Here is a 143,330-nt window from a genome sequence, read left to right as displayed (position 1 = left end):
AATACATTGCATCTGCTGTAATTACTTTTTATTTTTCTTAATATTTACTTAACATGAATATATATTTAGCCCTGTATAAAAATATTATTTGAGTTTTTGTATATAAATCTTCTAACATTAAAAACAAAAATTATCGATCAACTGTTATCTAACAAAATTTGTATATGAAATTATTCGTCTAGATATATATATATAAATCAAACTCAATAAGAAGGGAAAAATGAATGTATAATAATAAAACAATAATATTAAAAAAATTTGTTAATAAAATTTGTCTTACTAGATATAATTCATACTCATCTACAAAAAACTGACTCTTTGTACTGTAGTACATTACTTGGCAGGCATGCAATAAGAGAGTGAATATATAAATTCCCTGTCGTTTTCCATTTTATAACTCCATTTCATTTCAGTTGTGGACTCCATTTTTAAAAAGGAAGCATTCTGGAATTCAATTACATTTCAACCCTCTCTCCTCTCAGTCCACTATAAATAACACAGACCATCACCCACCCAGGTCAAGCTGCAGCCTCATCACCTTCTCCATACACTTGCTATAACTCTAATTATATCCCCTCTAATATCCCTCAATTTCTATATTTCCTCTCTAGAAATTTAGTAATCAAAGATATGGTGTAAGCAATTTCGAGTTCTAGATCAATATTGAAATTTCTCTAGGCAGGTATATTATCTTAAACTTAATTGATCTGTTCTTTTCTTTCTTTTCTTTTTTTTCTTTTTTTTTTCTTTTTGGGTACTTTTTTCTGTCATTTTTCCGAATTAAATGTGTCAGATTGTTTTTCATTGATGCATTTAAATTGTAATAGTGTCGGTCATCATCTATTGTATCATCATATTGCATAATGCATAACAAATTTTGTGTGAATCGTTTTTTTCCTCCGATCTATTAATTTTTGTTAATAGATCTATATTTTTTCTTATAATATATTTATTTTATGTATTGAGGAGTATTGAAAAAGAATATATATGTTTGCTCAAATGAGAGAGTTATATGTCAATTTTCCTCTCTATTTAGCTATATATATATTATATATATATATATATAATATATATTATATAATATATATATATATAGTTTACGTTAATATCGTTATATCTATATATAAGTCCTACTTATTAATCATTATTTTCAACTACTCTCTTTATTTCTTTTCAGTTTATATCGTTATTATAGTTTACCGTTAATATCATTATATCTGTTACAATATTTTACCGTTTATATAGTTACAAAACTATTACCATATATTATTTTACTGTTAATACCGTTACAAAACTATTATCATAATATTTGACCGTTAATACTGTTACAAAACTATTATCATTTATCAATCTTATATGTTTCTCTCTTTTTGTTTTTTCTTTCTTTAGTTAATAGGTATATATTTAATTGTTAATATCCGTCTTATTATTTATGCCATACTTTATAACCATAAATTTTTCATCGATTAATCATTTTTTTTCTTTCTATTTTCTTTAGAATATCAACATATACTTACCTATTTATACCGTTATTATAATTTTTATAATTAGTTGATAATCAATAATTTATATTTCTCTTTTTTGCCTTTCTTTCAATTATATTTATCCATTTAAACTATTAATATTATTTATAATTTGAAGTCATACCATTCTCCTATAAAAACAATAATGATTAATATCAGTATTAATTTACTTATCATATATACTTTCAATCATTCTATTTATCTCTAGTTGGTACTTGGTAATTACTAAACCATATATTATAATATTTTATCGTTAATATCTTTATTTTCTAATTTATTACTAATCATTTATTTTTCTCTTTGCTTTTTTTTTTTTTTTTTCCATAATACTTCATTGTTCTACCAATTTAATCCACAACAAATCAATGATATCCCTTAAAACCATAGTCCATAGAATCTATACTTTATCTGTTGAAACCCCAAAATATTTTTGGATGAATTTCTTAACAAGTAAAATTTGATTCTTTATTAAATTATCTAATCTGCTTCATATGCATATCAATTCATTTCTTGCGTACTAATGTCTCTCTTTATTTTATCTTTGATCATTTAATTTGCTTTACTTGGAACACAGATCAATATCCAATGAGTAAGTTGAGAACTGCGATAGAGATGCCTAACCTTCTACATGAACTCAAGCTCAATATATTTTCCAGACTCCCCGTGAAGGCTCTATGCGTCTGCAAGTGTGTATGCAAAGAGTGGTTGAATACCATCTCAGATCCTTATTTCTTAAGGTTACACCTGGAGAGATCAATGAGCAATCGTCAGTTGCTCTTACTCAATCAATCTTCTGATGATGTCAATGACAACATGACTAAGCGGCAAATCGTTCGCTTCTTCTCTGCAAGCATGGAGGGTGACATCCAATTTCGAACTATTGGCTTTGTTGGTGGTTATGTTCACATGATACCCTCCGGCCATGGCTTGATCTGTCTTGTTAACAAAGGGAATTTCTACATCTTCAATCCCGGTATGAAGAAGGCTATAAAACTTCCCAAGCCAAAACCTTCAACCTGTAAGGGAATCGATGGAGGATTCGGCTATAATCCATCCACAAATGAATACAAACTGGTTCATTTGTATGATGAAAATGAAGATGAATTTTCATACTCAATTAAATGTGAGATTTTCACTCTATCAGAAGGCAGCGGAACTAGTTCTTCATGGAAGCAAATCGAGAAACAATGCCCTTTCATCGTTCGTGGTTGGGGAGTTCTGGCCAACAACAAGTTCTACTGGATGGTATGGGAGGGATGTCACCCTTTACTGAAAGAACTAATCGTCTCGCTTGATTTGGAAACAGAAACATTTGATTTCATTCCTCATCCACATGTGATTTCATATGTTAGAGGTAATGACATGTTTTTGGTTGAAGTACAAGGGCAGCTGTGTTTGATCGACACTTTTGCACATCCTCCAGTGACTCATGTATGGATGCTGAAGGATCCAGTGAAGAAGATATGGGTGAAACAATGCTCTATTGATTTGACTAAACTGGAAGGATTTAACAATGGGCCGATGCAAATCTTTGTTCTAGGGCATCAGAATGAAGAACTTGTTATTAGTACTCAGCAAGAGAGGCTGAATTTCTTCAACATCCGAACTAAAGTACTTAGAAGAAGTGCAAATCTGAGTTTGGAAAGGGAAAGTGGGTTATGTTTATACACTGATACCTTCTTCTCATTGGGGTAGTAGTTCATCAAGCTGGAGATCGATGTTTCGTTTTGCAGCTGCTGTGTCGGAGAAATGAAGTAGCAAGTATCCTATGTGATGAGTCGAAGTTGGGTTATGTTCGTGTCTGTGTTTGTGTTTGGTGTCTTATTTTATGATTTGAATAAGCTTTGCAAATGTAGCAGTGTCAGTCTGTCGTGTCATCTGTTTGTATTGAAAAGTTTTTCTACAAACTGAGTTGTGTGAAGTCATGTTATGTTTGAATTTTGAAAAATGCTATCCTTACAAAGATAATACAAAGAGAGCTACAAAGTGACATCAGCAGGAAGGAAAAAACAAAGAAAAAACGGAAAAAGAGGGAGAAAGAGAGAGAGAAATCATGAAGATGAAGGGTGGAAATTATCTTTGTATGTCCTCTTTGTTTTTGTCTTTGTAAGACTAGTATTGCTCTTGAATTTTATAAGTTACTATGAGATTTGGAACAAAATTGAAAGAAAACTGAGAGCTAAAATTCGTAGATCTGTTTTTTATTTTTTAGTACATTACAAACTACAGTTGAGCTCTCTTTTATATGAAATGAGAGAGATGACAATGATAATAAAAACGACACCGCATGAGTTAGTAAACAAAACTACCGTCTTGACCTTTTTACCCTTTTTCTTTCTTTGGTCAACATCTCCGTTCAAACTCAACAGGGGTTATTCTATTCAGCACTTCCCTTCAGAATTAAACCGGGATTATGCCTAGTCTTTTAACTTGAGCAGCTCCAAGTTGTTCCAACTTCAACAACTGCCAAGTTCCCCAAGCAATATGACAGCTCCAACTTCAGCAACTACCAAGTTCCCCAAGCAATATGACAGCTAGGAAACAAGAGAACTCCAGCAAACAGAAACATTTTGACACAGGAACTGTCAATAATCTGCAGAACTCCTTACTCCATTTGTATCATCAAAACAAAAACCAAAAATGTCCATAATCTGCAGAACTCCTTACTCCATTTGTACCATCGAAACAGAAACAAAAAAGTCAATAATCTGTAGAAGTCCTTACTCCATTTGTACCATCGAAACAGAAACAAAAATGTCAATAATCTGCAGTACTCCTTACTCCATTTGTACCATCGAAACAAAACCAAAAAATGTCAATACACTGCAAAGAGACTCAACATACTCAATAATCTGCAGTACTTCTTACTCCATTTGTACCAATTTGCAAAAAAAAACATCTTCTCAAATCAGAAATGACACACTCCATATACTCAAGAATCTGCCACACTCCTCAAACATCTTCTCAAATCAGAAATGACACACTCCATATACTCAAGAATCTGCCACACTCCTTAAACCAGAAATGACAGACTCCATACTCCATATACTCAAGAATCTGCCACATTCCTCAAATCAGAAAAGAAACAAAAACTACAGATGCATCTTCAGCAGTGCTTTAGCAGTTATAAGACACTGCAGCCAGAAATGACACACTTCATACTCCATATACTCAAGAAACTGCAACATTCCTCAAATCAGAAAAGAAAGAAAAAACTACAGATGCATCTTCAGCAGTTATAAGACACTGCAGTTTCAAGTCATTCCTTCAACAGTACACTTCTCATACCAGAAACACTCCTTTAGTTTCTTGAAGTTGGCACACCAACTTCTTGTTCACTGGAAATATTAACTGCAACTACATTGAGTTTTCGTTTCAGCTCTTGAAATTGAGCTACTAATAAAGACTTAGTCAGAACATCAGCAATTTGCAACTTCGAAGGAACATATTGGACTATCACCTTCTTAGCTAGAACTTGATCTCTTATATAATGTGTGTCAATCTCAATGTGTTTGGTTCTTGCATGATAAACAGGATTAGATGCCAAAGCTCCTGCACTAAGGTTATCACACCATATTACATGAGTGGCACTCAAGCTTATACCCAATTCAGAAAATACACTGTCTAACCAAGCTAATTCAGTGGCTGTATGTGCAAGTGCCCTGTATTCAGCCTCTGTGGAAGATAATGCAACAAGTTTTGCTTACAAGAGCTCCATTGAATAAGATTAGGCCCCAAGTAAATACAATAACCACTTGTGGACCTTCGGTCATCAAGATTACTTCCCCAATCTGCATCTGTATAACACTCAACACAAAAAGTAGTTGCTGGCCTAAATTGCAGCCCATGAAACTGAGTGCCTTTGATATACCTTAAGACTCTCTTGCAGGCTTGCCATTGAAGTTCAGTTGGGGCTTGAAGAAATTGACTGAGCTTGTTGACAGTGAAGCTTATATCAGGCCTGGTCAAAGTTAGATATTGCAAGGCTCCTATGGTGCTTCTATATAAACTAGGATCCTTGAATAGCTCACTGTCAGAACTAAAAAGTTTTGTTCCAATAGCCATATGAGTAGGACAAGCATGAGCATCTTGCATCTTTGTTTTAGCCAATAGATCAACAATGTACTTAGTTTGTCGTAAATGAAGACCTTCAGCATTTCGATGAGCTTCTAGACCAAGAAAGTAGGTGACAGAGCCAAGAGTTTTCAGAGCAAATTCACTTTTTAATTCTGTCACAAGTTGTAAAATAGCAGATTTGTCTGATCCAGTAACCAGGATGTCATCAACATAGATGAGAATGTATAGAACCTGAGTTGCATTCTGAAAAATAAACAGACTTGAATCTGAAACAGAATTTTTGAATCCTCTATTCACTAGGGCTTGCTTCAGCTTTTCAAACCAAGCCCTCGGAGCTTGTTTAAGACCATATAATGCCTTATTGAGTTTGCACACATGGGATGAAAGCTGAGGATGTTCAAAACCTTCAGGTTGACGCATGTAAACAGTTTCACTTAGGGTGCCATTGAGAAAGGCATTATTAACATCAACTTGTTGGATGTCCCAGCCTTTTGAGACAACAAGGGTAAATATAATTCTGATAATGGCAGGTTTGATAACTGGACTAAATGTTTCAAAATAGTCCAAACCAGGGGTTTGTTGAAAACCTTTTGCAACCAACCTGTCTTTATACTTTTGTAATGACCCATCAACATGAAACTTGACTCTAAACACCCATTTATTTCCAACAATATTCATATCAGGTGTTTTTGGTACAAGGGTCCATTTCTCATTCTTTAGTAAGGCTGTAAACTCATCATGCATAGCTGTTCTCCACTCAGCACTAGCAAAGGCTTCACTTACTGAAGCAGGTTCAGGTTGGACAGTTAATGGCTTTGACACTACAAGGACTGTTTTAGACTGATCAACAAGTTTGGCTCGAGTAAGCATAGGATGTGTGTTGATAGATGATTCAGGTTTGGATGAATGTGAGTAAAGATGAGAAAATGTATCAGAAAACTTATATGAGGACAGATCAACTACAAGTGGACAATAAGTAGTCTTCGGTGATGCTAAAGAGGAAGTGGTGGCTGTTTCTATGGGTAATGTAGGCTGTGAAGACATAACTGGACAAGAATTATCTGGTAAAACTGGTGTGAAGGTAGAGGATGTTGGTGTGTGAGTGGCTGAATTTGTCTTGTTAGTAAAAGGTGCAGTAGACACTAATTTAGAATCTGTTACTGTAATTGATGAAGAGGATTGAGGAGATGAAGGACTTGGTGATTGAGGTAACAACACAGGCTAACATGAAGAAGAAGGATTAGGACAACCAGAACTAATGGAGAGTGGAATTTGCTTACCAGTTGCTGTCGTGTGACAAGTTGAGAACCAGGGCACTGCTGGAGAATCATTGCTGGTTGAATCAGTTGCAATGGGTACCGAGACAAAAGGAAAACTGAATGTAGTGGGAACAGATGATGAAGAAACAGGTTGAGATTTTGAGGACTGAAAACCAGTAGCAAAGGGAAATTGTGTTTCATTAAATTGAACACTAGGTGTGACAAAGAGTTTTCCTTCAGCAGTGATACATTTATATCCCTTATGGATGAGACTATAACCAACAAAGACACATTTAGAAGAGTGAAAGCTGAGTTTATGTTTACTAAAATCTCTCAAGTAAGGAAAACAAGCACAACCAAAAACCTTTAAGGATGAGTAAAGAGGTGGTCTACCAAATAAAACTTGATAAGGTGATATAAAATTCAAAACTGAGCTAGGCATCCTATTTATTAGAAAAACAGCAGTTTCAAAAGCCAACCACCAAAAATGCAAAGGCATGGATGCTTGTGCAAGTAAGGTCAAACCAGTTTCAGCAATATGTCTATGTTTTCTCTCACTTCGTCCATTTTGTTGATGGACATACACACAGGAATGTCTAAACTGAATTCCAGCATTAGTAAGATAAGAAACTAACCCTTTATATTCACCTCCTTGGTCAGATTGTAAGCACTTGAGTTTGTAATTAAATTGTCTCTCAACTAAGTGATGAAATTTAATGAACACTGAATTAACCTCAGCTTTAGTTCTTAATGGAAAAATCCAGGTGAATCTACTGAAATCATCAATGAAATGAATATAGTACTTAAATCCATCAAAAGATGATATTGGAGCTGGCCCCCAAACATCACTATGAACAAGTTCAAGAGGTTGAGAAGCTCTAGAATGAGAAACAGGAAAACTGTTCCTATGGAGCTTTCCTAGTTTGCAGGAGGCATCACAAAAGAAAGAAGAGGAAACAGACTGTGTATGATTAGGATGAAGATGAGACAAAATTTTAGTAAGCACATCAGAATGGGGATGTCCTAACCTATTGTGCCAGAGGAATGTATTAGCATTAGTGTGACTGACATGAAATGCTGATGATGTAGTAGTCAATATGGAGTGTTTATGATCTGCATTTGCAGTGTTCAAACTAGTTTCAGAACTAGGAATTATATCTGTACTTAAATTAGCATTAACCAAAAAAGTTACAGGAGTACAATCTTAAATTTTCAGACTTCTTAAACTGTCCAATATCAGTATTTTCAGAATGCAATAAATTAGCAGAATTCACAATTTTATTATTATCAGTATTTGCAGAATTCAACAAAATTACAGGATTATGTCCATTATCTGTACTTAAATGATCAGTCATCAAAGAGGACACATGAGTATAACTAGAATTGGAAGAAGTTTCATTCACTGAGCAAGAATTTGTATTACCAAAACAAATATTACAATTATGATCAGTATGCAGAGTACATTTATTGAAATTCAAAGCAGCATTGCTAGATGTATATTTGACAGCAGAGTTATTTAGCTCATTCTGAAATGTTTTATTACTACCTAACGAATTATGACCAACTGAAGAAACAAAAGCTTTTGAGTTCAAACTGATGGGAATGGTCTTCACAGGAAAACTAGATGAAGTGTTAACAGTCAGGGAAGGTAATGGCAGACTAGAGGGAATGTGCAACTGATACAAGCCAGCTTTAATTCCTCCCTGCAATAGCACTGTTCTGGTATCCTTGTCCTTAACAAGGCAGCAATCAGAATTAAATTCCACAACTACATTATTATCTTGTGTAAATTTTGAAATACTAAGAAGATTCTTAGTTATTTTTGGCACACACAAAACATTTTTCAAATACAAACACTTAGACTGCAGAGAACTAGGTAACAAGGAAAAGCCAATGTGTGAAATGTTGAGAGACTCACCGTTGCCTACTTGTAGTTGATCGACCCCCTCATAATTCCTGCTGGTTGCTAGTTGGTTAGGATCAGAAGTGACATGGTCAGTAGCACCTGAATCCATGTACCAGGCTGGATCAGGTGTGTTGGCAGTAGGGACAGTTATAGGTATTATGGTATTAGGAGGGTGAGATGGATTTTGATGAGTTGCAAAAAAGTTCTGATTTGGTGATTGATATGGAGGAATAGTCATAGGTACTATGGATTGTGGATGATGTAAGGGAGTTTGATGAGACACAAAGTAGGCTTGGCTGGGTGGCTGCATTTGTTGACTCGGAACTAGAAAACTATGTTGCTGTGAGCCTTGCTGCTGAGTAGAGAAAGAAGCATTGGTGCCTTCTTGTTGCAAATTGTTTCCTAAATGAGAAATGCCAGGACAAGATGCTTGTGAAGGACCACCAGCAGAACTAGAATTTGGCCAAATACTAGAACCAAACTGTGGTGATGAAACCCCAAACTGAGCAGCATACTGAGACAGAGAACCAGCATTGAACTGTGGAGAACCAACATTGAACTGTGGAGGAGCTCCATTATAGTTCGAATTGTATCTATGGTAGCACTGGATTGCTGTATGACCAATTTTACTGCAGACTTGGCAGATTGGTTTACCTCGACCATTACCTCGGCCTCTTCCTCTTCCAAAAGTGTGAATGGGACAACTTTTGGTAATTGATGAAGAAAAGGAAACAAAAAGAAAAGGCAAACAAGAAGAAAAAAGAATTTAAGTTTTAGACAAATTCTAGTTTAGGAATTTGTAATTGAGAAAATTGTTTTCCTTTCTATTGTGAGATGTATTAGAAAAGATGAATTGATTTAGGACTTTTTTAAGTAAAAATAGAGAATGATTCAAATTAGAGGAGTTCTTTATAAAAAGAATATGAATCTTAGTAGAATAAGAATGTCCTATTTACCTATAAATAGGGGAGTTAAAGTCAATTCAAGGTTAGAGAAGGGAATAAGAGAAAGAAAGAATTTGAGGATACAGGGGTTCTAATATAAGGGCACTATAGGTATTGAGTAAATACTAAGGGGTATTAAACACCATAGGAACGAGAGGTCCACCAAGTAAAGGTACTAGGTTGATGGTGTGATAAACACTTGTATCGTATCATATTATTATAGTGAAAACTCTCTCATTGTGGATGTAGGCAAAATATGCCGAATCACATAAATACGTGTGCCTTTGTGTTGTTGTTATTGTGTTGTTCTTTATTTTAATGTTTTTATACTCCTCGCGTTTTTAATAGGGTATCAGAGCAGATTCAGATTTCTAACATGGTATCAAAGATTATATCTTAAGGGACTTGTAAGGATGAAACTAGAGCCTATCAGAGCCAAACTATCCTGACTCGACTCACGCCAAGCGCCACAAGGGATGGTAGGCAGGGTGGTCACGACGACAAAGGTGTCATCGGATTTGGGTGGGAGAGCGTGTCATGTTGAGCGTCCAAAGCAGAAGAAGATAGGCAGGGTGGTCAACTCTAAAATTCTCACATCAGGCAGGAAGGAGGTTCTTGAGAGGATGAACCGAGGAAGAAAAGTAAGGACTCCAAACAGGTTGGAGAAAAGAAGCCAACACTAAAGGTGGTAGGCTAAAGAAGAAGAAGCAAGACCAAGGGTGCTAGGCTGAGAAGAAGAAGAAGCCAACATTAGGCTTAAGAAGAAGAAGCCAACATTAAGGACGAAAGGCTGAAGTTGTAGAAGAAATGAGGATAAGAGAATGAAAAAAGCATAGAAGATGAATTACTAGAAAGGTTCAAGGAGAAGTGTTGGAATGTGAACACTTTTTGGTAATTGATGAAGAAAAGGAAACAAAAAAGAAAAGGCAAACAAGAAGAAAAAAGAATTAAGTTTTAGACAAATTTCTAGTTTAGGAATGTTAATTGAGAATAATTGTTTTCCTTTTCTATTGTGAGATGTATTAGGAAAGATGAATTGATTTATGACTTTATTAAGTAAATAGGATAATGATTTAAATTAGGGAGTTTCATTAGGAAAAGGATATGAATCCTAGTAGAATAAGAATGTCCTATTTTACCTATAAATAGGGGACTTAGAGCCAATTCAAGGTTATGAGAGAGGGAATTAGAGAAAGAGAGAATGTGAGAATACAAAGGGTTCTGATGTAAGGGCACTATGGTATTGAGTAAATACTAAGGGATATTAAATACTAATAGGAACGAGAGGTCCACCTAAGTAAAGGTACTAGGTTGATAGTGTGATGAAACACTTGTATCGTATTCATATTATTATAGTGAAAACTCTTCATCTGTGGATGTAGGCAAATTATGCCGAACCACGTAAAATACGGTGTCTTTGTGTTGTTGTTATGGTGTGTTCTTTATTTTAAGTTTTATACTCCTCCGATTTTCAACAGGGTATCAAAGTAGGTTCAGATTTCTAACATGGATCAGAGTTTATTTTCTTAAAGGACTTGTCGAGATGAAACTTGGAGCCTATCAGAGCCAAACTATCCTAGACTCGACTCACGACAAGCGCCACAAGGGAGTGGTAGGCAGGGTGGCCACGACAACAAAGGTGGCATGGATTTGGGTGGAGAGAGTGTCAGCTAAGCGTCCGAAGCAGAAGAAGGTAGGCAGGGTGGTCAACTCCAAAATTCTCACATCGGGCAGGAAGGAGGTTCTTAAGAGGATGAACCTAAGGAAGAAAAGAAGAGACTTCACACAGGTTAGAGAGAAGAAGCCAACCTAAAGGTGGTAGGCTGAAGAAGAAGAAGCCAAGACTAAGGGTGGTGGGCTGAAGAAGAAGAAGTCAACAGTAGGCTCAAGAAGAAGAAGACAACACTAAGGATGAAAAGGCTGAAGTTGTAGAAGAAAGAGGAGTAAGAGAAAGAAGAATAAGCATAAAAGATGAATTACCAGAAAGGTTCAGGAAGAGTGTTGGAATGTGAACACTTTTTGGTAATTGATGAAGAAAATGAAATAAAAAAGAGAAGGCAAACAAGAAAGAAAAGGATTTAAGTTTTAGACAAATTTCTAGTTTAGGAATTTATAATGAGAATAATTGTTTTCCTTTTCTATTGTGAGATGTATTAGGAAAGATGAATTGGTTTAGGACTTATTTAAGTAAAAATAGGAGAATGATTTAAATTAGAGGAGTTCAATTATAAAAAGAATATGAATCCTAGTAGAATAAGATGTCCTATTTTAACTATAAATAGGGAGTTAAAGCCAATTCGGTTATGAGAGAGAAGTAAGAGAAGAAAGAATTTGATGATACAAGGGGTTCTAATGTAAGGGCACTATGGGTATGAGTAAATACCAAGGGGTATTAAACACCAAGGAACGGGAGGTCCACCTAGTGAAGGTACTAGGTTGATGGCAGATGAAAACATTGATCGTTTCTATATTATAGTAAAAAACTGATAACAGCTTAAAAAACACATTTAGTTGTGGTTTATGGGGATCAATGTGGGAAATTAGGCTTATTTGGTAAAGTTGCTTAATATTTTCATAATTGCCTTTTAAAGGTCACGAGGTGTTTCAGGCTACTACTGCTATAATGTTTGCTCGGATAAAGAATCATGTGGCAACGGAATGAGTGACGAGTGGAAATGAACGGATCAAGAATCGGAGTGTGAATTGAAGAAGTTATGGAAGTTGAAGTAAAGAGAAGATTCTAGATACCTTCCAGCTGAGCATACCTCGGGATTTTGAGAATATCTTGAGCTTTAGAAATGATTAAGACGATTCTTGAACCGTTGGAAAGTGATTTAAAGGGATACATACATTTCCTATGTTTACCACTTTTCCAAATTTCATCGGTATCGAGCTAAAAATCACCATCTCTAAAGAATAAGGAAGGATGCAGGAGAAGGCCAACAGATACTGTGCCGCGGCACACTTTTCCAGTAGCCTTGTGTTGCAGCACAGTGTTGGGGCCAGTCACGGAACTTATGAATTATGAGATTTGGAACAAAATTGAAAGAAAACTGAGAACTAAAATTCGTAGATTGTTTTATTTTTTGTATTACAAACTGCAGTTGACTCTCTTTTATATGAAATGAGAGAGATGACAATGATAATGAAACGACACCGCATGAGTAGTAAACAAAACTATGTCTTGACCTTTTGCCTTTTTTCTTTCTTTGGTCAACATCTCCCCTCAAACCAAACGGGGTTATTCTATTCACACTTCCCTTAGAATTAAAATGGGTTGTGCTGTCTTTAACTTGAGCAGCTCCAAGTTGTACCAACTTAACAACTGCAAGTCCAAGCGTATAACTCAACTAGCAGTGCCAAGTTCCCCAGCAATATACAGCTCCAACTTCAGCAACTACCAAGTCTAAGCAATATGCAGCTAGAAAACAGAGAACTCCAGCAAACAGAAACATTTTGACACAGGAACTGTCAATAATCTGCAGAACTCCTTACTCATTTGTACCATTGAAACAAGAACAAAAATTACCATTGAAACAGGAACAAAAATACAATAATCTGGAACTCTCCTCCATTATACCATCGAAACAAAACAAAATGTCAATAATTACAGTACTCCTTACTCCATTTGTACCATTGAAACAGAAACAATAAAAATAATACACTGCAGAGAGACTCAACACTCAATAATCTGCAGTACTTCTTACTCCATTGTACAATTGCAATCATCTTCTCAATCAGAATGACACACTCCATATACTCAAGAATCTGCCACACTTCTCAAAGCAGAAAAGACACACTCATATATCAAGAATCTGCCACAATCTCAAAGCAGAAAAGACACACTATACTCAAGATCCTGCCATACTCCTCAAACAAGAAATGACACACTCCATACTCCAATACCCAAGAATCTGCCACATTCCTCAAATCAGAAAAAGAAGAAAAAACTACAGATGCATTTACTCAAGAATCGAACCATTCCTCAAATCAAAAAAGAAAGAAAAAACTACAGATACATCTTCAGTAGTTATAGACATGCAGTTCAGAAAGAAAAACTACGAGCATCTTCAGTAGTTATAGACACTGCAGTTTTAGGTCATTCCTTTACAGTACACTTCTCATATCAGAAACACTCCTTCAGTTCTTGAAGTTGGCACACCAACTTTTTCACTGGAAATATACTGCAACTACATTGAGTTTTCGTTTCAGCTCTTGAAATTGAGCTACTGATAAGGACTAGTCAGAACATCAGCAATTTGCAACTTGAAGGAACATATTGGACATACACTTCTTAGCTAGAACTTGATTCTTATATAATGTGTGTCAATCTCATGTGTTTGGTTCTTGCATGATAAAAGGATTAGATGTCAAAGCTCCTCACTAAGGTTATCACACATATAACATGAGTGGCATCAAGCTTATACCCAATTCAGAAAATCACTGTCTAACCAAGCCAATTCGGTGGCTGTATGTGCAAGTGCCTGTACTCAGCCTCTGTGGAAGATAATGCAACAACCTTTTGCTTACAGAGCTCCATTGAATAAGATTAGGCCCCAAGTAAATACAATAACCACTTGTGACCTTCGGTCATCAAGTACATTCCCCAATCTGCATCGTATAACACTCAACACAAAAAGTGGTGCTGGCCTAAATTGCAGCCCATGAAACTGTGCCTTTGATATATCTTAAGACTCCTGCAGGCTTGCCATTGAAGTTCAGTTGGCTTGAAGAAATTGACTGAGCTTGTTGACCGTGAAGCTTATATCAGGCCTGGTCAAAGTTAGATATTGTAAGGCTCCTATGGTGCTTCTATATAAACTGGATCCTTGAATAGCTCACTGTCAAAACTAAAAAGTTTTGTTCCAGCAGCCATAGGAGTAGGACAAGCATGAGCATCTTGCATCTTTGTTTTAGCCAATAGATCAACAATGTACTTAGTTTGTCGTAAATGAAGCCTTCAACATTTTGATGAGCTTCAACCAAGAAAGTAGGTGATAGAACCAAGAGTTTTCAGACAAATTCATGTTTAATTATGTCACAAGTTAAAATAGCAGATTTGTCTGATCAGTACCCGAATGTCACAACATAGATGAGAATGTAAAACCTGAGTTGCATTCTGAAAAATAAACAGACTTGAATCTGATACAGAATTTTTGAATCCTCTATTCACTAGGGCTTGCTTAGCTTTTCAAACCAAGCCCTCGGAGCTTGTTTAAGACCATATAATGCCTTATTGAGTTTGACACATGGGATGAAAGCTGAGGATTTCAAAACCTTCAGGTTGACGCATGTAAACAGTTTCACTTAGGGTGCCATTAGAAAGGCATTATTAACATCACTTGTTGGATGTCCCAGCCTTTTGAGACACAAGGGTAAATATAATTGATAGTGGCAGGTTTGATAACTGGATAAATGTTTCAAAATAGTCCAAACCAGGGGTTTGTTGAAAACCCTTTGCAAACCTGGCTTATACTTTGTAATGACCCATCACATGAAACTTGACTCTAAACACCCATTTATTTCCAACAATATTCATATCAGGTGTTTTTGGTACAAGAGTCCACTTATTCTTTAGTAAGGCTGTAAACCTCATGATAGCTTTCTCCACTCACACTAGCAAGAGGCTTCACATACTGAAGTAGGTTCAGGTTGGACAGTTAATGGCTTTGACACTACAAGGACTGTTCTAGACTGATAAGCAGTTTGGCTCGAGTAAGATAGGAGTGTGTTGATAGATGTTCAGGTTTGGATGAATGTGCATGAGGATGAGGAAATGTATCAGAAAACTATAGAGGACAGATCAATACAAGTGGACAAGAAGTAGTTTCAGTGATGTAAAGAGGAAGTGGTGGCTGTTTCTAGGGTAATGTAGGCTGTGAAGACATAACTGGACAAGAATTATTTAGAAACTGCTGTGAAGGTAGAGGATGTTGGTGTGTGGTGTGAATTGTCTTGGTAGTAAAGGGGCAGTAGACAACTATTAGGATCTGTTACTGTTATTGATGAATGGATTGAGGAGATGAAGGATTGGTGATTGAGGTAACAACACAGGCTGCATGAAGAAGAAGGTTAGGACAACCGAAACTAAGGAGAGTGGAATTTGCTTACCAGTTACTGCTGAGGGACAAGTTGGAAACCAGGGCACTGTAGAGAATCATTGCTGGTTGAATCATTGCAATGGTACCGAGACAAAGGAAAATCCTACTAGCACTGCTAAGCAACTCCAAATAAGACCATCTTTCTCACTATCTATCATCATTTAAATAGCTACCAAATGGAACCTGATGCGCCAGTTTTGAGTATCCATATGAAGTACCTCATTGTGATACCTATCATGGGAACTAATGAAATAGGGGTTAACAATAATTGGTTCAAATTTATGGGTCCATTTGGTCCATTATTATGATACATTTTAGAATAATATTTTGAAAAAAGTTAAATTAGGTGGGTATTATGATGTAGGATTTGAAAATTAATAAAAATATCCTTTATGTTTGTTTATTTACTAAACACACCTATAATAAAATATTAAAAGTTAACAAAAACACCCCCAACCCACCCATTAAATACGGACAGCCGGCCACCACCGTTGGAGGGTGGTCGAAGTCGCCGTATCGGCGCATGACTGTCTAGATCTTGCCGGTCGTGCACTGATATGGCCTTTTTCGGCTAGATTCACAGTGAATCTGATCAGAAAAAGTCAAATCTACGGCTAGATTTGGCCATTGAAAGCCAGATCTGGCCGCATTTGGTCGTCAACGATGGCCAAAGATACGACCGCCATTGATGGTCAACGACGACTATATCTTGGCCGTCGTTGATGACTGACTATGGCCAAAGATCTGGCCGGAAAAGGCTAGATCGGCGCATTACTGGCCATATTCAGCCGGTAGTGCGCCATTATACCAGCTTCCGGCCAACTTCCGATAGTGGTGGTCGAAATCTGGTAAATGTGGGTTGTTGGGGTGTTTTTGCAATTTCTAAAAAAAATATTTGGGGGTGTTTAGTTAAATTAACAAATTTAGGGGGGTTTAAAAGAAATTGAATAATATTTTGAGAATAAGCAAATTTTACTATTTAACTTTATTGGGAAAACTCAGAATGCTATTTTCAAGAGTGAATCAAATGGAGCCATATTAAATTCTGGTTAAGATATCAGTGATGCAGTCAATTTTGAAGGCATGCCTAGTTGTGAACTTAAGATAAAACCTACTGCTATGTTTAGAACGAGACTTTTTGTTCCTTCTTTTCCTGAACATGTATCAACTGGTTATCCAATAGAAANTAGTTGTGAACTTAAGATAAAACCTACTGCTATGTTTAGAACGAGACTTTTTGTTCCTTCTTTTCCTGAACATGTATCAACTGGTTATCCAATAGAAAAAATGTATCAGCTAATTGTGGTTTACTTTCTTTCTGTTTGAATATGAACACTTTCTGGTAATTGATGAAGAAAAAGAAAAAGCAAACAAGAAGAACAAGGAATTTAAGTTTTAGGCCAATTTCTAGTTTAGGAATTTGTAATTAAGAATAATTGTTTTCCTTTTTTATTGTGAGATGTATTATGAAAGAAGAATTGATTTAGAACTTTATTTAAGTTAAAATAGGAGAATGATTTAAATTAGAAGAGTTTTATTACAAAAACAATATGAATCCTAGTGGAATAAGAATGTCATATTTTACCTATAAATAGGAGAGTTAGAGCCAATTCAGGGTTATAAGAGAGGGAATAAGAGAAAGAAAGAATGTCAGGATATAAGGGGTTCTGATGTAAGGGCATTACGGGTATTGACTAAATACCAAAGGGTATTAAACACCATAAGAACGGGAGGTCCACCTAAGTAAATGTACTAGGTTGATGGTGTGATGAAACACTTGTATCGTATTCATCTTATTATAGTGAAAACCCTCTCATTTGTGAATGTAGGCAAGTTATGCCGAAGCACATAAAATATCGTGTGCCTTCGTGTTGTTGTTATTGTGTTGTTCTTTATTTTAATGTTTTTATACTCCTCCAATGTTTAACAGGGTATCAGAGTAGATTCAGATTTCTAACATGGTATCAGAGCTTATTTTCTTAAGGGACTTGTAGGAGATGAAACTTGGGGCCTATCAAAGCCAAACTATCCTAGACCTGACTCACGCCAAGTGCCACAAGGGAGTGGTAGGTAAAGTGGCCATGACGACAAAGGTGTCATCGAATTTGGGTGGGAGAGAGTGTCACGCCGAGCGTCCGAAGCAGAAGAAGGTAGGCAATGTGGTCAACTCTAAAATTCTCACATCGGGCAGGAAGGAGGTTCTTGAGAGGATGAACCCGAGGAAGAAAAGAAGAGACTCCAAGACAGGTTGGAGAGAATAAGCCAACACTAAAGGTGGTAGGCTAAAGAAGAAGAACACAACACCAAGGGTGGTAGGTTGAAGAAGAAGAAGAAGAACACAACACCAAGGGTGGTAGGTTGAAGAAGAAGAAGAAGAAGCCAACACTAAGGATGGAAGACTGAAGTTGTAGAAGACATGCGAGTAAGATCATGAGAATACGCATAGAAGATGAATTACCAAAAGGTTCAAGGGGATGTGGAATGTGAAACACTTTTTGGTAATTGATGAAGAAACGGAACAAAAAAGAAGGCAAACACAGAAGAAAAAAGAATTTATTTTAGACAATTTCGTTTAGGATTTGTAATTGAGAATAATTGTTTTCCTTTTCTATTGTGAAGATGTATTAGAAAGATAATTGATTTAGGACTTATTTAGTAAAATAGAGAAATGATTCAAATTAGAGGTTCTAGTTATAAAAAAGAATATGAATCTGTAGTAAATAATAGTCTATTTACCTATAAATAGGGGGAGTAAAAGTCAATCAGGTTATGAGAGAGGAATAAGAGAAAGAAGAATTTGAGGAAACAAGGGGTTCTAAATAAGGGCACTATAGGTATTGAGTAATACTAAAGGGGTATAACACCATTAGAACGAGAGGTCCACCTAAGAAGTACTAGGTTGATGGGTGATAAACACTTGTATCGATTCATATTATTATAGTGAAAACTCTCTCATTTGTGGATGGAGCAATTTATGCCGACTCACATAAAATATCGTGTGCCTTTGGTGTTGTTTTATTGTGTTGTTCTTTTTTAATGTTTTTTATACTCCTCCGTTTTTAATAGGTATCAGCGAAATGATGATTCGATTTCTAACATGGTATCAAAGATTATATCTTAAGGACTTGTAGAGATGAAACTTGAGCCTATCAGAGCCAAACTTTCCTAACTCTACTCACTCAAGCGCCACAGGGAGTGGTAGGCAGGTGGCCCGACGACAAAGGTGTCTCGATTTGGGTGGGAACGTGTCACGTGAGCGTCCAAAGCAGAAGAAGGTAGGCAGGGTGGTCAACTCTAAAATTCTCACATCGGCAGTAGAGGTTCTTGTAGAGATGAACCCGAGAAGAAAAGAAGAGACTCCAACACAGGTTGGAGAAAAGAAGCCAACACAAAGGTGGTAGGCTAAAAAGAAGAAGCAATACCAGGTGTGCTAGGCTGAAGAAGAAAGAAGCCAACATTAGCCTAAGAAGAAGAAGCCAACATTAAGGACGAAAGGCTGAAGTTGTAAGAGAATGAGGAGTAAGAGAATGAAGAACATAAGCATAGAAGATATAATACCAGAAAGGTTCAGGAGGAGTGTTGGAATGTAACACTTTTTGGTAATTGATAAAAAAGGAAACAAAAAAAGAAAAGGCAAACAGAGAAGAAAAAGAATTTAAGTTTTAGACAATTTCTAGTTTAGGATTTGTAATTGAGAATAATTGTTTTCCTTTCTATTGTGAGATGTATTAGGAAGATGAATGGATTTAGACTTTTATTAAGTAAAAAGATAAATATTTAAATTAGAGGAGTTCTATTAGGAAAAGGAATATGAATCCTAGTAGAATACGAATGTCCTATTTACCTATAAATAGGGGAGTTGAAGCCAATTCAAGGTTATGAAGAGGGGAATTAGAGAAAGAGAGAATGTGAGAATACAAAGGTTTCATGTAAGGGCACTATGGGTATTGAGTAAATACTAAAGGATATAAACTATAGAACGAGAGGTCCACCTAAGTAAAGGTAAGGTTGATATGTGATGAAACACTTGTATCGTATTCATTTTTATGAGTGAAAAACTCTCTCTCTGTGGATGTAGGACAAATTATGCCGAACCACGTAAAATATCGTGTGTCTTTGTGTTGTTGTTATTGTGTGTTTCTTTATTTTAACGTTTTATACTCCTCCGATTTTCAACAGGGGTATCAACAGTAGTTCAGATTTCTACATGGATCAGAGTTTATTTCTTAAAGGATTGTACGAGATGAACTTGGAACCTATCAGAGCCAAAACTCGGCCCACTCACGCTACAGCGCCACAAGGGAGTGGTAGGCAGGGTGGCCACGACAACAAGGTGTCATGATTTGGGTGGGAGAGAGTGCACGCTAGCGTCCAAAGCAGAAGAAGGTAGGAGGGTGGTCAACTCCAAAATTCTCACATGCGGGCAGGAAGGAGGTTCTTAAGGATGAACCTAAGGAAGGAAAAGAAGACTCAAACAGTTGGAGACTAAGCCAACACATAAAAAGGAAATAAGGTAGGTGAGAAGAGAAGCCAAGACTAGGGTGGTGGCTGAAGAAGAAGAGAAGGCAACATATGCTCGAAGAAGAAGCGCCAACATCTAAGGCAAGAAAGGCTGAAGTGTAGGATAAAAGTGAGAGTGGTAAGACGATCGCAAAAATAAGTCATAAAAGATGAATTACAAAAGGGTTCAAGAGAAGATTGTGTGGAATGTGACACTTTTTGGTAATGATGAGAGAAAGTAAAAGAAAGCGACAACAGCAAAAAGAAGAAGATAGTTAGCAAATTCAAGTAAGGAATTGTAATAGAATTTGTACTCCTGAGAGCGGAGATTGTTTAGACTATAAGGGTAAAAAAGTATATATTGATTAGAGGAGTCTATGGGAAAGTGTAATCTGGACCAGGATGAATGGTATAAGAATGTCTCTTGTAACGTATCAATGAGGAGTGATTAAGCCTTCGGCGTTATGTGCGAGAATTAGTGATAAGACGCAGTTAATGTGGAATCGAAAGGGTTTATGAGGACTTGGGTATTTCGAGTAAAATAGGGATAAATACAATTAGGAAACGAGAGGTGTATAGTGAAGTATAGTTGCTAGTGGTATAACACGAAGTTTCCTGAATTATAGTGAACGTCCTATCGTGGTGTAGCAATTATGCCGAACGACGTAAATAGGTACTGTTGGTGTGGTGTGTCTTTACGTAGTTATATCGAGTTCAACAGGTATAAATGGTATTCAGATTACTAGACGGGTAAGGTATTTCTAAAGGACTTCGCAAGCAAGGGAGTATCAGGATTCCTGATGCGGCGCACAAGAGTGTAGCAGGCATCGAAACAGAAGGTAATTGGATTGATGCAGGCAGCGTGTCCAACGTAAGGGGTCGCAAAGCAGAGAGGTAAGGTGAGGCAAGGCCAAGTGGTATTAAAACCACATAGGGCACGGAATGAGTCAGAAGTGCAGAACCTAAGGGAGAATGAGACTTCAAGCAGGTTGAAATGAGCAACATAGGTGCGGCTAGAGAAGCAAACCAGTGTGCTGAAGAAGATCCATAATAGTCAAAAGAGCACCTAAGTGATGTATAGTGTAGAAGTGACTGATAACAGCAGCAAAATAGCACAGAAAGAATGATTAGAGAGGTGCATATGGGGTGTGGCGGATGGTGACATTTTTGGTTAATGAGGTAATACGGGGAATAATGAATAAAAGATGTAATATAGGCTAACACATCCAGGAGGGTCACACGGGAACAAAGAATTAATTGTTAGCATTCGTAGTAAGGAATTATAATTTAAAAAAAGAATAAGTTGGTCCTTTTACAGAGATGCTGAGTGTGATCTGGGGAAATGAAGGTGATGAATATTCGAAGTAAATGGGATGATTAAATAGAAGTAATAGTAAATAGCAATAGAGATCCTAGTATAAGAATGTGATTTAACAATGGGAGTTAGTCCATATCAGTATAAGAGGTGAGAACCAGATGTGATATACAGGGTCAAGGAAGCCGGGTACGTGGGTATACCAGGGGTTTAAAATAGGAACGGAGTCCCTATGAAGACTAGGTTAGCAATGAAACAACATTTCGTTAGGATTCATAGTAAAGATAACGCGAAACACAGAGTATGCTGTGAATGCGGCAATTGTGGAATAGGCTGATGTTGGTGAAAGGTAATAGTTTCTAATGCTGTTTGTAAAGGAGCACCGTTTTTCACACATTTCACTGCTAAAGTCTCGAGCTGATGAAAAAATAATGTGAACGAATGTACGGTGAAATGAACAGGATCAGCAGAGTTGAGAGAGAGTAGGAAGGAGTCAGAGGATTAGACCCAGCTTGAATGGGGATACCTGTATGAAATCTGCGAGAACTCTGCTAAGACTTGAAGTGGTCGGAAGCATGCAATAAAGGGTAATACATTCATTGTTCCAGTAAATTATCGATGAGTAAAATCCATAAGTAGTGGGTGCAGAGGCCGTACTTGCGGCAACTTCCACGAGCTGGTGCAGGTGTTGGGGCACAGTCACGGAAACTTATGAATTATGAGATTTGGAACAAAATTGAAAGAAAACTGAGAACTGAAATTCGATGAGATCTGATTTTTATTTTTGTCTATATACAAACTGCAGTTGACCTCTCTTTTATATGAAATAGAGGAGATGACAATGATAATGAGAAAACGACACCGCATGAGCAGTAACACAAACTATTGTTCTTGACCTTTTTGCCCTTTTTTCTTTCTTTGGTCAACATCTCCCCTAAACGCAACAGGGGTTATCTTTCACACTTCCCTTCAGAATTAAACTGGGATTGTGCCTGGTCTTTTAACTTGAGCAGCTCCAGTTGTACCAACTTTAACAACTGCCAAGTTCCCAGCAGTATAACAGCTCACCTTCAGCAGCTGCCAAGTTCCCCAAGCAATATAACAGCTCCAACTTCAGCAACTACCAAGTTCTCAAGCATATGACAGCTAGAAAACAAGAGAACTCCAGCAAACAGAAACATTTTGACACAGGAACTGTCAATAATCTGCAGAACTCCTTACTCCATTTGTACCATTGAAACAAGAACAAAAATTCCCATTGAAACGGAACAAAAATATCAATAATCTGCAGAACTCTTACTCCATTTATACCATCGAAACAGAAACAAAATGTCATAATCTACAGTACTCCTTACTCCATTTGTACCATTGAAACAGAACAAATAAAATCAATACACTGCAGAGAGACTCAACATACTCAATAATCTGCAGTACTTCTTACTCCATTTGTACCAATTTCAATAATCTTCTCAAATCAGAAATGACACACTCCATATCTCAAGAATCTGCCACACTTCTCAAAGCAAAAAACACACTCCATATATTCAAGAATCTGCCACACTCCTCAAAGCAGAAAAGACACACTCCATTACTCAGATCCTGCCATACTCCTCAAACAAGAAATGACAACTCCATACTCCATATACCCAAGAATCTGCCACATTCCTCAAATCAGAAAAAGAAAAAAAAACTACAGATGCATATACTCAAGAATCGACCACATTCCTCAAATCAAAAAAGAAAAGAAAAACTACAGATACATCTCGTTATAAGACACTGCAGTTTCAGAAAAAAAGAAAACTACAGATGCATCTTCAGTAGTTATAGGACACTGCAGTTTTAGGTCATTCCTTTAGCAGTACACTTCTCATACAGAAACACTCCTTCAGTTTCTTGAAGTTGGCACACCAACTCTTTATTCACTGGAAATATTAACTGCAACTACATTGAGTTTTCGTTTCAGCTCTTGAAATTGAGCTATGATAGGATTAGTCAGAACATCAGCAATTTGCAACTTTGAAGGAACATATTGGACTATCACCTTCTTAGCTAGAACTTGATCTCTTATATAATGTGTGTCAATCTCAATGTGTTTGGTTCTTGCGATAAACAGGATTAGATGTCAAAGCTCCTACACTAAGGTTATCACACCATATTACATGGTGGCACTCAAGCTTATACCCAATTCAGAAAATACACTGTCTAACCAAGCCAATTCGGTGGCTGTATGTGCAAGTGCCCTGTACTCAGCCTCTGTGGAAGATATGCCCACCTTTTGCTTACAGAGCTCCATTGAATAAGATTAGGCCCCAAGTAATACAATAACCACTTGTAGACCTTCGGTCATCAAGATTACTTCCCCAATCTGCATCTGTATAACACTCAACACAAAAGTGGTTGCTGGCCTAATTGCAGCCCATAAACTGAGTGCCTTTGATATATCTTAAGACTCTCTTGCGGCTTGCCATTGAAGTTCATTATTGCTTGAAGAAATTGACTGAGCTTGTTGACATTGAAGCTTTATCAGGCCTGGTCAAAGTTAGATATTGTGGCTCCTATGGTGCTTCTATATAAACTAGGATCCTTAGATAGCTCACTGTCAAACTAAAAAGTTTTGTTCCAGCAGCCATAGGAGTAGGACAGCAGGAGCATCTTGCATCTTTGTTTTAGCCAATAGTCAACAATGTACTTAGTTTGTCGTAAATGAAGCCCTTCAACATTTTGATGAGCTTCTAAACCAAGAAAGTAGGTGATAGAACCAAGAGTTTTCAGCAAATTCACTGTTTAATTATGCACAAGCTATAAAATAGCAGATTTGTCTGATCCAGTAACCAGAATGTCATCAACATAGATGAGAATGTACAAAACCTGAGTTGCATTCTGAAAAATAAACAGACTTGAATCTGATACAGAATTTTGAATCCTCTATTCACTAGGGCTTGCTTTAGCTTTTCAAACCAAGCCCTCGGAGCTTGTTTAAGACCATATAATGCCTTATTGAGTTTGCACACATGGGATGAAAGCTGAGGATGTTCAAAACCTTCAGGTTGACGCATGTAAACAGTTTCACTTAGGGTGCCATTAAGAAAGGCATTATTAACATCAACTTGTTGGATGTCCAGCCTTTTGAGACAGCAAGGGTAAATATAATTCTGATAGTGGCAGGTTTGATAACTGACTAATGTTTCAAAATAGTCCAAACCGGGGGTTTGTTGAAAACCCTTTGCAACCTGGCTTTATACTTTTGTAATGACCCATCAGCATAAACTTGACTCTAAACCCCCATTATTTCCAACAATATTCATATCAGGTGTTTTTGGTACAAGAGTCCATGTCTCATTCTTTAGTAGGCGGTAAACTCATCCTGCATAGCTATCTCCACTCAACACTAGCAAGGGCTTCACATACTGAAGTAGGTTCAGGTTGGACAGTTAATGGCTTTGACACTACAAGGACTGTTCTAGACTGATAACAGTTTGGCTCGAGTAAGCATAGGATGTGTGTTGATAGATGATTCGTTTTGGATGAATGTGCATGGGTGAGGAAATGTATCAGAAAACTTAATGAGGACAGATCAACTACAAGTGGACAAGAAGTAGTCTTCAGTGATGCTAAGAGGAAGTGGTGGCTGTTTCTATGGGTAATGTAGGCTGTGAAGACATAACTGACAAGAATTATTTTAAAACTGCTGTGAAGGTAGAGGATGTTGGTGTGTGGGTGACTGAATTTGTCTTGGTAGTAAAAGTTGCAGTAGACCCTGATTTAGGATCTGTTTGTTATTGATGAAGTGGATTGAGGAGATGAAGACTTGGTGATTGAGGTAACAACACAGGCTGGCATGAAGAAGGATTAGGACAACCAGAACTAATGGAGAGTGGAATTTGCTTACCATTTACTGCTGAGGGCAAGTTGAGAACCAGGGCACTGCTAGAGAATCATTGCTGGTTGAATCATTGCAATGGGTACCGAGACAAAAGGAAAACTGAATGTAGTGGGAACAGATGATGAAGAAACAGGTTAAGATTTTGAGGACTGAAACCAGTAGCAGGAAATTGTGTTTCATTAAATTGAACACTAGGTGTGACAAAGAGTTTTCCTTCATATTGATACATTTATATCCCTTATGGATGAGACTATCCCAACAAAGCACATTTAGAAGAGTGAAAACTGAGTTTATGTTTACTAAAATCCTCAAGTAAGAAAACAAGCACAACCAAAAACCTTTAAGGATGAGTAAAGAGTGGTCTACCAATAAAACTTGATAAGGTGATATAAAATTCAAACTGAGCTAGGCATCCTATTTATTAGAAAAACAGTAGTTTCAAAGCCAACCACCAAAAATGCAAGGCATGATGCTTGTGCAAGTAAGGTCAAACCAGTTTCAGCAATATGTCTATGTTTTCTCTCACTTCATCCATTTGTTGATGGACATACCATAGGAATGTCAAACTGAATTCCAGCATTAGTAAGGTAGAAACAACCCTTTATATTCACCTCCTTAGTCAGATTGTAACGCCTTGAGTTTGTAATTATTGTCTCTCAACTAAGTGATGAAATTTAATGAACACGAATTAACCTCAGCTTTAGTTCTTATGGCAAAATCCAGGTGAATCTACTGAAATCCAATGAAATGAATATATTACTTAAATCCATCAAAAGATGATATTGGAGCTGGCCCCAAACATCACTATGAACAATTTCAAGAGTTTAGAAGCTCTAGATGAGAAACAGGAAAACTGTTCCTAGGGAGCTTTCCTAGTTTGCAGGCATCACAAAAGAAAAAGAGGAAACAGACTGTGTATGATTAGGTGAAGATGAGACAAAATTTTAGTAGCACACAGAATGGGGATGTCCTAAGCTATTGTGCCAGAGGAATGTATTAGCATTAGTGTGACTGACATGAAATGCTGATGATGTAGTAGTCAATATGGAGTGTTTATGATCTGCATTGCAGTGTTCAAACTAGTTTCAGAACAGGAATTATATCTGTACTTAAATTAGCATTAACAAAAAAAGTTACAGGAGTACAATCTTAAATTTTCAGACTTCTTAAACTGTCCAATATCATATTTTCAATGCAATAAATTAGCAGAATTCCACATTTTATTATTATCAGTATTTGCAGAATTCAACAAATTACAGGATAATGCCCATTATCTGTACTTAAATGATCGTCATCAAAGAGGAACACTGAGTATAACTAGAATTGGAAGAAGTTTCATTCACTGAGCAAGAATTTGTATTACCAAAACAAATATTACAATTATGATCAGTATGCAGAGTACATTTATTGAAATTCAAAGCAGCATTGCTAGATGTATATTTGACAGCAGAGTTATTTAGCTCATTCTGAAATGTTTTATTACTACCTAATGAATTGACCAACTGAAGAAACAAAAGCTTTTGAGTTCAAACTGATGGGAATGGTCTTCACAGGAAAACTAGATGAAGTGTTAACAGTCAGGGAAGGTAATGGCAGACTAGAGGGAATGTGCAACTGATACAAGCCAGCTTTAATTCCTCCCTGCAATAGCACTGTCTGGTATCCTTGTCCTTAACAAGGCAGCAATCAGAATTAAATTCCACAACTACATTATTATCTTATGTAAATTTTGAAATACTAAGAAGATTCTTAGTTATTTTGGCACACACAAAACATTTTTCAAATACAAACACTTAGACTGCAGAGAACTAGGTAAAGGAAAACCAATGTGTGAAATGTTGAAGACTCACCGTTGCCTACTTGTAGTTGATCGACCCCTCCTAATTCCTGCTGGTTGCTATTTGGTTAGGATCAGAAGTGACATGGTCAGTAGCACCTGAATCCATGTACCAGGCTGGATCAGGTGTGTTGGCAGTAGGACAGTTTTAGGATTATGGTATTAGGAGGGTGAGATGGATTTGATGAGTTGCAAAAAAGTTCTGATTTGGTGATTGATATGGAGGAATAGTCATAGTTACTATGGATTGTGGATGATGTAAGGGGATTTGATGAGACACAAAGTAGGCTTGGCTGGGTGTTGCATTTGTTGACTCGGAACTAGAAAACTATGTTGCGTGGAGCCTTGCTGCTGAGTAGAGAAGAAGCATTGGTGCCTTCTTGTTGCAAATTGTTTCCTAATGAGAAATGCCAGGACAAGATGCTTGTGAAGGACCACCAGCAAACTAGAATTTGGCCAAATACTAGAACCAAACTGTGGTGATGAAACCCCAAACTGACAGCATACTGAGACAGAGACCCAGCATTGAACTGTGGAGAACCAACATTGAACTGTGGAGGAGCTCCATTATAGTTCGAATTGTATCTATGGTAGCACTGGATTGCTGTATGACCAATTTTACTGCAGACTTGGCAATTGGTTTACCCGACCATTACCTCGGCCTCTTCCTCTCCAAAAGTGTTGTAACCAGGTGCTCTAAAGGTGGAAAAGAAGCCCTAAAAGATCCACCAAACTGATTTTGATGTCCAGTATAAAATATGGATCACCATGAATAGACGGTGCATAAGCCTGATACATTGGTGCAAAAGGCAGATTATACTTAAGGTCCATATTGTTAAGTGCGTTTGGATTTCCAATTACATCACCACTTGCTGGTAGATCCTTTCGCAGCAGCAGATTGTACAGATTTGCCACCAAGAATTATTGAGAGAAGAAATTGACTGAGCTATTAAAAATCACCAGTATTAAACTTCTCAAGTCTCATCTCATACTTTTGAAGCGGAATTGAGCTTCCTGTAATGTTCCTGAATCAAACTTAGATTCAATTCGAGATGTCAAATTACCCACACAGAATCAAACTCTGGCCCTAGTCCATCTAATACATACTGAAGAAGATCTTCATCAGTTATCACCTGACCACTGGCGGACAAACCTCTCTGCAATCCCTTTCATTTTCTTAATGATTCATTTACACTCATACTTCCTTTTTGAGTGTTTTGAGTAAATTTTTCAAGTGAAGTGCTCTTGCTTTGGAATCGCTAAGAAATTCATTTTCAAGACTATACCAAATTTCAGAGGCAAACTGACATTTGGATATATGACTAAACATACATTCTGAAATAGAAGCCAAAAGCCAAGTTAAAAGAAGCTTATCAGTCTTTTTCCAAGCTATATAAGCTGGATTAATCTTCCCTTTAGTTAGGTTATTTCAATTGATTCAGTAGAACAGTCAATTTCTGAAGCAATCAAGGGTTCAGGACAAGAACAAAACCTGTCAAATGTTCCTCCAATTCATGCGCTCCTACGGCTGATAGACTTGCAACCTCCAAAGCGGTAATTGTCTTTGTATTTATCCCTTGTAAGCTTCGGATTCACTACTTGTAAGCTAGATGAGAAGATTGAAGACTGAGAAGAGTTGAACATGAAGACTGAGCTGAACCGAGAGCTGTTTTCTCCATGTTACTATCAGACTGAAAACTAGAAACCATAGCCATGGACGCTACACAGGCTCTGATACCATATGAGATTTGGAACAAAATTGAAAGAAAACTGAGAACTGAAATTCGTAATCTATTTTTATTTTCTGTATATTACAAACTGCAGTTGACCTTTCTTTTATATGAAATGAGAGAGATGACAATGATAATGAAAACGACAACGCATGACGAGTAAACAAAACTATTGTCTTGACCTTTTTGCCCTTTTTTCTTTCTTTGGTCAACATCACCTATCCATTTTTAGGTAGAAAATAGGGTTAGAGTCCTATCCCAAATAGAATTGAAAGAAATAACCTTAACCCTTGTGCGATATAAAAGAAAGTCTTTTAGCATTATTTTAGGGATTCTTCGTGAGAAAAAAGGAGAAAAACTGTAGAGAGAGAAGTAACGGAAATTCTGGAGCTTTGATTCCTAATTAAGCATGTTTTCCTTGTTCTTTTCTTATAAACTCGTGATGATTGTTTTAATAAATATGATTGTTTCTTTCATGTTTATTATGAACTAAATTTATTCTCTAGGGCTAAGATGTAGCCCAGTCTCTTGATTATGTATTGATCTTTGATTGTTAATTTTTATTAAGAATTCTTCCTAAGTTTTACTATTATTCCTAATGCTTTTGATTCTTAAGGGCCCAAGAATTGAATGAACTAATGGACTAGGTTGAGATTGAGATAGATACTTAGTTGGTCTAAGGTAGTAAAACCATAGGTTAAGCGAACGCTAGAGATAGGTTACCGCGACTTGTGAGGTTTTGGTAAACTCTATAGAGCATAATAATCTCCAATTGCTTAAATCTGATTAGAGATAATTCGGGTTAGTAATTAGGGGTTAATTTGATAATTGTTCAAGAGAAAGTTATTGAAAATTTAGGAAGTTTGACCTGTAAGAAGAGCTTAACAAAATTAGCATAAGAGATCGATACATATGAATAAGAGTTGGGGTGAAGTCTTTGTCTTAGGTCTAGTCATCTTGTTTTTACCCAAAGGTTTATTTTAATTGTTCTCTTTTCAGTTTTATTTTTAAAGTCAATTGTTAATTTAGTTTAGATTTCCTTTGATACAATTTGGATTGATCAAATAGTAATAGGATAGTTTAATTGGTTATTGATAATAGTAATTCCTTCGGGTTCGATATCCGTATTTATACACTTTAATACTTGCACGATTTCATACACTTGAGAAAATCAACAACAAAAACCCTCTCATATGTGGATGTAGGCAAATTGTGTCTATGTGTTGTTGTTATTGTGCTGTTCTTTATCTTAACATTTTTATACTCCTTCAATTTTCAACAGGATATCAAAGCAGATTGAGATTTCTAACATGATATCAGAGTTTATTTTCTTAAAGGACTTGTAGGAGATGAAACTTGGAGCCTATCAGAGCCAAACTATCCTAGACTCGGCTCACGCTAAGTGCCACAAGGGAGTGGTAGGCAGGGTGGCCATGACGACAAAGGTGTCATCAGATTTGGGTGAGAGAAAGTGTCACGCTGAGCGCCTGAAGCAGAAGAAGGTAGGCAGGATGGTCAACTCAAAAATTCTCACGTCGAGCAGGAAAGAGGTTCTTGAGAAGATGAACATGAGGAAGAAAAGAAGAGACTCCAACACAGGTTAGAAAGAAAAAGCCAACACTAAGGGTTGTAGGCTGAAGAAGAAGAAGCAAACACTAAGGGTGGTGGGTTGAAGAAGAAGAAGCCAACAGTAGGCTCAAGATGAAGAAGCCAACACTAAGGATGGAAAGCTGAAGTTGTAGAAGAAATGAGGAGTAAGAGAATGAAGAACTAAGCATAGAAGATTAATTACCAGAACGGTTCAAGGAGGAGTGTTGGAATGTGAACACTTTTTGGTTATTGATGAAGAAAATGAAATAAAAAAGAAAAGGCAAACAGGAAGAAAAAGGAATTTAAGTTTTAGGCAAATTTTTAGTTTAGGAATTTGTAATTGAGAATAATTGTTTTCCGTTTCTATTGTGAGATGTATTAGGAAAGATGAATTGGTTTAGGATTTTATTGAAGTAAAAATAGGAGAATGATTTAAATTAGAGGAGTTCTATTAGGAAAAGGAATATGAATCCTAGTAAAATAAGAATGTCCTATTTTACCTATAAATAGGAGAGTTAGAGCCAATTCAAGGTTATGACAGAGGGAATTAGAGAAAGAGAGAATGTGAGAATACAAAGGGTTTTAATGTAAGGGCACTATGGGTATTGAGTAAATACTAAAGGATATTAAATACTATAGGAACGGGAGGTCCACCTAAGTAAAGGTACTAGGTTGATAGTGTGATGAAACACTTGTATCGTATTCATATTATTATAGTGAAAACTCTCTCATCTGTGGATGTAGGCAAATTATGCCGAACCACGTAAAATATCTTGTGTCTTTGTGTTGTTGTTATTGTGCTGTTCTTTATTTTAACGTTTTTATACTCCTCCGATTTTCAACAGGGTATCAAAGTAGGTTCAGATTTCTAACATGGTATCAGAGTTTATTTTCTTAAAGGACTTGTACGAGATGAAACTTGGAGCCTATCAGAGCCAAACTATCCTAGACTCGACTCACGACAAGCGCCACAAGGGAGTGGTAGGCAGGGTGGCCACGACAACAAAGGTGTCATTGGATTTGGGTGGGAGAGAGTGTCACGCTAAGCGTCCGAAGCAGAAGAAGGTAGGCAGGGTGGTCAACTCCAAAATTCTCACATCGGGCAGGAAGGAGGTTCTTAAGAGGATGAACCTAAGGAAGAAAAGAAGAGACTTCAACACAGGTTAGAGAGAAGAAGCCAACACTAAAGGTGGTAGGCTGAAGAAGAAGAAGCCAAGACTAAGGGTGGTGGGCTGAAGAAGAAGAAGTCAACAGTAGGCTCAAGAAGAAGAAGCCAACACTAAGGATGAAAGGCTGAAGTTGTAGAAGAAATGAGGAGTAAGAGAAAGAAGAATAAGCATAAAAGATGAATTACCAGAAAGGTTCAAGGAAGAGTGTTGGAATGTGAACACTTTTTGGTAATTGATGAAGAAAATGAAATAAAAAAGAGAAGGCAAACAAGAAGAAAAAGGAATTTAAGTTTTAGACAAATTTCTAGTTTAGGAATTTATAATTGAGAATAATTGTTTTCCTTTTCTATTGTGAGATGTATTAGGAAAGATGAATTGGTTTAGGACTTTATTTAAGTAAAAATAGGAGAATGATTTAAATTAGAGGAATTCTATTATAAAAAAGAATATGAATCCTAGTAGAATAAGAATGTCTTATTTTACCTATAAATAGGGGAGTTAGAGTCAATTCAAGGTTATGAGAGAGGGAATAAGAGAAAGAAAGAATGTGAGTATACAAGGGGTTATGATGTAAGGGTACTACAGGTATCGAGTAAATACCAAGGGATATTAAACACCATAGGAACGGGATGTCCGCCTAAGTAAAGGTGCTAGGTTGATGGTGTGATGAAACATTTGTATTTGTATTCATATTATTATAATAAAAACCCTCTCATCCGTGGATATAGGCAAGTTATGCTGAACCATGTAAAATATCGTGTGCCTTTAGGTTGTTGTTATTGTTCTTTTCTTTATTTTAATGGTTTTTTACTTGTCTAATTTTCAACATGGTATCAGAGCAAATTCAAATTTCCAACACTTTCCAGGATCAAGCATGGCCAAAGAAGTGTGTGTAACAACTACTGAAAATTAATACAATGCATGCATAATAACAATAGAAAATTGGGCCCAAAAACTTTCTTTTCGTTATATGCCATATGTCTTTTATACACAAAGAGTATTGTTTACAAAAATTTCATTTTAAAAGACAAAACAGGGGAAAACAGTGTAGCTATCGCTCCTCGCTTGCCGACGCCCCTCCGACTGCATCAACACCTAGATCCTGCATCCACAAAGGAAAAATAACGGGGTGAGCACAAAATAATGCTCAGTAAGTAAAACCCTTTATCTGTCTGTCCCCGTATGTATTACTCTTAATTCTTTCCTTATACTATTTCTGTTTCTATTTCTGTTTCTACTAAATGTCATGGCCTCATCTTACTGGAGGTACGGCCGGATGGCGTTCACACAGCACCATCTCACTCTCCATGACTATCGGGTGGAATTCACATAGTACCAACCCGTTCTTAGGTCTGACACAAATTCTCAAAGCAGAAAAGACACCTATATCAAGAATCTGCCACACTCCTCAAAGCAGAAAGACACATCCTATACTCAAGATCCTGCCATACTCCTCAAACAAGAAATGACACACTCCATACTCCATATACCCAAGAATCTGCCACATTCCTCAAATCAGAAAAGAAAAGAAAAACTACAGATGCATTTACTCAAGAATCGACCACATTCCTCAAATCAAAAAAGAAAGAAAAAACTACAGATACATCTTCAGTAGTTATAAGACACTGAGTTTCAGAAAAGAAAACTACAGATGCATCTTCAGTAGTTATAGGACACTGCAGTTTTAGGTCTTTTAGCAGTACACTTCTCATATCAGAAACACTCCTTCAGTTTCTTGAAGTTGGCACACCAACTTCTTATTCACTGGAAATATCAACTGCAACTACATTGAGTTTTCGTTTCAGCTCTTGAAATTGAGCTACTGATAGGACTTAGTCAGAACATCAGCAATTTGCAACTTTGAGGAACATATTGGACTATCACCTTCTTAGCTAGAACTTGATCTCTATATAATGTGTGTCAATCTCAATGTGTTTGGTTCTTGCATGATAAACAGGATTAGATGTCAAAGCTCCTACACTAAGGTTATCACACCATATTACATGAGGTGGCACTCAAGCTTATACCCAATTCAGAAAATACACTGTCTAACCAAGCCAATTCGGTGTGTATGTGCAAGTGCCCTGTACTCAGCCTCTGTGGAAGATAATGCAACAACCTTTTGCTTACGAGAGCTCCATTGAATGATTAGGCCCCAAGTAAATACAATAACCACTTGTAGACCTTCGTCATCAAGATTACTTCCCAATCTGCATCTGTATAACACTCACACAAAAAGTGGTTGCTGGCCTAAATTGCAGCCCATGAAACTGAGTGCCTTTGATATATCTTAAGACTCTCTTGCAGGCTTGCCATTGAAGTTCAGTTAGGGCTTGAAGAAATGATGAGCTTGTTGACAGTGAAGCTTATATCAGGCCTGGTCAAAGTTAGATATTGTAAGGCTCCTAGGTGTTCTATATAAACTAGGATCCTTGAATAGCTCACTGTCAAAACTAAAAATTTTGTTCCAGCAGCCATAGGAGTAGGACAAGCATGAGATCTTGCATCTTTGTTTTAGCCAATAGATCACAATGTACTTAGTTTGTCGTAAATGAAGCCCTTCAACATTTTGATGAGCTTCTAAACCAAGAAGTAGGTGATAGAACCAAGAGTTTCAGAGCAAATTCACTGTTTAATTATGTCACAAGCTATAAAATAGCAGATTGTCTGATCCAGTAACCAGAATGTCATCAACATAGATGAGAATGTACAAAACCTGAGTTGCATTCTGAAAAATAAACGACTTGAATCTGATACAGAATTTTTGAATCCTCTATTCACTAGGGCTTGCTTTAGCTTTTCAAACCAAGCCCTCGGAGCTTGTTTAAGACCATATAATGCCTTATTGAGTTTGCACACATGGGATGAAAGCTGAGGATGTTCAAAACCTTCAGGTTGACGCATGTAAACATTTCACTTAGGGTGCCATTAGAAAGGCATTATTACTCAACTTGTGGATGTCCCAGCCTTTTGAGACAGCAAGGGTAAATAATTCTGATAGTGGCAGGTTTGATAACGGACTAAATGTTTCAAAATAGTCCAAACCAGGGGTTTGTTGAAACCCTTTGCAACCTGGCTTTATACTTTGTAATGACCCATCAGCATGAAACTTGACTCTAAAACCCATTTTTCCAACAATATCATATCAGGTGTTTTTGGTACAAGAGTCCATGTCTCATTCTTTAGAAGGCTGTAAACTCATCCTGCATAGCTATTCTCCACTCAACACTAGCAGGGCTTCACATACTGAAGTAGGTTCAGGTTGGACAGTTAATGGCTTTGACACTACAAGGACTGTTCTAGACTGATAGCAGTTTGGCTCGAGTAAGCATAGGAGTGTGTTGATAGATGATTCAGGTTTGGATGAATGTGCATGAGGATGAGGAAATGTATCAGAAAACTTATATGAGGACAGATCAACTAAGTGGACAAGAAGTAGTCTTCAGTGATGCTAAAGAGGAAGTGGTGGCTGTTTCTGGGTAATGTAGGCTGTGAAGACATAACTGGACAAGATTATTTAGTAAAACTGCGTGAAGGTAGAGGATGTTGGTGTGTGGGTGACTGAATTTGTCTTGGTAGTAAAAGGTGCAGTAGACACTGATTTAGGATCTGTTACTGTTATTGATGAAGGATTGAGGAGATGAAGGACTTGGTGATTGAGGTAACACACAGGCTGGCATGAAGAGAAGGATTAGGACAACCAGAACTAATGGAGGGGAATTTGCTTACCAGTTACTGGTGGGGACAAGTTGAGAACCAGGGCACTGCTAGAGAATCATTGCTGGTTGAATCATTGCAATGGGTACCGAGACAAAAGGAAAACTGAATGTAGTGGGAACAGATGATGAAGAAACAGGTTAAGATTTTGAGGACTGAAAACCAGTAGCAAGGAAATTGTGTTTCATAAATTGAACACTAGGTGTGACAAGAGTTTTCCTTCAGTAGTGATACATTTATATCCCTTATGGATGAGACTATAACCAACAAGACACATTTAGAAGAGTGAAAACTGAGTTTATGTTTACTAAAATCTCTCAAGTAAGGAAAACAAGCACAACCAAAACCTTTAAGGATGAGTAAAGAGTGGTCTACCAAATAAAACTTGATAAGGTGATATAAAATTCAAAACTGAGCTAGGCATCCTATTTATTAGAAAACAGTAGTTTCAAAAGCCAACCACACAAAATGCAAAGGCATGGATGCTTGTGCAAGTAAGGTCAAACCAGTTTCAGCAATATGTCTATGTTTTCTCTCACTTCATCCATTTTGTTGATGGACATACGCATAGGAATGTCTAAACTGAATTCCAGCATTAGTAAGGTAAGAAACTAACCCTTTATATTCACCTCCTTAGTCAGATTGTAAGCACTTGAGTTGTTAAAAATTGTCTCTCAACTAAGTGATGAAATTTAATGAACACGGAATTAACCTCAGCTTTAGTTCTGGCAAAATCCAGGTGAATCTACTGAAATCATCAATGAAATGAATATAGTACTTAAATCCATCAAAGATGATATTGGAGCTGGCCCCAAACATCACTATGAACAAGTTCAAGAGGTTGAGAAGCTCTAGAATGGAAACAGGAAAACTGTTCCTATGGAGCTTTCCTAGTTTGCAGGCATCACAAAAGAAAGAAGAGGAAACAGACTGTGTATGATTAGGATGAAGATGAGACAAATTTTAGTAAGCACATCAGAATGGGGATGTCCTAAGCTATTGTGCCAGAGGAATGTATTAGCATTAGTGTGACTGACATGAAATGCTGATGATGTAGTAGTCAATATGGAGTGTTTATGATCTGCATTTGCAGTGTTCAAACTAGTTTCGAACTAGGAATATATCGTACTTAAATTAGCATAACCAAAAAAGTTACAGGAGTACAATCTTAAATTTTCAGACTTCTTAAACTGTCCAATATCAGTATTTTCAGAATGCATAAAATTAGCAGAATTCACAATTTATTATTATCAGTATTTGCAGAATTCAACAAAATTACAGGATTATGTCCATTACTGTACTTAAATGATCAGTCATCAAAGAGGACACATGAGTATAACTAGAATTGGAAGAAGTTTCTTCACGAGCAAGAATTTGTATTACCAAAACAAATATACAATATGATCAGTATGCAGAGTACATTTTTGAATTCAAAGCGCATTGCTAGATGTATATTTGACAGCAGAGTTATTTAGCTCATTCTGAAATGTTTATTACTACCTAATGAATTGACCAACTGAAGAAACAAAAGCTTTTGAGTTCAAACTGATGGGAATGGTCTTCACAGGAAAACTAGATGAAGTGTTAACAGTCAGGGAGGTAATGGCAGATCGAGGGAATGTGCAACTGATACAAGCCAGCTTTAATTCCTCCCTGCAATAGCACTGTTCTGGTATCCTTGTCCTTAACAAGGCAGCAATCAGAATTAAATTCCACAACTACATATTATCTTAGTAAATTTTGAAATACTAAGAAGATTCTTAGTTATTTTGGCACACACAAAACATTTTTCAAATACAAACACTTAGACTGCAGAGAACTAGGTAACAAGGAAAGCAATGTGTGAAATGTTGAGAGACTCACCGTTGCCTACTTGTAGTTGATCGACCCCCTCATAATTCCTGCTGGTTGCTAGTTGGTTAGGATCAGAAGTGACATGGTCAGTAGCACCTGAATCCATGTACCAGGCTGGATCAGGTGTGTTGGCAGTAGGGACAGTTATAGGTATTATGGTATTAGGAGGGTGAGATGGATTTTGATGAGTTGCAAAAAGTTCTGATTTGGTGATTGATATGGAGGAATGTCATAGGTACTATGGATTGTGGATGATGTAAGGGAGTTTGATGAGACAAAGTAGGCTTGCTGGGTGGTGCATTGTTGACTCGGAACTAGAAAACTATGTTGCTGTGAGCCTTGCTGCTGAGTGAGAAAGAAGCATTGGTGCCTTTGTTGCAAATTGTTTCCTAAATGAGAAATGCCAGGACAAGATGCTTGTGAAGGACCACCAGCAGAACTAGAATTTGGCCAAATACTAGAACCAACTGTGGTGATGAAACCCCAAACTGAGCAGCATACTGAGACAGAGAACCAGCATGAACTGTGGAGAACCACATTGAACTGTGGAGGAGCTCCATTATAGTTCGAATTGTATCTATGGTAGCACTGGATTGCTGTATGACCAATTTTACTGCAGACTTGGCAGATTGGTTTACCTCGACCATTACTCGGCCTCTTCCTCTTCCAAAAGTGTTGTAACCAGGTGCTCTAAAGGATGGAAAAGAAGCACTAAAGATCCACCAAACTGATTTTGATGTCCAGTAGTAAATATGGATCACCATGAATAGACGGTGCATAAGCCTGATTTGGTGCAAAAGGCAGATTATGACTTAAGGTCATCATATTGTTAAGTGCGTTTGGAGTTCCAATTACATCACCACTTGCATTGGTAGATCCTTTCGCAGAGCCGAGTGTACAGATTTGCCACCAGAATTATTGAGAGAAGCTAAATTGACTGAGCTATTAGAAAAATCACCAGTATTAACTTCTCAAGTCTATCTCATACTTTTGAAGCAGGAATTGAGCTTCCTGTAAGTTACTGAATCAAACTTAGATTCAATTCGAGATGTCAAATTAACCACAGCAGAATCAAACTCTGGCCCTAGTCCATCTAATACATACTGAAGAAGATCTTATCAGTTAACCTGACCACTGGCGGACAACTCTCTGCAATCCCTTTCATTTTTAATGAATTAACACTCATACTTCCTTTTTGAGTGTTTTGAAGTAAATTTTTCAAGTGAAGTGCTCTTGCTTTGGAATCGCTAAGAAAATTCATTTTCAAGACTATACCAAATTTCAGAGGCAAACTGACATTTGGATATATGACTAAACATACATTCTGAAATAGAAGCCAAAGCCAAGTTACAAGAAGCTTATCAGTCTTTTCCAAGCATATAAGCTGGATTAATCTTCCCTTTAGTTAGGTTATTTTCAATTGATTCAGTAGAAGTCATTTCTGAAGCAATCAAGGGTTCAGGACAAGGAACAAAACCTGTCAAATGTTCCTCCAATTCATGCGCTCCTACGGCTGATAAGACTTGCAACCCAGAAGCGGTAATTGTCTTGAATTATCCCTTGTAAGCTTCGGATTCACTACTTGTAAGCTAGATGAGAAGATTGAAGACTGAGAAGAGTTGAACAGGAAGACTGAGCTGAACCGAGAGCTGTTTTCTCCATGTACTATCAGACTGAAAACTAGAAACCATAGCCATGGACGCTAGTCACAGGCTCTGATACCATAGAGATTTGGAACAAAATTGAAAGAAAACTGAGAACTGAAATTCGTAGATCTGATTTTTATTTTCTGTATATTACAAACTGCAGTTGACCTTTCTTTATATGAAATGAGAGAGATGACAATGATAATGAAAAACGACAACGCATGAGTCAGTAAACAAAACTATTGTCTTGACCTTTTTGCCTTTTTTCTTTCTTTGGTCAACATCACCTATCCATTTTTAGGTAAGAAAATAGGGTTAGAGTCCTATCCCAAATAGAATTGAAAGAATAAAACCTTAACCCTTGTGCGATATAAAAGAAAGTCTTTTAGCATATTTTAGGGATTCTTCGGTGAGAAGAAAAGGAGAAAAAATCTGTAGAGAAGAGAAGTAACGGAAATTCTGGAGCTTTGATTCATAATATAGAGATGTTTTCCTTGTTCTTTCTTATAAACTCGTGATGATTGTTTTAATAAATAGATTGTTTCTTTCATGTTTATTATGAACTAAATTATTCTCTAGGGCTAAGATGTAGCCCAGTCTCTTGATTATGTATTGATCTTTGATTGTTAATTTTTATTAAGAATTCTTCCTAAGTTTTACTATTATTCCTAATGCTTTTGATTCTTAAGGGCCCAAGAATTGAATGAACTAATGGACTAGGTTGAGATTGAGATAGATACTTAGTTGGTCTAGGTAGTAAAACCATGGTTAAGCGAACGCTAGAGATAGTGTACCGCGATTGTGAGGTTTTGGTAAACTCTATAGAGCATAATAATCTCCAATTGCTTAAATCTGATTAGAGATAATTCGGGTTAGTAATTAGGGGTTAATTTGATAATTGTTCAAGAGAAAGTTATTGAAAATTTAGGAAGTTTGACCTGTAAGAAGAGCTTAACAAAATAGCATAAGAGATCGATACATATGAATAAGAGTTGGGGTGAAGTCTTTGTCTTAGGTCTAGTCATCTTGTTTTTACCCAAAGGTTTATTTTAATTGTTCTCTTTTCAGTTTTATTTTTAAAGTCAATTGTTAATTTAGTTAGATTTCCTTGATACATTTGGATTGATCAAATAGTAATAGGATAGTTTAATGGTTATTGATATAGTAATTCCTTCGGGTTCGATATCCGTATTTATACACTTTAATACTTGCACGATTTCATACATTAGAAAATCAACAACAAAAAACCTCTCATATGTGGATGTAGGCAAATTGTGTCTATGTGTTGTTGTTATTGTGCTGTTCTTTATCTTAAAATTTTTATACTCCTTCAATTTTCAACAGGATATCAAAGCAGATTGAGATTTCTAACATGAATCAGAGTTTATTTTTAAAGGATTGTAGGAGATGAAACTTGGAGCCTATCAGAGCAAACTATCCTAGACTCGGCTCACGCTAAGTGCCACAAGGGAGTGGTAGCAGGGTGGCCATGACGACAAAGGTGTCATCAGATTTGGGTGAGGAAAGTGTCACGCTGAGCGCCTGAAGCAGAAGAAGGTAGGCAGGATGGTCAACTCAAAAATTCTACGTCGAGCAGGAAAGAGGTTCTTGAGAAGATGAACATGAGGAAGAAAAGAGAGACTCCAACACAGGTAGAAAGAAAAAGCCATTAGGAAAGATGAATTGGTTTAGGACTTTATTTAAGTAAAAATAGGAGAATGATTTAAATTAGAGGAGTTCAATTATAAAAAAGAATATGAATCCTAGTAGAATAAGAATGTCCTATTTTAACTATAAATAGGGGAGTTAAAGCCAATTCAAGGTTATGAGAGAGAAAGTAAGAGAAAGAAAGAATTTGATGATACAAGGGGTTCTAATGTAAGGGCACTATGGGTATTGAGTAAATACCAAGGGGTATTAAACACCATAGGAACGGGAGGTCCACCTAAGTGAAGGTACTAGGTTGATGGCATGATGAAACATTTGTATCGTATTCATATTATTATAGTAAAAACTGATAACAGCTTGAAAATACACATTTAGTTAGTGGTTTATGGGGATCAATTGTGGGAAATTAGGCTTAATTTGGTAAAGTTGCTTAATATTTTCATAATTGCCTTTTAAAGGATCACGAGTGTTTTTCAGGCTACTACTGCTTAAATGTTATGCTCGGATAAAGAATCATGTTGGCAACGGAATGAGTGACGAGTGGAAATGAACGGATCAAGAATCGGAGTTGAATTGAAGAAGTTATGGAAGTTGAAGTAAAGAGAAGATTCTAGATTACCTTCCAGCTTGAGCATACCTCGGTATTTTGAGAATATCTTGAGCTTTAGAACTCTGATTAAGACGATTCTTGAACCGTTGGAAAGCTGATTTAAAGGGATACATACATTTCATATGTTTACCACTTTTCCAAATTTCATCGTTATCGAGCTAAAAAATCACCATCTCTAAAGAATAGTGGAAGGATGCAGGAAGAAGGCCAACAGCTACTGTGCCGCGGCACACTTTTTCCAGTAGCTATTGTGTTGCAGCACAGTGTTGGGGCACAGTCACGGAACTTATGAATTATGAGATTTGGAACAAAATTGAAAGAAAACTGAGAACTGAAATTCGTAGATCTGATTTTTATTTTTCTGTATATTACAAACTGCAGTTGACCTCTCTTTTATATGAAATGAGAGAGATGACAATGATAATGAAAAACGACACCGCATGAGCTAGTAAACAAAACTATTGTCTTGACCTTTTTGCCCTTTTTTCTTTCTTTGGTCAACATCTCCCCTCAAACGCAACAGGGGTTATTCTATTCAACACTTCCCTTCAGAATTAAACTGGGATTGTGCCTGGTCTTTTAACTTGAGCAGCTCCAAGTTGTACCAACTTTAACAACTGCCAAGTTCCCAAAGCAGTATAACAGCTCCAACTTCAGCAGCTGCCAAGTTCCCCAAGCAATATAACAGCTCCAACTTCAGCAACTACCAAGTTCTCAAGCAATATGACAGCTAGAAAACAAGAGAACTCCAGCAAACAGAAACATTTTGACACAGGAACTGTCAATAATCTGCAGAACTCCTTACTCCATTTGTACCATTGAAACAAGAACAAAAATTACCATTGAAACAGGAACAAAAATATCAATAATCTGCAGAACTCTTACTCCATTTATACCATCGAAACAGAAACAAAATGTCAATAATCTACAGTACTCCTTACTCCATTTGTACCATTGAAACAGAAACAAATAAAAATCAATACACTGCAGAGAGACTCAACATACTCAATAATCTGCAGTACTTCTTACTCCATTTGTACCAATTTGCAATAATCTTCTCAAATCAGAAATGACACACTCCATATACTCAAGAATCTGCCACNATGTTATTTGCTGTTAATATGGTTAGTAAATATTTACAATCTAAAAATATGGACATTGTTGTTGCAACAAATGAGTTGAAAGGTCTTGTTTCATTTTTTGAAAAATATAGAGAAAATGGGTTTACATCTTCTATGATTTCTGCTAAAGAGATTGCAAAGCAAATGAATATAGAACCAAAATTTCATGAAAAACGTACAATAAAGAGAAAAAAAAAAACAATTTGATGAGAATGAAAACGAAGAGATGAAATTGTCTGCTGAAGAATCTTTTAGAATAAATTATTTCACATATTTAGTTGATCATGCCATTTCCTCATTTCAAAGTAGGTTTGAACAATTTGAAATATATAGTAATAATTTTGGTTTCCTTTATAATATAAAAAAGTTAAAATTGTTTGATGATGATAGTTTGCAGAAACATTATTTAAATCTTGAAAAATTTTTAAAACATGACATGCTCTCTAATATTGATGGTTTATATTTGTATTTGGAATTAAAGTTTTAAAAGAAATTATTAACGTGGAAATTAAAACACCACTTGAGATACTAAATTTTATTAAAAAAAAAAAAAAAAGTGAATTCTTTTCCAAATACATGGATAGATTATAGAATACCATTAACTATTCCTGTTACTGTAGCTTCAGCAGAAACAAGTTTTTCAAAATTAAAGTTAATAAAATCTTATGTCACAAAAAAAAATTAGAAAATTAGACTATATTATCAATTGAAAAAGATATGATTTTTAAACTTGAATATAAAAATTTTATTAGTGATTTTGTATCTCAAAAGGTAGGAAAAATAAATTTGAAATAATTTTTTAATATATGCTTATATTATTAAAAAACCCTTAAAATAACTATTACCTAATGTCACAAATGTTCTTGAGTCGACCTGCTCTCTTGCACACTCCTAGGAGCTGAAAGCAATTGGTTTCCATCTGATTTGTCCATCCACTCACAGCCCTCTAAGCATCGGCCCGTGCCTTGATGTTCTGAAGAAGCTAAAGTTAAACGGAACTACTAGAGATCACATCGAAAAGATGGCGACCTTTGAGGAATTCAATCAGTTGGTTAACTTGGAGACTTGGTTCGAGCTTGAGGAAAGGTATTTAAATCTGAAGGAAGTTGTTAGGACAAAATCATGATTGGAAAGCTGGACCATGCTAAGCCCGCATATAATTTTGAGTGGTGAGTCATTCCCTTTCAGGTTAACCCATTCATCAATTTCTTGGATACCCAAACCTAATATGGTTATAACATTAAAATTACTTTGAAACAGGACCTCACTCCTATAAGAGAACATAACACTTCCAATAATATCAAGTGTCAATAATTATTTATTAAACATGATATAGGCAAACCCATCAGTTTATTAAATCAATAATGTTCGTCTCCAGCCATTTGATGATGCAGTTTCGGTGATGGGCGTGCGAGCAGTCCATGCAAAGAACTTCTCCGTCCAAATTTTTTTCTAAACAAATACAACAACTTTCTCCCAACAAGCTCGACCCCTCTTTGACAATAGATTTGTCCATTGCTTCATTAATGAATGGTTCAAACCTGAACACACTCCCTTGTAATGCCGTATCTAAAACAATAAGTTGCACGCCAACGAGTGTCAATCCAATATTAGTTTCTGTGTTGCATGCTTCGAACATTAATTTCTTTTGTAACATGAATAATGAAGTAAACCCCATCGGGCAAATTTCTGGCTTCTTCAGGTAATTGATTTTCCAAAACCTTGGTAATTAAATAATACCTTTTTTTCCCTCAGAATCCATATCTAAATAATACTTTTGTCCTCCAAAATCCATACTATTATATGAAATAAGTTATAGTGATCAAAAGAGATTATTAGTGTTTAGCGAAATCTTTTAGGTAGCTTGGTATATATATAGACATTCTTTCCACTGTTTTCCTAGAAGGTTTCTTCTTGTCAAATTCTATTGTAACTGGTTGTTAATAGTATTATACTTTGAGTTTGACTGTTTGAGTGATTTGTATTTGTTTATATTTAATTATTTAATTATTTTCAAATTAAATTATCAAGAGTTTTTGACGTTGAAACAAACTCTACTTATTTGAATCGTTCTTCATAAAACTTATGTTAATAATATGATTTACGTCCTTCTAAATTACTAAATTATTTATTTAATTTCTAATAATTCATTTGTCTTTTGGAAAATGGGAATTGGTAAATAAATTTAACTTTTTATCATTTAATTTCTTTTTTCTATTTTCACTTGATAAATAAAATTCACCCAATTAACGTGGTGGTGAGTGGTGACTGGTGCCGCCTTTGTTCTTATCCAAAAAAAAAAAAAAAAAAAATTCTTCCAATATACCACACGTGCCTTCATGGCGCGTAAACTCCCAATCGTCTCCCTGTTTAAATTCAGAAACCGCGCACAAAACTTCCTCCTGTATTAGTCTCTGTTCTCTCTCGCGCGCAATGGCAACGATAATGGCAGTCATACCGATGCCACTTGGCTACAACGTGAAAAGTAACACATCATCCGCCACGTTGCGGTCAAACATTAGTCGCAACAGAAAGTCAGCTTATCCCACGGTGAGGATGAAGACTCGCATACACCGTCTGGTCGAGGATCACGGGATCGTACTGATCCCAGGTTGCTACGATGCGCTCTCCGCTGCAATTGTACAAAAATTAGGATTTCACGCCGGTTTTATCTCCGGCTACGCTCTCTCCGCAACTCTCCTCGGCAAACCAGACTTTGGCTTGATAACGTGCGCATTTATTCCCTTTTATTTTGATTATCAAAATTTTGAAAAATAGAAGGCAATACTATGCACAAAATGATGAAAGATATGTATGGAATAAAGTCAATAAATACACAGTAAAAAGAATGTCAACTCAATTTGTATATAATCGAAATAAAATTGTGTATTTTGGTGTTGAGGTCTCCGGAAATAGCGGCGGCGACAAGGATTGTCTGTGCGGCGGCTCCGATGATCCCGATCATTGTTGATGCTGGTATGTTTTGAAAAAAGCTACTGTCATTGTCACGGCTATTACTCACATGATAAGTAAATTGTTTCATTGTTGAGGTATTGAGATGTGTATCAATATATCAAAAATTTGCATCGATGCATCAACATTTGATTTAAATGCTAAGAGTTTCTTTATCCTTTTTGTGGCTACGCTTATAACTGTTGCATATGTTGGAATCCACTCGGAGACTAAACTGGTTTTCCTATTTTCTTGCTTCAGAAACTGGCGGTGGCTCTGCTCTCAATGTTCAGAGGACTATCAAGGAATTGATTGCAGCTGGTGCTGCTGGTTGCTGCATTGAGGTACGGCTTAATTTGCATTCGGTGTCTATCCTTGGTGTCCATACTAATATCCCTTCATTGTTGTGCTTCTATAAATTTGATTATTCGTTAGAAAATCCTGAATTTGAGTATCCATACTTTGTCAAGCACCTCATCAACATGTTTGTCATTATTATAGGGGTTAGTGATTAATGGTTCAAATATATGAAATAAGATATCAACAATTCCTGTCTCAACCGTCTCATCCGAACAAACATTTAGTGCAAGTGGAAGGATTTTAAATGAAAGGAGGACTAAACTTGCTCCAAAAATGATTGAAGTCCTCACATGTCTTCGAGATTGGGAACGATCGCGCCATCAAGATCAATACGAGGTTATCGACAATACTTTAGTAGAATCGTTTCAATTTTGTAATATAGATGATACAGATGAGGGAGGTCCTAGTGAACCACCCCCAAATTAGTTGTTTTGTAAAATGTAATTTATAAATTAATTGTCAATTATTGCACTCTTTTTTCTTTACCAAGTTTTTCTCCCATTGGGTTTTTCTTGGTGAGGTTTTTAACGAGGCAATAATTGTTATAATTTCTTATTTTATTTTTTGATAAATGAATAATTTTTCTTATATTATAATTTTATTGTATCGAAATTGAATTAATATTTGAAATGTTAACAAACAAAAAAATTGAATTGAATTATTGATATTTGAAAAGTTAATTAAAAACAATTATATTTATAATTATTTATTTGAAAAGTTAAATAAAAAAACAAAAAAAAAAGGAAATTCGGGCTAACCCGGCCCAGCCCGCCACCTAACCCGGCGGGTTAGGGCTGGCGGGCTGGGCTGGGCCAACCATTTTGAAGAAAATGGCGGGCCTAACCCGGCTTGCCTTTGCTGGCGGGCGGGTTAGGCCCGGCCCGCCAAACAAAGTAACCCGCCGCGGGCCGGGCGGGTCACTTTTCCACCTTTAGTGTCAATCCAATATTAGTTTCTGTGTTGCATGCATCGAACATTAATTTATGTTGACGCGTGATTTTGGACTCCAACAACTTGCACGTACAAAGTGCTAAGAGAGCTTTAGAAATTACACGTGATGGATTCATGAGATTTAAATATGGAGCTAAGATTATATATGTTGCAGAAAACATAAATAATAGGCTAACAAGAGAGGTTTTTATAGTGGTTCGGATGCTCAAACAAATGACTCCTAAATCCACTGTTATTTTATTGATCTCTGACTATTTTTATGATATTGCCCGTAAGACATACAAAGATGAAGAAATACAATGTTTACAGAGAGAAAGAATTGAGCTCAAATATATGTCTAGCTTTCATATGCCCCGCCCTCCTCTTTAGGAAGAGAAGTGCAAATTTATACACCTTTAAATTCAATGTAATGAATGTTTTGTAAGTTACCTTGACACATGGAAGGCTTTCATCCATTCATCTCTTGAAATAAGATAAGGTCAGTATGAATATCTTTGAGGAGATATAAGCTTGACAATTAGTACAAAAAGACATTTATTAGGTTGACATAAGCGTGACTTTTGAGGCATAATAATTTCTTTTGTCACATGAAACTTGAATACTTCAATGAACACTGGAAGAATATCAATGAATGTAACATGAATAATGAAGTAAACCCCATCAGGCAAATTTCTGGCTTCTTCAGGTAATTGATTTTCCAAAACCTTGGTAATTATATAATACCTTTTTGTTCCCCAGAATCCATGTCTAAATAATACTTTTGTCCTCCAAAATCCATACTATTATATGAAATAAGTTATAGTGATCAAAAGATATTATCAGTGTTTAGCGAAATCTTTTGGGTAGCTTAGTCTATATATACTATATAGACATTCTTTCCATAGTTTTCCTAGAAGGTTTATTCTTGTCAAATTCTATTGTAACTGGTTGTTAATAGTATCATACTTTGAGTTTGACTTTTGAGTGATTTGTATTTGTCTATATTTAATTATTTAATTATTTTCAAATTAAACTATCAAGAGTTTTTGATGTTGAAGCAAACTCTACTTATTTGAATCGTTTTTCATAAAACTTATGTTAATAATATGATTTACGTCCTTCTTAATTACTAAATTATTTATTTAACTTCTAATAATTCATTTATCTTTTGGAAAATGGGAATTGGTAAATAAATTTAACTTTCTATCATTTAATTTCTTTTTTCTATTTTCACTTGATAAATAAAATTCACCCAATTAACGTGGTGGTAAGTGGTGACTGGTGCCGCCTTTGTTCTTATCCAAAAAAAAAAAAAAAAAATTCTTCCAATATACCACACGTGCCTTCATGGCGCGTAAACTCCCAATCGTCTCCCTGTTTAAATTCAGAAACCGCGCACAAAACTTCCTCCTGTATTAGTCTCTGTTCTCTCTCGCGCGCAATGGCAACGATAATGGCAGTCATACCGATGCCACTTGGCTACAACGTGAAAAGTAACACATCATCCGCCACGTTGCGGTCAAACATTAGTCGCAACAGAAAGTCAGCTTATCCCACGGTGAGGATGAAGACTCGCATACACCGTCTGGTCGAGGATCACGGGATCGTACTGATCCCAGGTTGCTACGATGCGCTCTCCGCTGCAATTGTACAAAAATTAGGATTTCACGCCGGTTTTATCTCCGGCTACGCTCTCTCTGCAACTCTCCTCGGCAAACCAGACTTTGGCTTGATAACGTGCGCATTTATCCCCTTTTATTTTGATTTTCAAAATTTTGAAAAATAAAAGGCAATACTATGCACAAAAAGATGAAAGATATGTATGGAATAAAGTCAATAAATACACAGTAAAAAGAATGTCAACTCAATTTGTATATAATCGAAATAAAATTGTGTATTTTGGTGTTGAGGTCTCCGGAAATAGCGGCGGCGACAAGGATTGTCTGTGCGGCGGCTCCGATGATCCCGATCATTGTTGATGCTGGTATGTTTTGAAAAAAGCTACTGTCATTGTCACGGCTATTACTCACATGATAAGTAAATTGTTTCATTGTTGAGGTATTGAGATGTGTATCAATATATCAAAAATTTGCATCGATGCATCAACATTTGATTTAAATGCTAAGAGTTTCTTTATCCTTTTTGTGGCTACGCTTATAACTGTTGCATATGTTGGAATCCACTCGGAGACTAAACTGGTTTTCCTATTTTCTTGCTTCAGAAACTGGCGGTGGCTCTGCTCTCAATGTTCAGAGGACTATCAAGGAATTGATTGCAGCTGGTGCTGCTGGTTGCTGCATTGAGGTACGGCTTAATTTGCATTCGGTGTCTATCCTTGGTGTCCATACTAATATCCCTTTATTGTTGTGCTTCTATAAATTTGATTATTCGTTAGAAAATCCTGAATTTGAGTATCCATACTTTGTCAAGCACCTCATCAACATGTTTGTCATTATTATAGGGGTTAGTGATTAATGGTTCAAATATATGAAATAAGATATCAACAATACAGTCAATTATGCACACATGCCTGTTCTGAGCTTAGGATAAAAATAATATTGCCAGGTTTAGAATCAGACTTTGTTTGCTTCTTTTCCTGAATTGGTTTCTAATTTAACCTGTAAAGAAATTGTATAAACTAATATTGGTGGTTAAATTTTCTTCCATGATCAAGCATGGCCAAAGAAGTATGGTAAGATTCAAGATTTTGCTTCATTTTAGATTGAATAATTAGGGAACACATAAATTTCTTTATGATTTCTAGTTAGCATATTACTTACAGTTTCTTTTTTCTTTTTTGCTGCATGTGCTTTCACAACTAGGACACACACCTGGGGAACAGGTATTCTTTATTTTCTCTGAATATGATTCAACCGATTTTACCCGAGAATAACAGTTCCGTAGTTGAAACCCTTGAAGCCTGTGGGACTAGTGAAAGTATCCATTTTTCCTAGATTTCTTGGACTGTTAGGCATGACCTTTTCTTTTCAAATAACATGTCAAAAAGTACTTGACATCTTTCCTGCTTTTCTCCCGTGTCCTACTTCAGATAATACCTGCTGAGGAGCATGCTGTCAAAATAGCATCTGCCAGGGATGCTATTGGTGATTCTGACTTTTTTCTCATGGCTAGGACTGATGCGCGTGTAACATCAGGAAAAAAGGGTTTGTCAGATGCAATTGCCAGGCTAATCTTTACGTGGAGGTATTCATTTTGCAATGTCAGTCGTCACAAAATGTTGTGTGATCACATTTTTCAAAGTATTTCCCTCGGAGAAGACGTTTTACAGAATCAGACTGTCCGGCATCAATGAGTTTACTTATATGCATTTTTTCAGGTAGGAGCTGATGCCTCCTTTGTGGAGGCTCCAAGAGATGATAAAGAGCTTGAAGAGATTGGTCGCAAGACCAAGGGTTACAGAGTTTGTGATATGTATGAAGGTGGAGTCACACCCTTACACACTCCTGAGGAAGTGAAAGCAATGGGTTTCCATTTGATCGTGCATCCACTCTCAACCTTCTATGCATCAGCACGTGCCTTGCTTGATGTCCTCAAGATAATGAAGGAAAATGGAACTACTAGAAATCACCTCCACAAGATGGCCACCTTTGAGGATTCAATCAGTTGGCTTGAGCTTGAAACGAGGTATTTAAACTTGAAGAATGATATTGAAACAAAATCATGAAGGAAAAACTCGTGCTAGAATCCTGGCCATCCTTTAACCTTGTAAGTGATGGCTATTACCATGTCTTTTTCCTAGGATTGTGATTATAACTACTTGTATTATTGTAATGTCGGGTCCTTCCTGCTTGGATAAAAGAAAATAAAATAAAATCCACTTCTGTTGTTTTATTACTGGGCTTAGATATTATCTAGTGATTTCCTGTAGATCAAATATAGATCTAGATCTAAATGAGAGAAAAACAATTGATAAAGGAATCAGTTGACGGTCGTAGTGTCAATGTATCTGTGATATATAATTGCGTTAGGTCGGGATGTAATTGAACTTGTTTGTCTTGGTCCGGCTAAGGGTAAAAGAATTCCCCCCAACAGAAACATCAGGGGATGGTTACTCCATTATTTGCCTAAAACAATGAGCAAATACCTTCAAATGAAATTCACGGGTGGGCTAACTGTGGCTTGCGTGAGCAGGAGTTATTATTACTGTGCACCACTACTTAGATAATGTCATCACTACACGTTAGATAGCACTAGCTCCAAGATCCCTTAAATCTCCACAAACCCACATGGATATTACGCAATCAGGGTTCACTTTTATCTATACAAACTCTGTTCTTTAAAACAGCACTTCAGTTTTATCCCTTTCTGGTCAATTTACGATCACCCCTTCGTGTCTTTGTGGGTTGTTGGCCTAAACTTTAATCAATTAAATACTCCGTTAAAGTCACCATCTTGTCTTTGAGTTGGGTGTGTGTCCATTTTTTCAAAATCTAACTACTACCATTGCTCTTTTCCTCCTTATAAAAGCACATTTAGATTTGCATCTTTACTACCTCAACTGGAGCTCTAACTGAAAGTTCTCTTAGTTAAACAAACAATCTCAGCTAAGAAAATGTCTCAGGGAAGAGGCAGTGCAAATCTCGCCCTGTTTTCTGCAGCAGTAGTGCTATGCCTCCTACTGGTTTCTGTTGAAAACGTTAATGCGGCAACCTACACTGTGGGAGGCGCTGGTGGTTGGAATTTCAACGTGGCTAACTGGCCCAAAGGAAAGAGCTTTAGAGCTGGAGATATTCTTGGTAAGTTTTCTCAATGATAATTAAAGATATATTAATGAAAGATGTTATGATAATTAAGTGCATTATTTGAACGTTAATTACAGTGTTCAACTACAATCCAACTATCCACAATGTGGTGGCGGTAAACGGAGGAAGTTACAGCAGCTGTAAGACTCCGGGGCATGCAAAAGTGTTCAAATCAGGCAAGGATCGGATCAAGTTGGTGAAGGGACAAAACTTCTTTATATGCAGCTTCTCTGGGCACTGTCAATCTGGGATGAAGATTGCTGTTAATGCCGTGTAATCTGATGAGATTAATAACTCTCTCTAATAATTACGTTAGTGTTTTGCTAGTTTACATTACTTGTTTTAAACAGAGTGGGGCTTGATTAGGGTGTGACTGCAAAATAAAAGTTTTGAGTGTTACTCTGTTTTATCTTCTTGGTGTTATCTGTGGTCAATATGGGTTCTGTTAATCCAATTATGTAACCATTTCTTCTTGTTTAGATCAATGAATCTTAATGAAAAGACTTCATCCTCCCATTCTACATTTGTTCTTTTTTACTACGTAGAAGGATTGAGATTGTGATTAGGCAAAAGGGTTATATCACTTTCAAAGCGCATCAAATGGAAATTAAGGTTGAAATTTCAACCCTTCCTCTAACGAATACCATTTTTACCCAAAACTGAAACTAGTGGGGGGTGTTCAAAACGGGTTAACCAATCCGGTTAACCGTTTTCTTAAATTGGTTTTTGGGTTTAAGAATTTTTCTGAACCGAAATTAAACTGGTTTTTTCAAAGCGGTTAACCTGTTTTGAATCGGTTATCCCATTAAGGTTTAAACTAATTTTTTTTTTAAATTTTTTCCTAATTTAAATTGTAAACATCAACAATACATATCCAAATAAAAATTAAACATTCACACATATGTAAAAGGGATTTAGGTTTAGGGATTTTTTATATATTTTAATTTAATATATATATTATTATAATATTGTAAACCGGTTTACATTTTCTCCCAAACTGGTAACCGAACCAAAAATGTGGTTTTTCGATTTCTATGAACCGAAACCGAACTTGTTTTTTGGTTAACCGAAAAATCAGTTTGGTTACCGATTCAACTTGGTTTTTGCATTTTTCTAAACACCCCTAGTGGACTGATCACTTTGTTCGTTTGTTTCACTTATCCAATAATTCTGGATTTAATTATCAACAACTTAATTAGGATCTCCAACAAGTAATTTCATTCACTTTCTTGAGTTTGACCTAATTACAATAAAGCAAATGCATAGAAAATAGGTTCACAACTTCTTTGCAAAAGATTTTTTAAACAGATTTTTGAAACTTTAATGAGGCTTTTTAAAATTCTGAAGTAGATTTATTTATGACAATTTTCAGAATAATTTTAAAAACTGTCCGTATGATCTATCTGTAGACTATAATCTCGAAATCAATTGCAAAATAAGTGTATACGAGAGTTAACCCTTTAAAGCTGAGCCCACGTCGCCTGGCCCATTTTCTCTTTTAGTCTAATTAATTAATGATTTAGTCCAAGAATTATATTGACTTTATGATTTTAACAAGAATAATGCTATATTTACAATATTTTTTTACACCATTTTCTTTATACCATGATGTAGCATATGTCACAATTATATAATTTTTTAATTATTTTAAATTTTTAATATTATAATAGAATTTGTGTGGTTATCACATATGCCACATCATAATGTAATGAAAATAATATAAAAGAGTGGTGTAAATGTAGAATTACTCTTTTAACGAAGAGTAAACAACTTTTTCCCACTCAAGGTTTGCCTTAATGGCATTTTCTCACTCAAAAAGTTTCAAAATACTATTTTTTCACCCAAAATTAATTTCTATTACTACCCAAAGCCGGTTGCAGCGGCAAACATTCTCTCTATCACAACCATTTGAACCTCCGATCTCCTCTCTACAAAACTTCTCTTACCCCAACACTTGATTTTTTATCGATTTTTGGCAACCATAAAGTTAGGGTTTCCTATTCTTAGATGATTTTCGATGATCAATATTCAATCGATCACCACTATTCGATCCACCAGCCTCTACTCTACAAAAACCCTCTTATCTTGGCTCTTAGTAACTCGTTGAATGCCAATTGAGAAATTGAAGTATATTTTAGATATTAACAGAATATAAACATTGGATAAAAAAATGGTATTTGAAACTTTTTTAACGAAAAATTGTCATTAAGGCGGGCAAAAATCGTTTACTCTTTTAACAAATTATCGACCCTACCTTTGACAAAAACAGAGATAAAAATACAAACAGATAAAAGGAAAATCGCCCTTAAGGGTCTTCAATTAATGAACAAAAGAGATGGTTTAGGCATAAAGGAAGGATCATTATCGTATGTAATTATGAGTTGAAGAAAATTCCTAGGTAGAAAAATTTGGAGCGTATTGACCCCGTTCGATTCCAACAAAGACTTTAGCAGATGGAAAGAAATTGCTCCATCCAATATTTTAATATTTCTCAATCTTGACGTGAACGACCCGACGAAAAATGACTTAGTCTTTGCCGTCCAGTAAGATCAAACACAACAAGTCTATTTATTTATCCCCTTTTTAATTTATTTAATTATGATCAATATAGTCGTTGACTTATCAATTTCCTATATTCATTAACCTCTCCATCTCCATCTCCATCTTCTCCATAGCAGAATTAGCTATAGCTTCTTTTGAAGAGCAGTCATGGATAGAGAACAAGAAGAGATGCAATTTCTTGGGCTTTTTGGCATCTACAAAGAAGCCTACAAGGTGATCTTCACATGGAGAAAAATCTTCAGCCAGATCACTGTCTCCTTAATCCTCCCTCTATCTTTCATCTTCTTAGCCCACATGGAAATCTCCAATCTCCTCTACAGAAAAATCATCCACACCGAAATTCAACTGTACGAAACTCGAGCTGGCACTTCGAAATCCGACAAGCTCTCTCAGGTCATCTCCACTGAAAAGGCTTATTTCTGGCTTTTCCAAGCTGCATACTTTACTTTCTACCTCGCCCTATCGCTCCTTTCGACCGCGGCCGTCGTTTACACCATCGCCTGTATTTACTCCGGCAAAGAAGTGAGCTTCAAGAAGGTTTTGAGCGTCGTCCCTAAGGTTTGGAAGCGACTTATGGTCACTTTTATTTGTAGTTTCGTTACTTTCTTTGTGTACAACGTTTTTGCATTTTTAATTGTCGTTGTTTGGTGGCATTCGATTGGCTTTACAAGCGTTGGAATGCCAGTTTTCTGGGTTATTTTTATCTTTTACTTGGTGGGATCTTTTTATTTGACCATAATTTGGCATTTGGCGAGCGTTGTGTCTGTGTTGGAAGAGTCCTGTGGATTTCCTGCCATGATGAAGAGCCAGGCATTGATTAAAGGAAAATTGGTGGTGGCGTCGGTAATCGTCATCACGCTGAATGGTTCTCTTTATCTCATTCGAAGAGTTTTTCAGCATCTAGTTGTGCATGGATGGAGACTGGCCATGGTGAGCAGGATTTCATATGGGATACTTTGTTTCTTGTTACTTTTCAAGTTGATTTTGTTCGGCCTCGTCATCCAAACGGTGATCTACTTCGTCTGCAAATCGTATCACCATGAAAATATAGACAAATCAGCTCTATCGGATCACCTCGAAGTTTATCTAGGAGAATATGTTCCTTTGAAATCAAAGGATGTCCAGCTTGAACAATTTGATATATGATCGTGTATAAGTCAAGAATTATATTATTATTCGCATGTAATAAGAAGTGTTTTATAATCAGAACGTGGCGAGAACTATAGCATATGTTTATGTATTATTTTGATTCTCATATATTATAATTAATCAATTTCTGATTTTCTATGGTTGTTGTAGCCCTTATTATTTAGCCAGGAACAAAAAAAATTATGACAATAATATCGCCGTCCATTTTATTCAATATTCGGAGTACAAATACTGAAATACATAAACCATAGGTAAATCTAGATGGCAATCAACAACCTCAGAAAAATTCGGATGAGAAACATTCAATATATGGTTTCTTTTCCATCAATTATTTCTCTGGTTTTGACTAGTCAAGTCAGACTTTATATCTTCTGCTATATTTCTAGCATCTTTGGCGATACCAAACAATCCTTGTCTTGCAAATCCAGCACCATAAAGTCCATTTTCTCCTTTCCAGGAATTTGTATTTTTCGTAGGTAATCCAGTTTCATCGAAGAGCCCTCCACCATCCTGTGGATGCAGTCCAAACAAACACTTTTCAGTTAAATTATTCACATTGAAACAATTTAGATTTGGGGTAATTAAATGATGTAAATATACCTTAAGCCATTTCCTGACAGTACTTCTGTAGCCAGTGGCAAAAATAATGGCATCGAATTTTCGCATGTCGCCATTGTTAAATTCGATGTATTTACTTCTATCAACGCTTTTGATAGTTGGGTAAACCTGTAGAAAAGTATTAACATTATCAAAATCATGAACAAGATCAATCAAACTCACCTGATGTTAACTATGTCAGAGAGAAATATATTTAAATAATGCATGAAAGATACATACCTTGACTTTTCCTTTCTTAATGTTCTTCAAGCAACCAACATCGATGGTGGCTGATCGGCCAGTGGTTGCTTTCAGATAAAATGGTCCCTCTTTAGGCCTTGGAAGTCCATACTTGGATAAATTTCCATATTTTAACTTTGCAAGCCTCGTTGCTATTTTATCTACTTTCTTGATTGAAACATGAAATTTCAATATTGTCATTGATAACCACACTATATTCTTATTCAGTATGTGCACCTGCATATGACACAAGTAGTATTTAGTATCGAAAAAGTGATATTGTATCGTATAAAATAGAGAAAATTATAAATTATTTACCGGGCTACGAACAGCAATTGATGTTTTAGCGCCCCATTTTTGTAAATCATAAGCAATCTCCATGCCAGAGTTTCCGCAACCAACAACTAATACATTTTTGCCTTTGTAAGCATTCCCATTTCTGTACTCACTCGAGTGCAGGTAATCCCCTCCAAAAAGGTTCAAGCCAGGTAAATTTGGAATGAAACCTTCACTATTTTCACCAGTGGCAGCCACAAGATATTTCCCAAAATACAATTCTTCAGTGTTGGAAGCCGAGTTCTCAGCCACAACTTTCCATCGCCTACGCGATTGGTCGTATTCGGCTGACACAACACATCGATTGCATTGCGGATTGACCTGAAAATGTGAGACGTAATTTTCCAGGTACTGGATGAACTGTATCCGGGGAACAAATCGTGGTGCATTTGGGGGAAAGGGCATGTAAGGAAGTGCACAAAACTCCTTTGCAAGATGTAGTTTTAATCGATCATAAGACCTTTTCTTCCAGAGAGAGGCGCAACAGTCCTCTCTCTCTAGTAAAATATTGGAAATGTGAAGACGATTGAGGCATGCAGAGGCGGCTAAGCCAGCCGGACCAGCTCCAACAATGATAACATTAGCTTCTTCTGCCATTTCCATGCCTACTTAATCCCAAAAGGATTAAATGATATTAGATTGATGGAAGAGGTTTAATTTGTGATTTTGTATATATTATTTGATCGATTAAACTAATAGACAGTGCCAGCTCGATGTCCTTGGCACTGGAGCTACAAGCTTATGATTTTGGCTGTAGGGTGCATTTTGTTCACAATCTATCGAACATATTTATACATGTTACTGACAACGATGGACATTCTTTTGATAGCAACCAAGAGTTGGCGACTGTTAGCCCATCTACAGAGGTTTTTTGGTGAAGACACGGAAGCAATTTCTTCAATTAACGCCAACAACTTAACTATACTTCTTAAAATAGCCATTAACTTTATTTGTAACTCGATTTTTCTTTTATTGTTAAGCAAAGTCAGGTTAATTACCTGTGGTTCGTTTATTATTAAACTAATTAATGATTTTGAGAGTAGTTAAGTTAATCCGTACTACCAACTTATCTATAATCCCTTAGAATGATATGTATTGTCCAATATTTTTGTCAAAAATTAAAGTCGTAATATCCTGAACAAGTATATATATACAAGTACTATTAAATATTTTATTTTATTTTTATACCAAAATGTTTACAAAGATACAACAACAAATAAGTTGTATCCCAAAATTATTTATGGATAATTATTATGTTAATATTATTATTAACATTCAAAGTTTATCTCTATTCTTACCATAATTTGAACTAAATCATATAATACTGTCGAAAAAGAAGTATAAATATTTAAGCAGTAAATTAAATCAAATCTTAATAACTTATTAATTTCATATATTCAATCTGGTCTGGACTGGAATTTATTGGAAGTTGGATTAAAGAGTAACTTAATTAAAGCCAATTTATACATCTAGTTCTTATCAAACTTTAAGACAAAGAAGCTGTACAAAATTTATAGATCCTGTAGTTAATTAAATATTATCTTGTAGTTAAGTGGACAAGGTCCAGAACCATATGACTATAGATCCTTAATTTATTGTCTTTCTTCCCTGCAGAAACACCATGAATTGAGAGACCATATATCAAAGATCAAATATATATATATATATATATATATAGAATCTATTACACCTTTATTGAGAAAACATGAAAAACTGCAACTAGTTCCATGTTTGTAGATTATTTATGTATGTTTTTGCAGGAGGGTGCATGCATAAACTCGTTCTGAAATCTTGTTATATTTTGTCCTTAACTCTGACTTAGAGCCAACTTGATGTCCTTTGCTATATTCTGGGCGTCAACTGAAATCCCTAGTAATCCATTTCTGGCGAATCCAGCACAATACAAACCATTTTCTCCTTTCCAGTGACTAGGGCTACTTCTTTTCGGCATACCAGAATCATTAAAAAGGTCCTCGCCCTCCTGCATCAGTTAGATAGAGTTAATTTAATTAAATTATTCAACTTAGCAATAAGCAGATTAATGATAAAATTGAACGAGAATAAAGTATTTACTGTACCTGTAGCCAGTTCCTTACTGTACTTCTGTAGCCAGTAGCAAAGATAATAGCGTCGAATTGTTTTGTCTTGCCATTTTCAAAGTTTATTTCTTTCCCGTTTATCCTCATCACAGAGGGGAAAACCTGTCATCACAATCATCATTTCACTATATTATAAAATACTCATCTAATTTTGGAGAATATTGCTTTGTGGATTTATAAAAATTTAACAAGTACCTTGATTTCTCCTGTTTTAATCTTGCCTATGGCACCAACATCAATCGTAGGTGATTGACCCGTAGTTTGTTTGAGATAAAACGGTCCCATAGTCTGTCTTTTAAGCCCGTAATGAGAGATATCTCCCAACTTTTGTTTACTAAGTAACATAACGATGTAGTCCACTAATTTGCATGGGAGAATCTTGAGTAAGAGCATTCCCAAAAGAACAATTTCTTTGGTGAGAATATGTACCTGTAGTACACATTTGTCACATAAATACTTGTAAATTAGTTTTGATAAAAATCTTAGTTGAAACGAACGTATTATATAAGCATATTTGTGTGTGGTTTAAAAGAGAGAATTACCGGACGATGAGAAACAATGGTAGTTTGGGCACCCGAATTTGAAAGATCATAAGCAATCTCCAAGCCTGAGTTCCCACAACCAACAACCAAAACATCTTTGCCACTGAACGTGTTGCCGTTCTTGTATTGGCTAGAGTGTATGTACTCTCCTCGAAAGCTATCGAGCCCAGGCAGCTCGGGAATCAGCCCTTCGTTATTTTCACCTGTGGCAACAACTAGAAATTGGGCAGCATAAAATTCAAATTTATCTAAAGCTGTGTTCTTCACCTCAATGATCCATGATTTCGCATTTTGATCGTAGCTTGCAGATTCCACAGACCTGTGGAATCGAGGGTTGATCCCAATCTGGGATGCGTAATTGTCCAAGTAATTAATGAAGTCAATCCTAGGCATAAATGTGGGTGCATTAGAAGGAAATGGCATATGAGGAAGCTCGCAAAATTGCTTTGCGATGTGCAAACTCATGCGATCATATGACCTTTTCTTCCAGAGAGAACCGCAACAATCCTCTCTTTCTAGGACAATGTTGGGGATAGAGAAATGGTTGAGGCATGCAGAGGTAGCTAGACCAGCAGGGCCAGCACCGATAATAACTACCACTATTTTTTCCATATTGGCTTATTATTAGATGGTATTTATTAATACTAGCGAAGGATGATGGCTTTGGTGGCATGCATATATATTCCTTTATATAATGAGGAGTTTGGTAGGAAAATCTTTGAGCATTATTGGGCATGGAAGCTTTTTTAATTTCTTTCCTTAATCGGAGATAGGCAATGTATTCACTATTCAATTGTAATCAACTCTTGAGATATCGTATTAATGAAAGCATTAAGAATGGCCAATGGGGATTTACATCTATATAAAATCTGATTTCGTATAATGATTTTCCTTGCATGTACTTAAATGCGGATCTAATTTGAAGATTTAAAATCAAGCACATTAAATTCTTTCAGATTTAATATATATATATATATATATATATAATAATAATAAAACCTCTCTATAGTTATAATAGTGGGACTAACTAATTTTATTTCTATAAGGAGGTTATAACTTAATAAAGGTGTAATTACAAAAATTATAGTTTTGATTTCTTATTTTATAATTCATTTTTTAGTAGTACAATATTAGGATTTCAATTTATATTTTAGTAATATTAGGATTTTAATTCAGTGCTTCAATTGCTTACTTTTGAAATGGATAAAAGATTGTTTCTTGGAACCAGCAAAAATAAGCAATTGCCTACTTTTGAAATGGATAAAAGATTGTTTCTTAGAACCAGCAAAAATAAGTATCATTGATGAAACTGTAAATGCAGTTGATGCATAGTCAGCTGATGTAAAGCCACAGACAATTGTCAATGGTTTTAAGCGCTGCAAAATTAGGATCATTAATGTCAATGAATTGTAAGTTACAAATGAAATGGATGAGGAGAATAAAAGAGTTACTATAGAATTGAGTGATCAGATTCGACAACTTCACTACACTAATCGAATGAATATTAATGTTTTCTTCGATTATCCAAATGAGCAACAAATCGAGTATGCTTTAACTAAAGGAGAAATCATTGTTACAATTAGACAAGAAGAGAAAGGAAATAATCCTAAAGATAATAGTACGGAAATACAAAAAGTTTTATGTCATGAAGTTCTAAACATGTTTAAGAAACTAAAAATATTTTGGCTTCAACAAAAAGATATACATGCTAACGAGCTATTACGTACGCGTAACGTAAAAGATATGATAAGCATAAATCATTGTCCCAAACAATTTTAAATAAATATTTTATTTCATTTTAAACCTTTAATTTTACATAACATATATTTTTTTTTTTTTTGTAATATACAGATAATTATTATTATATAGAGACAATTTTCCTTAAGGCGAGAATTAGAAAAATTATAACTTATTACAATGTAGAGTTTATTCCTATATAGAGTATCACTATATAGAGATTTTAGTATATATATATATACTTTAAAATTATGATATTTTAGACATCAACAAAATCTACATAGATTATAATTGAAAATTCAGTATACATTATTAGAAAAAAAAAAANTGGTTGCTTGAATCTGGCAAGTATGGGTTTAGGGGGTGTTTTTGTTACTTTTTAAACTTTTTTCTGGGGGTATTTAATGAAATTAGTAAACTTAAGGGGTCTAAAAGTAATTAAAAAATACAATAATATTTCTCAAATAATGTGCCAAACAATATTTGGGGAATAGAATTGGGAATATAGATAATAATATGGAACCAAACGCACCCCTAGAGACCGACATTTCATTTATTATCGGGATCTGCAAGTTTTACGCTAGTTTATATACACTGTTGTGTATGACGTGTCATTATTGTACACACTTACTAAATCAAAAAGTACGACAGGCACCCAACAAGTGAGAGCTAAAGGAATATAGTAAGTAATAACATTAAGGTAGGGTTTGGTTCAGAGTGATATAAGATTAATCATGTAATCTTTGTTTAATTTTCAAGATTTCCTTATTTGGTTGTCAAGTAATAAAATATTACGTAATCTTTTATTGCAAATAATGTTTTACTGTTGGTAATATTGAGGGTAATCAGATTACCCTCCCAAGAGGTGTTGATATAAGATTACCGAGGTAATCTTAATTTTGACCCTATTTTGCCATTAATCTTTTATCATTTCGGACACATTTGCCCTCATATGTCAACCAAATAACAATTATCCCAAACCCCCTACATTTGAGAATTTAGTTAAAACACCTCCGCCACAAAAAAAGTTAAAAGTTAACAAAATACCATAAACCACCCAAGACCACCGCTGGCCGTTGGCCAAAGTCATCATATTGGCACAAGACCAACAGGATCTTGTCGGTCGTGTGTTGATAAGGACATTTCCGGCCATGGATTTGTGATCCATGGCCAGAAATGACCAGATCTGGCCGTTTCACGGCCAAAGATGTGGCCGTGAAATGGTAGCCATTTCACAACCAAAGATCTGGCATTTTCACGGCCATATCTTTGGCCGTGAAACGGTCATATTCACGACCAGATCTAGCCATAAAACGACCATATTCACGATCAGATCTGGCCGAATTAGGCCATATCGACGCACGACCAGCCAGATTCGGTTGGTTGTGAGCCATTATGGCGACTGCCGGCGGTGGCTTGAGGTGAGTAGGGGTGATTTTGCTATAAATTATAATTGTATATGGTTGGGGTTTTTTAGTAAAATTTCAAATATAGGGGGGTTAACAAAAATAATAGAATAAAATAATAATATATTATTATTTAAAGAGGAGGTCAATTTAGTAATCTACATAACATACGCACTCATTTATCCTCCCAACCAAACATATTATTATAACATACCCACTAATTTATTCTAACCGATCAAATCCATTTCTCTAAAAATTTTCTAGTAATCTATCTTTCTAATAATATAATATTCCCTGAACCAAATACAACCTAATAATTTAAATTATGGGAGTTTGTCAATAGATTGATACACAATACCAACTATTAATTAGTTGATAAGGATCGTATTATAATATTAATTAACTGGTATAATTCTTTAACAAACCAAAAAAATAATATCTGGCACTGAAGAATCGACGGATAACATCACTGTGATTAAGATTAGCTCAACTAATGCTTATTATTTTAATATAATTGTTAACCAAATCAGGAAGCAACCTAAGAACACAAAGTCACAAACCCACATGTCTTTCTAAACCAACGGTTGTCAACATCGCTAATACCTTAACAACGTGCGTTGAAAAGCACCAGATTCTTTCCTTAACCGCCCAAATAAGTTATCGTCGGCAGACAAAGACGCACTCTTTACAAGAAACAAGAAGAGGTTAGAGCTTTCCTTCTGTTCTGCTTTACTTTTTTGTTTCTTTGTGTTTTCGCATACATTGCTTGATATTTGTGTAAAGGCAACAACTTCAAGATCCAAACTCATCAAGTTCATTCCTTTGTTTTCTGAATACTTTCAAGTTTCTGTTTTTGATGGCTTCTGCGGCGAATCAGCTAGAATTTGACTACTTGTTTAAGTTGTTATTGATTGGGGATTCTGGGGTTGGCAAGAGTACTCTACTCTTGAGTTTTACTTCTAATACTTTTGAGGAGTTGAATCCTACTATTGGTATTGGTTTTTGCTGTTTCTTCTTCTTCTTCTTCTTCTTCTTCTTCTTCTTCTTGTTTGTGGATTGATTTTGGAACTGGGATTGGTTAAAAGTTTTTATCTTGATTATTGTAGGTGTTGATTTTAAGATTAAGTATGTTACTCTTGGTGGTAAGAAGTTGAAGCTTGCAATTTGGGACACTGGTAATTTGTTTTTTTTTGGTTACTGATTTTTGTTTCCAGTTTTATTTTGTGAGTTTAATATGTATTAGGTAATTATAAATTTTATCGATCAAATAATCTGTTGTTGAATATTTTTTTTTTTAATTGTTAAGATGCTATTGAAAGTTGATTAGCATGTCCAACTTTTTAAGTTCTAATTTCTAAATTAAATCTATAAAAAGATATGAATCGGGATGATACTAATGAGCTATAGGTGTGTGTATAAGCTCACTGCAAATTGACTAAGATTATGATACTATTATATACTGTTTTATCCCTGTTGTTAGGATTTATTCTTTTAAGTTATTATAATACCATTAGACCGTTTAAAATAGAGGCTAGATTGATTTATAAAAAAATTCAGGTGATATATATATATATAAACATGGGAGACTCAACTGGGTGGGTAAAAATTTCATCTTGATGGAAAATTCCCTGAGGAGGTGAATGTCACTTGTTGTCATGAAATAGACTTGAGATTAAAATGCTCCAGCTGTTCAAGAGAAGGAACAGAAATGAAAACTGCAATGTTGTGGCCAGGGTTATCCCATTTTATGGAAGTACATCTTCTTTTAATTATGAGATGATTCATTTAGGACTGGTGCTATTTTTATATTGCTATGAACTTTTTTACTGAGATGATTCATTACTACAGGTGTTATTATATGCTTTAATTTGGCTTTTGGATATCCACATGTAAATCAAGGAGTTAAAATTGACAATGTCCATAACATGTTCATAAGTGATGAAGAAACTTTTTTTTTTATATTAAGTTGGTGAATGTAAATGCCTCTATTGTGTTTTGATGCAGCTGGACAGGAAAGATTTAGAACACTAACTAGTTCATATTATAGAGGAGCTCAAGGGATAATTATGGGTATGTAGTTTTATCTCAGTCATTATTAAATTTTCTTTTTTCAGTAGCCATCTTAAATGTTCCACTGTTATTATCTTATTTCAAATATATTGATGTTAGAAACCAATCACTTTTAATAGTGATAATGATAAGGATTACAGCACATTTTTTCTTTATCTTTTCTTACATATTCCTCAATTATAACTCTATATGCATTAAATTTATTATCTTGTGAATTATTCTTTTTCTTATGTGAGAATCTGAGAATTTTGAGGGCAATATTATATATATATGTGTGTGTGTGTGTGTGTGTGTGTGTGTGTGTGTGTGTGTTAGGGGGATGAACTTTTAATGGGAGGGTCCAACCAAATAGTATTCGTATTTCCTGATTCCAATCTGTTTGAAACAGGACAATTATATTATTGTGTTATTTTCTGAACTGTCTGATTTGTTTGGGTTGTTTTTTCATATATTTTCATTTTCTTACTTTGAGTTTATTGTGTCAGTATAACTAATTGCTTTTTGAAATCAGTACAGTGTATGATGTGACACGGCGAGATACATTTACAAATTTATCTGATATTTGGGCAAAAGAAATTGATTTGTACTCAACAAATCAAGATTGCATCAAAATGCTTGTTGGAAACAAAGTTGACAAGGTATACCATCAAGAACTTCATAGTATCCTTTCAGTTAATTGAATGTTCTGGTATCCTTTGCTAGTACTTTAGTTACGAAGTCCATTGATACTTTTCCGTCTCATGTTTCTGTTAGTATTAGATAAGATATTACTATGTTTGTTTCTTGAATTCATCGTAATGTTTGTATCATTCAATGTTATCCTTTATGTCCAATTCATCTTCTTCAGGAAAGCGAAAGAGTTGTCACCAAGAAAGAGGGGATGGACTTTGCTAGGGAATACGGCTGCCTTTTTCTTGAGTGTAGTGCAAAAACTCGGGTCAATGTGGAGCAATGCTTTGAGGAGCTGGTTTTAAAGGTACATATAACGTTAGCATTTTCTACCTACTCTTTATTTTCTTGTAGGTCGTAGGCTTGGACCATGTTCTGTTTTGGGATATATGCATATATGATTGTATTTTTTCATAATCCAGTAATTCAATGTTTAGTTTGAACAGTAAGCTCGGCACTTGATGATTAATGTTTCTTTTGCAGATATTGGAAACGCCAAGTCTCTTAGCTGAAGGGTCAAGTGGTGTGAAAAAGAACATTTTCACACAAAATCCTCCGGAGTCTGATGCTTCAACTGGTTCTTGTTCATGTTGATGCAATGGTTAATTTTCTTAAAATAATCCTTGTTCAATTAGTTCCTTTCTTTTATGATTTCTACACCATTTGGGTATCTGTCTTCGTCTATGATCAATCTTGGATTAAAAGGAAGAAAAAAAACTGTTTATTGATGATCATAAAAAATGAAATGTTTCTTTGATTCAAGCCAAATTTGTTTTACATTAAAGAACTGTTATGAGATATTATTAACTCTGCCTCCAGGTGCTGTCTACCCCAAAAGAACTCCATTGCCCTTGAAACCAAATTGAAATTGTGCAAAATACTGCGAGAGGACTCCATTTAAAGTTTATTTTACTAGCCTTTTTAAATGAGAGGATTATCTCCTCTTATAAACCAATAGGCTTAAGCATGTCTAATCGGTGTGAGACTCTTCATTATCTCCTCTTATAAACTAGTAGGTTTGAGCATGCCTAATTAGTGTGGGATTCTAACACGCTTAAGCCTAATAAGTGTGGGACTTCTCATTACCCCTTCTTATAAACTATTGGCTTGAGTGTGCCTAGTTGGTGTGGAACTCTAACACTTCCTCTCATTGTTTTCTTACCGTCAAACCCATATGTTGAGTCATGCTTGTTGATAGAGGTAGTTGTTAACTTTAATTCTTTACCTGTTGATCAAACACTTACGCCAACTGAACTTGACTCTGATACCATGATAGAATTTAAGGTAGGTCTGACTCTTCACCCAATAAAGCTTTTTTGAATGGGAAGACTATCTTCTCTTATAAACCAGTAGGCTTGAGTGTGTCTAGTCGATGTAAAATTCTAACAGATTAATCATTTAATCATTAGTAATAATAGTTTTTAAAATTCACTGATTTTGGAGGATTATGCTAGTCTTTCAAGTTCAGGGGCATGTTTTTATTGTGCTAATTAGTAAACACTTACCATATTAGTAGTAATAAGAATTTTGACAATTATATTAGCATATATGTGGCAATACATGTTATTGTTATGGTCTAAGCAATGTCTTAAAACCCAACACGGGGTGAAACCCGACAAAGTTGTAGGGTTGATCGGTTTGACCAATGGTCAAACCAGTTGACAAAAACTTTTAAAATTTAGCAAATACACCTTTAAAAATCACAGTTAAGTTTCTATAGGTTTAAAATTTAGCAATCATACCCCAAATATAAATTGGTCGGCAATTGGTTGACAGCGACGACACCCTAAATGTAACCCTAATCATCCCTTGAGCCCATTCCCCTTAAAATATACCTAAGATTTGGTTAAAATATGTTCTATTTTGGTCAAATCTCACTAACTCTTATGTCGGCATTCTAAGTCAGATCTCATCGACGTGGCATTAACAACCCTCCCCATCACTCAAAAATTACTCCCCTCTTCCTCTTGACCAAAACCCACTCTACTCCATCCCCGTTAGCCTCGTCAATTACTAGCAAAAGTCGATTGTTGTCGTTGCCAATTTTGTTCAATTTTCGATCGATGGAAAATAAACTATGTCACCACCATTGCATTCATCGGCATTTTCTCTTCAATATCCTCAATATTTTGGCCGTTAATTGTTCGTCAATCATCCTTTTAAATCTTAGGGTTTTTGGTGAATAGGAAAAATATAAATTCGGCTCGTTGAAGCTTTCGGGTCTCGATTAAATCAGTTGGACTGTGTCGGATTTTAAAACATTGGGTCTAAGTCTAAGTCTAACCTGTCATCTAGAAGAGATGCTTAGATTGTTCACGTGAGTAATTTTGGACTAACCACTAACGAGTCATCTAGAAGAGATGCTTAGATTGTCCACGCAATTAACTTTTTAGCAAGATAAAAGTAATTGGTTGTTAAAAATAAATTAGGTATACGTTGACTTTCTGATTATTAAAATTTTATTAAATCGACTTTTATATGCCAATCAGTCTGTAATATACAGTATATGTATATTATTATTATTATTTTTTTAAACAAAGTGCCTTAACACGAAACTTCTATCCAAAATCTATAGTGGGTTATGTGTCACAAAATATCTGTAAAGTTGTTGTCTTGGTTTCTTACGTTTTGGGGCTTTCTGCTTCATATCTCGGCATGTCTTGGGAAACCACTGTTCAAAACAATCTCAGACAACAATTTTTCTTCTGAAATCGCTGAAACTCCCTACTTTAACAATGATTTTTCTTATATTTCATTCCACAAAGCACTCTCTCCCTAAATCACTACAGAGTCACTCGTCCTACTTTTGGCTTCTCTAGAATCAGATTGTTGTTTCGATAGTTGCTGTTATGGTCCAACCACCCAAAATACACATTTATTTCTATTTTGAAAATCTTATTATATTTTATTCAATTATTTTCAAACCTCTTAGATTTTTTAATTTAACTAAACACCCTTAAAAAAAGTTTAAAAATTAACAAAAACACCCTCACTCACCCATATTTGTCAGATTCTAGCCACCACCATCGAAAGGCGGCCAGAATTTGGTATAATGACGCACTATCGGCGAGATATGGTTGGTAGCACGCTGATCTAGCTTTTTCTGGCCAGATCTACTATGGATTTGGTCAGAAAATGTCATATTTACAACCAAAGATCTGGTCATTGGCGGCCAGATCTTTGGCCGTAGCTAGTTGTCAACAACGGCGGCCATATCTTCAGCCGTCATTGATGACCAAACGCGGCCAAATCTAGTATTTTCTGATCAAATCTATCATAGATCTAACTGAAAAATGTCATATCGACGCACGATCGGTCAGATCCAGCAGGTCTTACGTCGATACGGCAACTTCAGCCACCTTCCAACAATGGTGACCGGCTGACAGTATTTAATGAGTGGGTGATGATATTTTTATTAATTTTTAACTCTTATCTTGTAATAAATACCCAGCTCTAACTTTTTCAAAAATCTTATCCAAAACAATAAAGGGTGCGTTTGGTTTAGTATTTTGGATAGGATTTTAGGGATAATATTGGGTTATTGGATAGGGGAGTATTAAGAGGTAAATTTTAAAAATTTATGAAAAAGCCCTTAGGTTTACTAATTTAACTAAAGACCCTAACATATAAAATGACAAAAACACCCCCACCACCTGCAGTGTCAGATTCCGGCCACCGCCGCCGGAATCTGGCCGAAAAATTTCGTTACGGCACAGACCGGTCGGATCTGTGCCGTAACACGTCGTTATGGCCTTTTCCGGCCAGATCCATGGTGGATCTGGCCGGAAAAGGCCAGATCTACGGTCTGTTATGGCCGTCGACGGTCGGAAAAGGCCAAACGAGGGCCATCTTTGGCCGTCAGCGACGGCCAAAGATGTGACCGTCATTTTCGGTCAACGACAACCATTTCTTTGGCCGTCGCTGACGGCCAGATTCGTGGTGGATCTGGCCAGAAAAGGCCACAGAGGTGAACTTCCGGCCATTTTTGGTCGGAAGTTAGGCCGTTGTATAGATTCCGACTATCACCGACGGTGGTTGCCGGAATATGACAAGTTGGGTTGATGGGGGTGTTTTTGTTAATTTTTAAACTTTTTTTTCAGGGGGTATTTAGTGAAATTAATAACCTTATGGGGTTTAAATAAAATTAAAAAAAATAGGGTAGTATTTCTGGAATAATGTGTCAAACATTATTTGGAGAATAAGATCCAGAATAGGGATAAAAATATTAAGCCAAATATGCAGAAAATAAACACAAACCATTTTGTGGACTTAACCCTGTAATTCACACATGCTTAGTTTAGGACCACCATAACCACCATAATTACTAGTACTCCGTGGTCCCATCCAGAATTCATCGATTTTTTAGATAAAACAGCGCTCATTAAGGTCCCATTGCGTCTTCCGTGTCATCTTTGAAAACGTTTCTCTATTATTCCAAAACCCTTTGTCAAAATCAGATTTTTTCCCCTTTTCAAACGTTGGACCAGTTTTTCAAATGGTCCAGTTAGACCGACGGTTTACATTGTTCACGCAGTTCATAGCGGGTTATTTCATTCCACAAAGCACTCTCTCCTTAAATCACTAGAGAGTCACTCGTTCTACTTTTGGCTTCTCTAGAATCTGATTGTTGTTTCGATAGTTGCTGTTATGGTCTACATCTAAGTCTAAGTCCAACCACCCAAAATACACATTTGCTCCTATTTTGAAAATCTTATTATATTTTAGTCAATTTTTTAAACCCTTAGGTTTGTTAATTTAACTAAACACCCCTAAAAAAAAGTTTAAAAATTAACAAAAACACCCTCATTCGTCCACATTTGTTAGATTCTAGCCACCACTGTCGAAAAGTTACCAAAATCTGATATAATGACGCACTACCAGTTGGATCTTGGCCGTTGTTGACCATCAATGATGGCTATATCTTTAGCTGTCATTGATGACCAAATGCGGCCAAATCAGGCATTTTTTGACCAAATTCACCGTAGATCTGATTGGAAAATGTCATATCGACGTACGACCCACTAGATCTTATGCCGATACGATGATTTTAACCACCTTCCAACGATGGTGGTCGGTATTTAATGGGTGGGTGATGGTATTTTAATTCACCCATCTCTAACTTTTTTAAGAATCTTATCCAGAACAATAAAACAAACACAGACCATTCCGTGGACTTAACCCTGTAATTCACACATGCTCAGTTTAGGACCACCATAATTACCAGTACTCCGTGGTCCCATCCAGAATTCATCGATTTTTCAGATAAAACAGCGCTCATTAAGGTCCCATTGCGTCTTCCGTGTCATCTTTGAAAACGTTTCTCCATTATTCCAAAACCCTTTGTCAAAATCAAGAGTACTACTGTACAAGTGTGCAACTTTCGGAAATGCATTGGATGGGACAACAATTTGTACATTGGGAGAATATATTTTCTGTACTGTAATACTTACCTTGTGAGAGAGTCTTAGCATGATAGAGATATTGCAAAACAAGTTGCACGTGTAAAAATAGTGAGCCAACCTATTTTTACCACTACTCCTTCCCTTATCTCCAACAGTCCAACTCATTATAAAGGGAGCTCTTTAGTAGCACTTGGTATGCATACAAGAACTCAAAAACATTTACTTGCTACAAAATTCATCAAACACATTAGTTCCTCCTAAACTAGTTCAAAGATGGCTTCAGTGCAGAGTGTGATGGAGCCACGTAAATTCCCACAGCATCAAGATTGGGTTATACACATAATTCGAAGTCTTGAAGAAGAATTTGAAAGTAACGTTGATGAAACTAGTGTTGCTGTGAGCATCTTCAACGTGCCCAAAACCCTAATTTCCTCCAAACCGGAAGCCTACGTTCCCCACCTCGTCGCCATCGGTCCTTACCATCACGGCCGCTTAGAGCTCTTCGAGATGGAGCGTTACAAGCTCATATCCGTGAAAAGAACGCAGAAGAAGCTCCATAAGGCTCGCGCCAAGTTTCATGATTTGGTGAACCATTTCGCAGAACAAGACACCATTATCCGAGCTTGCTATCACCGGTTCTTGGATTTTGATCGTGAAACACTTTCATGGATGTTTGCCATCGATGCCGCCTTCTTGTTGGAGTATCTTCAACCTTATGCACGTAAAAAAGGAGAAGGTCCTCATTTCACTCGAGTGTCGTCTTTGATGACTCATTTGGTCGATTACACTCGAAGAAAATCTGCGCACCATGCAATACTTAGGGATGTCATCATGTTGGAGAATCAAATCCCTCTCTTTTTGATTAAAGAGGTGCATATGTTTTACAAACATGAAAGTGAGAAGGATTCTGATGAAGAGTTCGTGATGATGTTGATGGGGTTTTGCAAAGATTTATCTCCATTAAAAATCAGGGATAACAAACGTCTCAGGGAAGAATATTTGGGCAAATCTCATCTTCTGGAGCTTCTTTACTTCGCGGTTACGCCGGAAATCGTTCAAACTGGAGCCGGGATTGAAGAGGTTAGCCACCAGATTGGAAAGGGTGCAAATGATGAACTTCACAAAGAAATGACCTGCATAGTCAGATGTTTTAAATCAGTTTTTGCCTTTATATTTTTCATTTGTTCAGCCATTATTGGCTTTCTCGGACGAATTTGCAAGTCAAAAGCATTTGATGTGTTATGTTCCTTATTGAAAAAGTTATTTCATGTCAAAACCAACGCCATTGAAGAATTCATGGAATCAACACAAGATGCCACCGAAGAAGCCGAAATTGTTCCCAACGCCAAAAGCCAAACTCCATTGATCGAAGAAATCGAAATTCCAAGCGTCACAGAACTCTCCAAAATCGGGGTCAAATTCTGTCCATTAAAAGGCGGCTTAGACAGTATCAAATTCGACAAAAATCGTGGCAAATTCTATCTTCCAGTCGTGGATTTGGACGATAATTCAGACGTTGTTTTAAGGAATCTGGTGGCGTACGAGGCCTCCATGGCACCAGAAACAATGATACTTACACGTTACATTGAGCTGATGAACGGCCTGGTTGATACGGTGGAGGATGTGAAGGGTTTGAGGGAGGCGGGGATTATAGTGAATCGACTGAAGAGTGATGAACAGGTGGCGAATCTTTGGAATGGGATGACGTTGAGCGTGAAGACGACGAAGGTTCCGGTTCTTGATAAGGCGATCGAGAGTGTGAATAAATACTATTCAGGGTTGTGGAAAGTGAAGATGAAGATGACGATGAAGAAATATGTGTTTAATTCATGGCCAGCGTTTACATTCCTTGGAGCTAATCTTCTGATATTGCTGTCAGCTGTGGAGGCTTTTTGCTCTGTCTATACTTGTTCTAAATGGTTATCTCATTTATGATTTATCTTTGTAATTGCTACAATTCACATGTTGCCTTGGCTTATAAAAATACAGATGCTTATTTGTTTAATAATAGGAGAACTCAATTGACAATAGGAGACTTGCTAGTTCTCGGGGTTTACCTATGGCCATTTTTTAACCTTAACTGGATTGAACTCCTTTCTTCTTTTGCTTGGATTGCTTCTCATGTCCGGGTTTCTTCAAACTTGCATTTGCTTGGTTACCTCGGTCTCGGTTGGTGGTGTGTTGTGGAGAGTTCTCGGGTTTGACGGTGATGATGGATGGTTGGTCCATATTCTATTGGGTCTTTGGTGTGGATGTTTGGCTTCCCTCGGCTTTAGGAGAGTTTGTGGTCAAGCGTTGGGTTTGTCTTTTTGGCTTATTTTCTTTTCTTTTCTTTTCTTTTCTATACTCTATTGTAAATGCATATGCCTGTGGTTGTTTGTCTTTTGGTTTGTGCCCCTAACTCAGGGTATGTCCAGTGGTGGGATGGTTCTTTTTGGTTTTGGTTGGTCTTCTCTTGGTTCCAATCCCTTGTTGTCCAACGGATTGGAAAAAAAGCTATTGTTTACGCTTAGGTTATTCTTTTGTTCCTAACCCAGGGTAGGTTCTCTGGTTGGATGGCCGCCTTTTAAGGCTTTTGTATATTTTTGCCTTTTTTCTATTATAGTTTACTTACCAAACAATAACTATAACAATAATAATAGTAATAATCGGATTTTTTAAGAGTTTAGACGTAAAGAGAATCAATAATACTTTGGGTATTAACAGATTTTACTAACTAGTGTACTAACTTAAAGTATAATACGGATACCATACGCATAGTACGGATACTATATGTAATTTTAACAAAAGTTAGTACACTGGTTAGTAAAATCCGTTAGTACGCATAACATTACCCGAAGAGAATAACAAGTTAAATTACATATTAATAATAATAATCGGATTTTTTAAGAGTTTAGACGTAAAGAGAATAACAAGTTAAATTACATATTTAGAATAACACGATGATATTAAGAATTTAAAATAGAGTAAACAACTTTTTCCTATCCAAATAATGGTTTAATGACACTTTTCTACCCACCGATTTTTAAAATATCACATTACCTCTCAAATTTATATTTTGTTTCTGATTCCGACATTGTTGTGATCTCACACCATCACCACTCTCTTCCCAAATTATCATTCACCAAAACCTCTCAAATCCTACTCCTGCTAACTCTGCTAATCGTAAGCAATATAGCGATTAGGGTTTGCGTAGCCACCCCTCCCAAGTCAAATTTCAATCAATCCTAACCACAAAAATCCAACATTTCACCCCCCAAAAAAGTCATCGGCCTCCCCTCTTTAAAAACTCCAATAACCTGAATCGAGTTTACTTTCTGTTTACTACTGAAATATAAATTTAGGTAGTAATTAAAGTGGTATTTTAAAAGTTTGTAGGTGAAAAAATGTCGTTAAGCCACTATTTGGGTGGGAAAAAGTCGTTAACACTTTAAATAATATGAAAACAAACCAAAACGGCAAAACCAAACCAAATCATACCATAACAAAATAAATTAGCTAAATAAATTCAATATCATAAGATAATTACATGTATTANCTCTGTTTATACTTGTTCTAATTGGTTATCTCATTTATGATTTATCTTTGTAATTGCTACAATTCACATGTTGCCTTGGCTTATAAAAATACAGATGCTTATTTGTTTAATAATAGGAGAACTCAATTGACAATAGGAGACTTGCTAGTTCTCGGGGTTTACCTATGGCCATTTTTTAACCTTAACTGGATTGAACTCCTTTCTTCTTTTGCTTGGATTGCTTCTCATGTCCGGGTTTCTTCAAACTTGCATTTGCTTGGTTACCTCGGTCTCGGTTGGTGGTGTGTTGTGGAGAGTTCTCGGGTTTGACGGTGATGATGGATGGTTGGTCCATATTCTATTGGGTCTTTGGTGTGGATGTTTGGCTTCCCTCGGCTTTAGGAGAGTTTGTGGTCAAGCGTTGGGTTTGTCTTTTTGGCTTATTTTCTTTTCTTTTCTTTTCTTTTCTATACTCTATTGTAAATGCATATGCCTGTGGTTGTTTGTCTTTTGGTTTGTGCCCCTAACTCAGGGTATGTCCAGTGGTGGGATGGTTCTTTTTGGTTTTGGTTGGTCTTCTCTTGGTTCCAATCCCTTGTTGTCCAACGGATTGGAAAAAAAGCTATTGTTTACGCTTAGGTTATTCTTTTGTTCCTAACCCAGGGTAGGTTCTCTGGTTGGATGGCCGCCTTTTAAGGCTTTTGTATATTTTTGCCTTTTTTCTATTATAGTTTACTTACCAAACAATAACTATAACAATAATAATAGTAATAATCGGATTTTTTAAGAGTTTAGACGTAAAGAGAATCAATAATACTTTGGGTATTAACAGATTTTACTAACTAGTGTACTAACTTAAAGTATAATACGGATACCATACGCATAGTACGGATACTATATGTAATTTTAACAAAAGTTAGTACACTGGTTAGTAAAATCCGTTAGTACGCATAACATTACCCGAAGAGAATAACAAGTTAAATTACATATTAATAATAATAATCGGATTTTTTAAGAGTTTAGACGTAAAGAGAATAACAAGTTAAATTACATATTTAGAATAACACGATGATATTAAGAATTTAAAATAGAGTAAACAACTTTTTCCTATCCAAATAATGGTTTAATGACACTTTTCTACCCACCGATTTTTAAAATATCACATTACCTCTCAAATTTATATTTTGTTTCTGATTCCGACATTGTTGTGATCTCACACCATCACCACTCTCTTCCCAAATTATCATTCACCAAAACCTCTCAAATCCTACTCCTGCTAACTCTGCTAATCGTAAGCAATATAGCGATTAGGGTTTGCGTAGCCACCCCTCCCAAGTCAAATTTCAATCAATCCTAACCACAAAAATCCAACATTTCACCCCCCAAAAAAGTCATCGGCCTCCCCTCTTTAAAAACTCCAATAACCTGAATCGAGTTTACTTTCTGTTTACTACTTAAATATAAATTTAGGTAGTAATTAAAGTGGTATTTTAAAAGTTTGTAGGTGAAAAAATGTCGTTAAGCCACTATTTGGGTGGGAAAAAGTCGTTAACACTTTAAATAATATGAAAACAAACCAAAACGGCAAAACCAAACCAAATCATATCATAACAAAATAAATTAGCTAAATAAATTCAATATCATAAGATAATTACATGTATTAAAACATAATTAATATAATATAATTATGTTATTCTCTTTAGGTTAGACATAAACCACCACTGGGTGATCTAATAGTAAAAGAGCAAAGGAAGATCTAACATGGCCTTCCAAGTTCGAGTCTCTTTAATGGTAAAAGAATAAGAGGAGGATCAAATATAGTCTCCCAAGTTTGAGTCCCCGTGATGGTAAAAGAGCAAGATTAGAATTTAGCATGGTCCCTCAAGCTCTAGTCTCTACAACCTCTAATAGGGGTGGCCACTAAAGCTTTTATACGACTGATAGTTCCAAGGTCCCAAGGGATTAGTAGGATTTAATATAATCTCTCGAGTTCTAGTCCTCACGACTCCTAATAGGAGTGGCCACTAGAGCTTTTATCCAGTCGGTAGTTCAAAAGTCCTAAGGGATTAGTAGGAACTAATATGGTCTCCCGAGTTTTAGTCCCCATGACCCCTAATAGGGGTGGCTACTAGAGCTCTTATCCGACCGGTAGTTTCAACTTTCAAGATCCTAGGAGATTAATTGAGGTACACGTAAGTTGGCCTGGACACCCCTCCGGGGAGGAAAAAAAAAAAAAGTTAGACGTGTGTTCCTAATAAAATCATCTTACAAAATCTTGGCTTCATTTGGTTCATTATTTGATGATTTTTATAATAGTGTTTAAAAAAAAAAATTTGGGTTATCTTTACGAAAAAGGTAATTATTAATGTTTGGTGAGATGAATAAAATAGAATAGAATTTTAAGAATATTAAAACAAATGTACTTTTGAGTTTTTAGAATATAGTAGTACAATAGGATTGGGATATAATATTGAAACAAAGGGGCCCTCGGTAATCTGAAAGAATTGAATTGTATAAAGGCCAAACGACTTGCGCATACCCAAGGTTTGCCGTAACGACAAAGTGATACCTAAAAGGTTTGAAAACGACAAACAGGTACCTTCCGTTATGTGCTGTTAGTGATTTCTGTTTGTTAACAGTGAAAAGACTAAAATGCCCTTGAAAGTTTGATATTTTCTTTTTTATAAATTAAAAAATTTCTAAAAAACCCCCTAGGTTTGCCAAACACCCCTATATATAAAAAGTTTGTTAAATGATAAAAACACCCCCACCACCTACAGTGCCAAATTCTGGCCACCACCACCACTGGAATCTGGCCGGAAACGCATCGATCTGGCCTTTTTCAGCCAGATCCGTGGCTGATCTAGCTGGAAAAGGCCAGATCTGGCCGTCGACGCCGCAGATGGAGTTTTGCGGCCACGACGGCCAGATCTAGACATAAATCTAGCCTTTTCCGACAGATCTGGCTGGAAAAGGCCAGATCTAGATCGACACGTTACGACACAAATCCGAAGGGTCTGTGTCGTAACGCAATTTCTTGACCAGTTTTCGACGGTGGTGGCTGGAATCTGGCACTGCAGGTGGTCGGGGTGTTTTTTTCATTTAACAAACTTTTTATATATGGGGGTGTTTAGTAAAATTAGCAAACCTAGGGGGTTTTTTAGAAATTTAAAAAAAAAAAAACTAAAATATCAAACTTTTAAGGGCATTTTAGTCTTTTCACTATTAACAAATAGAAATCACTAATAGCACATGACAGAAGGTACCTGTTTGTCATTTCCAAACCTTTTAGGTACCAATTTATCGTTACGACAAACCTTAGGTATGCCCAAGTCGTTCGGCCTTTTATAAATAAATAACTACATATATAAGATGTTTCAAAGCCTACCCAGATAATGATAATTAAATAAAGAGACCCACCTGAGTTGCATTATTATTATTGGAAAAATGTCAAAAAGCAAAAGAATACATGGAGAATTAGAGGATGAATGGCAAGTAGTAAAGATTTAAATGAATACCATTCCTGATTGGATTCAAATTCAATTATTATTTACGTATCTCTTTAACAACCAGCACCCTCTAAACAAACTAAACAAACTTAAATCCGTACATATATACAGATATAGATATATAGATTCCGCCGCCGCCACCACCTCCTCCACCACCACCACCACCACCACCACCACCACCATTTTATCCATTCAACACCCAACCTGACGGACCCTTCCCCTTCCCCTCACCCGCCGCTGCTCCACCTCCCCGACGGGGATGCCCCATCACCAGCGGCTATGATTTCGCTTCGGGATCCAGATGCCCTATTGAGTGGTGGTGGCATGAGGTTTTTTTTTTCTTCTTTCTTTTTTCATTTTTCGTTTGTTGTGTTATATTAATTATTAAGTGGATTTGTTGATTCTAATGTCATATGTTGACTTAGATTTGTTCTGTCTTGACTTTGTGAGGTCTTTGATTGATTGATTATATGGCTGTTGAATGAATCAAATCTATGTCGAAAGAACATGTTTAATGTGAAAAATATGCAAACTTTTTTGGATGTGAGTTGCTTTTAAAAAAGTTTGCTTGTCGTGTTTTAGCTGTTAGGCAAGCAACAATTTTCTTTATTTGGTCAAAGCGCTTTATGTCTAGAGGCAGTAGTATTATTTGACTTGTGACGCTGAAGTTATGACATGTTTTACAAGCTACATTATAATATTGGGCGTTTGTTAGGAGTGTTGTCTGAGATTTTATGAATCCTGTGGAATTAGGTTAAGTAAGAGTTAAGTTTTATAAATATGCTTCTGTGATTTTAGAATTGCAAGAATTGGTTAATGGGATATTGAGTTAAGTGATTTGTTCTTGAAGAATGGATGCCCTACTGCTATAATGCACTGTTCCTTCCTCAAATTTGAAGTTGCTGCATGTGTTTTACTGTTTAAAATTACTTTGATATTCCTGTCTTGCATCATTTACAGCAACTATTTAGTTCATAAATTCTTATAGTTTTCTTTGCAAATAAATTTCTGTTGCAACCCTAATAAAATCTCAAAATTTAACCAATTTATATACATTTTGTTTAGCTTTATGCATAAATTAATAATTTTCTTTCTTAACTTATAAACAAGTCTATTTGAAGTAACAGGACTTATGACAACTATCAGGTTGGAAAAGCTCATGGGTTATATATGTTGGATTCATGTCGCCTACAGGATATCTTTAGCAGAATTTAGTGCTATTGCGTTTAGGTTGTATGGCTATGTGCTATTCTTGTTGAACCTTGAATTGAAACAAATATGCTTTATTACATAAGTGGTTTTGAGTTTGTTCTGGACTGATAAACTGGCATTCAAATGAAAATTTGAGATTATGGGACTCATCGCTTTAGATGGCCATCAAGTTTGCTGAACTCGGTTATGTGGCAATTTGTGTACATTTATTTGACCCTGCTATAGAGTAGTGATATAAGTTGCATGGATCAATAATTATCAGTTTCATTATTTTTGTCAGCTTTCTCACTGGAGGGCGATCTGCAAAGTTCAGTTATGGATATTCCAGTTTTAGAGGTAAAAGGGCTTCAATGGAGGATTTCTATGAGACAAGGATATCTGAAGTTGATGGTCAGATGGTTGCCTTTTTTGGAGTTTTCGATGGTTTGTTGTTGCTTTTTAGTATTTTTTTATATTTTATTGCAACAAACAAAAGTTGACAGTCTTTTATTCCTTTCTGCTTTACATTTTATCTTTTTTAATGAAATGATTGTAATAGTTGAAGTGGTTCTGTGTATTTCCTACCTTTCTATTTGGTGGGTTTATAAAGGATTCCTTTTTCCATTTTAGGTCACGGTGGTGCCAGAACTGCAGAGTATCTAAAAAACAACCTATTCAAGAATTTAAGTAGTCATCCAGATTTTATCAAAGACACAAAGGCAGCTATTGGTACGAAGTATTTTCGGTTTTTCTTACGTCAGCATGTGGATAACATATTTTATTTTATTTCGAATTTTTTTCTTTGTGGATAGTCAAATAGGCACAAATTTTTTATTGCAGTTGAAGTTTTCAGACAGACAGATGTGGATTACCTTAATGAAGAGAAAGGTCAGCAAAAAGATGCTGGGTCAACTGCATCAACTGCTATGCTGTTAGGGGATCGGCTGCTTGTTGCAAATGTTGGTGATTCCAGAGTGGTTGCCTCTAGAGCTGGCTCAGGTAGCTGTCTTCTCTTCTATGGATGGAACTTACTGTTTGGTTATTTGGAATTAGATCCTTTGAATTGGAATGTAGTGGACCTGTAGATATCATGCCTTAAATTTCTAAATAAAGTAATGTCCTATTTCATCCAATTCTAATATTATGGCCAAATAATGGGCTACCAAATTCAGTCTAATACTGTTGCGAAGTCAGCTTGAAAAGAAAATAAAGAAGAGGGGAAAAAAACTTCTTCTGTATATTTAATAAATGCTTTTCTCGTGTCAATAATGTTGTCTCACAAGGACATTTATGAAGCTCTGGTTTACTTGGATTTGTATTAAAATAACAATGTATAACTAACAGTTGAAATTTTCAGTTATTGATAAAGAATTTATTGTTTTTTTTTTTTTAGCACTTCCACTGTCTATTGATCATAAACCTGATAGATCTGATGAGCGGCAAAGGATTGAAGAAGCTGGAGGTTTTATTATTTGGGCAGGTAAAATGTATTTTCTTGGTCTTATATGCATGAATCTTTGTCTGTCCGTTGTATTGTATGCTGATGTATGCAGATCACATTTGGTTTAGATACACGGTGTTTGGGTTTATAGATTAACTTAAATTTAGTCTCTATAGTTTATCAAGTAATTGAAGTTTGACTAAAGCTTTGGGAACCTTTTATCTTGATGCCAGTGTTTGAAACGTAAAAAGAACTTTTATATCATTGCAGGAACATGGCGAGTTGGTGGTGTCCTTTCTGTTTCTCGTGCATTTGGAGACAAACTACTTAAGCCGTTTGTAGTTGCTGAGCCAGAAATTCAGGTAGTGCAGGGTTCTATATAACTTGACTGCCCTGTTACATTGAAAATGTGTTGTTTATATCAAAACAGTGCTATGGTCTATATAACTTGACTGCTCTTTTACATTGAACATGTGTTGTTTTATATCAAAACCATGCCAGAAGCGGATTGGAGGACATTGGAATTGTGTAACTGATGCAAAATTAATTATCAATGGAATTATAATCTAAACTTAAATTTACACACCAACATTTCCATTTGGCTTTGAATGGAAAATCTTTCTTTTCTTCTTTTCTTTTTGAAATCTTTCAGAGTACTTCATATACTAATTCATATGTTAAGATACAGTATATTGCAATTATACAGTTTGCTAAATCACATTTAACATCTTGCATGAGAACTATCCCTTGTTACTGATGTTGTACTGCACAATGCTTAGGAAGAAGAAATTGATGGTGTGGACTTTATCATCATTGGCAGCGATGGACTTTGGAATGTATTATCGAATCAGGTGAGTCTAGTAACTAGTCTTGTGTGTAACAACTTTCCTCTTGGCAAAAGATTATGTTGGATACTATAGATAGAATCGAATTTTACTGTTAACATATTGACGTTTTCTTTTATTAAACTATTTGTTCCATAGAAACCTACGTAGTTACATCTGTTTTCTATCTTGGTGATTGCATACAGGATGCTGTGGATGTAGTGCAAGAAATAACTGATGCAGAAGCTGCAGCAAGGAAGCTCATACAAGAAGCTTATGCACGTGGGAGCTCTGACAACATTACTTGTGTTGTGGTCCGGTTTGAGGTCTCATGACCAGACATATCAAGATCTCGATTTATGACCATGCCCATCATACATATAGTTGAAATACCTTCTTAATTAGTGCTCGTTTCGTTGTGGCTTTTACAAATCGATAAGAATCCAAGCATGAAAGTGGAAGAATATTCCATTGATGCATTTTTTTTGTTGCCCCATTGGGATTTGGATGCACTTCTTGATTAATATGCCAGGCTAACATCTGAATTTACAAGATGTTGGCCCCCAGTGATCTGTTAATGTATTTTTATTCTTGATATGTGACAAAATCTTTACGGAATGAATGGATTGGTCTTGCCCAAGGTTTGTTGGAGCTGTTTCTAACTGTACTGAGAAACATTTGTTTTTGCCTAAGATGAAATGTTGAACGATGGGATTTGAAGCCTTTTACTGGAAACAAAGTACTCAATCTTCAACTGTTTTTAAGAAGGTATAAATCCTAAATTATGTTGGAGAAAAAAAAAAAAAAAAAATGAATTAATTTCTTCAATAGCACTGTAATAAGATCAACGAAATTGCATCTTTTTAATCCTTGTTCATGTGATTTGGCTTTCTGATGCAGGAAAAATCAGTGTTTTAAACCCATCCTGGTTGAATCGGGACTCAAGCCTTCGCCGGGTCGGGTTACAAACTTTTCTATTCATTAAAAACCCTAAAAATTATGACATCAATCCGGTAACAATTGAAGGTTGGAATGTTATGGCTTTTGAAGAGGAATAGCCGTGTAATGGTGTCAACAACGGCAATTTTCGGTGAGTGAATCGACCAAAAATTGCAAAACAATGTCGCTGACGATTGGGGAGGTGAACGGGGGAAAGGATGAGATGATTTTTTGTTAGGAGGCCGAGGGGAGTGTTCTCGTGATGATGGGGAGTGTTGTCGTCGCCGGAAACAAGCCTTATTTGTCGACGTCGATAGTGGTGTTTGGGGTGTTTTTGCAATATTTTAAACTTATAGGGACTTGTAAATTTTTAGGGATATTTTTGTTAGATTTCAAACTTTTGGATACCGGTTTGATCAGTCAAACTGGTCAACCTAGAACTCGGCCATTTTGTCGAGTTTCAACCTAGGTTGGGTTTTAAAACTTTGGGAAAAATAAGAGAAAAAAACAACCTATAAATCAAATAAAACTCTAAAAATAATAAATAATTCTAAAACTATAACAACTTATAAATGAAATAAAACCCTAAAAATACTACTCCCAAAAAGGGATATTAATATATTATCAATAAAATATTAAAAACACAGACATAGTTTTAATTTGTTTAATTTAGGGACAAAACAAACAAAAATTTCTATTTGTTTAATTTAGGGACACTTTCTATTAATTGCAGTTACGTTTAATAGAGAACGAAGGCACATCAGAAATTGCATAAGTGATAAGAAAAATAACAGCAATATAAAGTCTACTAAAATATTTTTATCAAATAAAACATTGACACATGTCTAAAATTAAAAAATAAAATAAATATTAAAAAAAAAAAAGTTGTTGGCTTTCCTTAGGCTAACGGCACAGTCGACAAGGGTCAGCGTTGTCAGCCTGGATATGTACAAGCTCTGCCCTAGCCTGGCCTTGGACCCTTGGTGTGGCCTTGAATCTTGATCTGGCAAGGTCAGTCAGACATTGGCCAGCCACGCTAGTCCTTGCCGGTTGCGCCACTAACATAGGGAAAAGCTAAAGTCTTTTCCTTTATTTTATTTTGATTTTATGTTTTCAATTATTTTTAAATTTTAAAAATAAAAATGGTTGTTCTTTTTTGTTTTGTCATATATATATTTTTTTTTATAACCAGTTTTTGCTTTTTCTTATTTTCTTATTATTTTTAATATTTAAACCTTGAAATCAAACAAAGTTTTTAAATTTTAAACTTTTTTTAGTGTTCAAATTTTAAATTGAAAGACTATAACCAAATAAATAACTAGGGGCATCTAAGTCTTTTTGTTATTTTTATGTTAAAATTTAAATTACTCACAAGTGTCTCTAAATTGATAATTGAAATTAGTGTCTGTTTTATCTCTAAATTGAACAAGATTACTATTTTAGTGTTAGGGTGTTATCGAGCCAAGTATTGGGAAACTCGAGCTCAGCTCACTTAAACAGTTAGAGCTTGAGCTTCAAATGTTGAGCTCGAACTCAAGCTCGATAGAAATATGCGGGCTTGAGCTCAGCTTGGGTTTGACTCGATTATCTGTGCAAATCGAGCTTGAGCTCGAGTTTGAACCAATGTCAATAATCAGAAAATGTTTCTTCAACCCAAATTAATTAGTAATCACTTGAAACTCTCTTCCCAAACATATGAGATTATACAAAATATTTTAGTACACATAAACAAGAGTACAAGATTGAACATAGATAACAAAAGCTTTACTAAACCCAGAACCAATGTCAAAACAATTACAAAGACATACAAAATGAAAAAAAAAAAAATACAATCAAACACCAGGATTTGGGCAAGCGATGACCAGACCGGACTGCCAAAGTTTGGGCAGATATGGGCCGCCAAAGTTTGGCTAGATTTAGATTGTTGGAGAAGGGACGGGGCAGAGAAAGAGAAAGAGAAGGAGAAGGAAAAGAGAGCATGAGAAGAAAGAAGAAAGGTGAAGAAGAAGAAGAAAAGAGAAGGAGAAGAGAGGTGGTGAAGGAGAAAGAAAAAGAGAGGAGCAATTTGGCAAAAGAAGATAGGTAAGAAATTCGAATGTTGAAGGGAAGTAAATGTCACTTTTACATAATTTAGTAGCAAAATGGTACATATAAATACCCCCAATAGTTGGAAAACTTGTATATATACCTTGTCAAGATCTAGCAAGCTCACGAGCTGCTTGAGCCGAGTATTGAGAAGCTTGAATTCGACTCGATGCGACACTCGAATCGCTTGAGTCAAGTTCGAGATACTCGCGAGTGGCTCGGCTTGCCACGAGTAACTCGGTTCGCTTGACACCCCTAGTTTGGATTTAATGTCCCTAATTTGAACAAATTAAAACTTGTATATGTTTGGTTGTAATTCATGAAATAATTGTACCTAAATCCAAAGTATCCCCTCCCAAAAACTATCAGATTTCCCTATCAATACAAATTGCTGCCGTTTGTTCATACAGTAATATTACACATACAATACTTTCATACAACATGATGTGGAAAAAGATGATTGGGTGAAAGTTTATTTTTAATTTAAAATCAATCAATCATCTTTTACCATATCATATTGTATGAGAAATATTATATAAAAATATTGTATGTGTAGTGTTATGCTTTGTTCATAATCGTTGGGCTATTCCATTTCCCAAAAGTGTAGAGAATTACAACTATAGCCTTTTGCGCTTAAATGTAATGTTTTGATTCTAAACGGGGTAAAAATGACATTTAAAAAAAAAAAAAAAAAAACCTACAGGGTTTAAGAACCTAAAACTTCATATTTCAGCCTCTTTCTTCTGTGCCTCTGTTTGTTTTGCGAGAAAAATTTAATAGCCTCAACTCGATGTCGTCTCAGGCGCATCGTCTGGTGAGCTCTAAAGCGGAGCTAAAACGCCAAGAGAAGCTGAAGAAGAAATCAAAATCTGGAGGTTTCGAGTCATTGAATTTGAGTCCTGATGTGTTCAGAGGAGTCAAACGAAAGGGCTACAAAGTCCCCACTCCAATCCAGCGCAAGACCATGCCCTTAATTCTTGCCGGCGTTGATGTCGTAGCCATGGCTCGTACCGGTTCCGGGAAAACGGCGGCGTTTTTGGTCCCCATGCTTCAGAGGCTAAATCAGCACGTGCCTCAGGGTGGAGTCAGAGCTCTCATTTTGTCTCCCACGCGTGACTTGGCTCTCCAGACCTTGAAGTTTACTAAAGAGTTGGGAAGATATACTGGTAAACCTTCATTATATGAAATTACTCATTAAATGTCTCAATTTCCTAGCTTTTTATTCCCTTATGTTTTTATTGATTGTTATTAGAGTTAATAAGTATAACGCGTAATTAGTGTTATTACCAAGGTAACGTCAGGCTGCCCTGGACTAATAGATATTATTAAAGTAGTAAATTGATAGCTAAAAGTGGATCAGTTGTTTTAAGTTGCTTCCGATTTAGCTTTCAGTTGTAAGTTGTGAATAAAATAAGTTGATTGAGATTGTTTCTGGAAAGTATTCATCTTTTGTTTCTGCTGTAGATCTTCGTACTAGTTTATTGGTTGGTGGTGATAGCATGGAAAGTCAGTTTGAAGAATTAGCTCAGAACCCTGATGTTATTATTGCAACTCCTGGTAGGCTGATGCACCATTTGTCTGAGGTTGATGATATGTCATTGAAAACAGTGGAGTATGTTGTTTTTGATGAAGCGGATAGTCTATTTGGCATGGGTTTTGCTGAGCAGTTGCATAAGATTCTTTCCCATCTCAGTGAGAACCGTCAAACGTTGCTTTTTAGTGCTACATTACCAAGTGCCCTTGCTGAGTTTGCCAAGGCTGGTTTGCGAGATCCTCATCTTGTGCGGCTTGATGTGGACAATAAGATTAGCCCAGATCTGAAGCTTGCCTTTTTCACCCTACGGCAGGAAGAAAAACATGCAGCATTGCTGTATTTGATAAGAGAGCAAATTGGTCCTGAGCAGCAGACATTGATATTTGTTTCCACAAAACATCATGTGGAGTTCCTTAATATATTGTTCAAGGAAGAGGGTATAGAGCCATCTGTATGTTATGGTGATATGGATCAAGATGCTCGTAAGATTCATATATCTAGGTTTAGGGCAAGGAAGACTATGCTGTTAATTGTGACAGATGTTGCGGCTAGGGGTATTGATATACCCCTGCTTGATAATGTTATCAACTGGGATTTTCCCCCGAAGCCTAAGATCTTTGTCCACCGAGTAGGGCGAGCTGCTAGGGCTGGCCGGACTGGTACCGCATTTTCCTTTGTAACAACTGAGGATATGCCATACCTTCTAGACCTTCATCTGTTTCTCTCAAAACCAATTAGGGCTGCACCCACTGAGGAAGAGGTTTTACAGGATATGGATGGTGTTATGTCCAAGATTGATCAAGCAGTTGCAAATGGGGAAACTGTCTATGGGCGTTTTCCCCAGACAGTCATTGATCTTGTTTCAGATCGTGTTAGAGAAATCATTGATTCGTCTGCTGAACTGACTTCTTTGCAGAGAACTTGTTCAAATGCTTTCCGCTTGTATTCAAAGACAAAACCCTCACCAGCAAAGGAATCCATTAGAAGAGTGAAGGATTTACCCTGCGAAGGTTTGCATCCAATTTTCAAAAATGTTCTGGAAGGTGGTGAATTAATGGCACTGGCCTTTTCTGAACGCTTGAAAGCTTTTAGGTGAGTGCTAAAGCTTTTTACTCGTACAAAAACACAACGTTCTTTTTTTTGGTTGGAGAATGCAAAGTGCAGCATTGTAACTTTTAAAATGATATATGTATACTGCTAGACCTAGGAAAACCATTTTGGAAGCAGAAGGTGAAGCTTCCAGATTAAAGCATGTGCAGGTAACTTTCTTCATTTAACAATGTTCTCTTATAGACATTGACTTGAACTTAATTTTTCCAGTTGCTTTATTGGATGCCTTCAACAATTCTTAAATTTATTTTCTTGACATATTGGATGGTGCTCTTATTTCTCCTGATTATATTGCAGGGTTCAGCTAGTCAATGGGTTGATGTGATGAAGAAGAAGAGAGCTGTTCATGAGGAGATAATCAATTTGGTACATCAGCAGCGTTCTACTAAAAATGTGGAGAAGGTAAACCTTTAATATGAATCTTATAATGCAGGCTGAGTGCTGATATATGAACTTGATGCACTTCGTAGCAAAACATTTTTTTATCTAACTTCATCATGCTGTTCTCCTGTCTCCATATATCATCACTTTTACTTGCTTCCTCTGCTAAGTCATTCATAGGTGAGAAACAGCTTTCAGTGATTAGTTTGTGTCATTTCTGGTTTTCTGGGATTCCTACATCTAATATACCTAAAGTTCATGTTATATTTAGCTTATGTATGCACATTTGTGTTTATAACAGTGACTTATTGGGATTTTTCCAATGTATTATTGTTGATCATGAGGTAGAGAAACATTACTGAAATGTTGTGCGATTTTTGGTGCTATGATATATGGGAATATATATTTATAAGCTCTGAAATGTTTGAATGGAACTTTAATATGAGACAAAACATGGCATGAATGCCTTCAGGGGTTAGAAAACGTGACAAGTTTATTTTGTTTCTTATCCAAAAATAATGATAATGACTGCCTTTGACTCATGCATATAGAAGTTTTTTCCACTTACCCTGTGGTGCTTTTTGTCTTTTTCATATTTCAACAGATCAGTTTATCAATCAAAAGAATGTTTTATCTTTCCCTCTCTGGGTACCACTGGTTTTTAACCTCCACTAACCTTGCAGGGCCTGAAAGCTTGGCAGGATTATATATATAGTAAATCTGGAATTCTAATTTCAAGATTTGCACTCAATGAGTTTTGGCGGTTTTCTGTGTTTTTTGTATTTAGCTAATGAATCCTTTGGCACTTTGCAGGAAGTTCAATCTGAAATGAACTCTTTGAAGGATTTGGAGAAAAAAGGTGTCTATCCTTGTCTAGTATTGAATCGTTCACATTATTATTCTTATTTGAAAAGTATTACTTCTTCATATTTTAGTCAGTGAAGAAAGTTTTTGAGGCAAACTAACTCTATATGAGAAACTTTCAATTGTGAAGCTTTGTTTGAATAATAAGCATTGTCACTCCTTTATGAGAATTAAGATATGAAATTATTTACTTAATGAAGGGATGATTACATATAGAGAGGTATGATTGGACATCCATCTCAAATAGAGGCAGAAGTAAATAGAAAGAAAACCGTTGCAACAAATAAAAGATTGTACTGAATGTTTTTTTTTTTTTTTTTTTTTTTTAAAAAAAAAAAACTAGGTATCACAATTTAATGGTACTTCTAGCCACATAAGCATTGCGTTCTGTTTGATATTGATATCTTGATTTATTTATTTATTTTTTGGATGTCAGAAACTTCTGGATATAAAAGAAAGGCAAAGTGCTTCAAGGATGAAGAATTCTTTATAAGTTCAGTGCCAACAAATCACGTAGGTTTCTATCAATCCTTTGAGGTTATATTTATTATTCAAAAATACTTTGTACAATATTACTAATTGGTTACAGTTTTCCAGTTATAGCAGGGATCAAAAGTATTTTATCCTTATGGTTTTGTCCACTTACGGTCAGTGACACATTTATTTTTCACTAACAAAATTGTCCTTCAACTTGACAGACGTCAGTTTTAGACTAACGACCAAGGATACATTTGACTTTGTCATCAGTGTTTAAAACTTCCCTATTTTAAAATATGAAAGCGGGTGATTACTTGAGGATGGGTTTTTTTATTTCTGTTTTACCAATAAAAGTAAATAAACTTCATCAATTATTATATATAATTTTTTTATAATTAAAATAAATTGTTCTAAATCTCTTTTTCTAAACCTTCTTTGCCAAATCTCCTCCTGTAAAACCATCCACCGGGTTCACATAATATCACTACCTCTTCACAGCCAAAGCCTCATCGCCCATTGCCATTGCAAACCACACAAAACCACCACTGAAATTATACTCAGAATAATAATAATAATAATAATAATAATAATAATAATTATTATTATTATTATTATTATTTTTTTTTTTTTTTTTGGGAACCAAAAATCACCAGCCAACAGTTCCCCTCCTTCACACCCAGCAACCCCATCCACCTTTCCTCATATGGCCAGCAAACTCACTCACCCTTCATGCGCAGCCATCCTACCACCCTCTGTTTTGCCCAACAACCCCAAAAGGTTATCATATGCAAAAAGAAGCACCACCCACTCCAACACGCAAAACTACCCAACAATATTGCAATCAACAATAAAAAAAGAGCCACAATCAATTCATTTGGGTTTTTTTCCCTGAAAAGAACAAAAGAAAAGAAGAAAGAATGGGTGGGGGGATGTTTGGGCATAGGGATTCATGGACTTTTATAGATAAACGTCACCTTTCTACTGATACTGGAGGAGGAATCCGTGATGGTGGATTTCCAAGCTTTCTCAGTAGTGGAGAGAGGAGGGAGGAGAGAATGAAGAATATGTGAGGGGGCAGCTTGAAGAGGGGAGGAACTAGTGGAGATAATGCTGGAATGGGGGGCAGTGAGGAAAGTTACAAAAAGGGCTTTGTTTGGGCTGTTGGGATTTTTTTTATTTAATTTACTTTTAAATTGAATAAAAGAAATAAAATTCTTTAAAAAAAAAACTATTATTTTATTTCTGTATTTTTTATTTCATAGCTTTCCAATTTAGGGGTAATTTAGACTTTACTGAAAAAATATTCTGTTTAGAAACAAAAGTCAGTAATGTCTGTTTAATTCGAGGACGATTTTGCTAATAAAATATTAAGGTGTCCTGAACTGTGAGTGAAGCTATATCCCAGGGACTATGAAGTTTTTTTCTTGTTATAGCAGTGTGTTTGAATGCATGCTTCGAATTTTTCATTTACTGGCCAACTAATTTGCATATTTTATTGTTTTCAGCATGTGGAAGCAGGACTCTCGGTTAGAGGGGACCAAGGCTTTGGATCAAATAGGTATATATTGATGTGTAGTATTGTATTATTCTCTTTTGCATACTGGTTTTGATCTGTCCTGGTGATGAATATGCATTATACAAACTATATTAGCTTGGACCTGGTCCACTTCTGTGATTCCAGAAGTAGCCCCTAGGTTAGAACTCAGTGAACATGTGGAGAATGTCTTAAGAACTTTTTGGGTATAAAAAATTATATATATTTAAGCAAGAATTTGAAAATCATAATTTCACATCGAAAGTTCACCACATTCATGTGTATGTGTATATATACACGAATGTGGTGAACTTTTAATGTGAAAATATGATTTTCAAATTCGTGCTTTATCTTTTGGAGAATTTAAATTTCGTTTCTCACCCAGAATTGAGGACCTCAAATTTTCTACTGCAGTTCTGATCTTAATGCATGTAATCTGATGAACATCTAGCTCTTGTTCTAACCTTTGGGGCATTCATGGATGCTAATCAATGGTTGTAGGTTGGAAGCTGCTGTTCTAGATCTCGTTGCAGATGATAGTGAAGGCTTGCAGAAACAGAAGTCAGTATATCATTGGGATAAGGTACTTCAAATTGTTGATTGTTTACTTTCTATTTATTATCTTTGTCATATTTTTCATTGTTTTTGCCTAATGACTGTGGGGTTGCAGAGGGGTAAAAAGTACATCAAGTTGAACAATGGTGAACGAGTTACAGCCAGTGGAAAGGTTCTCTCTCTCTCTCTCATTAAAACTCTTTTCCTGTTTTGATTTCTCTAACTGATGACTTAGTATCATCAACCATTTTTTTGGGGTACAATTTATGGAGTTTATTGGTGTATGTAATGATTCTATATCCACAATAAGTAATAGAAAAATTCTGGGGTTTTCATTTTTATTTAATTTTTATTTCTTGGTACACAGGTAAAGACAGAGAGTGGTGCTAAAGTAAAAGCTACAAAAACTGGGATATACAAGAAGTGGAAAGAAAGGTCTCACAAGAAAGTATCTATTCAAGGAACAAGTAATGAAGGAAATTCTGAGGAATCCACAAGCTTCTCAGGTAATGCTCCGAAAATGGAAGTTCCTCTAGTAAATATTTAAAGTTCTTCTGAATTTTGAATATCCTCGTATTTTTACCATCTGCTCAAATGTTTAAAATATTTAACTAAATACATAAACATTAGCTACTGAACTTGAATATCCCATCTTGGCATAGAGCTAGCTGTTAATGAGGCTAGGCCTCAAGTGGGTTGGAAAATAGCACGGACGACCTACTTGATTGTTTTTGTGAGTGCAGCAGAAAAAGTTGAGATTTTGTGTTATGATCCTCTATCTAGTTTGACTATTGCCCGTGATGGATTTTAACTGCCTGCTTTCTAACCCCCAAAACTAGTTACAGGACAGAACCTTATGTAAAAATGCTTCTGTGCAGGAGATCGTCGCCTGCGAGGGGATAATAGAAATTTCAGAGGAGGCAAGAAGCAGCAGCGTTCGGTACCTAATGCTCATGTACGTTCAGAGATTAAAGATCTTGAACAGGTTAGGAAGGAGAGGCAGCAGAAGGCAAACAGAATATCTCATATGAAGAACAAAGGTCAAAAGAAGGGTAAAAAATTTGGTAAAAATGGAAAACGAGGAAAGCCCAGGAAGTAAAACGTCGCCGTATTTGTTTGTTTAGTGACTTGACCGTGGAGTGTTTACAGAAAAATGAGTGGGAGGAATCATTAGAAAAGGACTCCCTGAAATTTTGATCTCACCTGAGCATGCATCTTTACATCTTCTGCCGAAAGCCATACATGCAATTAAAAGCTTTTCGTTTTGTAATTTCGAGGATGCCAATCTTTTGTTATCGGCTCAAGGCAGATTTAAGTGTAAAAAATTTTGTCACTAATATTTTATACCATGCTTTATGTACCATGTAATTGCTAATGGATTATAATGTTAAATGATCTTTTATTTATTGATTTTTAATTTGTTGTGCAAGTTATTGTCGTTTCATAGTAGGGGGCATTAATTATATGATTATATTTCACTATCTCAAAATTGAAAACAATGACGTATTTACTACTGAAGTTTAGTAGGTATTTGAACAGTGAGCAGGGCTGAATTCAGCTTATTACAAAATAATAATAATAAAAAAATAAAAAAAAAGGGTTACGAACTGACATCGATCCAAGTTCCACCTCCATTCTTCAATACGAACGGTGAACATTCATGATTTTGTTAAAGGTAAATGATAATCTAGAGGCATATAATACTTGAAAAAAAATCGTGGATATGTTTATACTTGCAGTCTCTAATCGAAGGGTCGAGTAAAAGGGGAGAGTTTAAATATTATTGATGAGTCTTATTGATAACATTTGAATATCATTACACAACTGGTTCTATGGTGTAGTGGTTAGCACTCTGGACTTTGAATCCAGCGACCTGGGTTCGACTCCCGGTAGGACCTCTTTTTAAATATTGTTTTTAATCTAAAATTCTCCAGAAAACTAATCAAAATTCAAAATTACAAAGACTTGTTCACGAGGTCATGCACCTTCCAGATTTAGTTAACAAATAGCGACTGCTTTTTCATTGAGGAGCCCATTTTTGGTGATACATCCCACATGCACAACAATTATATTACTTCCCATTAACCCATGCTTCAAAATTTTATGCAACATCTCTTTATTCATTGCTTTTTAACAAACACTTACTTTTGGATGCATCAACCTTTTTTTTTTGTCTATTACAGAAAGAAGTCAGTGGGCTCCAAATCAAGCCCATCTGGGCCCCAGCCCATCCAAATTTTGGATCAGAAGGCCCACACCAGGCCCAAACTCAGCCCACCGACAGCACTGATAACTTGAAAAGCAATTCAAATAAAATTGGTCCTGTACTTGTATCATGTATGATAAGCGCCACCATTGTGACAGTTAAAAAACTGTTTTTCTCCCGCTAAAAAGCATTTTGGGGTATTTGTTTATTAGTGTGAAGAACTGGAAAGGCAAGTGAAGCTCGTGGGGCTGATAAAAATGGACATTTTCTCTCTCTCACGCACTTAAACTTTTATCTTATTCTCTCCCTTTTTATCTTTCACTTTTAAAGATTAAGATTTGTGAGTGCTCCTCACTAGAGAAGCTTCGTTGGGTTTGCTCATCATCACCACAAGATCAAGAATGGTGAAGGAAACTGAATATTATGATGTTCTTGGTGTGAGTCCATCGGCTTCCGAGGAGGAGATTCGCAAGGCTTATTATCTCAAGGTTTGATATATCTGTGTGTGATAAGAGATTGTATTTAACTGAATGGTATTTGAATTGGATTTTATTTTGTCGGCTGTCTTCTTGTAATTTTCTTAGTTCTATTAGTTTCTTTGGCTTTTTGGTGATCACTGGTTGTTGAATCTAGATGAGAATTTTGCTTGTTAAAGATCATGGGGCCTAATGTGTCAATGGGTTTTTAGGCTTTCTTTTGTTCTATTCTTTTTTTTTTTCTCTTTTGTTGAGCCCTTCTCATTGTGATATTGTATTTCTCTATTATATTAAAGTCCAAGAATATGATTGGGAAATGGCATTGTTGATGCAGGCAAGGCAAGTCCATCCAGATAAAAATCCAAATGATCCTCAGGCTGCTGAAAGATTTCAGGTAAGTTATCTGCTTCAAATTCTATTTTTACTTAATCCATCTTCTGATCCATTTTAAGATTATTATTTTTACTTTACATTGTTTTCTCCCATAAATCAAATGGAGCCTAACCAATTTTTGACATAAAAGATGCTGTTTATTATTTTGCCTTAACCAATGTTTCAACTCTATTATAAGCGTGCAAACATGTATATTCCTGATTAAATAATAATTTTATTTTATTACAGTTCTTGTTATCTTGTCTCTAGAATTAATTGACCCTTAATTTATGTAGGTACTTGGTGAAGCTTATCAAGTTTTGAGTGATCCAGTACAAAGAGATGCATATGACAGAAATGGAAAATACAGCATATCTAGGTATGATCTTCATATCTTATCCAGATTTTCAGGGGTGAGCTTATCTAGATTTTTATAATGTCTTGGATTCTGCTAAGTTGCTAGCCGGATTATGGCGTTGGAAGTGTATTCTATTGACTAGCCCAGTGCATCATTAAGTGTTCAAGAAGTTCAAAAAGAGGTTGTGGTTCCATAAATTTGTAGTAGAAGTAAAATATATATGGTAGATGCAAATGAAGATTCTGGATAAATAATGTCTGCACTGAAAACATTCGGATATGTTTCAACCCTGATAGTTGATGTCTTATTTATCTCAGAGATACCATGCTTGATCCCACAGCTGTCTTTGCTCTTCTCTTTGGAAGTGAATTGTTCGAGGATTACATCGGACATTTGGCTGTGGCATCTATGGCTTCTTCAGAGTTAGCTGGCGAAAGTGACAATCCTGCAAAACTACATGAAAAATTGAAGGCAAGTATGTTATAAAGAACAATTCATGATCATGTTCATAACTAAATATGAAGATCCTTTTTTCCTGATATGATTCAATTGATTCTTTGGTTTGGTAGATAGGTCACATATGAAATTTAATTGATTGCATTCACATATTTTAATAACTTGTCATCATCACTCTGATTCTAGCTTTATTTTTAAATCTTATTTTCTTAAAGTGGGCGAATTTTATTGTATGCCAAACCTGAAACAGTATAAAACATATTCATGTTTTACAGGATCTTAATTTATATTAATTGAGCATGCTAGCTAAATTTTTTGCTCTTTCACTTTTATCCATTTTCTATTGTTGATGTGGTGATCTGTAGTTTCTGAATCTCAAATTTTATATGAATAAACCTTTTGCTACAGCGCTTAATGCCCATTGGCTCTTTTCACTTTTGAGACTCCAAAAGCAGCCTTTCATGTGTGATCCCTACAGATGATCTGCTATCGCCCCTGATGCTTTTTAAATCTTACCTCAATGAGTATGCCCTAAATGGCTTTATTCTATGCCTAATTAGTTTTGGAATAGATCTTGTATACTTCCATATAGCCTTTTTCCTAAGTTATAGCGGTATGCAACAAATACATTGCAGGGCGTCCAGAGGGAAAGAGAAGAGAAGCTAGCAAGATTTCTTAAAGATTTTCTTAGTCAATATGTNAATTGATTGCATTCACATATTTTAATAACTTGTCATCATCACTCTGATTCTAGCTTTATTTTTAAATCTTATTTTCTTAAAGTGGGCGAATTTTATTGTATGCCAAACCTGAAACAGTATAAAACATATTCATGTTTTACAGGATCTTAATTTATATTAATTGAGCATGCTAGCTAAATTTTTTGCTCTTTCACTTTTATCCATTTTCTATTGTTGATGTGGTGATCTGTAGTTTCTGAATCTCAAATTTTATATGAATAAATCTTTTGCTACAGCGCTTAATGCCCATTGGCTCTTTTCTCTTTTGAGACTCCAAAAGCAGCCTTTCATGTGTGATCCCTACAGATGATCTGCTATCGCCCCTGATGCTTTTTAAATCTTACCTCAATGAGGATGCCCTAAATTGTTTTATTCTATGCCTAATTAGTTCTGGAATAGATCTTGTATACTTCCATATAGCCTTTTTCCTAAGTTATAGCGGTATGCAACAAATACATTGCAGGGTGTCCAGAGGGAAAGAGAAGAGAAGCTAGCAAGATTTCTTAAAGATTTTCTTAGTCAATATGTTCGAGGTGACAAAGATGGATTCTTATGGCGTGCAGAATCGGAAGCTAAACGGCTGACTGATGCTGGTAAATTAAGCTTCCTACTGGTTTTTCAGGTTCTGTTTTTCATTATAGATGGCACAAATGTTGACAAATACTAGATTTATTTTTTGCATATGTATTAATTGATTGGTTAGTGTTTTGCTTACAATTAAGTCATACAACCAGATAAAAATTGTACAAAACTCATGTAAATGATTACTCTCCTTTGTTTTTTGTTTGATTATATGATTCAATTGTAAGCATAGCATTGTTTTAATTGGTTAGTGCTCTTAAATTTTGTATACCAAAAACATACTGTTCTAAACATCTTACAAATAAATTGTACTAATTTTCTAGTTTTAAATGTAGGCATAAAGCTACTATTTATTTGCATTTTCTTGAATTAGTGAACTACACAGTAGAAAGTTTTGCTTATCACATTTATTTGGTTGTTCTAACAAGTTTAAGTGAAATATTACACGTACAAAGAAATTTATAAAGATTTCTAATACAAAGTGATGTAGCAGGAGATGAATGGAAGAGTGAATTTTATTTTTATTTACTCTTCCATTCATCTCCTGCCACATTACTTTGTACAAGAAATTATTGTAAATTTATTCTTACGTCTAGCATTATTGTAAGTGAAAAGAGTTATGTCAATTAAGGGCTAACTGTTTTATTACATAACTGCTTCACGAATCTTCTATGGTTTCCGTTTTCAAACTGTTTTGGGTAAAAGCAACAAGTCATTGAAGTGAAAGCTGAAATAAGGAATATCACTATCTATTCACAATGAATGATAATGGTGATTACTAATTTCTACTGCCTTGAGAAACAGCTTTTGGACTGGATATATTACACACTATTGGCTACATCTACTCAAGACAGGCAGCTCAAGAACTAGGAAAAAAGGCCATTTATCTCGGTGTCCCATTTATTGCCGAGTGGGTTCGCAATAAGGGACACTTCTGGAAGTCACAGATCACAGCTGCTAAAGGTATCATAATACCACCTTTCAAAAATAAATGTTTTCGCTCAGAATTTTCTTTGTACACTTGATCATGTTGAGATAAAAAGTCCAGGTGCTTGTCAATTACTGCAACTTCAAGAAGACATCCGAAAGCAATTCAAAATGGATGGCAGTGGCCCTGAAAATGATCTCGAATCACATATTCGCTTAAACAAAGAGACATTGATGAGCTCTGTGTGGAAGTTGAATGTAGTTGATATTGAAGTAACCCTTCTACATGTGTGCCAAATGGTAAGCTTCTGCTTCTTTCAGTTGACTTATTTGCTCATTATTTTTGAAAGTCTCTATAGAGTTGGCTCTCTGTTTTGAATACGTATCTGCTTTTCTAGAGTATTGTTATTAAGTAGTTGGGATTAAGGCTTAATAGAGTTCAGTAAAAAGTTAGGAAATAGCCCTTCTGCCTTTATGCTTGAGAAATTTTTGGCTTTAGAGCATCTCATGTCTTTAAATTAAATTTGTTTGCAGGTGCTAAAAGAAAACAATGCTAAGAAGGAGGAACTCAGAGCTCGAGCTCTGGCTTTGAAAATTCTAGGGAAGATATTTCAGGTACAAGATTTATCATGGTTTAATGAAGAATTTCATGATTATATTTCAGCTGAGCTTTTCCGTGTACCTATTAGAAATGAATGCTCGTGGCCTTAAAATGGGAAGTTGAGGATGATTATTATTTATGAATAAAAAATATGAACAAATACCTATTCTGTTTTCTAACCAGGAAAAGCAAACGGAGAATGCTGGAACATCAAAGAAGAAAAATGTTGCTGATACAGATGATGATGGAAATACTTCTGACAGCAGCAGCGAAGAAGAATCACCAAGAGCTCTTTCCTATCGAACTCCTCTACTCACTCAGGTACGGTAGAAAATTTTAAAGAAAATAATACATTCACTGAAAATAATACATCGAATTTATACACCGAATGACGTGATACAATCCTCATCGTTGATTAATTATAAATTAATAATTAATCAACGGTCAGCATTGTGTCACGTCATTCGTGCATGAATTCAGTGTACTACTTTCAGTGATTATAACATTATTCAAATTTTAAAGAATTTAACTTTTAATTTACGGTACCAATAAAATAAATAAATAAATAACACCGACAATCACAAACATACAAAAAGCACATAATGAAGCTTTACCAGAAGCTATCTTTCCAAGGAAGAACATTCATTTTCTTGGAGCTGAATGAATGGATTTTGAGCTCCATTTTCATGCTTGCAGGGTATTGGAAGACTCTTCAGATGCCTGTGCAATCCAGCATTTGATGTGGACGATGATGAAATCGTGTATAAAAGCAAATGACGCAGATGCAAATGGGTAGCATGAATTGTACCAGACGTTAATAGTTACAATGACTGCCATTTTCCTCCCATAAGAGAGTGAAAATGCACATGAGAAAACACATCTTGTTGAGTTGAAGATTTTGTTTAGAGCAGAGATTGGCACAAGCCATGAATTGTGTTGTATGATTGTGTATTTACAAAAGAACGCACCACTGGTACTGTATTATTTATTTTATAAACTTTTATTTCAAATTGAACATTCATTGTAGAAGTCAATATTTCAATAATAAATATAAATTATATTTTTTACCTCAATGTGAAAGTCAAGCTGTTATTCCCCTCAAGAGTAATACTGAAAGTGTTAACCTCTAGAGCCTGCCATTTTTTCCACAAACAAAATCAGATTTTCAACATAGATTGATATGATTTTGGAATATTTATACAGCCTGTAATTACATAAGGCATATATTTCCTCAACATTTAAACAACCACCATCCAACACATAGCTTTGAACACAAGAAGATAAAAATCAAAATAAAATAAAGCCACAGTCCTAATTTTAAACACAACCATATGTACGACACGGGGGCATTATACTCCCTCTTGGGGCCTCAAGCAAGGGAACTTGACATTCCTCAGCCTAAAGAGCGTATCAATGAGCTGGGTGAGGAATAGAGTTTGCTGTACGATGTGGATGTGGCTGGATGGCACAAGCACAATGCACAGATGTCAAATTCAAACACCCACTCATGACAAGGGAATGCCTCCAAGAGCAGGTATGGAGTGCAGGAAATGTATCACATAATGCTTGAACAGCTGAAGGGGTGAGCGCCGTGCACTGGCTGATATTCAGACTCTTAAGCCCTTCCTCATCATACCTACTTTTTTTCATGGGTTCCCACATCTCAGGTTTGTTCTTCACTCGGCTTTGGGCCAGCGAATACATTGCTCTGTCTGTGATGTTGCGACAATAGTACAAGCCAAGGGATATCAGATGCAGACACCGATTTGCCAACGCAATCACACTGTCATCTGAAATAAAACCAAGACACAGCAAATTAAATTCCAAATCAAAATTGCAACCATTGCCATCCACTATAGCTGGCACTAAAATACTACACTTCTGTATTAAATCAAAGGGTACATGGATAACCTCTCTCATCTACAACACTTTTGTTACGATGTGTGTATTGTCTAGGATATTGAAAGAACATAACATTTTACATTAAACCAGACATGAGACAATATGGTGCAACCTCTCCCTTGGAATCAAGAATGCAGAGGTCCAGGCCAGAGAAAAAATCAAAACATCATCTCGTGTAAACAGTAATGCTAGACTTACCGACCCAACTACCGACTTTGAAATACCGACTCATGTGAATTGAGTTGAATTTTGAGATTTGGGTAGTTGGGTCGGTATGTCAAAGTCGGTAAGTCTAGCATTACTGCTCGTGTAAATTGTCATCAAGCAATCACACTTATCCCAACAAAAAAGTTTGATGGCAGCTCAATTGAAACGCAGAAAATTATGCGTGCCTAAGGACAAAACTCAATGGAACAGAGGACCAAAATCAAGTGACTAGGTAGAAAAATGAAAGCTATTACCTTTCCAAAAGAAAGGAAACATACACAGATTGTTCAGTGATGTCTCCTTGCAAGGATACTAAAGTTCAGTCATATCTGATCATGAGATTTAACTACAACAACCTATTGAATACACATGATTAATACAAACAGTTTCTAAGAAACCAAATAATCACCTCCACACATAAAATACCTGTTATGTGAACGCAGCCACACAAGTCAAGGGATCTGAGATCTGGGCATCCATATGCTAAACTCATCACTCCTACATCCCCAACATTCTCACACCATCCAAGATTTAAAGACTGCAACTCACTACAGTTACGCCCAATAGCCTGCACATAATTAATGCATATTAACAGAGCCATTTCACATCTTAAGAGGCATATAGAACATTACAAGTAATAAATCCATAATACCTGCAATGCATAATCAGTTGCAGCTTTTACACATCCACAAAGATTTAAAATTTTTAGTTTCCGACAATACTCAGTGAGATATGCAAGAGCATGATCACTGAAAGCTGTACACCCACTGATGTTGAGTTTAATAAGATTAGGACAACCCAGAGCCAAGGCACACAAGGATCGATCACTAAGCTTGAAGCTTTTGCTAAGGTCCAGGTCCTGCAAATCATGACAAGAATTTGCAATAGCTTCAACTGCATTATCCTCAAGTTGTGGTTTATCTTGACGCAACACCAGAGTTTGCAGTTTTGTGAATTTTGGGGCAAGAGACAGAACCAAATTGTTCATGTTTTTCTTGCACCTGAAAGTAAAGATAGTGATGGCAAGTGATTAGTGAGTAGAATAATGAGGAATTTCTCAACAGAGGAAGCACAAACATAAAATATTTTGCTTCTTATTTAAACACATGCACATATATAATGGAAGCATACATAGAGACATGCACACAAATCATTTACATAAAAATTATAAACAAGTAACCAACGAGATAAAACAAAGAAACAAGACACAGCTAACAAACAAAACAAGACTTCACCTAGCCTACAGATAAAAAAAAATAAAAAAAAATAAAAAAAAAATTCTCAAGAATTCATAAAGATGTTGCAGCAAGATTCTGAAGAGAATCCAGCAGCACCTTAGATGAATGAGAGAATCCACTCAATCCATAAGCAATCAACCCGCTGCTGGGCCGCAAGCAAAAATTATTCATAACTTCAGTCAAGACCAAACTAATGTGTAGAGAAGCTATCCAAGCCCCCGTGAAAGTCACATAAACACTATGTTGCTAGACACCTGTCCAAGTAAATAAAACTAAAAGAGCAACAATTTTGGCCAGGCATAAAGAAACAACCATTAAAGGAATGTTAGCGTTAAACTCAAAATTAAGGTGAGCAGTGAAGTGAAGTGATAGAATACTACTCCAGAATTCGGCCTTCTGATTCCTCCCATTCAGAACTAAAAAACCCCAACACTGTTATGGGAGCTCTAACATCTTAGGACCACTTAAAGAATCCAAAAATGACAAACAATTATACATGGTCTTGAATGTTAACAAAACAGTTACATAGGCAGTGCCATTTTCACAGAAAGTGTATCCGCAAAGCAACTTCAATGAGAATCAAAAAGCACAAACCCAACTAATGGTTTTAGGTTCTCCCATTAAGTAAAGATCCATACTTTTTAAGTTGAAATCTATGTTACAGTGCCAGAACAGCATGTCCTGGAAATGGAAAAATAGTCCTGTAACACAAACAGATGAAGAATTGAAACAATCTCCAAAATAGTTTCTGAAAATTGGAGTTTATTATACATGATTATCAGTTCAGTTTCATTTCTTTTCATAAAAGACACAAACATTAAACCAAGAATAATCACAAAAATCTAAATAAAAACAAAATAAAAAAACCCTTGAACGAAGGTAAAAGGACATATACCAAGAGAGGGATAGATAGGTGAGGCCCAAACAAATGGCATCTCTCCATCCACTACAAACCCCAGAAGCCATGATGACCGTCCGATCATCAACAAGTGAAACGATCCTCAACAAGAGCTCCATGGGGATATCTTTCCACTCAGTGATGGCCAAACCTTTCATTTTCACAACCCCACTATTATTACCACCAACCATCATCAGCTTCTCAAAGCAAAAGTTCAGTTCTTCACTCCTCAAGTTTGTTGCTTCTCCAACCATCTTACCCCTTTCAAGACTTGACACGACACCAGCTTGTTCACCAGTTTATGTATTTGCGCTGACAAGAGAGAGAACATCGGATAAGTTCATTACAAATACCAAGACATCGACATCGAGTAGTATTAAAAAACTCCAGGTGTCAACAACATAAAGACTGTGCAGCGCCAGAAATGTATCGCATAGCATAGATGATAAAAAAACCACCCATATTATTTATTTAATATTATTTAAATGGAAAATAAAAAAATAAAAACTCAGAGATGATTAAAATTTTAAAACCACCAAAACAAATAAATTTCTACATTATTTTTTTTTTTTTAAAAAGAAAAAAAAAAAACCTTTTCCTGTGTGACTACAAAGACTATACCCATTTAATCAAATCAAAGAAAAATTAAAAATTAAACTGCTCAATTAAGTTCTATTTCGAAAAGAAACTGTAAAAGTCTCTTCTTTCTGTTTAATTGAACAGAAATGATCGATAAAACAAGCAGAAAGAGTTGAATTTCGTTCAATAAATTAAAAAAAAAAAAAACGATTCTAATCAAGAAGACAACAAATTTCTTATTTTTAAAAGTCAAAACTGAGAAACAAAAGAACTAAAACCAACAAAAAAAAACCACAACTCTATCAGCAAATATATATACATATATGTTGATCACTCAAATTAACCAAGCATTAAATTAAAACAAGATGATTGAAGCTCTGATCATACCTTCAAAAAAATTTTTGGGGAAAAGTGAAGAATATTGATGAAGCACAGGGAGAGAGAGAGAGACGTATAGAGAGAGCAGAATTAATTAGACAAAAGGAGGAGGGAAATAAAAGAAAAAAAAAAGGGAGGGAGAAACGTACGGGAAGAGGATTAGCGACGCGTATGATGCCACGTGTCAAATAGGGATGGTTGATGTGATGGGAAAAGGAGTACGTGGGACCCTGATGCATTTTCGTGCGCTAGATTTAATTGATGAGGATTATCGAAGATGCAGTCAGCACTAGCGACGAGAAGAGAAAACGCATTATAAAGAAGAGAATTTTAATATTTAATTTAATTTATCTTAAAAATTATTATTTTTGTAAAATTATAAAAAAAGAAAATAGAAAAAGAAAAAGAGTAGTGGATAGTGTGTAGATGCTAGAAGGTTCCTTTTGTGTAAAACCGAAACCGCTGCTAAAAGCAATCTTCAATAGTGACTTTATAGAGCTTGAGGATATTATTGTCATTTTCTTTGGGACAATAATTTATCATATTTTGATTTTAAAATTAAATTATTCTTCATTTTAAGGGATTACGGACTATGGAAATGAATTGTTATTCTTGATTCTAATTTATCATTTGACAATATAATAAATAATTAAATTCCTCATTTTAAATGATATGACATAATTAATATAAAAAAAATTTCTGCCTGTTGTAGATGATCGGATAAAATAACACGTTATGAATGATTCTTCTAACGTGGGATAGGGTTCATTATTTTATTTTATTGAAAAATATTATAAAACTCAAAGCAAAATAACCCAAAAACATATTATTATTTATGCATATAAATGAAGGACTCAGTCTAAATCAATCCATTTAGAATTTGAAAGTGGATTTTGTTTCATATATCAACATCTAATTAAATCCAAATCAAATGAAAAGAAAAGATGATGTATTAATTATAAAAGACACAAAATAATTGAGAAAATTAATTAAAAAGTCTTATATAGATAAGAAACGGAACATTTCACAATCAATGATAACAAATTGGGAGTGTTAGATTCTTGAAGAATTGGCGTCATTTTCCAACAAATCAATCAAAATATATGGACACTCGAATCTTAGGGCATCACAGACAAAATTATTGTAGTTGTTCCTTTTGAGATGACCGAAACGAAAATGCATGAGTGGTAGGTCCTTCATCAAGGCTGTGACTGTGAGGATGAGTTGTTAACAACAATTACCATGTTATAAGGCTTAATATACAGTCAATTAATGGGCTCATTTCTTGCACGTATCTACTTTCTTTCTTTCTTCCTTTAATTTGTCTTTTTTCATCAACTCTCCTGTTTTCTGTCACTGATACACCATACATCTACTACAATCTCATCACAATAATAATTGCTTTATAATCTTTGTATTGCAACACTTATCACTTCTATGAACTCTCAGTTATTCTTCGTCTAGATTCATTCAACTATAAATCATGTTTGACAACATATATATCTATATCTATACACTGGCTCCACCCTTATCGTTTCATGTTTTTTTTTTCTTTTTCTTTTTTGAGTAAAAAGATCATCTTCACCACCCACCTCTCATCTTGTATAAGAACCTTAATATAAATCTTTGTTATAAATTTGAGGAGTGAAAAATAAAATCTAGACTTGAAAAAATGGACGCTTGTGAACTTAGGGGGGGAAAAAAAAAAAATTAATTTCAACATAAACTTCATACAATCTCCACACTAAAATACAACTCTAATTTCCCCTTTATAGACTTGTAAATAGATAACATTAAACAACTTACATAACTAAACAAGATAACATTAACTTAAATTGTCAGTTTTTAGTATCTGTGTGTTCTCTTTATTAATGCTCTTTTTGATTCTCTCATCATTTTCTCTATGTTCAAATAATCTTTTAGTCTAAGTCAAAAATTGAAAGAATATATATATAAAGTAATTTCATATTCGAATTTATTATGATATATTTGTTGAAGAGTCTTCAACTTTAATTTCTTCTGGTGTTTAGAAGAAGCTTAGCTTGAGCTAGCTAGAAAGGCGGCTGCAATTTTGGAGTTTTTGACTTTTGGATAACCACTTTACAGCTTGGTTGTCATCTGAGTAAGTTTCTTCCTGCACATAATGCTGTTGTCAATGAATTTGGAATTCATTTAATTTAATAAACTAAACCTGGTTTTGCTTATGGACTTTCTCTTTTACCACCTAATTTTGATCGAGAAATGTTACCCTTATAAAGATGCATATAAAGATAAATTTAATCTTTGAAATAAGAGAAAAAAAAAAAGAGAGAAAGACAATCATGAAGATTAAAGGTAAGATTTATCTTTGTATGTCTCTCTTTGTATGCATCTTTGTAAGACTAGTATTTCTCAATTCTGATTACCACATACGTACGTACGTAGTCACTTTCTTTGTTTTTGGCTAATTATTCAATACTACGAATGTTAGACTTGGATTTATAATTTTCAACATCTCATAACATTTTTTATTAAGTTGTTGAACATAAATGCAATCGGAAGAGATGGGGTAAACATACCTTGAAATTTGAATTCAAAGTTTCTTGTGAGACTTAGTCTTCGCAGCAGGTTGCTTCAAACTCTGAAAGCCTTTGGTTTGTTTGATTATGCAATTACGCATGCCGTTGCTATATCCTTATCAACACTCAAATCTAAATATGTTCTTCCCTTTTAATATTTTTTGTTATGGTCCAAGACTTAACTGAATTGACTTCTCTATAAAATATTCAAGTATGGTTGCATCCCATGGCTGGCGGCTCACCGTGGCTCAAACTTATGTATCAAAATATATATTATACAAATATTGATATCTACGGGTGCATTTGTTTTAGTATTTTTGAAAAAGTAAGAGTTGGGTGGTTATTACGAGATAAGATTTAAAAATTATTAAAAGCACCTCCTAGGTTTGTTAATTTACTAAACACCTCTATAATAAAACATTGAAAATTAACAAAAACACCCCCACCCTCCTATTAAATACTGGCAGCGGACCACCACCATTGAAGTTACTATATCGATGCACAACCGGTTAGATCTGACTAGTCGTGTGCCAATATGACATTTTTCTGCCAGATATGGCCGCGTTTGGCTGCAACGATGGCCAAAAGTATGACCGTCATTGATGTTCAATGACTAGCTACGGCCAAAGATCTGGTTGTTGGCCGTAGATATGACATTTTTCGGTCAGATCCATGTTGGATCTGGCTGGAAAAGGCTAGATCGACATACTACCAGTCAAATCCAGTCGGTAGTGTGCTATTATATCATATTCTAACTACCTTCTGATGGTGGTGACTAGAATCTGGTAAATGTGGGTGGATGAGGGTGTTTTTGTCAATATCTATACTTTTTTTTTTTTGAGGGTGTTTAGTTAAATTAACAAACTTAGGAGGTTTAAAATAATTTAATAAAATATAATAGTATTTTTAGAATAGAAAAACAAATATGTATTTTAAAAATGATAAGAATAGGATAGGATAAAAATAGGAAAAGAGAGGCACCCATTTATTTAAATAAAACCCTACTTTTCTTATGCGTGAATGAATTAATTTGTATATGAAAATTGAAAAGGTCAATCTGCTCAAGGTCAGCTTCATTAAATGCCCACACTACACACATAAAATCTTATAATTAAAAACCTCAAAGTCATATTCTTCAGGTTCTGAATCTGGGTGACTCCGGCCTAAGCCCAAGTTTTAGTCCATCAAGGCTCATGAACCAATATCAACTGTTTGATCTAAAAGTTTAAACTAACATCTTGTTTTGTATAAAATTATAATTTCAGAAACAAAATGAAATTATTAAGGAATAAGAATAGCCAAAAGTTTAAACTTGAGAGTTTGCATTCATCAATGCATGTCTTCAACAAGGCATACAATTTCAAGGGGAAATTCTACCATTACAAGCCTGTCCATTTTTTCTTTCACTAAACAGTTTTTATTATTCATTACAACTTTCATTGTGTCTGTTACAGTTATATGGACATAGTTATATATGAAATTCTCAAGCCAATAACTTCTCGAACAGGTTTCCAAAGAAGAAGCCTGTTTTGGCCCATCCAGTGCTTGCCTGATCTTGAGTTTCCTTATTGGCATTTACAGGATTCTTCTTCACATTAAGCATCATTGTATGTCCAATTTCTTTACGAAGCGATTCAATCGTCTTCATGTCTACAGGATTCCCTGAAGCATCCCTCACGTAAAACACGTTCATCGCTTGCTCTCCTATTGTTGTTACACCTGCTCTTGAAACAGATAATCCGTTCTCTCGCAGAATTCTTGTTACTTCGGATAGCAATCCTACTCTGTCTTTTGCACACAGCTCTAGACTAAGACCCTGTGTTGAGTTCAATGTTTTACTCCATTATTTGAGTTCATTGAATTTACAATGTAGACTAGATAAATCTTGATTTGCAAAATCTCATGTGTTCTTCAGAGAATTCAAATATATTTTAACAGATTCTTTAGCAGAAACATGAAAGGCGAACTATAGTTATGAGCTAGAAAGCAGATTTGATGTGCTGCTATTTATGCTAGCATAAGGCTGAGTATGCAAAACGTTCTAAACCAAGAAAGTTTGCTCACCTCGCTTACTCTCCTCAGAATTGCAGCTTCTAAGCATTTGATGACCCTTTCTTTCTCTCCTTCAGTATCGAGTATGCAGCCGTCCATGTGACGAATATAATACTCCTGCAAGATAATATCACGTTGTTTAATTTTCTGTAAGAAAAACTTGCAAACTTTATATAATTCATTGTGGCATAATTATGCATTTTATATACCTGTGATGCATAGGGGGCGTCAGATGAAATGGTGGCATGAAAAACAACATATTGCATATCTGTCAATGTACACACAATGTCAAACATCAACTTGGCCCGATCCTTGCACTGGACATTAACCACCGAGTAACCTTTGTCCTCACAGCCCTCAACTGTGATCTTCGGTTTGAAGGAGGAAGGATGATCAGCCTCGGTTGTTACTCCACCGCTTTCATAATCTCTATCAGCGAAAAACATTTGGTGAAGTCGTCTATCAACATGGGTGAACCCCATGGAGAAACTGGTTCTACCCACTTTGTCATCATCCTCACACCCACGTAAGATGTTCTTGAGCTGCTCCTCCATAGTTGATAATCTGGTGGGATCATCCACAGCACGGCATGTGGTATCATCATTGACATAGACAACGCATGCTATTCGCCTGTTGTGCGTCCAAACTTCAGCAGCCGCCACATTGAACCGGAGGTTGGTAAGGACAGCAGATATCTCGGATAAGAGACCTGGGCGGTCCCTGCCAATGAGTTCAATGGCTGTATGATCGCCAACGGAGTGCACACCAACCTGTTTGCTTGGCCAAGACTTGACTCCATCTTTGATGTAGGCCTTTGGTCCTAGAGCCTGTTGTTTCATAAACAACAAAAAAAATCATTCCCCATATGTCTATAGAAAAACTATAACATGCGAGGGTTCACCAAGCTTCTCCATTTCTGCATTTCATCATATTCTGCCCTGACACGAAATTTTAATAGGAATTCCTAAGACATTGTCATTAAAACAGTTATGTTGCGCTTTCCTGTGAAGGGTGATTGTTCCACTTAGATTATAACTAGAGTTAAGATTAAACAAGTATGCATATGTAGATTGGTGATGGCCCTTGACCATACTCTTAAATTCCATGAACCAAGCTGCATTAATTGTGTATTGGAAGCCTAAACTAACATGTAAAGGTCACTCATTTCCAATCACATATGACTTTTGATTTAGTTAGGGAATAATAAAGTATGCAACCTGCTCCTTCCTGACATACACCAAGATGAAAATTAGACAGAATGGTGAAGATTTGAAATAAATGAATACTATGATTAGACGGATAAAACTTTGGTACTATATTAATCATGGAAAGGCTAAGAATTTAATTATTTTCAAGTTGGTTGGTTCATTGGCATGCCCTGCTGCTATGTATAGATTTCCATGTCAGTAAGTTGGATTAGATATCCCCTGCTCTGATAAAATTTAAAATACTTAAAAGCAAATGAATAATGGAAATAGAAGGGACATATACCTTCTCTATGTAGTCAATCGTTTTGCTATCTGTAATCTTTTTCCCCTGTTGATCATTGACATGGAATACTGTTCATTCAAAGGAAAATAACAGAATTATCACTTTTTATCCAATATGAGAGAGGATTATAAGAATTTGGTTGAAATGTCAGTTTACCATGACAAAAAAGTTAATGTATTAGTGCTGTGAAACGTTCATGGCTAGATAAAATTGGGGCATCCCAGTGCATATGAAGAAACATCCAGTTTTATTAAAAGATGCATACCATCCATGAACCATCCGCCATCAGAGGAAATGTAAGCCTTTGTGATAATAAGGTCAAGATCTGATAGAATTTGCACAACTTCCAGTAATATTCCAGGTTTGTTCACACTGTCAACCTATATATCACAGTCCATAACCTTTATCATTTAAGGACAATGATAATGACAAGCATGCAATATTTCAAATATATATCATTAAAACTCTATGGTAAAGGAATGTTAAAATCCTAGATTCTCATTTCTTATTCACCCTTGATCTGTTGCCGTATAGCATTGCAAAAGCTTGGTTAATTTAATTCGTATCTGTACCCTGGTGCCTGGAGGTCAATAGTAAGCAAAATTTAGATATGTATGGGAATTTACCTTGACTAGAGTACACTCACGGCAACTACAATTATCAACAGACACCCTGCAAACCCAATTTGAGTGGGTTAATAAAGCAATTCAAGATGATAATTGCAACTCATGAAGCTACTGAATCTGCAGAATTCATTAGTAACATCAGTTTCCATATTGAAAAATCCGTAAGATTCATTTTCATTTCCACCAAGTTGTTTAGTCTCTGGCTCATTGAGCCAATATAAAGAAAGGATATTTAAAATTGTAACATTAGTGTAACGTGAAGAGATACTTAACCTTGGAGGATTAATTCTGATGCTCATGTTTTCATACTCGGGATCGAAGTAGGGCCAACAAGCACTAGCCATTTAAATCAGACTTTAATCAACCAGATTGATGCCTCTGCCTTCCTGTGTCACAGAGGAGTTAATTCCTCTGCAACGTGGGATATCATTAGTCAGTCATAGCATTCTGGAAGGAAGAACTTCTTATAAAGAGACAATTGGAAAGTAAAAAGATGCAAAAGTCAGTAGGTGTTGAAAGTTCAAAGTGCAAATCCTATTGAGAAAACTTTTGTCTTATTAATTAGTAGGCTTAAACGTATCAACTTCTTATTATAAAAATCTTATTCATACGTATCAAATACAACCCAGAGAACGATGAGGATCAATGACTTCATAATTGGAGAGAAATTAACACACTTAACTGATGGCACTATCTGGAAAAAAGTAAAAGGTTGATGCGAATGATGCACGAATGCCAAGATGTGTAATTTAACTAGGACAGTCCTTTGGATAGTACCTTGCTTACAGAGAAGATCTACTTGTTGAGGATTTAGCTCGCACAACCATCCAGAACGACAGAGTCACAAAGCCAATCCTTTGTTCGTAGACCTGCTCATTGAGTCACTACTTCTACTTCATTGCAGTTCTGCAAACAAAGAAAGCATATATCTAACATGGGATGATGTGGGAAGCCTGTGATTGGCCTAGTAACCTAAAGTCTTTCACAGCCCCAGATGTTGGAACATAACACCATATATTTCATAATATATATTATCGTATCGCATATGATCATCATAATGAAGCACTATGTAATTTCTTAATCTGAAAATCTTTAATGAAAGGGCGGCGTTACATCATTGTGTCTTTGAAGACACTTTCTTTACAATAAAATATATGTCCCTAATGTTTGTATGTGTAGATTAATATTCAAATGCCCAACCAATTGCCCCTTCAAAAAATTATTTTATGCTTTTTTCTTCTTCCTGGAAAAGCTTTTTCCTTCCCCTNAGAAATTAACACACTTAACTGATGGCACTATCTGGAAAAAAGTAAAAGGTTGATGCGAATGATGCACGAATGCCAAGATGTGTAATTTAACTAGGACAGTCCTTTGGATAGTACCTTGCTTACAGAGAAGATCTACTTGTTGAGGATTTAGCTCGCACAACCATCCAGAACGACAGAGTCACAAAGCCAATCCTTTGTTCGTAGACCTGCTCATTGAGTCACTACTTCTACTTCATTGCAGTTCTGCAAACAAAGAAAGCATATATCTAACATGGGATGATGTGGGAAGCCTGTGATTGGCCTAGTAACCTAAAGTCTTTCACAGCCCCAGATGTTGGAACATAACACCATATATTTCATAATATATATTATCGTATCGCATATGATCATCATAATGAAGCACTATGTAATTTCTTAATCTGAAAATCTTTAATGAAAGGGCGGCGTTACATCATTGTGTCTTTGAAGACACTTTCTTTACAATAAAATATATGTCCCTAATGTTTGTATGTGTAGATTAATATTCAAATGCCCAACCAATTGCCCCTTCAAAAAATTATTTTATGCTTTTTTCTTCTTCCTGGAAAAGCTTTTTCCTTCCCCTCAAAATAGAAAGAATAAAAGTCTTTTACCTATCCATGACAAGTTGACTTTTTTTTTTTTTTTTTTTTTTCAAGAGAATTCTAAAATAAAATCGACTGAAATCAGAATTCGACGAATGGGTCAATTATTAATTATATAATTATACAAAATCAAGTTAATTTTGCTCGTCCCTTGAGGTTTGTTCTTAATTTCCAAAAACACCCTACATTTTAGGAATGATCACTAACATCCTCTACAAGCTGTAACTAATCTCTCTTAAGATCTTACTGAATTATACAATCTCCCCCAGCAAAGGGGAGTTCAACAGTAATTTGAGAAACTTCAGCGCATCTGACTAAAATGTGTAGGGGAAATCAGCTAGTTTTCTCTAACTCTGGGGGTGTTTGAATAATACACTAAAAATCAGAGGAGGAGAGGTGACTGTATTCAAATGAAACTTTAAGGGTGTCAAAAAATTTCCCCACAACGGGACCAAAACAACTTTATTGGGTTGACATAAATAAATTTAGATTCCTAACTTTAATAAGTATGCCCATGCATCACCCGCATCCATACAGTCCCAATAATAACCAGAGATACCTTCACCAGTCACCATCCATCTGTCACCCCTGTAATAAATCACAGCCTTACAATCCCTAAAAGTATATGCAGACTGCCTGCTCCAATCAAGAAACACTGCCCCATATTGCCAAATTAAGCCGCCACCTATTAAATTTTACAGCTTTTTTTCAGACTGTCACATACAGAATTTCCCAGCTGTATTTCCTTAAACCTTTTATTCATCACATGCTGGTACGTAAAAACTCTGAAATTTTCTTCTGTTTTTAGTCTTACTGTGTCGTTTCTAATGTTTGCAGTGTTGCACGTAAAAAAAATAAAACATTTACTGCAATAGTTTTGCAGGAAACAGACAATTCAGAGTTCCACTTGTAATGATTGTAAGAACAACAAGATACGGTGCTGTCAAAATTGACGATTCGTAAAAAAGTTGAGAACTTACAGAGAGAATTGAGATGATGAAGTTGCAGTTACTTGATTTCTGTAGGCGAAGAAATCTCGAAGAAACCTGATGAAAAGCAGAAAAGCCAAACACAGAAAATCAATTCTCCGTTTAAGATGATGAAGGAGAAAGAATGAATTCTGTTGTTCTCTCTACGTGTCGAGAATTTACTTTTAAAACTCATTGGTATTTATAAGGAAAAAGAGAATCGTTGTAAAAGAAAAATGGGAAATCGAGATTAATCAGAGACTGAACAGGTGTCAATTGAAGAAGTTTGAGAATTGGAATCCTTAATATAAATGAAAGAGAGAAATGCATGCATATGTACTAAACTAATTACCTTGAAATTAAAGTTCCTCCGAAATTCCAACAGAAAGCAAAAGCACTTTCACATCTTCAACACACAGAGAGAGTTAGAAAGAAGGGGTGGGTGGGTAACAAAGAAGTAGAAGTAGAAGCAGAAGCAGAAGGGAGTGGTTTTATAGCTTTTAACTCTGCTTTCTACGTCGGAAAAGCACTTGACTTGAGTCTTGACATAGGTTTTATTATGTCTTTTTTCTCTCTCTCTCTCAAATGTTCTATTGGAATAGAAAGCCTTTAAAAATTGTATCCAACACTTGGTGATCGGCGTGGCATGAACAGGCAAAACCCTTTTAATATTTGATTAATTTTAATTAAAAATTAAATTGTTACTCAGTAATAACGCGGCCACCAAACACCTTCGTGTTGTCACTTGTGTGTGATCTTTGTTTTCTCACCCTCTCACTCTAACAAGTGAATCCACGCTCTTTAGTTTTTATTTTATATATTATAATAAATACCCATTAAGTTGAATTATCGACTCAAATTTCAATCTTAAATAAATTGGTTTAAAATTTATAAATCCTTAAGAATTTTAATTAGATTTATTTCAATATCATCTACATTAGTTGCAAACACATCTCTTGACTCTTATTATAATGTTCTCAAATAAATAATTTTTTTATGTTAAATAATATTACATTTAGAGAGTGGTGGCTTCCACGCATTTTAGGCGCGGGATGCTTGTGAGTTGTGACGGTGGTTGATCGGTGCGCAGAGATGCACAGTTGTTTTGTGTTGTACCTTGTCCTTGTGTGTGCAGATTACGAGAAACAAAAGTGAATAAGAAAAGGACAAAACTACCCTGCGAGCATTTAGGCACGGTGTTGTAGATAATGTGAGCATGATGGGATGGAGCGCACCGTTGATTCATTATCAGGATAAAATCAAAGGTGATATGATGGGGTGGTGTTGATATATTATATATATATATATATATATAGTATATATATATATATATAGGTTAACAAACAACTTCTTATTCTTTCTCTCATAAGATTGATGTAACAACTCGCAATTGGTTGTTCTTATTGATCAATTGTTAATTTAATGATTGATCAATTGTTTTACAAAATGGATGAGAAATGAGGATCGTTCTTGGACTTAAAGATAATAGACCCTACAGACAAGGCAAAACTTGTAATTTAAGCTAAATATTACCATATAAGAAATATTGTAGCTTAATTTTAATTTTATATTTAGATACAGTTGATTATCTTCATAAAGTATTTCTACTTTTTTCTCTTTTAAAGATATTTTCTTTTCAGAGTTTTTGGTTGATTGGACGAATTTTGTAAATTAAATGTTTTTTCAGGATAATTTTGTCAAAAACTTTAAATACCTCTTTTTGATATTATTACCAAAACCCCTATAAATATGGTAATGTTAAACATATAATTCTGGGAAATTAAAAAGAAGATATATGAGTAGGAAATTATTTAAAGGATAGAAAAAGTTTGAAATAAATTGGGATTAAATCAAATACCTTTATCTTACATCTTTATTTATTTCCTTTTTCCTATATGTTAAATATGGAGGCAATGCTCATAAAAATCACAACCAGAAAATTAACCTTGAATATAAATTTGACAAGTCAAATTAAACATTAATATTATAAGATATGTAGTATTGGTTAATGGATGTTAATTATTAGAACCAAGAGAGGAATCGAATTCTTTCAAACTTAGTGATTCATTAAAAGCAGAGAGTCATGTATTTTAATTCAATCTAAGTTTGCTTTTGTCTTTTCAAAGAATCGGGATCACATGCTTCTACTTTTTTAATACAAAATTCCTACATTCAAATTATCAAAATGATGCTTCTTTATTTATTAAACTTGCCTTAATTAAATGATTATGAATTAAGGAAAATAAACCTTAACTCAACTACATACATATATAGTTAGGTTATTTGGATCTATGTGTACAAATGCGAAGTTGAGAACCTCATATTTTATTGATTGTTTAATATTGGTCACTTTTAATGAGTGCTTTATAATTAAAAGGGTATTTGTCTACACTCAATTTGGCAAATTAGTTTTAATTCTAAAATTAAGTTGATTTATTTTTTTATAACTTTTTTTTTTTTTTTTTTTTCAGCTATAACTATGTTATAAGCCAGTTTGACTAAGTATATTATATTATCTCTATTTAATTTAAAATCCATCATATAATTTATTATTGAAAAAATAATATAGTTTTTTTTATAGCATTTAATAATAAAATATGTTTATAGCATTTTTACTAGTTACGTCAACATTTATATCAATCCTTATAGTATTTTACTAAACGCATAATAGTTTAAAATTTTAAATACTTATAAGCTCAAATTAACATATAAGCACCACTGCTTATAAGATGATCTTTATAAACTGAATAGGCTCTAATTACATACTTATGTATGTGGCATTAAATAATTTAATTAATTATTTGATTTGCCCCTCAATCTCTGGCTTTTGTTGTATTAAATAAAGAGGTAATTAATTAAAGAAATCCTAATCCAACAAAATTAATTAAGAAAGACGAGAGCAAGTGGGCACCGGGCAGGTGTAGAAAATGCAAATGGGCCAAGTTGCAAGATTTGTAAAGATTCTGTAATGCCTTTGCAAGAGGATCTCAGCCGTCCACCACACCTTTTTTGAGGACCCATTGGATTTGTAATTGACGTTGCCAGTTGCCTTCAATTCGTTCCTAAACTTTTCTGTTGTGTTGTGTCTGTCACAATAAAAATTTAATTTTAAAATAAAACTACTGAATCAATTAAAACGTGTATAATATTAATTGAAACACAATTTGTGGACCCGACCATATTCATGATTGATCAAGGGATTTCATTTTTGTATACTAACTCTTGGAACTTGTCCTATCTATATATAATAATCATAAGTAAGTTATTCATTAATTTTTTTTCCAAATAATAACTACTACTTCAATGAAAGGAAAACAAAAAAAGCTTAAAAATAAATTGATCCAAGTGTCGGTTCAGGAATCTACAAAGCTTGAAGAGGACGACAATTTTTCCAAATTTCTGTTGGTTCAAGTGTTATAACCTTCTTCTTGTTGCGCTCTCCTTTTCATGGTCCCTGATGGTTGGGATTCTTTGCTCACCACTCCACTCCTCTTCCACTATTTCATTTTTCACTCTAATTCAAAGCTGCTGTCAATCATGCGTTTACCAAACACATAAAGCCTAGAGAAAATAATAAATAATATTTTGATTAGCTCTGAAACCCAATTACTTTATCCCAGCTCACTCACTGTGTGGATGAATTGCTTCTCCTTTTTCTCCGAGAGATGGTGTTTTTCAACTTTTGTTCTTATTGTAAGTGGTAAGCTAAAGGGGGAGTGGATCCTGCCAAAATTCAAGTCCATTTCAACGTAATCTCATCGTTTTGCTGTATGGATGGAGCAACCCGAAACCTAATATTTTTCATATATATTTTTGTATTCTACAGTTTATACTATTCTTCACCTCAGCTTGTGGTAGCTACTATTTTTCAGTCCACTTCTATAGCCCCTTTTACTCCACGCCTCAGATGGTTGTATGCATGTATTAGAGTTTAGTGCTTCAAAATTTGATGAATCATATTATTCGTTTGGTGGATCGGATCTGCCAAGATTTGATTAGCTAGAGAACAATTTCTCTAAGCCATGCATATTGCTTACTAATAAGTAATTTTGATTGTCTATTTGTTGATAAGAAAAGCATTATCAATCAATTATCATTAGATTATCGACTTAATAACATAGTAGTTGTTTGAGCCTTATCGCATCAATCTCCATGGATCTTTAAGCATCAACCTATTAATCTTCCTTAAATGTTGCATTCTCAGATATGTGATTACCATTCCATACAAAGTTTAACATGCCCCCAGTTCACCACCACTTCACTCTCATGTCAACTTAACACACACCCACTCAATGTAATTTTATTTTTATGATCAGCTTTACACCCAAATCTTATTATAATTTACATTGCAAGTATTTGAATATCCTTTCCTAATTTGAATTTTCCCTATCATGATAGGCGATACTAACATATTTAGATATTAAGAGTATAATCTTCATTAATCACAGATGTATATTATAAACATATATATAACACAGTGGATATATATAGAAACATTAATTTACACGGTCAAAATTCACACTCAACTCAACTTTTGAAGAAAATTAAACTTACCCTTTGCTGCTATATTGATTAAACTTTAATGTTGAAGACTTATATGTATGTAGACAGGTTGTAATCTTTTCCAAAACCAGGAGACACCAAATCAATGGCCCCAAAACAGTAAAAGAAGAAGATATGGTATACAAACAGCAAATAAGAGAAACATGTAATACTATCACCAAAACAAATTAATGAGCACTGTATCTTCCGCATGATGCTATGTTGATTAGACAAATTGTTTTCCCCTTCAAGAAGGCGCACCACCTGTATGTATGCCATAGATGATTAATAAAGATTTTCCAAAAATTTAAGAATGATGAAGTCAAAGTGTAATCACCTCTCCCATGGATGGCCTCATTTCAGGGTTCCTTTTATACATAAGCCAGCCGTTTTAGCCATAACATATATTTCATATGTATATCTGACATCTTCGATACGAGAATCGATGAGTTCATGTAACGCACGTTCCTCAATCAATGGTTCAGCCTAAAATTACCAGAGACTGAGCATAAATGTGACCACATAATTGTGGTTAGTACTTCAGAGATAAATGCTCTTCTTGAAACTTGAAAGTAATTTAATAGTTTTTAGAAACAAAAGGACAAGAAGAAGACCATGTATTACTACCCATTCTCTCAGAGATGTTGTTCTTCTTCTCTTGTATCAACACCTTGCGTCCTGATAATAATTGTATCAAAACTATGCCAAATGCTAGACATCCGTCCTCACTGAAACTATCCATTCTCTGCATATTCTGGAGCAACATACCTAAACAAATCAAAGTACTCAGTAAATACTTAATTTAAAACATTTGGTATCAAACAAAGAAATTATTAGTGGAAAGCTAATGGAGGTTATACCCAAAAGTGCCAAGTATTTTGGTCTGAACTGGATCCTCAGTTGACTTCCATCGTGCAAGGCCAAAGTCACCTAGCTGAGTATATAACACCGTTTGTTAACTGCAATGTCCTGGACTGATCTTGTTTTCAATTTGATGAAAAAGGAAACAATTTTTGAGATTCTCTGTTGCAAGCTGTGTCAACACATTCACGACATGACAATAATCAAATTTTGTACATAATAATATTATGTAAGCAAAAGAGCTGGAAAAACTGTGGTGTCCAACAAGGCTCTAGATTTCAACATGTGGAAGCAAAATTTCTCAGACCACCAGACTTCAGAGATAAAGGTAAGGTCTTTTGATGTAGCTCTGCACATTCTATCCAGGTTACTTATCTAATGTCTATGGGATATCCAATTACACCAAAGGGAATTAATATAATAAAGAAGAAAAAGAGGGAAAATGAACAGAATGAAATAAATGGCATGAGAAATACCATAGGAACAAAGTCATGTTGAGAAGTTATTGCCTGGACGCACGTCGCGATGAATTATAGGAGCTCCGCGGCATTCTTCATGTAGAAAACGCAAACCCTTTGCAGTTCCAATGGCAATAGCATGCCTTTGGTGCCACTCAAGACAGTTTGTACTATCTAAAGTAAAAGAAATAAATTTTAGAACTCGAAATTTAGTAGAATACTAGGAAACCTGCATGACTTTGATTTGCTCCAGTATTACTCACCGAATAAATGCCAATGTAGAGACTTGTTGCAGATATACTCTAAACCAAAATGTTAAGGTTCTCCTTGCAACAATAACCCACAATCACACATGTTCTTGTGGCGTGCAAAACTGAGGACATACACCTCAGAGTTGAAATTCTGCAAACCCTTGGGAACTTGCTCTTTTCGTACCTTTGCTGCAATCATCTGTCCATCTTAAGTTGGCCCTTAAATACACGGCCAAATCCACCCTCTCCAAGTAAATTATCCCCTGATAAATCATTTGTTCTTCTGAATTTCGAGAAAACTGAATTTCATAGAATCCTTGATATACAACTCAGTCCTCAGCCCACATGTAGCACAAAGAAGTGGAGCTCCTGAAGATCTCTTTCGCAAGTTGTCTTATGCTGTGGAATTTTTATCTTCTAAAGGTGAAAAAGTTGCGGACCAGATTTTTCTTGCTCAGAGTGAGCCCCAGAATCAGATGGACAGTAATGCTCCCGCGAATCGTAAATGGATGAAGCATCAATCGTTATCCAAGGACCTGTGGATTTGAAGATAGCTCTTAATACTGGAATAGACTGCTGATCAGCATTTTCTGCAGGTTAGTATTAGGTTGGGGAACTGATTTTGACATGGAGTTAAACAACTTGTGCTCTATAAGTGCATCTGTTTCATTTGTTGTCTTAGATCTCAAGATTTCCACACCGAAGCTATCTTGAATTAATGCAAGCTTTGAAGGTATTTGTCTCAGATAGAACCCCTGATCTCTTCTCAGATGCCTGCAGGATTTGCAAGTTATAAGGAAAAATTGAGCACCTAATTAATGCAGAATTTGGATGTGTTTTCAATCATAAATATGAAAGTATGACCTTATGGACTTCTTGACTCGGAACACAAGAATAGAATAAAGAGAAAACAATTACCTATCAAGTATAACCCAAGTTGCTTTACACGCTAAAACCTCTTGCACAATCATCTTCTTAAGGGGCGTTCCAGCAGTAACTTTAACTTCAATGCTGACCTAAACATGATCATATATATGGGAATTACAAACAAAATCGAAGAATAACTATGAAAAACTGTCTGTTTCCCTAATATGAAATTTGTTATACAACACAATTACACGTATAATTGCCAGAAGTAAAAACAATTTCTAATCATATGGTGATCATACAAGTTATTAATCTGTCAATTGATAGCAACAGATCTAAAGGCCCTTATTGACTAATATTCAAACCATCTATAGCACATATTACCCCATCATCATCACACGCCTCAGCACTTTGAAGAAGCATATTTTTATATGCATCCGCTTTCTTTGTAACTTCTTCCTCCATAGCACGAACACTCGTTCCAAAATTATCAGCACATGCCTTGGCCTGGTAACCCACTATACCAACCCAAAACAAGAAAATGAATAAACATAGTTCGTTATACACACTCTTATCAGTCTTAGCTATAAGAAGACATATCATCTTATTGTAGTTAACATTGTGCTTTGTGCACAAATGAAAAAACAGCGTTTTTAGGGGTTAATAAAAAGCATACCTCTAAGGAATCATAAACGGATTAAAAATTTTGGAATACAAACATATATTTGACCCTTAATTTTCATAGGTTAAAATGGATCATCACAAGGATAATACACAAATATAATTAACACATCTATATCATTCTATGGCTAATTTTTATTCGTTAACATACAATTTTATACTCATTTAAGTGAAACAATTGTCACTAAACTGATGGGTTAAGTTGAGAACAGGTAAGCATGATAATCTAAGTAAATAATAGTGTTGATATAATTATGAAAGCAATCCATCAAAGACTTACATGGGTGAGTGACCATATGCAAAACGCCAAGCACAAGAAGTGTATCACCTCCTCTAAGAATGTCACCTCTCAGTCTGACTCTATTCACAGTGACCTTAAGCTCATCTTGACCACGTTCCTTAGTTGCATCATATGCTATCACAACATAGGATGGTGAAGAAAGAGTCTCCATATATTTAACTAGAGACACAGCAAATCCACTAGCTAGTTAAGTCTTTTTTTTTTTTTAATATAATGGTAACGAGGAGTAAGGATTTTAAAGAGCGTAAACCAGTTCAAAGGGTTTCGTCGAGCATGAGAAAATTGATGAAGAATTCGATTGGCTAACCAATCATTTGAATTTCGATAGAATTATAAAGTTTTGTTTATTTGTTTAAACGCTTCTCTCTTCCACTTTTGACATTAGTGAGAGTACATTCTGATATGATTCTAGATATTCTTTTGGATATTCGAATCACATTATACATATACCGAAAATTGGCGCCAAATGCTTGCCGTCCAATCCAAAGACAAGGAGAAGATTGCGAGGCGCTTCGTGACAGAAAACTGCATTGTGTTTGCGTTAAGATTTCTTATGTTATTTTTTTCTTATTTCTTCTTCGAGGGCGTTTGGTTGGGGTTACGTGGGATTATCTCCATTTTTTTTTAGGTATTTTAGGATTATTTGGGTTATTTTTTTTATTATAATTTTATTATTTATTAATAAAAATTTTGAATAATAATATTCTTATTTTAAAATAAATTTACATTAATATCCTAATTCAATTTTATCATTGTTTAATTAAAAATTTAGATAATAATATCCTTATATTTAAAACAATTTACAGACCACCACCACTGCCACCCAGCCGCCGCCACCAACAGCGGACCAACCACCACGGACCGCCGCCGGAAAGTCATCGGAGTCCCTAGAAAAGAACGAGATTCGGTGGGAGGCTCCGGGAGACTTCGATATGACCTTTTTCGGCCATATTGATGGCCGAAAACGGCCATATCAGGCCAGATCTGGCTGGAAATGGCCAGATTTATTCTGACCATTTCCGGTCAGATCGATGGAACTGGCAATTAACGGCCAGATCTGGCCTGATATGGCCGTTTTCGATCATAAATATGGTCAGAAACGGCCATATCGGAGCCTTTTGGTCACGGTGAGCTATTCACGGAGACTTTCGGAGACTTCCGGCGGTGGTTTACGGTTGCGGCAAGAGGTGGGGGTGATTTCGTCATAAATTAAAGTTTTATATAAGCAGGGATGTTTTAGCTAAATCTGAAATATTGGGGGTTAAAAAATATTTAGAAATTAATAATAAAAATAATATCTCACAAAATGCTTATTATAAGCGGACACTACCGTGCAAAGCTGGGAGCCCATGCCTAATACCGGCCTTCATATTACTACCAAATTGGATTCGAACGGTGTAAAAGTAAAAGAGCTAAACAGTTTTTGCTTATTAGAAATGTCAGTGTCAATAAGAAAATTAAAATGTTAATATTTATTCTTGACTTTCAAAGGGACTTTTTGGACGTCGCATGGTGCGAATATGTAGATTTTGCTTATACAAACAACGTGATATATTTATTATACTAGAGATTTATTTCTTATTTTTCTTTAAACTTTTTATTTAAATCTTGGTTATTACGTTTTTTATTCCGTCTAAAGATACTTATTTACGATAGAATCAAGACGAATTTTAAATATATAAAAATCATTAATAAGTTCATTGTTATTTCACTTAAGCATATCGACAAAGCAAATATTCAAATTAACTAAAATACATGATGAAGACCCTTTGATCAATCACAAATCCCTAGGGGCGGATCTAAAAATTTCTATTAGGATAGATCAAATTAAAAACTAATTACATATTAATATTTCTATTAGGGTGGGTCAAAATCCAAAAATTGTACATATTAATATTTTTAAAAAAAATTGAGGCATCCGTCCCTACAAATCCCCTATAGATATTAACTTGAGATTATCAAGCATTAGAAGCCACACTAAGTGATACATTATGTATTCCATGAAGAGCCACTGAAGGATTGTTGGAGTTGTTGGAGATTGTTAGAGTTGTCTACCACTTCAACAATAACGGGTCACACAAACACATTTGAGCCTATTCCATGAAGAGTCGCTGAAGGATTTTTCGAAGTAATTAATTCCTAATTGGGTTTCGGCTTAAGAAAATGGATACTTGTAATATTAGGTTTTACTCTTTAAACCTAGTATATTTTTTTTGTTGTATAAGGGTGATATCAAATCATAGGAAAAACTACATTCATTGTAATGGGGAGGTGAGACAATATTCAATAATATTGACTCTGGTGAACATAGTTTGTTAATTGGGTGAACCAAAGTAAATCGTACGTATTATTCTTTTTCTTTACTTGTGTGTGTTTATTATTTTTGGTTTTGTATTACTCTAGATTATTTCAATACAAAGCCAGAGGTGACAAAAATATATATGAAATCACAGAGCAATAGCAAAATATTATATCATCATAACTTTTTACACTTAAAATAATATGTATATTTTATGTTTCTATCACACCCCCTCCTGGGTATCCCTTTCTCGTCGAATCCGAGCGCTCCAAAGGATTGAGTATCCCGAGAGAATAGTGAATATTTTCGAAAACGTCTCTTTAAAGATCCATTTTTATAAAACATAAGTGAATAGTAATACAAATCGAAGTACAAAAGAAAAGTTTTATGAAAGCAGAAGTACATAAAATAAAGTTTTGAAACAAAGGCTAGAAATCTGATCACAAAATTATAGTATCAGAGTGCGCTACAATTTTACAGAATATACTGATGATTGTACATCAATGGTCAACCTAGAGCGTAGAGTGTGCTCCGCACGAACCCGATTTACAATCCTAGGGGGGACAGTGAGCTGAGGAGGCCAGTGAGTGGATAATACATTTAATATGAAAATAAGACATGAATGCACATCAAGATGCTATGGCAATTTATATAATGCTCACTCACAGTGCTCATACCAATACTGAATCTATATCAATACTGTAACCATACCAATCCTATACCCCGGGATTTATGTCATACCTCTCACATGTAAGTCTTTAACACAGACAAGTACTAGGTGTGTCTCGCTCACATTGGAACAACACCTAGGCATGTTTCTCACACACTGGAACAATGACTATGTGTCTCTCTCTCACACTAGAAAAACACCTAGGTGTGTCTGTCTCACACTAGAACAACGACCGGGTGTGTCTCTTTCACACTAGAACAACCAAGCCACTCAAGCTTATACCTGCCTAGTATAAACATAATCCCACCCAAGCCAATATTCGTTGGGTGTAATCCTGCCTGGAGTTCATCATGTATCTATTTTGTCCCGATAGGATACTGTAATCATTCGGTAGGACGTATCATCTCAATGAGCACATGACGCTAAGTATAAAATGCTAGTTGATGAATGGAGGGAAACGAGTACTAAGAAATGTGATATCAATCTGAAAGATAAAATGCATCCACAAACATTACATCTAGATATCCAACCACATAATAAAAATGCATAACAGCATATATATACATATATAATTCTAAGTCCAAACCAGCATGTATTCCTAGATGCAAAACTTGTAGTAACATAAATACGTCAATCATGTGAGTATTACCATTTAACACCCACAAAATATATTTATGAAAAACAGTCCAGTCCCCCCAAAACTCTCAAATATGACAGTTTCCTCTTCAGAATAAAGGAGTCTCATTCAAGAAGGGGGACTGTCCCTAAGGCCCAAACCCCAGAATTTAAAAAGGCTTTACAAAAGGGACTAGGCCATATTATTAATAGGCTAGCCCACTAAATAATAAAACCCAATACCTAACAAAATAACTAGGCCTTGCTGCTAATAGGCCTGCCCACCTAATATAATACAAATCCAACACTCAAAACAGATAACTGGGCCATAATTAGAGCCCAAATACGGTAGGCCCAAAGAGTAAAGGGCTTATGACTCATGCATATATGGCACAATTTTTATATATCACCCATATACATCCGGCCAAAGTCATGTCATTAGACTCATTACTAAGTCCAGCAGCTTCAAAATTATAACCAAAATTCAAGCATTTAATTTTAAATAAAAGGGTCAGCCGATTAATATAATGGTGTTATCCACTCAAACTGTTTTTAATTAAACAACCAATATACACTTCCCACCAAGTCCAACCGAAATGCACCATGTGTTCCATATCCATATAGAAATATACATCTTCCAGTAAGCAAAATCACACCCACCACAACATGCATTCAACCACCTTGTAGCAACTTAAGTTGCAACAATTATCACCTTTTAATGACACTCCAGCAGCCAAATTAATTCAACATTATTACATACATTTATAAATTATAATACCCAAAATATAAATATAAATGTTATGGGTAAAATTACACTGACATTAGCACCACCAATCAAAATGAGCTATCAGTCCCATCAATTAAAGTTTAACAAAAGAGTTAAAGGACAAAATTACCTTAACTATCAAGAACAAACCACTTAAGAGCATTTATATCAATCCCATTCCAGTTTAAGATAAGAATTAAGGAGTAGTCCTATAGAACAACTTGCAAAATCACTCATTTCATTGACCTCAAATGTATACAAGGGCACTCTTCATGAAAAAGGAGGTTGTATATATGTGAGTTGGGCATACATTCGAGCTTCAACCATTATTTTTTTCTCTGTAAACAAAGCATTAATCAACTTTTGAATGCTTTACAGGCAATATCAGAAAAATAATCAGAGAATAATAAAACAACAGTAGATGTAGGATTTGCTTTGAACATCCAAACCACTATAAAAATCTCTCTTGTCAATTTTTTATTTATGTTTCTTTAAACATATATATATCATTTCAGCACCATAACCAAATCTCAAAATCAAACACGTGTAATTTCTAGGATCTTTCTCAGCATTTTGCACGTGCGAGGTTGTTGGTGCCAAGATGACGCATCAACAATAAATATGTATACCGAATTCATCAACACCCAAACGGCACACACCATTCAACAGATCAGCTATGCAAACGACATAAAGAATAGTCCATTTGACATAAATTTTAAAATGCAATACTATTCCACTCACAGTTTAATGTTTAGCCGAAAATGGAAGGCAACTCAAGGATTCTCTTCCTCCACACCTACAGCCACGAAAACTCACGAACTTAGCTAAGCAAAGCCTAATTGAAGAAAAGGAGAAGAATTTTGGCAACAAAGTTACATGCATGTTTACCGAAGGTGCAAAAATGGTGGGATCTAGTTCAATCTCTCTCAAACAACATTTTTGCCTCACTTCTCTTTCTCACTCTTCCTCTCGTCCAAACCAAATTCTTCCTTTCTCTTCTCTTTTCTCTTTTTTTCCCTCTCTTCTTCTTCCTTTCTCTTCTTTCTATCCTCTTTTCTCCTTCTTCCTCTCTCTTCTCATTTGGGTGATTGCACAGTTTTTATATAAAATACTTTTTGAAATTATAATATTCCCTCAAAATTCACTTAATTCTTCTAAAATCCCGCCACATAATCTTTTTCTTGCAAAAATATCCATATTTTCCCCTTTTGTTTGAAAACCTAGAATCTCTCATTTCTTTCTTTTTTACCCTTGACACAACTTTTTAAAATTTAACAAAAACACCCTCAAAAAGTTTTAAAAACTTACACTTTACCTCTCAAAACACAAAATTAATCTTTAATAAAATCCAATACAAATACGGGGTGTTACAATTTGTTAGAAAGAAAAATATCATTCTTCAATGTTCAATAAAGCAAATTGAGAAAATCAATCAATTTCAGTTCAATATGAAAGACCAACTAACTTGATTTTTCTTGCTTAGAGTGAGCCTCATAATCAGATGGAAAGTAGTAATGCTCCAGTAAATAACAATCTCGAACCACTTTTCCACACAACACAGCACACACTACTCACCCTTTTTCCCTAGTTCATACTGATATTTGGAGACCTTATCACACTCTTAACCATGATGGCTCCTATTTCTTCCTTACCATAGTTGACGATTTTTCCCAAGGGACATGGGTTTATCTCTTGAATTCAAAAACCCAAACACTTACCAAAATTAGGGCATACATCTCCATGGTCAAAACACAGTTCAGTATGTCTGTCCAACGCATTCGAACAAATAATGCTCGTGATTTCTTCAATCACCAATGCTCCTCATTTTTTTCATCGCTTGGCATTATTCATGAAAGTTCATGTGTCTATAAACCTTAACAGAATGGTATAGTTGAATGAAAACACATACATCTTAGAAGTAGCCCAAGCTCTCAAACACTAAGCTAATATCTCTCTTTCCTTTTAGGGCGAATGTGTGGTCACTACTACTTACCTGGTCAATTGGATGCCCACCAAAGTTCTTAATGGTAAGACACCCTATGAACTTCTCTTTAGTAAACTCCCAGACATTGACCATCTCAAAGTTTTTGGTTGTTTATGCTATGCTACTAATCTTGGGGCTCATGAAAAGTTTGGTCCTTGCGTCACTCGATGTGTTTTCATGGGATAACTTATGCATCAGAAAGGGTATTGCCTATACAACCTGATAAAAAACAAGTTCTTAGTTTCTAGAGATGTGGTCTTTCATGAAGGTAACTTTCCTTTTCTAGATACTACTAACCAATCTAGTAGCTCCCTATCAAACAGCTGATCATTTCCTAGAAGACGACCCATCTCCATTGGGACCACTCTTCAGTATAACTCTTACAAATGATCTGGGTTCCTCTACAATAGCTATCGACTCTACTCCTGTGCCTTATATAGAGTCCTATCCATCGGCAGGCCCATCTCTTGCCCTTATCGACAGTCTCATCCAGAACCGACCCCACGTCGATCCACATGGTCTACTTGACCACCCATCTGGATAGCTAATTATGTCTGCCCCACTGTTCAAAATGCCTTAGGTATTCTTTACCCTACTTCTGATTATGTTAGCTATGATCGTCTCTCTACTGCCCACAGGATCTATGTCAATCAGATCTCTATCCACTACAACAAAAAGGGTTTTTAGCTACGAAATTTTTTGTTGCTAAAAACGTAGAAATCGTCATGGAATATGTTTAGCGACGGAAGAAAATCATCGTCGCAGTAGGCATGTTGCGCTTGATTTTAGGCGACGATTTGTTAAAATTTGTCGCTAAATATGGTGACAAACCAAAAAATTATCACCTATACCATTTTCGTTGCTAAAACTTTTTACTGATGAAATATTAGTTGTTGTCGCCTAAAGTTAGTAACGACTTGCTCTTTATTGTGTCATCGACACTATACCATGATGAAATGTGTGTTTGTGTTGCCGAACATATACCGCGACAAAATGTGAATTTTGCTCGCCTACGAAATACTCCGACGAAATGTGCATTTTTGTTGCATAAAATTAATAGCAACACCATAATTGTTTGCATTGCATAAAATATATAGCGACAAAATGTGACGTTTTGTCGCCTAACATGTAGCGCAATAAAAATGAGTTGTTGTCGCCTAAAGTTAATAACGACGTAATCTTTATATGTGTCGTTTAAAGTATAGCATGACGGTACTTTATATTTCGTCACTTAAAACTATTAGCGATGAAACATAAAAGTCATCAACAAAACTTTTCAATGATGAATATATTTCATAGCTAAAAGTCTACAACGTTGAAATATAATTGTCATTGCCCATTTTATAATATATAATTAAATAATATTTAATTTATCTTAGACATTTTAAAATTTAATTCTAAAACGTAAATATTAATTTGTAAATGTAATTAATTAAAATGACACAAATATATCAAACCAAATATATTATTCTATATATGTTTCTTTTCAAATAAAAAGTTAAAAATATATAAAGTTGACTAAATTGTTAATATTCAACAAAAAGTGACATAAAAACTCAAATTGTTGCAGGTGGTGGAGGATCTGGTGGAAATTGGTCCAGAAATGTCTGTGAGCCAGTAGAACAAGAACCCATATTAACTGAGATGAATTGCTGCATCTTCTCCATCATTTGCCTATATTGGCGAAATTCTTCCCTTATGCCTCTTAGTTCTTGCACCTCCTCACGCAAGTGTGTGAGTTCCTCTAAAACTTCTTGATTGGCTAGCCTTGAAGTCTTAGAAGATGCAAGTGGTTTTGGACCATAACCCAATCCACGATAATAACCAGGTTTTGTTCCTTTACCTGTTGAGTGCAAAGTTTATCAAAGTGCATCTCCACAAATGTCAATGTTATGGTATGGTAAGAGTTCCGTGTAATATCGCATACTCAAAATTACACAATTATTTAAAAATTAATCATAAATCCTTCCCAATGTTATTGCTGAATTTGAAGTCACTCTTGCTTTTATACTAAAGATTCTTAGACATGCCTAAATCATAAATTTCTCAGAAATGTTTTGGCAAACCTAGAGAAATAAAAGATTGCAGAACCATACCTCTTCTAGTGGATCATAGTATATACCATTTTATGGGATTTCACCTGGAGCTTGTACTAAGAACTTTATCCAAGCAGGTATGGAATCTTTAATGCCAGATGGTGTCTCCATTCGAATCTACAAATTAAAAGATGAGAAATAAATTTTATGAGCATAACCACCAGAGTTCTAGGTTCAAGATAATTGACACAATTAAAAGAGCCCGAAAGAATAAGAAAAGGTAAGAGAACATGCATCAAGCCATAGAACAAGACAATGTGTTAGTTATGTACTAAACCTTATTGAGTACCTACCTAAAATGTACATGTAACAATTTGAAAGAAAAATATCAAAATATATCGAAACCATAGCTATCTATCCCTTATACTCCCAGGTTTGATTAAAAAAATGGAATCAAGCATCAAGATCATAACATATGAGAACTGTTATGAGTTTAAATATTATAGTTGGTCTTTTCCCTATTAGCTGATACTTTTGAGATTATGGTTACTCCACAAAAAACTTTCCGCTGGAGAAGGAAAATCATGGAAAATATCTGTGCAGACTATGAACTCATTTTGCAAAAGCTGAGATCATTGGGAGCACTCATTTGCAGGTCCACAGACCCACATCCATTTTTAACAAGTTGGATGTCAGCCACAATTGTGATAATGCATCCTATAAACTTAAAAAGAGTCACAGATAGATGAGTCAAAATATACAACCAAATCATCGTTTACAAGCCTAATGGCATTAAACTCCTCTGATTGTAAGCAACAAACTGAGGGAATAACAATTTCAAGTCACTTTAACCATGGTCAGTTTCAATTAGATGCCTGCATACGCTAGTTTGGCATGTATAAAAGCTATTCATGGTGCAGCAGACAGTCATTACTGAAATCATTGACCACACAAAATGATAGCATATATTTACATCAGGGGTAAAGATATTAAACAAGAAGTTACTTCAACAATTTCAAATAAATGCATTTTATGATACAACATAAAGATCTTCAATCAACAAATCCAAAGATATACTCCAGAGGACACTGCTCAAATCACATATGGTTTTCAGTCTCTTGGTTATAGTTATCGAAAATTCAGATAATCAGTTTAATAGTCAATCTCAATTCATTTCAGTAAGGATGAATATACACAATCAACTAGATATTTGGAAATCAATGAAATTTATGCCTTAATATGAAGCAGAAAGGTGAAGGAAGATCGTAAAGCTCTAATATAAAGGCAAACCTTCATTTGGTTGGGATCTGAAATAGCCAAAAGACGCTTAATGAACGTGTTCATAGCAAGCACAACATCCTCTCTAGCACTACTAGTCAACTCCTACATAAACAGTGCACAATTCATTTGAAAACAATGTACACAGACTCTTAAAAGAAACAGTGGTGATTCGTGAGAGACCATACTTAGATAGATACACATTTGAGTCACACTAAAGGTATTCATTTTGACAGGAAGTATGAAATCAAGGAACAAAAATACATAATCCCTCTCCTAAAACCCCAAAATTTTGATTTTCAAACACATAGTGATTTCATTAATTTAATATTGATTTTTTCAAAAATGATAAATGCAAACATAGTCTTCCTCAGTGGCAACAAAAATATCTAAGCATGACTACAATATCGCAAATGTTTCCCCACAATCAGTGGAAGATTAGATAGCAATCAGAAACTCCAAAGCTCAGATGTCAACCATATGTCGAAGAGGAAATCAAGATAAACAAAACTTCTTACCTTCAGATTCTGAGGCTCAAGAGACTTAAGATAGTCTAACAACTCGTTTAGACCATTAGCAGATACTGATAGACAAAGCCTAACTTTTCAGAGGATTGATCGACAAAGCCCTAACTTTTCAAAGGATTGATTGACAAAGCCTTGAACTTGAACATGAAATACGATTAAAAGAAGAAATTGATAGAGAAATAAATGAATTGAGTTTTCCAGACGAAACAAAGATCATATTTAGCAAGAACGGGGGTTGATCAGACTATAAAAACGAGGCGAGAAAGGTAACGGTAAGATCGATCGGTGATGAATGGATGGATTAAGAGAATTTTGGAAGCCAAAATCTAACACTAGTGTTGCAACTAGAGACTATAAACGAAAATCCAAAGCAGTACATAATCCAAAACAGCAGTTAAATCACAAGCAACATAAATAGATAATAAGCTGAATATAAAAGGCACACAGATTTATAGTGGTTCGATAATCACACAGATTACCTACATCCACTCTTCAGGGCAATAAGAAGAATTTACTATGAGAATAGAGAACCTTACAGAGATTTACGCTCACCCTTTACACAGAGCAAAAACCAAGATGAAAAACCCCTTTGTAAAACCGAGATCTCCTCACCTCTCATACACCACACACAATAACCAAACATTAGTGATAGATTTATACACAAGTGAAAGCAAAAAGGAAAATCCAGCTAAGACCTACCACCACCGTTTGATTCCATCAACACTCTTCAGATTTCCAGCACATCCAAAGATTCGTAACAAACTTTCTCTCTCTGTAACCAAGAGAGAAAACTTGAGAAAACAGAATGAACAAAACCTAATTTGCATTAGGTTTATTGAAGAATGGATTTGACAGAATTGCCCCTTTAGTCTTTAACTAATAACTTTGACCACTCAAGTTATAATTTGACTTCCACGTGGGCATAGGTCAATTGCCACATCACAACAAATCTTCACCTTGACATTTGATCATTGCCTTTCCTTACTGCCCTGGAACTTCTTCTAATTTTCTTCAATGTGCAGAAGGCTCTTAAAGATCCTTAACTTGTCCAAAATAACAGACTTAGTGAACATGTCTGTTAGGTTTTCTCTTCCAGGAATCTTCTCCACCTTAATGACTTTGTCTTCAATCAAATTTCTGATAAAGTGCAACCTGACATCAATGTGTTTTGATCTCTCATGAAAAACTTGATTTTTGCATAGAAAAATTGCACTTTGGTTGTCACTCTTGATTGGAACCTGCTACTGGTTCAATCCCATTTCATCAAGCATTCCCCTAAGCCATATTGCCTCTTTGACTGCCTCTGTAATTGCAACATATTCTGCTTTTGTGGTTGACAGAGTAACAATTGCTTGCAAGTTAGCCTTCTAACAAACCATATTATCCCAAATAGAAAACAGAAACCAGTCATGGATTTTCTATTGTCTACATTTCCAGCATAATCAGCATCCACATATCCTACAATGAGATTCACCTGATTTTGCCCCCTGCTGTAAACAATACCAGTGGCCAGTGTACCCCTTACATATCTAAACACCCATTTTACAGCTTTCTAATGATTCTTCCCAAGATTACTCATAAACCTACTTATAGAATTGACTGCAAAGGCCAAATCTGGTCTGGTACAAACCATCAAATACATCAAGCTCCCTATTGCATTTGCATACGGAATGCAAGCCATTTCCTTCTTTTCTTCTTCTATTTCTAGGCACTGTACTGTACTGAGTTTAAAATGCTGTCCTAAAGGTGTTTTAACAGGTTTAGAATTACTCATGTTAAACTTCCTTATGATTTTTCCAGCATATTCTTTCTGTGACAACACTAGTTTTCCATTTTTTCTATCCCTTTCAATATTCATTCCTAGGATCTTCTTAGCTTGCCCTAAATCTTTCATTTCAAATTGTCTACTCATCTCTCCTTTGAATTTAACAATTTCAGAAAGATCTTTACAAGCTAAAAACATATCATCCACATACAAAGCCAAATTGATGTAGCATTCACCATACAAACACTTGAAATAAAAACAACCATCAAAGCTACTTCGAATAAAACCAGCATTCACCATAAAACAACCAAATTTCCTATACCACTGCCTAGGTGACTGCTTTAATCCATACAAAGATTTTTTTTAACAAACAGACTTGGTTTTTAGACCCCTTTTCCAACAACTCAGGCTGCTCCATCAGACTTCTTTCTTCTAAATCACCATTTAATAAAGCAGTTTTGATGTCTAATTGCTCTAATTCTAAATCAAACTGAGCTACCAAGGATAAGAGAATTCTGATATTGGTGTGTCTCACAACTGGTGAGAAAATTTCATTGTAGTCTACTCCTTCAACCTGTGTGAAACCTTTGGCTACCAACCTTGCTTTAAACCTAGGTGCTTCTACCCCTGGTATACCCTCTTTCCTTTTGAAAACCCATTTGCACTTAACCATCCTACTGCCTTCAGGTTTGTTAACTAAAATCCAGGTCTGATTTTTTATTAGAGAACCATACTCTTCCTGTATGGCCAGTTTCCACTGCCTAGAATCTTTACTATTCATGGCTTCCTTAATAGTTCTAGGTTCCTCATCAATCTCTTCAGCAACTTGAAGAGCAAAGGCTACCATATCAACATGTGAGTACCTCCTAGGTAGTTTAATTTCCCTTCTTTCTCTATCTCTAGCTATTTGATAATTTTGTAAATCATTTCCATCACCATCATTATCATCTAAGCTAGGTTCATCCACCTAAGTTTGAGAAACTGAAACAGGATCTGAAGCAGGATTGTTCAGGTTTGAAACTTCTCCACCTAGATCCAGATTAAACACCTTTGTCCTATCTGCATTGCACTTTCTTTCTGACTCAATCCACCCAACTCATCCTCATTAAACCTCACATCTCTGCTAATAATGCACATTTTCCTCCAATATCCCAATATTCGTAACCTTTAATGCCATCAAGATACCCTAAGAAAATGCATCTAATAGCCCTTGGTTGTAACTTATCAGTTTTCTCATGAACAAACAGAGTGCAGCCAAAAACCCTAAGGTTACTATAATTTGCAGGATGCCCAGACCATTTCTCCATGGGTGTTTTGAAAACTAATAGCTGAGGAAGGTATTCTGTTTATTAGATAAACAGCTGTGTGGGTAGCCTCTGCCTAAAACCTGGTGGGTTACTTAGAATAGGATAATAGGCTTCTAACCTTTTCTAGAATGGTCATATTCATCCTTTCTGCTAAACCATTCTTCTGGGGTGTGTGTCTTACTGTTCTATGCCTCAGAATTCCACTTTCCCTACACAGACTATCAAACTCTTCATTGATAAATTCTAACCCATTATCGGTTCTAAGTTTCCTAATTTTCTTCCCAGATTGATTTTCTATCAGGATCTTCCAATCTTTGAATTTCCTAAAGGCCTCTCCCTTAGTTTTCAAGAAATAGATCCAGACCCTCCTAGAGTAATCATTTGTGATGCTAATGAAATACCTACAACCTCCCAAAGATGGATATTTAGTTGGCCCCCACACATCTGAATGGATATAATCTAAAATAGCCTTAGAACAGTGGTTTCCCACACTAAACCTAATTCTATTCATCTTTCCATAAATGCAGTGATCACAGAAATCCAACTTCTCTACTTTATCTCCTCCTCTAACCTTTTGCTTACTGAGCTCAACTAATCTTTTTTCACTAACATGCCATAAAGTTGTCCTATTGGACTTCTGAGATAAAGATACAGTTGCTGTTCCAGTGATGGTTGAACCATTTAGAATATACAACCCATTCCTTATCTCACCCTTCATTAAAACTAAGGATCCTTTAGTTACTTTAAGTACTCCAACTTGAGCCTTATAACTATAGCCAATTGAGTCTAGGCTTCTTAGAGAAACTAAATTTCTTTTTAGTTCTGGTATGTATCTAACATCTGTGAGCCATTTTGAACTTCCATCATGCAAATTTAGCCTTACATCTCCTATTCCTAAGACTCTACAAACTGCATTATTACCCATCAACACTTTTCCAGACTCTAGTTTCTTAAAGTTTGATAGAAAACTCCTATTTGGAGTGATGTGGAAAGAACAACCAAAATCAAGTACCCATTCAGCATCAGTTTCATTTTCAGAAGCTACTAACACATCAGAACTCTCATAACCATCAGAAATTATATCTACACTCCCACTAGCATCTTTTTCCCCTGATTTTTTCTTCCTATGAGGACAATCCCTTTTGAAATGACCTTCCTTATGACAGTGGAAACATTTTCTAATGAATTTGGACTTAGACTTTGATCTATCCCTGAAACTCCCTTTCTTGTGGCCTTTCTTTTCAGATCTTCCTCTCACATATAACCCCTCACCATCTAGTTTACCTTCCTTTTTTAAATTTAGCATCCTTAGCAGTAATTGCTACCACTACTTCATCTAGTTTAAGGGTTTGTCTGTCATACTTAAGGGTGTCCACAAAATTTGAAAATATTTTGGGAAGAGAGTTAATAAGAATCACTGCTTGATCTTCATCCTTAACCTTAACACTAAGCCCTTCTAGATCCTGTACTAGTTTCATAAAGTCATTCATATTTTCTCATAATATTTTGTTTTCATCCATTTTAAAACTGAATAGTTTCTGTTTTAAAACTAACCTATTAGGAGAAGACTTTGACAGGTATAGAGAGTCTAATTTTTCCCAAATTTCTACTGGTGTGATCATTTTCTTAACTTCTCTTAAGACCTTATCCCCCAGACCTAGGATTAAGGTACTGTAGGCTTTATTTAACAGGTCTTTCTTCTCCTTCTCAGATAGGGAGTCTGGTAAACTATCTTCACCCTCTAAAGTATCAGACAATCCATCCTTAAATAAGATAGCTCTTATCTTCATCTTCCATAATCCGTAATCATTATCCCCTGTGAATTTTTCCACCTCAAACTTAGACATTTCTAGGTTCCTAACCTTCATAGATGCCCAGAGTACAAAAGCCCCAATTTACCCGAGACTAGTAGAAACCTTAAAAAATTTGCCGCTGTGAAAAAAACAGATCTAAGCCTAGATTACTTTAGATTCGAAAAGGATCTCTCATCTTAGAATAAACCCTAGGTGCTAGAATGAAAACCTAACTCTGATACCACTTGTTGCAACCAGAGACCATAAACAAAAATCCAAAGCGGTGCATAATCCAAAATAGCAGATAAATCACAAGCAATATAAATAGATAATAAGCTGAATATGAAAGGCGCACGGATTTATAGTAGTTCGGTAATCACACAGAATACCTACATCCACTCTTCAAGGCAATAAGAAGAATTTACTATGAGAATAGAGAACCTTACAGAGATTTACGCTCACCCTTTACATAAAGCAAAAACCCAGATGAAAAACCTCTCTGTAAAACCCAGATCTCCTCACCTCTCATACACCACACACAATAACCAAACATTAGTGATAGATTTATACACAAGTGAAAGCAAAAAGGAAAATCCAGCTAAGACCTACCACCACCGTTTGATTCCATCAATGCTCTTCAGATTTCCAGCACATCCAGAGATTCGTAACAAACTTTCTCTCTCTGTAACCAGGAGAGAAAGCTCGAGAAAACAGAATGAACAAAACCAAATTTGCATCAGGTTTATTGAAGAATGGATTTGATAGAATTACCCCTTTAGTCTTTAGCTAATAACTTTGACCACCTAAGTTATAATTTGACTTCCACGTGGGAATAGGTCAATTGCCACATCACAACAACTAGAGTTTGAGAATTGATATTTTTCTTGAGATTGGAGACAGAGAAATGAATCTCTACATTTTTGGTTTGTTTTAGAGAGCTTCTGCGATTCAGTGGAAGAGCAACAAAGAGAGATTTTGGGAGGAAGAGAGGGAAATTATTCTGGTTTTTGGGAGGAAGAAATTTGGGCGGAAGAATGGGTTTTTGGGCGCCGGAATTTTGGGTAGAAGAAATGGGTTGTTCTAATAGTTTATAACCCTAGCTTTGATTTAATGAAAAATGGGTGGGAGAATTTGCCTTGGCGAAAATTTTGAGGTGGGAAAAATTGTTTTATTATTATTATTTTTTTTAAACCAAGTTTGGGGTTTTGATTTTCTTTAATTTTAGATTTATAATCTTTTTAATTTAAATTGTTTTTTTTTTTTAATTTTAACGAAAAAATTGTTTACTTTTTAATTTATTTTTTTAATAAACTCAGAAATTCAGTTTTCTCTATTTCTATGGACCAAAATCAAACCTATTTCCTGGATAACCGGAAAACCACTTCGGTTCCTTGTTCGGTTCAGTTTCTACATGTTTTTGAACACCCCTACATTTGGGTGTTGGGGATACGCCTCGACAAGAACTTATCGAAGTTAACAAACTCCGTCAGAATAGACACGAGGTAAGCGCCAAAGTCACTGAGCTAGTCGTCATCTACTAAACAGGACTGGTAGAAACGAGAACTTGTTTTCCAATGCCGAAAATAGGTCGACTATGAGGGTTTGCAAAAATGAGTGAAATAGAGGGTAAGTATAAGTTTTAAGGAAAAAATTATGGGAATAATGAATGAAAAATTGGTGGCAAAAAAAGGCAATTTTTTTTTTTGTTTTTTTTGTTTTTTATATACTTAATCCTTGACAGTTAAAAACTGTCAAAGATTTAGACTATAACAGTCAAAAACAAGATTTACAAAATTTATTTTTAACCAATTCCTTGACAGTTAATAACTGTCAAGAATCATCCAAAACGGTCAAAGATTATTTTAAATTCTTGACAATTCATAAACGGTCAACAATCAGTCAAGAATTGAAAACAGTCAAGAAAATTTGTCAACTCATTCTGTCAAGGAAGGAGGTTTTTTCTATTAGTGTCGAGTTTTACATGTATCACATTCTTATGATGTGAATTCCCGAATCCACTACTTAAAGAACCGGATCATACCAGTCTATCGGACCGAAATCCGGTACCTTTAACAGTCTAGTTCTCTTTGAAAACTGGATTACACATCAACCCGGTTTGGAAAGTTATACAGAGTACGACATTCTCGATAAAATTGAGGAAGATCAATTGACAACTCATGATGCATATCAAACCAATAATTTATATGAATTTAGTTTTCATATTGAGGTAGAAGTTAATGGACAAAAAGAACTTCGTAGGGTGGATGTGGAACTAGAGGTTGTTCAATTTATGGAGCCAAGTAGTAGAGTTAGTGATGATGATATAAAATGAAGATGTACAAGTTGAAGATGATATTGAGAATTAATAATATTTATTATTGTTATCCAAATTTAATTTGTATAATTGTGATGTGATTTTTCTTTGTGCATTAATTTTGATTTGTTTGCTTTAATATTAATAAATATTATTTAATGTACTAAATTTGACATTTAAAAATAAATATTAAATAATATTATAAATTTATTATAAAAAAAAAATTAATGATCCCAAATAGCAACAAATAAGTACCAAATATAAGCTACCAACAATGAAAACCTGAAAAATAATTTACCCCATGGTGCTTTTCGTATTTACAAAATAAATAATAATAATAATAAGAGCATTTTCATTTGCTTTTAATAAATGTTTATATATATTTATAAATCAAGGCTTTAAATAAGTATTAAATAATAACCAACACAAACTATTAAGTGAAACAATAAATTCTTTACTAGCAACATTCTTAAATTGAAGTACATGCTTGAATGTCAAATTCAAGAGCCAAACTTCTAAGACATTATTTTTTATATTGACAGTTGACACTGTTTTTAATTTTGATTTCTTTTATTATTGATTGGTTTTACAATTGCAGTTATTGTCATATAAATATAAAATTACATTAAAAATTAAATTCTAACATACTAATGGCAATGATTTTAAGAAAATCAACACCAAAACGTTTTCACGATGAAACATAAATTGCGTTGCAATATGTTTTTGGCCTTTTTTTTATTATATTTGCGTCGCCAAAAACGTTTTCTGACGAACTATTTGTTGCATAGCCAGATGGATTTTGCGTTGTTTTTTATATTTTTGTCGCCAAAAAGCTGTTACGACGGGTCTTTTGTTGCGTAGCTAAATGTCTTTGGCGTCGCTTTCTATATTTTCGTCGCCAAAAAGTTGTTACGATGGGCCTTTTGTTGCATAGCTAAACGTCTTTGGTGCCGCTTTCTATATTTTCGTCGCCAAACACATTTTATGGCAATGTGCATTTGCGTTGCTAAATACTTTTGGCTACGTTTTGTAATATTTTCATCTCTAAAAAGTATCCACGACGACATATGGTTATGTCGTGAAAACAACTTGGGCGTCACTTTTTGTATTTTCGTCGTAAAAAACATTATATGACAAATTATGTTGTCGCTAAGTCCATCGCCAATTTGTTTCCCGCCATCTCGTGTGAGGATTAGAAAGTCCGCGAAACTATTGGCGATCAATTTCATATTTTGTCGCTAATAGTTACCTTTGGCGACGAATTTTGAAATCATCACTAACAAAATCGTAGCTAAAAGTCCTTTTTGTTGTAGTGATCGATCAAGAACCTTCTTGCTATTCCGGTGTTGTCCCTTATGCACAGTGGCGGCAAGCCATGGCATATGAACTTAATGCACTGGCCCATAATAATACTTGGGAAATTATACCTAGGCCTCTCCACCAGAAACCCATTGGCTACAAATGAGTTTACAAGATTAAGCATTGAGCGGATGGGTCCATTGAACGCTATAAAGCTCACCTTGTTGTCAAGGGTTTCACTCACCGGGAAGGGTTTAACTACCAAGAAACCTTTTCCCCTATTGCTAAACATGTGATTATCCGAGATTTCTTATCTTCGAGATTGGTCGCTCCACTAGATGGACGTCATAATGTCTTCCTCCATGGCGACCTTCATGAGGAAATTTACATGGATCTCCCATCGGGACTTCACCGCCAGGGGGAGAATACCGTATGTCGGCTGCGAAAGCCCCTCTATGATTTGAAGCAAACATCTCGTCAATGGAATGCAAAAATCATAGAGGCACTTACAGACATAGGATTTGTACAATCCAAAAATGACTATGCTCTTTTCACATGGCTCAAAGGTACCTCATTCATTGCTTTGATCCTTTATATAAATGACATCCTTATCATAGGGAATGATGAACCCGCCATTCGAGCTCTAAAGGAACACCTCAACAAACACTTCCGTATATGGGAGAGCCTAAATATTTCTTGGGAATCGAGATTGCAAGGTCTCCCGCTGGCATACACTCAGCTAGAGAAAGTATGTTCCTGAGCTCAACTTTGGATTATCCGCATGTAAATTAAGCATGATTCTTGTAAAACAGAACACTAAACTTACGAGCCAATAATATGATAAAGAAGTGTCATCCTCAGAAATTGATCCTTCATTAGAGGATCCAACCATCTATCAAAGTCTTGTCAGAAGACTGATATATCTCACCATGACGCGGCCAAACATAAGTTATGTTGTTCACATCCTAAGCCAATTCATGCATGGACCAAAGGAATCCCATATGGAGGCAGCAACTAAGGTACTCAAATATCTGAAAGGTTGTCCAAGTTTAGGGCTTCTTTAACTAAGAGACGAGAACTTAGATATAACAGCCTTCTCTGACTCAGACTGGGACACATGTCCAATGACAAGGAAATCACTCACTAGTTACTATATAAAGCTTGACGGATCCTTGATTTACTGGAAGACAAAGAGACATTCAACAATATCATTATCTTCAGTAGAGGTTGAATATAGAGCTATGACAAAAACCACATGTGAGATTGTCTGGGTTACTAAAAGATTTGGAGATACAAACAAGTAAACTTGTCATCTTACATTGTGATAACAAAGCTGCCAATGACATCGCAGCAAATCTTGTATTCCATGAAAGGACAAATCATACTGAAATTGACTGTTACTTTATCTGAGACAAAATTTAAGAAGGGGTTATCAAGACTATGCATATCCAAACTTCAAAGCAACCAACATACATTTTCACAAAGCCATTGTGTAGTCGACAACATTCATATTTGTTTCACAAGCTTGGAGTTTCTAACATCTAGAAACCACCAGCTTGAGGAGGAGGGATGCAATATGGAATGAAGATTAAAGACTGCTGGAATTATGCATCCTGGAATCAAGCACATTACAAGATATCCAAGAGTGACTTTAGGAATTGCTTTATTCAAATTATTGTGTAATTACACCATTGATTACATTCCTTATATTGTTCTCTAATTTTTTGTATAAATTAAACACTTTGTAAACACTAAATACACAATACAAATATACAGACTATTGAGTCTTCTTCCATTTTGTTTCTTCTTGCATTCTTCAGCAACTTAGTTTACTCGTTTTGCATCTTACTGCTTCTTTTTTGACAATATGCAATCACAACTAGGGATGGTGAAGGAGGAGTCTCCAAATATAACTACCTATAGAGACACAACTAATCGATCGGTTGGGCCGATCTTTTTCTTTGAAGATTAATGTAAAAAACAATAGAGTACGGGGATTTAAAGACCGGAAACCAGCTCAAAGAGTTTCCTAGGTCATGGTAAAAATGATTAAGGATTGGATAGGCTATCCAATTATCTGAATTTCGATAGAATTATCAAGTTTGGTTTGTTTGTTTGAACTTATTTCTTTCTTCCTGTTTGACATTGGTGAGAGTACATTATGAGGATATGATACATAGATATGCTTTGGATATTCGAACATTAATACATATATCAAAAATTGGCGCCAAATGGTTGCTGTACAAACCAAGACAAGGAGAGGATTGCAAGGCACTTCTAGACAGAAAACTTAATAGCAATAGTAATGGGCACCCAAGCCTATACCAGTCTTCATATTACTACCAAATTAGGTTCGAAGAGGGTAACAGTAATAGAGCAAGAAAGTTTTTTGTTAGAGATAGTCATTGTCAATAAGAAAATTGAAAATTGAAAATTGAAAATGAAATTTTAATATTTATTTTTTACTTTCAAGGGAGTTTTTGGCATGGTAATGAATGATGTATATATATTGATTGAGTATATAGATGATGTGATATATTTATTCTCTAAAAAAAAAATGAACAACTTTTGATTGACATATTTGATGTTACTTTTTTTACTCCATTTTCATTTTAATAAAGACATTTTATTTACGATGAAATTAAGACTAATTTTGAATATGTAAAAAGCTCACTGTTATTTCACTTTAACATATCAAGACCCTTTATCAATTATGAATCACCTATATATATTATCTTGAGATTATCAAGTATTGGAAGCCACACTAAGTGATACATTATTGTTCTTTTATCTATACAGTGTTTGTAAATTAGTAAATTTCTGAAATTATGCCTTACACATAACCAACTGATTCGTGAAGGGAAAGTTTAAGCAAAAATGCTACAATAAAAAAAATCATATAGAATTGAATTGAATAACTCTGCTTTATTAAGATCAAACTGTACACATAACGGTAGCTTCAAAACTTTACAGCTTTTGTTATTCGATTTTGACTAGCAGTCTTGATTTCTTCACATTTAATCTGTCTATAAAGGAACATCAGAGGGTTAGTCTTGTGGGTTTCGATATACCAAATCCACCCTTTCCAATTAAATCATATTCCTCTGATATATCATTTGTTGCTTGCTGAATTTCGAGAAAACTGAATTTCATAGAATCCTTGATATACAACTCAGTCCTCAGCCCACATGTAGCACAAAGAATTGGAGCTCCTGAAGATCTCTTTCGCAAGTGATTCTTATGCTGTGGAATTTTTATCTTCTAAGAAGGTGAAGAAAGTTGCGGACCAGATTTTTCTTGCTCAGAGTGAGCCCCAGAATCAGATGGACAGTAATGCTCCCGCGAATCATAAATGGATGAAGAAATCAAATCGCTATCCAAGGACCTGTGGATTTGAAGATAGCTCTTAATACTGGAGATAGACTGCTGATCAGCATTTTCTGCAGGTTGAGTATTAGGTTGGGGAACTGATTTTGACATGGAGTTAAACAACTTGTGCTCTATAAGTGCATCTGTTTCATTTGTTGTCTTAGATCTCAAGATTTCCACACCGAAGCTATCTTGAATTAATGCAAGCTTTGAAGGTATTTGTCTCAGATAGAACCCCTGATCTCTTCTCAGATGCCTGCAGGATTTGCAAGTTATAAGGAAAAATTGAGCACCTAATTAATGCAGAATTTGGATTTGTTTTCAATCATAAATATGAAAGTATGACCTTATAGACTTCTGACTCGGAACACAAGAATAGAATAAAGAGAAAACAATTACCTATCAAGTATAACCCAAGTTGCTTTACACGCTAAAACCTCTTGCACAATCACCTTCTTAAGGGGCGTTCCAGCAGTAACTTTAACTTCAATGCTGACCTAAACATGATCATATATATATGGGAATTACAAACAAAATCGAAGAATAACTATGAAAAACTGTCTGTTTCCCTAATATGAAATTTGTTATACAACACAATTACACGTATAATTGCCAGAAGTAAAAACAATTTCTAATCATATGGTGATCATACAAGTTATTAATCTGTCAATTGATAGCAACAGATCTAGAGGCCCTTATTGACTAATATTCAAACCATCTATAGTATATATTACCCCATCATCATCACACGCCTCAGCACTTTGAAGAAGCATATTTTTATATGCATCCGCTTTCTTTGTAACTTCTTCCTCCATAGCACGAACACTCGTTCCAAAATTAGCAGCACATGCCTTGGCCTGGTAACCCACTATACCAACCCAAAACAAGAAAATGAATAAACAGCGTATTTAGGGGTTAATAAAAAGCACACCTTTAAGGAATCATAAAGGGGTTAAAAATTTTGGGAAACATGTACGTCATTCTATGGCGAGGCCCCCACTTAAATCTTGGGACTGAAGAGGATTCAAACCTGGGATCGTGTGCCCTAACCACACGTCCTACCATTTGAGCTACACGAGAGTAGGTTACACTTTTATACTCATCTAAGTGAAAAAATTGTTACTAATTAAACTGATGGGTTAAGTTGAGAACAGGTAAGCATGATAGTCCAAGTAAATAATAGTGTTGATATAATTATGAAAGCAATCCATCGACCCTATGCAAAACGCCAAGCACAAGAAGGGTATCACCTCCACGAAGAATGTCACCTCTGAGTCTAATTCTATCCACAGTGACCTTAAGCTCATCTTGACCACGTTCCTTAGTTGCATCATATGCTATCACAACATAGGATGGTGAAGAAAGAGTCTCCATATATGTAACTAGAGACACAACAAATCAACTGGCTAGCTAATTCTTTTTCTTTTAAGATATAAGATAATTGTAACGACGAGTAGTGGGTTTTAAAGAGCGTAAACAGTTCAAAGGGTTTCGTAGAGCATGGGAAAATTGACGAAGGATTCGATCGGCTACCCAATCATCTGAATTTCGATAGAATTATCAAGTTTTGTTTATTTGTTTAAACATTTATCTCTTCCTCTTTGACATTAGTGAGA

At 35.4% G+C, this 143,330-nt stretch overlaps 13 protein-coding genes, 1 non-coding gene and 1 pseudogene across 18 annotated transcripts; 10 read left to right on the top strand and 5 right to left on the bottom strand.

The window, feature by feature from the left end:
- Positions 1-2,108: 2,108 nt before the first annotated feature.
- Positions 2,109-3,218, top strand: LOC116117232 (F-box protein CPR1-like). Its single transcript, XM_031403263.1, has one exon. The coding sequence runs from the start codon at positions 2,109-2,111 to the stop codon at positions 3,216-3,218; it is 1,110 nt and encodes a 369-aa protein (XP_031259123.1).
- A 41,654-nt stretch (positions 3,219-44,872) lies between these two features.
- Positions 44,873-51,245, top strand: LOC116117182 (carboxyvinyl-carboxyphosphonate phosphorylmutase, chloroplastic-like). The gene is given in 9 exon segments (XM_031403210.1): positions 44,873-45,179; positions 45,353-45,426; positions 45,664-45,736; positions 49,350-49,384; positions 49,515-49,534; positions 49,742-49,871; positions 49,874-49,896; positions 50,030-50,337; positions 51,181-51,245. Coding segments are annotated over 9 exon segments (1,002 nt in total). The 5' UTR covers positions 44,873-44,883; the 3' UTR covers positions 51,224-51,245.
- On the top strand, positions 51,027-51,867 carry LOC116117181 (basic blue protein). Its single transcript, XM_031403209.1, has 2 exons — positions 51,027-51,449; positions 51,533-51,867. The coding sequence occupies exons 1-2, from the start codon at positions 51,266-51,268 to the stop codon at positions 51,730-51,732; spliced, it is 384 nt and encodes a 127-aa protein (XP_031259069.1). The 5' UTR covers positions 51,027-51,265; the 3' UTR covers positions 51,733-51,867.
- A 2,177-nt stretch (positions 51,868-54,044) lies between these two features.
- On the top strand, positions 54,045-55,268 carry LOC116117196. The gene has a single exon (XM_031403225.1). The coding sequence runs from the start codon at positions 54,165-54,167 to the stop codon at positions 55,161-55,163; it is 999 nt and encodes a 332-aa protein (XP_031259085.1). The 5' UTR covers positions 54,045-54,164; the 3' UTR covers positions 55,164-55,268.
- A 222-nt stretch (positions 55,269-55,490) lies between these two features.
- Positions 55,491-56,942, bottom strand: LOC116117231 (probable indole-3-pyruvate monooxygenase YUCCA11). Its single transcript, XM_031403262.1, has 4 exons — positions 56,322-56,942; positions 56,004-56,240; positions 55,767-55,892; positions 55,491-55,676 (listed from the first exon to the last, which is right to left on the bottom strand). Exons 1-4 carry the CDS (start codon positions 56,940-56,942, stop codon positions 55,491-55,493), a joined length of 1,170 nt encoding a protein of 389 aa, XP_031259122.1.
- A 1,204-nt stretch (positions 56,943-58,146) lies between these two features.
- On the bottom strand, positions 58,147-59,592 carry LOC116117183 (probable indole-3-pyruvate monooxygenase YUCCA11). The gene is made up of 4 exons (XM_031403211.1): positions 58,981-59,592; positions 58,634-58,867; positions 58,418-58,540; positions 58,147-58,320 (listed from the first exon to the last, which is right to left on the bottom strand). Exons 1-4 carry the CDS (start codon positions 59,590-59,592, stop codon positions 58,147-58,149), a joined length of 1,143 nt encoding a protein of 380 aa, XP_031259071.1.
- Positions 59,593-62,833: 3,241 nt separating this feature from the next.
- On the top strand, positions 62,834-65,624 carry LOC116117245 (ras-related protein RABC1). Its single transcript, XM_031403281.1, has 6 exons — positions 62,834-63,115; positions 63,230-63,298; positions 64,128-64,193; positions 64,710-64,831; positions 65,041-65,169; positions 65,346-65,624. Exons 1-6 carry the CDS (start codon positions 62,980-62,982, stop codon positions 65,454-65,456), a joined length of 633 nt encoding a protein of 210 aa, XP_031259141.1. The 5' UTR covers positions 62,834-62,979; the 3' UTR covers positions 65,457-65,624.
- Positions 65,625-70,441: 4,817 nt separating this feature from the next.
- LOC116117243 (putative UPF0481 protein At3g02645) lies at positions 70,442-74,424 on the top strand. Its single transcript, XM_031403277.1, has 2 exons — positions 70,442-72,159; positions 73,803-74,424. The coding sequence occupies exons 1-2, from the start codon at positions 70,538-70,540 to the stop codon at positions 73,840-73,842; spliced, it is 1,662 nt and encodes a 553-aa protein (XP_031259137.1). The 5' UTR covers positions 70,442-70,537; the 3' UTR covers positions 73,843-74,424.
- Positions 74,425-77,355: 2,931 nt separating this feature from the next.
- LOC116117244 (probable protein phosphatase 2C 11) lies at positions 77,356-81,397 on the top strand. Of its 2 annotated transcripts, none has more exons than XM_031403279.1 (8): positions 77,356-77,619; positions 78,783-78,925; positions 79,112-79,210; positions 79,322-79,480; positions 79,875-79,961; positions 80,193-80,284; positions 80,702-80,773; positions 80,953-81,397. In XM_031403279.1, exons 1-8 carry the CDS (start codon positions 77,570-77,572, stop codon positions 81,079-81,081), a joined length of 831 nt encoding a protein of 276 aa, XP_031259139.1. In that variant the 5' UTR covers positions 77,356-77,569; the 3' UTR covers positions 81,082-81,397. The 2 variants fall into 2 exon arrangements, with proteins under 2 accessions (XP_031259139.1, XP_031259138.1); XM_031403278.1 differs by lacking the exon at positions 77,356-77,619 and adding an exon at positions 78,058-78,520.
- A 3,106-nt stretch (positions 81,398-84,503) lies between these two features.
- Positions 84,504-91,537, top strand: LOC116117241 (putative DEAD-box ATP-dependent RNA helicase 29). Its single transcript, XM_031403275.1, has 11 exons — positions 84,504-84,936; positions 85,235-86,396; positions 86,506-86,563; positions 86,712-86,816; positions 87,609-87,654; positions 88,096-88,172; positions 89,642-89,694; positions 90,172-90,253; positions 90,341-90,397; positions 90,593-90,731; positions 91,104-91,537. The coding sequence occupies exons 1-11, from the start codon at positions 84,561-84,563 to the stop codon at positions 91,322-91,324; spliced, it is 2,376 nt and encodes a 791-aa protein (XP_031259135.1). The 5' UTR covers positions 84,504-84,560; the 3' UTR covers positions 91,325-91,537.
- A 514-nt stretch (positions 91,538-92,051) lies between these two features.
- Positions 92,052-92,123, top strand: TRNAQ-UUG. Its single transcript has one exon. It is a non-coding gene; the product is annotated as a tRNA-Gln (tRNA).
- Positions 92,124-92,758: 635 nt separating this feature from the next.
- LOC116117188 (chaperone protein dnaJ 10) lies at positions 92,759-97,755 on the top strand. The gene is made up of 10 exons (XM_031403216.1): positions 92,759-92,919; positions 93,242-93,301; positions 93,576-93,658; positions 93,955-94,108; positions 95,297-95,426; positions 96,220-96,378; positions 96,464-96,642; positions 96,877-96,957; positions 97,127-97,264; positions 97,640-97,755. Exons 1-10 carry the CDS (start codon positions 92,833-92,835, stop codon positions 97,718-97,720), a joined length of 1,152 nt encoding a protein of 383 aa, XP_031259076.1. The 5' UTR covers positions 92,759-92,832; the 3' UTR covers positions 97,721-97,755.
- Positions 97,756-98,082: 327 nt separating this feature from the next.
- Positions 98,083-101,522, bottom strand: LOC116117187 (F-box protein SKP2B-like). Its single transcript, XM_031403215.1, has 4 exons — positions 101,186-101,522; positions 99,705-100,053; positions 99,479-99,620; positions 98,083-98,733 (listed from the first exon to the last, which is right to left on the bottom strand). Exons 1-4 carry the CDS (start codon positions 101,440-101,442, stop codon positions 98,354-98,356), a joined length of 1,128 nt encoding a protein of 375 aa, XP_031259075.1. The 5' UTR covers positions 101,443-101,522; the 3' UTR covers positions 98,083-98,353.
- A 4,482-nt stretch (positions 101,523-106,004) lies between these two features.
- On the bottom strand, positions 106,005-112,333 carry LOC116117206 (ACT domain-containing protein ACR3). 4 transcript variants are annotated; one of them, XM_031403235.1, is made up of 10 exons: positions 112,084-112,333; positions 111,744-111,809; positions 110,255-110,383; positions 109,146-109,281; positions 108,873-108,918; positions 108,512-108,626; positions 108,247-108,314; positions 106,965-107,582; positions 106,768-106,872; positions 106,005-106,519 (listed from the first exon to the last, which is right to left on the bottom strand). In XM_031403235.1, exons 4-10 carry the CDS (start codon positions 109,214-109,216, stop codon positions 106,187-106,189), a joined length of 1,356 nt encoding a protein of 451 aa, XP_031259095.1. In that variant the 5' UTR covers positions 109,217-109,281; positions 110,255-110,383; positions 111,744-111,809; positions 112,084-112,333; the 3' UTR covers positions 106,005-106,186. The 4 variants fall into 4 exon arrangements, with proteins under 4 accessions (XP_031259095.1, XP_031259097.1, XP_031259098.1 ...); XM_031403237.1 differs by having other exon boundaries at positions 110,255-110,346; XM_031403238.1 differs by lacking the exons at positions 110,255-110,383; positions 111,744-111,809; positions 112,084-112,333 and adding an exon at positions 109,650-109,996 and having other exon boundaries at positions 109,146-109,258.
- On the bottom strand, positions 111,249-143,088 carry LOC116117230 (annotated as a pseudogene).
- Positions 143,089-143,330: the final 242 nt, after the last annotated feature.

Source organism: Pistacia vera, unplaced genomic scaffold (genome assembly GCF_008641045.1).
Source record: "Pistacia vera cultivar Batoury unplaced genomic scaffold, PisVer_v2 Contig800, whole genome shotgun sequence".
Lineage (NCBI taxonomy): Eukaryota > Viridiplantae > Streptophyta > Magnoliopsida > Sapindales > Anacardiaceae > Pistacia > Pistacia vera.
Note: the sequence above shows the minus strand (reverse complement) of the source record. Positions and strands in the feature narration are given on the sequence as shown.

What these genes read in the sequence shown, in the direction of transcription:
- LOC116117232 (XM_031403263.1), top strand. Translation starts at nt 2,109, where the DNA reads ATGAGTAAGTTGAGAACTGCGATAGAGATGCCTAACCTTCTACATGAA.
- LOC116117181 (XM_031403209.1), top strand. Translation starts at nt 51,266, where the DNA reads ATGTCTCAGGGAAGAGGCAGTGCAAATCTCGCCCTGTTTTCTGCAGCA. An exon ending in TAGAGCTGGAGATATTCTTG is followed by an intron (nt 51,450 to 51,532) that starts GTAAGTTTTCTC and finishes CGTTAATTACAG; the next exon opens with TGTTCAACTACAATCCAACT.
- LOC116117196 (XM_031403225.1), top strand. Translation starts at nt 54,165, where the DNA reads ATGGATAGAGAACAAGAAGAGATGCAATTTCTTGGGCTTTTTGGCATC.
- LOC116117231 (XM_031403262.1), bottom strand. Translation starts at nt 56,942, where the DNA reads ATGGAAATGGCAGAAGAAGCTAATGTTATCATTGTTGGAGCTGGTCCG. An exon ending in CAATTGCTGTTCGTAGCCCG is followed by an intron (nt 56,241 to 56,321) that starts GTAAATAATTTA and finishes TGTCATATGCAG; the next exon opens with GTGCACATACTGAATAAGAA. An exon ending in CTGTCAGGAAATGGCTTAAG is followed by an intron (nt 55,677 to 55,766) that starts GTATATTTACAT and finishes CTGCATCCACAG; the next exon opens with GATGGTGGAGGGCTCTTCGA.
- LOC116117183 (XM_031403211.1), bottom strand. Translation starts at nt 59,592, where the DNA reads ATGGAAAAAATAGTGGTAGTTATTATCGGTGCTGGCCCTGCTGGTCTA. An exon ending in CCATTGTTTCTCATCGTCCG is followed by an intron (nt 58,868 to 58,980) that starts GTAATTCTCTCT and finishes TGTGTACTACAG; the next exon opens with GTACATATTCTCACCAAAGA. An exon ending in TTAAAACAGGAGAAATCAAG is followed by an intron (nt 58,541 to 58,633) that starts GTACTTGTTAAA and finishes TTGTGATGACAG; the next exon opens with GTTTTCCCCTCTGTGATGAG.
- LOC116117245 (XM_031403281.1), top strand. Translation starts at nt 62,980, where the DNA reads ATGGCTTCTGCGGCGAATCAGCTAGAATTTGACTACTTGTTTAAGTTG. An exon ending in AGCTCAAGGGATAATTATGG is followed by an intron (nt 64,194 to 64,709) that starts GTATGTAGTTTT and finishes AAATCAGTACAG; the next exon opens with TGTATGATGTGACACGGCGA. An exon ending in TTGGAAACAAAGTTGACAAG is followed by an intron (nt 64,832 to 65,040) that starts GTATACCATCAA and finishes CATCTTCTTCAG; the next exon opens with GAAAGCGAAAGAGTTGTCAC.
- LOC116117243 (XM_031403277.1), top strand. Translation starts at nt 70,538, where the DNA reads ATGGCTTCAGTGCAGAGTGTGATGGAGCCACGTAAATTCCCACAGCAT.
- LOC116117244 (XM_031403278.1), top strand. Translation starts at nt 78,423, where the DNA reads ATGACAACTATCAGGTTGGAAAAGCTCATGGGTTATATATGTTGGATT. An exon ending in CTTTTTTGGAGTTTTCGATG is followed by an intron (nt 78,926 to 79,111) that starts GTTTGTTGTTGC and finishes TTTCCATTTTAG; the next exon opens with GTCACGGTGGTGCCAGAACT. An exon ending in AGACACAAAGGCAGCTATTG is followed by an intron (nt 79,211 to 79,321) that starts GTACGAAGTATT and finishes TTTTTATTGCAG; the next exon opens with TTGAAGTTTTCAGACAGACA.
- LOC116117241 (XM_031403275.1), top strand. Translation starts at nt 84,561, where the DNA reads ATGTCGTCTCAGGCGCATCGTCTGGTGAGCTCTAAAGCGGAGCTAAAA. An exon ending in GTTCAGTGCCAACAAATCAC is followed by an intron (nt 88,173 to 89,641) that starts GTAGGTTTCTAT and finishes TATTGTTTTCAG; the next exon opens with CATGTGGAAGCAGGACTCTC. An exon ending in GAGTTACAGCCAGTGGAAAG is followed by an intron (nt 90,398 to 90,592) that starts GTTCTCTCTCTC and finishes CTTGGTACACAG; the next exon opens with GTAAAGACAGAGAGTGGTGC.
- LOC116117188 (XM_031403216.1), top strand. Translation starts at nt 92,833, where the DNA reads ATGGTGAAGGAAACTGAATATTATGATGTTCTTGGTGTGAGTCCATCG. An exon ending in AGGCTGCTGAAAGATTTCAG is followed by an intron (nt 93,302 to 93,575) that starts GTAAGTTATCTG and finishes TAATTTATGTAG; the next exon opens with GTACTTGGTGAAGCTTATCA. An exon ending in ACAGATCACAGCTGCTAAAG is followed by an intron (nt 96,379 to 96,463) that starts GTATCATAATAC and finishes TAAAAAGTCCAG; the next exon opens with GTGCTTGTCAATTACTGCAA.
- LOC116117187 (XM_031403215.1), bottom strand. Translation starts at nt 101,442, where the DNA reads ATGGTTGGAGAAGCAACAAACTTGAGGAGTGAAGAACTGAACTTTTGC. An exon ending in CAACTGATTATGCATTGCAG is followed by an intron (nt 99,621 to 99,704) that starts GTATTATGGATT and finishes AATTATGTGCAG; the next exon opens with GCTATTGGGCGTAACTGTAG. An exon ending in TGGCTGCGTTCACATAACAG is followed by an intron (nt 98,734 to 99,478) that starts GTATTTTATGTG and finishes GTTTTATTTCAG; the next exon opens with ATGACAGTGTGATTGCGTTG.
- LOC116117206 (XM_031403235.1), bottom strand. Translation starts at nt 109,216, where the DNA reads ATGGCTAGTGCTTGTTGGCCCTACTTCGATCCCGAGTATGAAAACATG. An exon ending in GTGAGTGTACTCTAGTCAAG is followed by an intron (nt 108,627 to 108,872) that starts GTAAATTCCCAT and finishes TGTGATATATAG; the next exon opens with GTTGACAGTGTGAACAAACC. An exon ending in CGATTGACTACATAGAGAAG is followed by an intron (nt 107,583 to 108,246) that starts GTATATGTCCCT and finishes ATGAAACAACAG; the next exon opens with GCTCTAGGACCAAAGGCCTA.